The 142,990-nt window shown below is 49.7% G+C and overlaps 3 protein-coding genes across 3 annotated transcripts; all 3 read right to left on the bottom strand.

Annotated features, from left to right (window-relative positions):
- Positions 1-27,678: 27,678 nt before the first annotated feature.
- Positions 27,679-39,938, bottom strand: pold2 (polymerase (DNA directed), delta 2, regulatory subunit). Its single transcript, XM_085971058.1, has 10 exons — positions 39,402-39,938; positions 36,524-36,645; positions 36,010-36,133; positions 34,365-34,479; positions 33,653-33,851; positions 32,909-32,989; positions 32,059-32,216; positions 31,718-31,845; positions 31,302-31,403; positions 27,679-28,691 (listed from the first exon to the last, which is right to left on the bottom strand). Exons 1-10 carry the CDS (start codon positions 39,625-39,627, stop codon positions 28,534-28,536), a joined length of 1,413 nt encoding a protein of 470 aa, XP_085827184.1. The 5' UTR covers positions 39,628-39,938; the 3' UTR covers positions 27,679-28,533.
- Positions 39,939-42,476: 2,538 nt separating this feature from the next.
- Positions 42,477-76,327, bottom strand: myl7 (myosin, light chain 7, regulatory). The gene is made up of 7 exons (XM_085971059.1): positions 76,230-76,327; positions 72,045-72,152; positions 70,404-70,479; positions 69,567-69,671; positions 68,212-68,290; positions 45,704-45,752; positions 42,477-43,365 (listed from the first exon to the last, which is right to left on the bottom strand). The coding sequence occupies exons 1-7, from the start codon at positions 76,230-76,232 to the stop codon at positions 43,261-43,263; spliced, it is 525 nt and encodes a 174-aa protein (XP_085827185.1). The 5' UTR covers positions 76,233-76,327; the 3' UTR covers positions 42,477-43,260.
- A 14,204-nt stretch (positions 76,328-90,531) lies between these two features.
- On the bottom strand, positions 90,532-139,366 carry gck (glucokinase (hexokinase 4)). The gene is made up of 10 exons (XM_085971057.1): positions 138,723-139,366; positions 127,917-128,079; positions 124,185-124,339; positions 123,834-123,953; positions 122,077-122,172; positions 119,813-119,912; positions 106,731-106,914; positions 103,999-104,154; positions 96,032-96,265; positions 90,532-92,546 (listed from the first exon to the last, which is right to left on the bottom strand). Exons 1-10 carry the CDS (start codon positions 138,765-138,767, stop codon positions 92,384-92,386), a joined length of 1,416 nt encoding a protein of 471 aa, XP_085827183.1. The 5' UTR covers positions 138,768-139,366; the 3' UTR covers positions 90,532-92,383.
- Positions 139,367-142,990: the final 3,624 nt, after the last annotated feature.

The raw sequence follows: 142,990 nt of genomic DNA, 5'->3' as shown, positions 1-142,990 counted from the left end.
TGTGCGTTGGCGCATGTACCTCGTGATAGAGCATCTGGGGGCTCATTGAGTTTCCCGGGCCGGTTAAAGATATCGTAATTGTAGGTGGAGAGTTCAATTCTCCACCTCAAGATCTTGTTGCTCTTGATTTTGCCCCTCTGCTTATTATTGAACATAAAAGCAACTGAACGCTGGTCAGTGAGAAGGGTAAATCGTTTTCCGGCCAGGTAATGCCTCCAGTGTCGCACCGCTTCCACAATAGCCTGGGCCTCCTTTTCGACAGAGGAGTGTCGAATTTCGGGGCCCTGGAGGGTCCTTGAGAAAAAGGCCACGGGTCTCCCCGCCTGGTTAAGGGTTGCAGCTAGGGCGAAGTCGGATGCATCGCTCTCCACTTGGAAAGAGATGGACTCATCCACTGCGTGCATTGTGGCCTTCGCAATATCACTCTTGATAAGAGTGAAGGCTGCACACGCCTCTGATGTCAGGGGGAAGGAGGTGGACTTGATGAGGGGTCTGGCTTTGTCCGCATAGTTGGGCACCCACTGAGCATAGTAAGAGAAAAACCCCAGGCATCTCTTCAGTGCTTTTTGGCAGTGGGGGAGGGGGAGCTCCATAAGGGGGCGCATTCTGTCGGGGTCGGGGCCGATGACTCCGTTCTCCACTACGCAGCCGAGAATGGCAAGGCGCGTGGTGCGAAACATACATTTCTCCTTATTGTATGTTAGATTCAGCCGCTGGGCCGTACAGAGGAATTTCTCTAGATTAACGTCATGGTCCTGCTGGTCGTGGCCGCAGATGGTGACGTTATCCAGATAGGGAAAGGTGGCCTGCAGCGCGTTCTGGTCAACCATCCGGTCCATCTCCCTTTGGAAGACCGAAACCCCGTTGGTGACGCCGAAGGGAACCCTAAGTGGTAGAGGCGGCCGTTTGCCTCGAAGGCAGTATACTGGCGGTCCTCAGGGCGGATAGGGAGTTGGTGGTATGCTGACTTAAGGTCAATGGTGGAGAATACCCTGTATTGCGCAATCTGATTGACCATATCAGATATGCGGGGAAGGGGGTACGCGTCCAGTTGAGTGTACCGGTTTATGGTTTGGCTGTAGTCAATGACCAGGCGGTGTTTATTGCCGGTCTTAACGACTACAACCTGGGCTCGCCAGGGGCTGGTGCTCCCTTCGATAATGCCCTCCTTCAGGAGCCGCTCCACCTCAGAGCTAATAAAAGCTCTGTCCCCGGCGCTGTACCGCCTGCTCTTGGTAGCGATGGGTTTACAGTCGCGGGTGAGGTTAGCGAACAAGGGAGGGGGGGAGACTTTGAGTGTGGAAAGACTGCAAATGGTGCGCGGCGGGCGATTTAAAAGCTGCTGGTTGCAGACTGTGAGTGGGGGGAGGGGTCCACCGTATGCCAATGTGTCACTTTTAAGGTGGCACTGAAAATCCAACTCTAGCAGAACGGCAGCGCAAAGACGGGGCAGGATAAGAAGTTTAAAATTTTTATATTCTGTGCCCCTAACCGAAAGGGTCACCACACAGTAGCCGCCGACGTCCGTTGAATGGGACTTGGACGCCATAGAAATCCGATGGCGCGTTGGCAGGACCGTGAGGGAGTGGCTACGCACCGTGTCGGGGTGAATAAAACTCTCCGTGCTCCCGCTGTCAAACAGGCAAGTAGTGGCGCGGCCGTTTACCGTAATGTCCATCATGGACCTGGACAGATGATGAGGGAGAGCTTGATCCAGCGTAACGGAGGCCAGTGTATGGCTGAGTGAGCCGATGTGGTCGTCAGACGAGACGGTGGTCGAGTCCGGAGACAAAATGGCGGTTGAGTGCGGCGGACAAAATGGCGGCGGCCATGATTCCGGTCCCCACGCGGCCGGAGGTGCACAAAATGGCGGATAAGATGGCTGCCCCCATGGTTCACACGCGGCGCTGCTGGCGTTCGCGGGTTTCCCTCTGCAGACGTTGGCGAAATGGCCTTTCTTCCCACAGCCAGAGCAGGTAGCGGTCTTCGCCGGGCAGCGCGCTCTAGGGTGTTTTAACTGGCCACAGAAATAGCATTTTTGGGCCTGGTTACGGGACATCGCTGCAGTAGTTGGTACCGGGGGCGGCGGTCCCAGTTGATTTCGGGACATCGCTGCAGTAGTTGGTACCGGGGGCGGCGGTCCCGTGTCCCAAGGTCGCGATGACCATGGCGCGGCACCGTTACGTGAGTATGCTTCGAGGTTTCGGTGGGCCGCATCTAATGAGAGCGCGAGGGCTACGGCCGTCTTCAGGTCGAGCTCCCTGCTTTCGAGCAGTCTCTGCCGGGAGTAGTTGGACTGGAGGCCCTTAACGAAGGCATCACAGATAAGTCCCTCCGCGTGCGCCGCAGCCGATACCGCCTTACAGTCGCAGTCCCTGCAGAGTGTCTGTAACGCCCGTAAAAATGCCTCTACCGATTCCCCCGGTTGCTGCCTGCGGGATCCCAGGAGGTGTCTGGCGTAAATCGTATTCACTGGGCGCGTGTATTGCCCTTTTAGCAGGTCGAGAGCCGCCGTGTACGCAGTAGCGTCCCGGATGAGTGTATATACTTGAGGGCTCACCTGGGCGGTCAGAACTTTTAATTTGTTCTCCTCCGATATCACGGCGGAGGCTTCTAGGAAGGATTCAAAGCAGCTCAGCCAGTGTTCGAAATTGGTAGATGAACCCGCCGCTTGAGGGTCGAGGTCCAGGCATGCTGGTCTGAGGGCTCGCAGCAACGCCTGCTGTTGTTGCTGCTCAGGTGCCGACATTTTAACTTTAGTTAATAAAATTGATACGCTTATCAATTAATCCATAAAAAGCGATGAATTAGGATAGTAATGAAAAGGTTTTTATTAACTAAAGAACAGAGCATGCCTCTCGTGGACGACTGGTTCCAAGAAGGAAGTGGGTTGCCGAGCAGCCACCTTTATACCAGGTCATGTAGGCGCAGCCATGGGTGGAGCCAGCTGAGGCATGCATTGGTACACAGTGAGTAGCAAGAGGTAACAATGTGCAATAACGATAACAGTAGTGAACAACAATGAAAACGATAACAGTGGTTTACCACAGAGGGGTCCAGGTAGAAGGAGAATTCTGAAAACGGGAGAGAGTCAGTTGTACGGGGGGTCTCCTCTACACTGGGGAGACCAAATGCAGATTGGGCGACCGCTTTGCGGTACACCTCCATTCAGACCGTAAGGATGACCCCGAGTTTCCGGTCGCCTGTCACTTTAATTCTCCGCTCCACTCCCACTCTGACCTCACCGTCCTCGGCCTCTTGCACTGTTCCAATGAAGCTCAACGTAAGCTCGAAGAACAGCACCTCATCTTTCGATAAGGCACTTTACAGCCTTCTGGACTCAACATTGAGTTCAACAATTTCAGACCATAACCTCTGCCCCGATCATTTTTTTTCTCTCTCTCACATGGCAGCTGTTGATCATTCAGCCATTGCCATTTACACTTCATCTAGAGTCATCTTTTGTTTCTTTTCTTGTCCCATTACCATCTCCTTTTGCCTTGCACCATTATCCCTTTTCTCTTAATCTCTCCTGCCTTCCATCCTATCACAGACCTTCCCTTTTGTTCTTTCCTCCCCTACCCCCTCTCCCTGCCCCTACACTTGCTTAAAAACCTGTTACATCTCCAACTTTTCCAGTTCTGACGAAAGGTCATCGACCTGAAACGTTAACTCTGTTTCTCTCTCTACAGATGCGGCCTGACCTGCTGAGTATTTTCAGCATTTTCTGTTTTTATTTCAGATTTCCAGCATCTGCAGTATTTTGCTTTTGTATTACAGCTTAAACTGGCCCTTGGTGGCCAGTTCCTCAGACACATCCTGCTTCGGCTCTCTTCACTTTTATAGTCTTACTTGAGAGCTCAGCAAAACCTCACCTCTAGTTTGGACAGGTCAACAGGAAGCACTTGGGATTTAAGGATGTTTTCCTGATATAAATGCTATTGCTTTAATATGAATTGGGTGGGCACTAATAGGTTTTGGGGAACCAGATTCACTTGGTGTCCTATGTGACCTCTCCCCACCCCTCACACATACTGTGGAACTGTCAGAATAATGGGGTAACTTTGAGAAGAGAACGAAAGGGAGACAGATAAGAGTGGAAATGGAAGACTGAAATATTAGAGAACACAAGGAATAAAAGTACTGATTAGAAAAAACGAAATTCTCAGCTTAGTGGAATATTGCCATCAGTTTGTAAAGGTGAAATCTACGGTAGAATCATCGGGGGAGAAATTTGGTTGGTTAGCGCCTCCCATTAGTGCCTGGTGGGGGGGCGCTAATGAAGTAGTGCCGGGGCGAGGCGAATCCAGCGTCGCATGCCAAATCCAGTTGCCCCTTAGTGCCGTCGCTAAGAGTTAGCGCCTGGGGCTTTAGCGCCAGGCAGATCATGACGTCAGTGAGCATGCAACGCTCACTCAGCGCCCAATCTACCAAATTGATTATCACCTTGTCCCGACGACAGGAAGAGGAGGCGTGAAGCAGGCGGACGCCGGCTCCAGGGGCACTATTTAAAGGGATCAGTCGCAGCTGTCAGGTTAGTGCTGTTTCACTGCTTCCTTGTCAGTTTGCAATTGTGCAAGAGTTTAATTCAATCATTTAAAGGTTCTTTAGTATCAGGAGTGTTGTGGCTACTCAAAATTTGTTACATTTATTCTGACAAAAGTTCAAAGTGCTACACATCATTACATTAATGGGGACTGTACTGGCAGTCGATCTTGCCCTCCAGGATCTACTGCGGAGGGAGCGGAGGCAGCGAGAAAGATTGCAAGATGTGGCCAGAGGGAGGAGGACGGCCATCAGGTCTCTCAACAGGCCTTACCCTCTGAGGGTATTCCGAGACCTACCTCCAATTAAGCGAGGAGCAGTGTATTAGAAGGCTCCGCTTCAGCAGGAATATGGTCACAGGACTCTGCCACCTCCTGCAACCAGACCTCGAGCCTCAGATCAGGTCAACCATGGCTCTCTCAGTGGCAGTCAAGGTTACCGTCGCCCTCAATTTCTTCGCCAGCGGTTCCTTCCAGCCTGCAATAGGAGATATAGTGAACATCTCACATCGAACAGTTCGCCGTCCATCGCTGCATCTGGGAGGTCACAGAGGCTCTCTACAGTAGGAGAAGGGACTACATTTCCTTCCCCATCACCAGAGAGAAGCAGGACGAACGTGCATGTGGCTTTGCCAGGGTAGCGGGCTTCCCCATGGTACAGGGCCACCATTGACTGCACCCACATGGCTTTGCGGACACCGCATAACAATCCTGAGGTCTTCCGTAGCCACAAAGGCTACCACTCACTTAATGGGCAGTTGGTGTGCAACCACAGACAGCGAATCCTCAATGTCAATGCCCGCTATCCTGGCAGCAGCCATGATGCCTTATCCTGCGCCAGACCAGTGTGCCAGCTCTGTTCCAGCCACCACAACAAGCTCGCAGCTGGCTGGTCGGCGACAAGGGCTACCCGCTCTCCACCTGGCTCATGACTTCCCTCCGCAACCCTAACACTCCTGCTAGGCACTCATATAATGAGAGCCATGCTGCCACCAGGAACATCATCGAGCAGACCATCAGGTTGCTCAAGCAACGGTTCCGCTGCCTTGACTGCTCGGGAGGAGCCCTCCACTACTTGGCTGAGTGGGTGTCCCATTTCGTGGTGGTCTGCTGTATGCTCCACAACTTGGCCATCATGAGGGCCCAGCCCTTGCCACCAGGGATTGCGAGACCACCTCAGGAGGAGGAAGAGGAGGAGGAGGACGAGGAGGAAGAGGAAGAGGAGGAGGAGGAGGGGGAACAGGAGCGAGGGAGGAGGCCGTGACCGCCTCATCAGATTGCGGTTCCAATAAATTAAACCCCAGATCCCTGTTGCTCACCACATCCCCATCATTCCATCCCTGATGCAGGTCATATCACAGTGCAAAGCTGAAATGAAAGACACCACAAAATCATCCAAAGCCAATTAATAAATTTATCAAAATAATCAGTGAACACATATTTACAAACAACAATATTAGCTATTCACCCTTGTGCAATTCTTTAGTGCCCCTCGTTACAGTGCCTTTGCCTACTCTAGTGCTCCTATAAAGTGTTGGCCCAGTGGCTGCAGCACGGCGGGTGGAAGGCTGCTGAGTGTCCGCGGAAGACTTCAGATAGCCTGGCAGGATGCCCTCGACCAGCTCTGGGCTTGGAAGGCCCGGCTGTAGACTGCACCACTTCAGCATGCGCGGCAGCAGTCTGGGCTGGCTGGATGACAGGCAGCGACAAGGGCAATGTGGAGTTTTTAAAAATTCATTCATGGGATGTGGGCGTCGCTGGCAATGCCAGCATTTATTGCCCATCCCTAATTGCCCTCGAGAAGGTGTTGGTGAGCCCCCTTCTTGAACCGCTGCAGTCCATGTGGAGAAGGTACTCCCACAGTGCTGGTAGGGAGGGAGTTCCAGGATTTTGACCCAGCAACAGTGAAGGAATGGCGATATACTTCCAAGTCAGGATGGTGTGTAACTTGGAGGGGAACTTGCAGGTGATGGTGTTCCCATGCGCCTGCTGCTCTTGTATTCTAGGTGATAGAGGGCGCGGGTTTGGGAGGTGCTGCCAAAGAAGCCTTGGCGAGTTGCTGCAGTGTATCTTGTAGATGGTACACACTGCAGCCACGGAACGCCAGTGGTGGAGGGAGCAAATGTTTAGGGTGGTGGATGGGGTGCTAATCAAGCGGGCTGCTTTGTCTTGGATGGTGTTGAGCTTCTTGAGTGTTGTTGGGAGCTGCACTCATCCAGGCAAGTGGAGAGTATTCCATCACACTCCTTACTTGTGGTTGTAGATGCTTGAAAGGCTTTGGGGAGTCAGGAGGTGAGACACTCGCCACAGAATACCCAGCCTCTGACCTGCTCTTATTGCCACAGTATTTACGTGGCTGGTCCAGTTAAGTTTCTGGTCAATAGTGACCCCCAGGATGTTGATGGTGGGGGATTCAGCTATTGTAATGCCATTGAATGTCAAGGAGCAGTGGTTAGGCTCTCGCTTGTTGGAGATAGTCATTGCCTGGCACTTGTGTGGTGCGAATGTTACTTGCCACTTATCAGCCCAAGCCTGAATGTCGTCCAGTTCTTGCTGCATGCGGGCATATGCCAGTGGTGGGAGCAGGAATGCTGTCATCCTGAGAGATGACAGCAGCTTCCTGCTCCACTGACCCCATGGCACTCCCCCGGGGCAAACCGCTGGAGCACAGATTGCTAGCCTGCTGCGACACCGGGAAAGCCCCAGTGGACCACCGACCCAGCCACGATGGCAGCAGTCACAGCTCGTGTGGCATCAAGCTGAGACTGTATCAGAGCAGTCTGAGAATCAATGGCACCAAGCATAGACTGCATTACTGCACTAAGACTTGCGTGGCTTCCACCTGTACTGCAATGGAAGCTGCGACATGGGCCATCACACGCGACATAAGGTCCGGGTCGCCATAGTCTCTCGAAGTCCACCATCCCTTGCAGACTGCAAATGATGGGTTCCATGGTGTGCGCAGAGCTCTGTGCAATGTTGGACATGGACACCTCCACGCTCCTCATCATTGCCGTGATGCTCTCAGGCACCCTTGCCATTGCACCTATCATCTCCATGTACTGCCCATCACCCTTCTTCTAAAGGCCTCCCATCAAGGTCCTCATCTGAGTCCTGTGCAGCAGAACTCGTGCGTGAACTCGCCCTCCAGGCTGCTGACTCCCAAGCTACCCCTTTCCCCTGGCCTTGCTGCAGCCCGCTCGCCCCGGTGCATCACCGTGTGCAGATCCCGTTACTATGCCAGCCTCTAAAGAACGCATAGTGCCAGTGTCTGAGCTGGTGCCTGCGGGTGAGACATGCAGTGATGCGGTGTGTTCTTCGTCCTCCTCTTCTCCCACCTCGCTCTCTATGGTACCCTCAGGGACAGGCTGCTAAGCTTCTTGCTCATTATCTTAAAGCATAAAGGCATAAGAGACAGGTTAAGGTGAGGGGAGGGAGGGGGGAAGGAAGGGAGAAAGGCATGATTAGCTGGAAAGTGGGAAAGGCTTATGGGGTGAGGGGGAAGTGGGATGTGAGAAGTAGGGATGAACATATCGTTGTTGTCCCCAAGGGGGTCAACATCACCGGTGGCCACGGCGCCCACCACCTGGTGCCCAATGATTTACAGCACTCTTTCCTCCAGCACAGAAAGTGGTTGGGTGTCAGGTTGTCCCCTGCCTGTGCGCTCCTGCTCCCTCCTGTTGTGAGCCACCTTGGCCTGCAAGAGAGAGGAAAGTGTGTGAGTGAGTGTGGAGCAATGTGTTTGGGAGATGTGTCTGCCATAGTTGAACAGCTGCCATTGTGTGCAAGGTGTGAGATGTGGGTGTGAGTGTTAGTTGGTGGAGATTGTTGGTGGGCGAGTGCTAGGGGTGTGGTGCTTTGGGCAGTGTGTGCAGACTGAAGTTCAGATGGTGGTATGTAGCATTTGTTGAAGCATTGACCCACCCTGACCACCCGAGTGAGGTCGTTAAATTTCTTCCTGTACTGTGTGTGGGTCCTAGGGACCACAGTGCTGCCCAAGACCAGCTGGGCTACCTCTCTCCACATGGCGTGGAAGGCTTGCGGCGAGAGCCTCCTGCCACTTGCTGGATACAGCACCACCCTCCGTCTCTCCACAGCGAAAACCAACGTCTCCAATGCTTGGTCACAGAATCTGCGAGCTCTCTCCTTGGGCCGTTGATCTGCCATAATGACACCTCCTTCAGTGGTCCAGTTCTTTCTCCTTGGCCGTCTGCTGCTTGCCGAGACAGCTGCAGAACCAGCAATGCTGAGAATGACGTTCTGCAGCATGATTGATCCTCCCCTTTAAGAACTGGAAAGAGCCTGTGGCAATGATGACTAGCAATTAGATTGCACCTGAAATTGCTTAGCGCTTTGCGTCTAACGCCACTGAGCTAGGTCATCAGCGCTTGATTTAGCACTCCCATCCTTTCTTTGAGCGATGACACTGAATTTCACGTGCAGCAAGATTCATTAGCGCCTGGTGCTAAACCTCAAACTTTTCCGAAGTTAGCGCCCATTCCTTGACGATAATGAACTTCGCCCCCATTGAATCCAATAGCACAGAAGGAGGCTGCTTGGCTCATTGTGCCTGTGCCGGCTCCTTGAAAGAGCTATCCAATTAGTCCCACTCCCCGCTCTTTCTTCATATCCCTGCTAATTTTTCCTTTCCAAGTATACTTTTGTTCATTTGTGTCATGCTTTAAATGTACACGTTGGCAGCAAGTTAATCAATTTGTATAGAATTTTCCTGCAGTGACTACGAGTTCATCTCCTGTTAGCTTAATTTCACAACAGCACGGCAGCGAAATTCTATACAAACTATCTGCCCAAACTCTGAGCAGTACAGTGAACACCTGAATAACCAGTATGGTGGGTTGTCTAAACTCCAGCCCATGGGCCGAATGCAGCTTGATTCACGATTTCACCTGAGCCTCAGAGCTTTGCCTTTTATCCTGGGATGAGAGGGTTGTCCTATAAGGAGAGATTGAGCCTATACTCGCTGGAATTTATAAGAATGAGAGGTGATCTCATTGAAACATGTACGATTCTGAGGGAGATTGACACAGTAGATGCTGAGAGGTTGTTTCCCTGGCTGGAGAGTCTAAAACTAGAGGTCACAGTCTCAGAATAAGGGGTCGGCCATTTAAGACTGAGATGAGAAGGAATTTCTTCACTCAGAGGGTTGTGAATCTTTGGAATTCTCTACCCGAAAGGGCTGTGGATGCTGCGGCGTTCAGTATATTCAAGGCTGAGATAGATAGATTTTTAGACTCTAGGGAAATTAAGGGTTATGGGGATCGGGCGGGAAAGTAGAACGGAGGTCAAAGACCAGCCATGATCTTATTGAATGGTGGAGCAGGCTCGAGGGGCCGTATGGCCTACTCCTGTTACTAATTCTTATGTTCTTAAGTACTTTTAACGTGTCCCTTTCCTCTCTGAGGTAGCAGGTGAATGAAGTGAGGTGAGCGCGGCAATAGACAAGTGGTCACCTTTGGAAAAACCCAGATCCTTGGGTACGATTTTGGGAATTTTAAAGAACAGGCAGCGTTGCCGTCTTTTTTTAGCGGCTGTGCACAGGGCTCATGAGGAACTCCCTTCCAGCAATGCTGTCTTCCTGCTCTAGTCAGGTCCTGCCTCAGGAATCCACTTAACCTCAGGTCTTGATTGAAGCAAAAATGAAGGAGATATGAACGGCATGGTCCATGGATTCCAAAAAGTGGACGGATGAAGCATTTAATCACTATTCTGCCCAACCCAACACAGGAATAAACTATTCAACGCCTTGAGCCTGTTCTGACATTCAGTTAGATCATGGCAGACCTGTACCTCAACTCCATTTACCTACCTTTGATCCATATCCCTCGATAACCTTACCTAATAAAAATCTATCGATCTCAGTCTTAAATTTCAATTGACAAATATCCACTGTATTCTGGGGAAGGGAGTTTCAGATTTCTACTAGTCTTCGTGTGAAAAATGATTCCTGATTTCACTTCTAAATGGCCTAGCTTTGATTTTAAGATTATTGCCCTCTTGTTCTGAATTCCTCTTCCAGAGGAAAGTTTCTCTTTATTTACCCTACCAATCATTTTAAATACCTCAATTAGATCACCCCTTAACCCTCTAAATGCAAGGGAATACAAATCAAATTTATGCAACCTGTCCTCATAATTTAAGCATCAGGCCCAAAAGTGATTTAATTGGTCAGGCACGGCCCACTCACGAGCTGCGTCACAAGGATCTGGCTCACTGATCTGAACGATTGGACATCCTTGAAGTATCAGTTCATTTTTGTCGTAACGCAGATTATGGTACGGTGTTCAATGTGTAAATATTAAAAATAATTTAAAAGAAAAACACAAAGCTGGAAATCTGAAATAACAATAGAAAATGCTGGAAATACACCAGGGTGACGATTCATCCCCGTTTTCTGGAGACATTCCCCGGATTATGGACTGTGTCCCTGAGCAAACAATGTCCCCGGAAGAGTCCTGGTTATCGCAGGTGTGGCTGATGTTTCAACAGCCTTGGTCGTCACGTGCTAGTGGCGCCACTCACCATGTCGTCAAAGCGGGGTGACTGATGACAGAAGAAGGCAGAACTGACCAATCAAAGCAGGAGGAAATTGAGTTGCATCAACATCATAAATAAATTAGATGAATAAAGTGCAGCAGAGGCGGGACTATCCGGTGAAAGAATGGAGCAAAGACAGTGCGCCAAATTTAAGAAAGTAAGTTTATTTAACCAGTATCTTTTAATTGCTTTTAAGCACTCGCAAATGAGCAGAATCCCAGCGTCTTGCGCAAGTTTCCTTTGGTCTGTGAAAAGCCCTCGGGTGTAGTTGCAACCAGCAGGAGTTCGCCAAACGATGCCAGGAAGATAAGGTCTATTACTGCCTGGCTGTATATCCTGCTCCGGGTAGCCCGAGGTCTCTCGGCTTCAAGGTCTAAAGTAGCCTGGACTCGGCCGGCTTGTTACATCTCATTTCACATTTCGGTTTAGTTTTGTTCCCTCCCTGGATTTCTAACCACCTCACCCGGCGCCACAGGCTTCCATTGCCCGGCTATAAACCAGGCATGGAAGCGGCCTCTCACGCCAGGCGCGGCGGCCGCATCTCTCTTCCTTTCCCTCCCTGGGCTCACTATCATCACAATCCCCTAAATATCAGCTGATCCAGGTCTAGCGAGGTTTGGGCGGGGGATGAGGGGGGGTGGAGAGCGCGTTGCAATTAAAACAAATTTAAACACATTTTGCAACCTGGTAATCAAATTCTGGATTTAGGAACTTTTGCATAGATGAACTAATGCAACTTTTTACTTTGCAGCTTACAAGATTGTATCTGGTGTTAATTGGCCGTTGGTATGCTTGGACTAAGTAAAGGTACGGAGCTCAATGTTCTCTCTGTAGAATTACATAGAAGTTACAATGGAGAAGTTTTGCCCATCCAGTCTATGTTGGTGTTTATCCTTCACACAAGTAGTCCTAATCCCAGGCGCCCGTCCTGTTCCCATATTCCTTCATCCCTCATTCGGTCAACCTATTAAATGCTGACATGGTCTCTGCTTCACTCACCAACTCCACAGCCTCTAGACCCACTGTGTAAAAAAAGGTTTCTCCTGCACTTTGTCCTAAATCTTTTATATTTAATCTTATATCTATGTCCCCTCATTCTTGGCCCCCCTCAATCACCGGAAGCGGTTTGTTTCTATCAACTGTCCCATCCCTTCATAATTTTATCACGTCATCCCTTAATTTCCTCTTCTAACAAAATGGCTGCAATTTTACAAGTTTTGCTTCTATTTTGTATTTCTTCACATCAGGCAGCATACTAATAAATCTGCACTGTACCCTCTCTATTGCCCCAACATCCTTCCAATAGTACAGAGCCCAAACTGCACATAATACTCCACCAGTGGTCCTACTAAGGTTTTATATAGATTCACCATTCTGCTTTTATATTCTCTACCTCTTGTCATAAAACTCATTCACTTGAAGAGTTCCTTTTAACATATTGGCCCAGAAATTCAGGTCAGGGGCTTCCCGCGGGTGCAAGCCCCTGACCTACACTTACCTAGCGCGCCGGCAGTTGAGCTCTGGGCCTGCGTAGAATTCCTCTCCGGGGCCTGGCCCAGAGGCCGGCGCACTGTGCTTGCGTGTCCCAGGGGCGTAGTTAGTGCGATGCGTCCCCTGGGATCACGTGAGCCATGGGCAGCCAATCGGAGGAGGGAAAAGCCCATTCATAAGATTGACAGAAAGACCTGTCAAAACGTATGAATGCTGAGGGCCCAAAACAGTAGTTAACCTTCAAATAAATTTAAAAAAAACATCACACTTTTTAAATAAACTATAAATTAATTAAATAACTATTTTAAACAATAATTTAAATTTTTGAAAAAAATAATTTTATACAAAAACGGGGCTAAAAATAAACTTACCTTGCTTTAAAGTATTTAAAAATAACAAACCTGTGGAAAAAATGTTTTAATTTTAATTAATTGACCACTTACCTTTTAAAATGCAGTCCTTACGCCTGGTTTTTACATTTCTAAAATCTAAAGGCTTACCCTCACGGAAAAACCTGTAAAAAAAACATAAGTTCAAAGCGCACGCGCAGACTCCCGCGCGCACCCGTTCAACCTCTGAACCCCTTCGTTCAGAGGATCGGAAGTGCCGGTTTCCCGCGCATGCGTAGTGCATGCAAGGAACCGGCACTTCCATCGGGTCCACGCGTGAGTACCCCGTGCGTACTCACGCGTTGGGACCCGAATTTCTTTGGCACAAAGCCCTCTGCTCTTCCACATCACCCAGCCTTCCCCAATTCAAAGTATAATTATTACTTTTTTTAAAACAAAGATGTGCCACCTCAGTTACTGACAACTTTAGTTTGGTTTTAATCTCTTTATTTATCAATGGCATTCTGAAACTTGAAATCGTCTCACTTTTTAATGATATATATTTATTCTGCAACTTTGCAACCTGCTTTTTAAAAATATTCCATTGTTGATTTTCAAGCCTGTGTGCCAATTTCTTTTTCCACCTCAGCTCGCTCATTCATCATCTTTATAAAAACGGCTCTGTTCCAACCTGGTTCACTTGTTTTTCTATTAACTTTCTATTTTGACCTGAAGTCCCATTATATTATGGTCACTACTCCGGAGATGCTCGTATAGCTAATCAACATTGTTATTCATAACTAAATCTATCAATGCCCTTTCCCTTGTATACATACAAACATATTGCTCGAGGACAGAATCCTGCACACATTTTAGGAATTCCATTCCCTTTTGTCCCTCATTGTCCTAATCAATGAGTAATTAAAATTTCCTAGAACAATGATTACATAAGAACATAAGAAATAGGAGCAGGAGTAGGCCATACGGCCCCTCGGGCCTGCTCCGCCATTCAATAGGATCATGGCTGATCTGAATCTAGACTCACGTCCACTTCCCTGCCCTCTCCCCGTAACCCCTAATTCCCTTATCTGCTAGGAAACTGTCTATCTCCATTTTAAATTTATTTAATGTTGCAGCTTCCACAGCTCTCTGGGGTAGCAAATTCCATAGATTTACTACCCTCTGAGTGAAGAAGTTTCTCCTCATCTCAGTTTTGAAAGGGCAGCCCCTTATTCTAAGATTATGCCCCCTAGTTCTAATCTCACCCATCAGTGGAAACATCCTCACCGCATACACCCGATCAAGCCCCCTCACAATCTTATATGTTTCGATAAGATCGCCTCTCATTCTTCTGAACTCCAATGAGTAGAGTCCCAACCTACTCAACCTTTCCTCATACGTCAACCCCCTCATCTCTGGAATCAACCGAGTGAACCTTCTCTGAACCGCCTCGAGAGCAAGTATATCTTTTCTTAAATATGGAAACCAAAACTGCACGCAGTATTCCAGGTGTGGCCTCACCAATACCCTGTATAACTGCAGCAAGACTTCCCTGTTTTTATACTCCATCCCCCTTGCAATAAAAGCCAAGATTCCATTGGCCTTCCTGATCACCTGCTGCACCTGCATACTAACTTTTTGTGTTTCATGCACCAGGACCCCCAGATCCCTTTGTACTGTAGCACTTTGCAGTTTCTCTCCATTTAGATAATAACTTGCTCTTTGATTTTTTCTGCCAAAGTGCATAACCTCACACTTTCCAACATTATATTGCATCTGCCAAATCTCTGCCCACTCACTTAGCCTGTCTATGTCCTTTTGCAGGTTTTTTATGTCCTCCTCACTCACTGCTTTCCCTCCCATCTTTGTTAACCCTACTTATCTCCCTGATCTGTCTACAGATTTTCTCTTTTCCAAAATTAGGGGGTCTGCAGTACAACTATATTAATGTAACTCTCATTTTTATCTATATTTTGATCTATAATCATATTGACTCTGAACATCTTTTTGTGTACATCAGTCCTCTCTATGCATATATTCTCTCACCAATATTACTACTCCTCCTCCTTTCTTACTTTTCTGTCCCTCCTAAAAATATTATAACTCCGTATGTTTATTTTCTACCCCTGCCCGGTTTGCAGCGCATTTTCTGTTAGTACTATTAAATCTACGTCCTGCTGTGACATTATTGCTTCCAATTGTGGCTGCAGTGTGTACTATCCACTATTGCCATACTGTAAACATCTTTGCAGGCAGCACACGTCAACCCAAGCACCCCACCCGCCCGCCCCCTTCAACCACCGTCTGCCCCACCTGTGACAGAGACTGTAGGTCCCACATTGGACTCATCAGTCACCTGCGAACTCATTTTTAATGTGGAAGCAAGTCATCCTCGGTTCCGAGGGACTGCCTAAGAAGAGAAGACGACGACTGTAAACATCCCACCACATACCATTGCAACCTACGCAAGGGGGTGTTGATGTACAAATCGATTGAAGGATGGTACATTGAACGTAAACTACCGAGTGTTGATGTACGAGAAATGTAAACTTGTATGCGTAATAATCGGCTGAAGGATGGTGCACTCAACCGGAGACTACCAAATAAGGCCAGACCACTTCCAGTTTGATAAAAGAGAATAGTGTATAAAGAAAGAAGCTTTTTTGTTAAGAGGAAATTAAAAAAAGAGAAACTTTGAGTGCATGCCTACACTCAGAACTGCTGACAAAACTCCACTTGTAAACCATGTTATACTCTGAAGAAATTATATTCCGCTTTGAGATTATTTTTAGGTTAACCTGTAACGGCTTCTCTTCCTGGTCCCGCATCATTACTTCTGGTGTCCCCCAAGGATCTATCCTTGGCCCACTCCTATTTCTCATCTACATGTTGCCCCTTGGCAACATCATCCGAAACACAGCATCAGTTTCCACATGTACGCTGACGACACTCAGCTCTACCTCACTATCTCTTCTCTCGACCCCTCCACGGTCTCTAAATTGTCAGACTGCTTGTCTGACATACAGTTCTGGATGAGCAAGAATTTTCTCCAATTAAATATTGGGAAGACCGAAGCCATTGTTTTCGTTCCCCACCACAAACTCCGTTCCCTAGCCAGGAAGATCGAGAAGAGCGTTGTTGCGATGATACAGCCTTGCTTGACCACGGTATGTACGCGAATTGGGTCTGTGGTGGATCTGTTGATCAGGATCACGGCTTGCATGTCGTCGTGAAGCAGACGGGGGATGGTGACAAACTTTTGAGGGCAGCCGAAATTGAGGAGGACACTCCATAATCCCTCACGGTTGACAGTATCGAAGGCCTTTGTGAGGTCAAAGAAGGCCATGTACAGCGGTTGGTGCTGTTCCCTGCATTTCTCTTGTAGCTGACGCGCGGTGAAGATCATGTCCATTGTGCCCCTTAGTGGGCAGAATCCGCATGGCGACTCTGGGAGGAGCTCTTCAGCCACTGGGAGAAGGCGATTGAGGAGGATTCTTGCGATGACTTTCCCTGTGGCAGACAGCAGGGAGACTCCTCTGTACTTACCGCAATCGGACTCGTCACCTTTCTTGAAGATGGTCACGATTACGGCGTCTCTGAAATCCCCTGGCATGCTCTCCTCCTTCCAAATAAGAGAAATGAGTTCATGTGTTCGCGCCAATCGTGCTTCTCTGCCATGTTTTAGCACCTCGGCGGGCATTCCATCTGCTCCTGAGGCCTTGTTGTTCTTCAGTTGTCGGATGGTCTTTTCAACCTCATGCCGGGCTGGGGACGTGCTGAAGTAGTGGCGGGTAGCATGCTGCGGGATGGAGTTGAGGACACTCGCGTCGAAGACAGAGTCTCGGTTAAGGAGATCTTTGAAGTGCTCCTTCCAGCGGGCACTGACTGCCTCTCTGTCCTTAATGATTTCCTCGTCGTTCTTGGCCGACAGTGTGGTAGGACCTTGGGTGCTTGGGTCGTAGGTGGTCTTGACTGCGCTAAAGAATCCACGCTCCTCTCCAACTGTTGCTTGGCGTTTAATCTATATTCTGCCTGTACAGCACCCAATTTGTTTTTTAATCTCTCTACTTTCTGCTTACAGTTGTTTTAATTCAGCAAGGAACCACATTTGTATTGCTGAATGTAAATTTATGTGGGGCATTATTAAATTTAAGTTTCTTAATTTAAGTAGATATTTCCCCAAGGTGACAGGAGGAAATTATGAATTGACAAATTAACCCTTGGGCTCTTAAGCAGACCCACAATGGATTCTCCGTTTCTTTTTTCTTATAAACAAGGTTTCCCAGACTGTATAGAGGTTGATGGCATAGCAAGAGATCCAGCAGTTTTAAGAATTTAAAAATGTAACTGCAGACATCAGCAGCCATTAAATGTCACAGCATGGTGACAACTTGGACTTAAGATTTTGCCCTTCAAGGGCTCGGACTTAACCCAGTCAGGGTCATTTGTTAGCTTATGAGCCAGAGTGCTCAAGAAGGGGAGATATGTAATTGCAAGCACTTCTGTCTCTAATGTAAAACCACCATGCCTGGGCATCACTTGTTTCTGAAATTGGAATTGATAAAAGATAAATTGATCAAAATAAAATGGCTATGAGTTACTGTTTCAAGCACTCGAGGGGAAATCGAGCTGAAGTTTAAAGCGATAATCAAATTTTTATTAAAATAAACTTGTCCAGATTCATCACAAATGTCGCATAGAGGCTACGCACGATACCTCTCGTAAGGTCTTGATTCTGGTTAGCCTCATTGTTTGCCTATAATCTTTTTAATTGCCTCATCGTGTTCCTACATACTTTCTATATCTATTGTTTACTCCTGCTAACCTTGCTGTGGCTCCTATTTCTAGCCATCTGTCAGCCCTTGCTTTCTTTGCAATGTTAACTGATTCTCCTTATGTTCCCCTTCTTCCTCAGCTCTATGGTTCCTGTTTTCTATTCTTTACTAATTCTCCTACCATTTTGTCTATTAATTGTGAATAACTCCCATAACATAATCTAGTTGACAAATTCAAGCTCGTGTTTATCATAACCGGTACAATTTCAAAATGCACTTTACATTTCCTGATTCAATTACAGGAAACTTTGTGTTATCCGGAGGCTAAATGTCCGGCAAGCTCGAGCCACTGGCAAAAATCAGGAGCCGTTTTGTTAGGTTTTTTTTCTTCTCGTGGCTTTTTTTCAACAGTCAGGCTCTGCAAAGTCTCTCTGAAGCTGTTGCTAAGCGACAGTGTTTGTTGCCAGATACGGAGCTGAAAAGCTCCGTATGCTTCAACATTAACACTGGTTTCACAGAATCACAGAAACCCCCACAGTGCAGATAGAGGCCATTTCGGCCCATCGAGCCTGCACCGACACATATCCCACCCGATCCCGGTAACCCCTACACCAACACATATCCCACCCTATCCCCGTAACCCCACGTATTTAATCCCCCTAACACTAAGGGTCAATTTATCATAGCCAATCAACCTAACCCGCACATCTTTGGACTGTGGGAGGAAACCGGAGCACCCGGAGAAAACCCACGCAAACACGGGATGTGCAAACTCCACACAGTCACCCGAGGCCGGATTCGAACCCGGGTCCCTGGCGCTGTGAGGCAACAGTGCTAACCACTATGCCACCGTGCTGCCCGGCAGTTTTGAGGGAACGGCAACAGCTCGGTCCCATCGGTGCCGGATAGCACAAAGTTTCCTGTACTTCTAGTCCATTAACATTTGGGTTCTTGCTGTTGGATTAACAAGGTGGCCCATACTGATTCTGTGTGTTTCCGGCTGGGGGAAACCCAAATCGGTGATAAAACATTGGTGGCAGCAAACCATCATAAGGTGACCCACCTCCAAGTCTCACACTATATTTTATACACACCCCCCCTCTATCCCTTAGCTTGAAATCCATAATCTACAGAATGAGAACCTCACATATGGTAAAAAACTAAGAAATCATGAATGGTGTGGAGTTACACCCATGGGTTAGATTATTTCAGATGGGATTGCTGATGGATTAGGGATCCTGGCCATTGCATTTGTCATGTGAGGAAATCGATGAGCAACATAGAAAATATAAGGAAAGGTAAGGAGATAGCAAGGGCACTAAGAGGAAGCCAAGATTATTAAAGACAAAGAAGGATATAAAACACTTTGCTAGGGGGTAACCCATCAGAGGAAAAAAATTCACAAAGTAGGACATGTTGGCATATGGAACTCGGTTAATTCGGCTTCTGAAAGGTGTTCATGTTTGTTCATTCAATATAGAGCAAAAAAAAGGTTGTCATCATTGGAGCAAGAGAGACAGATTTCATTTAGCAACAGCCAGAGTTCAAGATAGAAGTAAGGTCTTGGGATGTTTATAGTATTGCCACACTGTAAACATCCCACCACATACCAATGCAACCTACACAAGAGGGTACAAATTGGTTGAAGGACTCCCGAAACTACCGAATATTAATGTACGAGAAATGTAAACTTCTATGCGCAATAATCGGCTGAAGGACGGTGCATTCAACCGGAGACTACCAAATAAGGGCAGGCCACTTCCAGTTTGATAAAAGAGAATAGTGTATAAAGAAATATGCTTTTTTTGTTAAGAGAGAAACCTTTGAGTGCATGCCTACACTCAGAACTGCTGACAAAACTCCGCTTGTAAACTGGGTTATACTCTGAAGAAATTATACTCCGCTTTTAGATTGTTTTTTATGTTAAAGTAGGAAAAGTAAAGTGATTAAAATGATAAGACTGAATTCTTTACTTCTCAACTGAACAGAAGACTGTTTATAAATAACAAATCCACGATCTTTACCACCTAGAAGGCCAACGGCAGCAGGTGCATGGAAACACCATTATCTCCATTCCCCTCAAAGTCACACACCATCCCGACTACATATAATCACCATTCCTTCATCGTCAAAATCATAAAGCTCCCTACCTCCCAGCACTGTGGGAGCACCTTCACCACACGAACTACAGTGGTCCAAGACCTACCACCACTTTCTCAAGGGCAACTAGAGATGGTCAAATGCCGGCTTTGTTACCGACCGCCATATGCTGAGAAGGAATTAAACAAAATTCCTGTCGTTTATTTCCCACGCTCCTGAGCATTGCAATATATGCACTCTTTTTTGTTTGTATTTTTCCTTGATTATTTTTTCTAAGCTAATACCTTATCTTTTTCATGCTTAGAACAAGTTGATCTGATTTTTCTCTACTCCCTTTTTTCTATCTTCATACTATCCTTGATAAATTCTTTATTTGTATATTGATTTAATCTATTTCTACCTCGCTACTTGCTTTGATTGCTTTTATCTTCCCTTCCTTCCTAGTTTAAATTACTCCACATCCCTATTTATCCGCGAGTTCATTCGCTCCTTTTCTATTCAGATGTAGCCCATCCTGTGCCAGTGCCCTGTAAAATGGAAACCCGCTTCTTGATCGCCCCTTTTCCCCAATCTCCCAAAGCCCCAGTCCCCATCTCCCGAACCCCCGTCCCATCTACCAAAATCCCCTCTCCGAGGCCACCCTCTCCCCCAGTCCCAATATCCTTAAGCCTCCACTCCCAGATATTGAGCTCACGTAATTTCATTTGGAGATACTTCCCACAGTTGTGTTTATCCCAAGTTAATATCTGCTACTTGAAACTCCCACATCACCGACTCTTCCTGTGCTGGCATTCTTGCTAAAGTTTATATTCATCTACTTAAGTTTCAATTAAACAAATCTGCCACTCCTTCTACCACTCTAGCCAAGTTCCCATTTTGGAAGTATTGTTTTCTCTCTGTTCCTACCTCGCTCCACGATTCACTCACCCAGTGTGTTTTCTGCAAACTGGTTTTCATTTGCTTGACAAGTTGTACCTGGCAGCATTTATACCTTGCCACGTTATTATAAAAATTCAATATTATGTAAATTCAATAGGTTCCAGCTCCAGTCAAATGGGATCATTAAAGATTTCAATAATCATCGGCCTGCTACAGCCTGTGAAGCGGATTTCTGTCAATTAAAACAGGAGTTTCTTTAACAGATTTAGAAACTATTGCCCCATTGAATATATCCCTTCACTGGCAGATCTGTAGGATATATACGATAGCAAAATACTGCAGATGTTGGAAATCCGAAATAACAACAGAAAATGCTGGAAAAACTCAGCAGGTCAGGCAACATCCGTGGAGAGAAATTTGAGTTGACGTTTCGGGTTTGACCCTTCTTCAAAACTGGAGAGAAAAGGAACTAGATCGAAGGCAGGGCTGCGATCGGACAAAAGAATAAAAGAACCAAAAGAAGTAAAAGAGATTAGAAGCTAGACGAGATGGTAATAGGCTGGGATTAGGTGTAAAGTGTACTGGCTGAACTTGTTCTCACATTGAACAACTTCTCCTTTAACTCCACTCATTTCCTCCAAATCAAAGGTGTTGCTATGGGTACCCGCATGGGTCCTAGCTATGCCTGCCTTTTCGTGGGCTATGTGGAACAATCTTTGTTCCAGTCCTACTCGGGTCCCCTCCCTCACCTCTTTTTCCGATACATTGATGACTGTATCGGTGCCGTTTCCTGCTCTCGCCCCGAACTTGACAATTTCATTCACTTTGCCTCCAATTTCCACCCTTCCCTCACCTTCACATGGTCCATCTCTGACTCTTCCCTTCCCTTCCTCGACTTCTCCGTCTCCATCTCTGGGGATAGGTTATCGACCAATATTTACTACAAGCCCACTGACTCCCACAGCTACCTGGACTACACTTCCTCCCACCCCGCTTCCTGTAAGGACTCTATTCCATTCTCCCAGTTTCTCCGCCTCCGCCGTATCTGCTCCGACGATGCCACCTTCCACACCAGTGCTTCAGACATGTCTTCCTTTTTCCGCAACCGAGGATTCCCCTCTACCGTGGTGGACACTGCCCTCGACCGTGTCAGTTCTATCTCCCGCACCTCTGCCCTCACCCCTGCCCCTCCCTCCCGGAACCACGATAGGGTTCCCCTTGTCCTCACCTTTCACCCCACCAGCCTCCACATTCAACGGATCATCCTCCGGCATTTCCGCTACCTCCAAAGTGATCCCACCACTAAACGTATCTTCCCCTCCCCTTTCAGCATTCCGCAGGGACCGCTCTCTCCGAGACACCCTAGTCCACTCCTCTATCACCCCAAACAGCCCTTCCCCTTCGCCTGGCACCTTCCCGTGCAAGCGGAGGAGGTGTAACACCTGCCCCTATACCTCCCCCCTCCCCACTGTCCAGGGCCCCAAACACCCCTTCCAGGTGAAACAGCGATTTACTTGTACTTCTCGCAATCTAGTATACTGTATTCGCTGCTCACGATGCGGTCTCCTCTACATTGGGGAGACCAAACGCAGATTGGGTGACCGCTTTGCGGAACACCTCCGTTCAGTCCGTAAGGGTGACCCCGAGCTTCCGGTCGCCTGTCATTTCAATTCACCGCTCCATTCCCACTCGGACCTCACCGTCCTTGGCCTCTTGTACTGTTCCACGGAAGCTCAACGTAAACTCGAGGAACAGCACCTCATCTTCCGATTAGGCACTCTGCAGCCTTCCGGTCTCAATATCGAGTTCAACAATTTCAGATCATAACCTCGGCCCCTATTTCATTTTTACTTATATTTTTCCACTCCTTTCCTCCCCCCCCCCCTTTCCTTTTGTTTCTCTCTCACGCCTGGCAGCTATCTTTTGCCCTGCCAGTACACTTTACACCTAATCCCAGCCTATTACCACCTCGTCTAGCTTCTAATCTCTTTTACTTCTTTTGGTTCTTTTATTCTTTTGTCCGATCGCAGCCCTGCCTTCGATCTAGTTCCTTTTCTCTCCAGTTTTGAAGAAGGGTCAAACCCGAAATGTCAACTCAAATTTCTCTCCACGGATGTTGCCTGACCTGTAGGATATATACTAGGGTTCACAAGCTACACGCAGGCTACCAGGTGAACAGTAGAATTATATATCTAACAAAGTTTTAGATTATCCTACCACTAGTTTTAGGATTATGAAGAAACATATGCATTACCAATACAAAGTACCATTCAGGATGTGTAAAGGTTGAAGAAAACTCCATTGTGACCATCTGTGGTTGAAAATACACATTTTAGTTCGAGTGTTAATGCATATTGCTTGGAATCTGTTCTGTCCAATTACGTACCAATTTCAGCTTTGCATTACTGGCAATAGACTTCCAATACTGGTTATTGAAAATCAGGTGTTTGGGGGAGTGTTTATTGATTTGATGCTCACAGTGAAGTGGAGCTCCACTCAGCTCAGCGATTAGCCTGGAAACTGGAAAGCCACGTTTGAAACGGGCTGGGTAAGAGAGGGGGTTGAACTTACTCTATTGTGGGATTTTTGGTAAAAAGCAGATTTGTGTATTTAAATTTGCAGCTATACTTGTTTTCTCGTGCAACTGTTATATCGTAGAAAACATTTATTTTGAATAGATTTGAAATGTAATATTCGAATGAGTTGGCAAGTGCTTTCCCTGTACAAGAGTTCCTTTATGCCTTAAAATATATCCACACAAGTCATTTTTACAGAATGATAGCAAATAATGAAGTACTATTTTTAATTAGTGTTTAATTTTGATGACTGCAGTAATATTTTCACACATCTCTAAATCAGAATGGTGTTCAAACAAGGGGCTGGATGGAGCAGTGAGTTAGGCACCATCTTTTCACTTCTCATCCAAAACTCTGCTGCCCGTATTCTAACTCGCACCCAATCCCATTCACCCCTGTGCTCGCTGACCTACATTGGCTCCCAATCCGGCAATGCCTCAATTTTAAAATTTGCACCCTTGTGTTCAAATCCATCCAAGGCTTCGCCCCTCCCTATCTGTGTAACCTCCTCCAGCCCTGCAACCCTCAGATCTCTGTGCTCCTCCAATTCTGGCCTCTTGCGCATCCCCAATTTAAATCACTCCATCACTGCCTTCTGCTGCCTAGGCCCTAAGCTATGGAATTCCCTCCCTAAGCCTCTCTCTCCTGCTTTAAGACACATAAATACCTTCCTCTTTGACGAAGCTTTTGGTCATCTGTCCTAGTATTAGCTAAAAAGTGTCAAATTGTGTTTGATAACGCTCCCGTGAAGCACTGTGGGACGTTTTACTACTGTATAAATGCAAGTTGTTGTTGTAGGCAAGGAGTCAACTCCATCCAAAACTAATGGCATTAAAAGTCTCATCTCTGGGTGGGCTGAAAGGGTTCCAAGAAAAAGTAGTTTGAGCAATCTCAGCCGAATTCTTGATAAATCCACACAAAATTCAGCATTAAGTAGATCGTACACGTCGGCCACAAGATGGTTCAAGTATTGGCAGATCTCCTGTGACATTGCTCAGGTAAGTCAGAGGATACACTAAAGTGTGACAGATAAGGTGCGACAAGGAGTGTTACAGAGTGCACTATTAACAAAACTTTTCAACTACGCAATAAAGAAACGGTGCAGTGATCAGTACATGGAGGCAGGATTACCCACATTCATACGATAGCAAAATACTGCGGATGCTGGCAATCCGAAATAACAGAAAACGCTGGAAAAACTCAGCAGGCCAGGCAACATCCGTGGAGAGAGAAATAGTCAACATTTCGGGTCGAAACCCTTCTACAGAACTGAGAGAAAAGGCAGGAAATGAAACAAAAGGCAGTTTGGGGGCTGGGAATGTAAGAAGAGACATTAAGAGATATTCAAGGTGAGACGAGCCTCCACATTCAACGGATCATCCTCCGCCATCTCCAACGTGATCCCACCACCAAACGCATCTTCCCCTCCCCTTTCAGCATTCCATAGGGACCGCTCCCTCAGGGACACCCTAGTCCACTCCTCTATCACCCCCAGCACCCCTTCCCCTGGCACCTTCCCGTGCAAGCACAGGATGCAACATATGCCCTTATACCTCCCCCCCTTCCCACTGTCCAGGGCCCCAAACACCCCTTCCAGGTGAAACAGCGATTTACTTGTACTTCTTGCAATCTAGTATACTGTATTCGCTGCTCACGATGTGGTCTCCTCTACACTGGGGAGACCAAACGCAGATTGGGTGACCGCTTTGCGGAACACCTCCGTTCAGTCCGTAAGGGGGACCCCGAGCTACCGGTCGCCTGTCATTTCAATTCACTTCACCGTTCCATTCCCATTCAGACCTCACTGTCCTCGGCCTCTTGTATTGTTCCACGGAAGCTCACCGTAAACTCAAGGAACAGCACCTCATCTTCCAATACGGCACTTTACAGCCTTCCGGACTCAATATAGAGTTCAACAACTTCAGATCATAACCTCAGCCCCTATTATATTTTTTATCCACACTTTTGGTTTGTGACTTTTCCTTTTTTTTCCTCCCACATGGCAGCCGTCTTTCACTCTGCCAGCACATTTCACACTTCATCTAGAACCAGTTTCTTTACCTGTTCTATTACTATCTCGTCTCACCTTGAATATCTCTTAATGTCTCTTCTTTCATCCCCTCCCCCAAACTGCCTTTTGTTTAATTTCCTGCCTTTTCTCTCCGTCCTGTAGAAGGGTTTCGACCCGAAACGTTGACTATTTCTCTCTTCACGGATGTTGCCTGGCCTGCTGAGTTTTTCCAGCGTTTTCTGTTATTACCCACATTCATGGTTGGGGAGGGCAGATGATGTACTTCTGGCCACAATCATCATCTTCTTAGGCAGCCCCTCGGAACTGAGGATGACTTGCTTCCACACTAAAAATGAGTTCTCAGGTGACTGATGAGGCCAATGCAGGACTTGCAGTCTCTGTCACAGGTGGGGCAGATGGTGGTTGAAGGGGCAGGCGGTGGTTGAAGGGGCAGGCGGGTGGGGTGCTCGGGTTGATGTTGGGGTTGTCCATGAGGGTCCTGACGTTCCAGGTCCCAAACTTCATTGTAAAGGGTGGAAGATGCTTGTGCATGAATTCTTTTGAGTCACAATATGACTTGGATATCCTACATATAGGTGCAAAAGAAGTGAGAGTCCCAGCAGAAGGGTCATTTCAAGTGTTATTAGGTATTCATTTAAATATCTCCAAAACAGTAGCCAACTCAGTAAGAGTATTGTGGGAGTACCTTCAGCACACGGACTGCAGCGGTTCAAGGCGGCAGCTCACCATCCCCTTCTCAAGGACAATTAGGGATGGGCAATAAAGCTGGCCTTGCCAGTGACACCCACATCCCATAAAAACGAATTTTAAAAAAGACTACAGAAGGTGCCAAGCTTACACAACATCAGTATAATCACCTACAACAGACAGCAACATGTAGTGCCACAGGCTTCATCAGCTGAAATAAGGGAAGGGGACTGTAGACAGAGGAGCTATTGCTGCTTCAACTCCAAGAACAGCAGAGGCAGCGTGGCAACAAATAACCAGGCCTGGGCCAAACAAAACAGAGCAAGGTTGAACACACCAACTCTACATGGGGGGACTGTGTGGTTCCAGAGATCATGTAATGGCTAATCAGGGATCCTCAATGAGGCACAATAACAAGGGAAGGACATGGGGAGGGCGGGGGTGGGGAAGGTCACACACTGGTACATTAGCTCACAGTAGTTTCTCAGTGAGGCAATTTGAGATAGGCAGTGGTCATACCAGTGGGGACAGCCAGTGGCAAAGTTCATACAACTTTCAAACAGCTACAGCTGACTGTAGAACGCAGCTAGTCCAAAGGGAAAAATTGGTTTGTCTGTTTTGAATCTAATTAAAAACAAGTTACATAGGTTGGAGGCAATTTGCAAGTCAGGCATGCAAATAGGATCACTTCAGGTGCACTGTTCCCAAGAAGCACTTGGTGACATCTTTCTGCTTAGATATCATTTCATTAATCGGTTCAGTTTGGCGATTCTTTTTTCACTATAAATGATCACTGTAATTGGATGGGAAAAAATCCAAGTAATTGCTAACCAGGTAATAGCTGTTAATCAATGAAAGAAGCAGTCATATATTGCCTTATATTTAACTTAAAAGGGGTGAGCAATTTAATTATCAGATGATCAATTTTAAGCTTTCCAGCAAGCAGAGATCGTGTTTTAGGTTTGTGCCCGGCCTGCAGGGAAGCTATGCCAGTTTGAAACTGCAGCTTGTTGCAAGTGTGCAGCTTTAAATTCTATGCAACGAGAGAAAGTGAGTAGTGTTGTTATTTTATCTATTGACCAGGATAATAAAGTGTATGATTCATTATCTTCTGCTGTAATCTATGCATTTGCTGCTTTTAGTTATAAAGTCTGATAGAGCCCAGCTTTTGAAAAGAGGAGAAACATGTGGCAGCACACAACACATTCCAGTAGCCACTGCACAGAGTGAAGGTCCCTGTTGCACTCCCCAAGTCATGCTAGAGGCTATCTGGTTACAGGAGAGATAAGTGATAAGGTCTGCTTGAACACAAAAAAAATCTAGTGTAAAAATCCAAATGTGTGACACCACACTAGCATTGTGATAGCAGCCACGCAAGAGACATGCAGACAGCTTACAAGCGCCCCACTGAAAATGTTTAGCCTGAAAATGTTTAGCCATTTGCTCAGCAATAACTTGAGGGGGTCCAGTCAAGTTCCAACAATATTTAGCTTAAAATCTAACTTAAACAGGAGTTCAAAACGTCAAAGGCTCCACCCTGAAGCCCTGTGGAATTAAAGTTCTCCTAAACTTTTAAATGGGTGGAGTCCATGATACAGTAGGCCGTGTGTGGTCATTGGAAGAGGCACTCTTGAATGGCAGAATGGCAAGTTCTAATTTATATGCTTTAATAATCACTGCCTCTCCAGAAAGAAGTTCGGCCCTATGGAAGCAAGTGCAGGTTTGGTTTTATTGTGCATCCAGTTATCCAAATAATTGATCCTCAAAATTTACCAGTACTTAAAAAAGGATTTTGTCAAATGCTTTAAATCATATACGTTCTTAAAAAAATCCAGACATGAGGTACGTAGTACACATCAAACAGACACTGCCTCCTAGTCTAGAACACCCTATACTGAAACGTAAACATTTTCAACAATTCCTCAGCAGTGTTCATCTTCAGACGGTGCTGGTGGAGGAAAGGGGTTGTGCTTCTAATTTCTCATCAAAACAGCGAAATATAAAAAGACACAGACACCCCAATGAGAAATGAAAACAAACCATCGACGAGTGCTGGCTGCTACTTCCAGGATTTCACATTCATCCACTAACTAGCTTAAAATGGCTCATGCATCACCATCCCTCAGGGATCAAGTCTGAGAATATCCGCATGTTGATGTTAACGAGACATGCTGTAAAGTCTCTTGCTGGCTATTAAAATCACACTGTTTGTACTTTGGAAAACATGCCAATGAGACGAGGCTAAGAGGCTGGGTTTATAGCTTCAGAGCTAAACCTAAAAACATCAGCATTTTGTGTAGTATTATTTCAGTCTAACCTCTGGAGGAAGAAACTCAAAAGAGGAAAATGAAGATGACACACCAGGTTTCTCCCAACATGTCACTGCCTCTTGAGCACTAACAGCAGCATTGGTGTAAAAGATGTGCAGCGCTCTACAGCTTGCTCACTCAAGTGCACCATGAGCATTTTGCATCTTGCTTGCTCCAACAGACACTGGGAGGCAACAGTCTCTGAGGGGGCAAGGTCAGGGGATACCACTTAAAATAAAAGCGTCTGTGTGTGCGCTCAGTGACTGACATCCATCTCAACATCGTCCTCCTCGGCACAGAAAGCAGAGAAGCTGATTGGTTGGCACTCAAGAGTCCGCAGGTTCACCAGGCAGGCCTTTTGTGTTGTAGAAAATTCTGGGACAGCAACCAACAGCAACCGTTGTCCATCTACACCTGAGAACAGAGAGTAGTTTCCTTAATTACTCCACAATTCTGACAAAAAAAAACATGCAAAAAAAAGGGCCAGCTGCTTCTGTTCTTTTTGTCATTTCTAAATTTATTTCATTCCCTCCCCCCTGCAGAAAAGAAATAAGGGATCAAACAAGACGCATAAAGATTGCACACCAGCCACTTATCCCTCTTTCACTGATCGAGAAAGAAACTCTCTCCCTGCAGAAGCTCAAGATGAATGGCAGAAAAGATGGAACTTCAAAGCAAGATTAAAACTGGTTACACTGTTGGTTTCCTCATCGAAGAACCACTGCAGGCTTCTGTAGATCAACCAATTTCACATTCTCCTGTAATCCTGAAACGGCTTTCTCAAATGGTGACCATTTTGTAGATGGATCCCTCCGTTGACTGGTCATCTGCTTTAAGAACTTCAGTAACTATAGCTGCAGAATAGTTATTTACACATACTGCACACCCGATATTCAAAAGAATCCATGACTGCACATGCACTAAGCAATCCAAAAATAGAATGGAAAAACCAAAACACTGCAGATACTGGAAATCTGAAAATAAAAACAGAAAAAAGGTGGAAAAACTCAGCAGCAGACAGCATCTGTGGAAAAGCAGAAGTTGATGTTTCAGGTCTTAGGCCATTCCTCAAAACTGGAAGATATTATCGATGAAGAGCAGTTAAAACTGCACAAAATAGGGGAAAGGGAAAAAATGCACAGAGGAAAAGAAAAAGAATGACCTGTGAAGTGCTTGGATGGAGAATGGGAGATGTTTAAATGGCAGAAGTGATATCAGCAGGAGACTAAAGGATGGATAATGAGAAATGAAAGGCATATACCAGAGAGAGTGTGCAAATAGTTAAAGGGGGACAGGAAGTATGAAATGCAGAGCAGGCTCCAATGGTCTGTGAGTCTGATGACAGAAAAAACCATGTCAACACCCAAAGTGCAGAACACTCCACCAGTAGGGTTCCAACAGGGGGGGGTCCCCATCCTAAATATCAACCCACTCTCTCCTTGCATACCCAGATATGCCAGCACATCCATCCCACAAATACAGTGTCCCTGTTCAAAGCTCCATGCTGAAAGCAAAGGGTGGGCAATAACATTCAAACCAATAAAACGATCAACGTCAATCTAAAAATACACTGCTTCTTTAAAAGTTTCATCATTTATTTCTTCATTACCTCACCATGCATCATTCTTTCCATATCCCTTAAATAATGTACTTTGCACAGCTACTAACTAAATATTATAGCAGAGCAACAGCACACCTGTTGCCAACAGGAAACTCTCTTTTAACCGGCACCTAAATATCCAGAAACCTCTCTTAACCGGCAAAATTCAGGAGTAGGTTCAGGTAAGTATTACTATATATTAGTGGCCGTGTAACCGGGGTTCCTGGATCTTTGGCCGTGTAACCGGGGTTCCTGGATCTGTGGCCATGTAACCGGGGTTCCTGGATCTGTGGCCGTGTAACCGGGGTTCCTGGATCTGTGGCCGTGTAACCGGGGTTCCTGGATCTGTGGCCGTGTAACCGGGGTTCCTGGATCTGTGGCCGTGTAACCGGGGTTCCTGGATCTGTGGCCGTGTAACCGGGGTTCCTGGATCTGTGGCCGTGCAACCGGGGTTCCTGGATCTGTGGCCGTGCAACCGGGACTCCTGGATCTGTGGCCGTGTAACCGGGACTCCTGCACAAGTGCCGTGTACAGGGCTCTCGTACCTTGGTAAGTATACCTCTCTGTAGTCCGGACTTTTTGATCAACCGGCACCACGCCGGTCCCGGATAATAGAGTTTCCTGTATTTCAAAATCTCAAAACTGCTCAATCTATCTCACTTCAGCATCTGAAACTGAGCTTACTCGACTCGGTGCTCCAGATTTACAAAGCAAAATTAATTTCGATAATCTGAATGTAACAGGAGGTCTCCATCTTGTGGTTAAGCTATTGCAGACTACCTGGATTTGTGTGTTTTGTACTGCCTGTTTGAGTCACTAAACCCAGAGTATATACATTCTACACTGGTGAAGTCACTGCAGGCTAGTTAGGTACTTATCCTCCAGCACCTGATTAATCAATTGTAAGCTAACACAAGGGTCCATTTTAGGATAGAGTTAATTACACGCATACTGTTCCTGATTTTAGAAGTATAGCAAATGCAAAAAGAAATGAATGCACTCAATTCTTGGCAGCCACCTCAATTTGCCTCGAAGGTAACCCAACTGGATATGCATTCACGCAATGGTTAGAATCATTACACAGGTTCTCTAGTGTATTTGAAAAATGTATAGTTAAAAATCATGACTAAGAATTATGACTATTGAATCAGAAACCACTGAGACTTCTCAGAGAAAAGATGGCACACGTTTGGCCTTGATGCCATGTCAGAAATTGATTTATTTTCCACCACCTAGGTGTCAAAATATTATGTCCCCAAAGAAAATTATTTGTATTTCATCTGTCCCTCCAACCCTACATGTAGATTTTCAACTGTAACATTCCTCCCTCCCTTCTGCCCACAAACAGAAATCATGCTTCTATAGCTTAACAGTAAGCGCCATTTCTTTAGCCATATGCCCCTCAATAAAACACTGACCCTCACCTTTGACGATTTTTGATTTGAATGATGGAGCATTGCCACAGAAGTAAACGTGCGGACACTCCTCGAAAATGAATGGGTCATTCATGTAGAATGGGTAACATCCTAGGAACATCAATGAATAGAAAGTAAGACATGTTTGTATCTGCAACACTGCGCCAACTCATCAGAACACTAAGTAGCAAAAACAACAACTACACGCCCTTAAGTCCTGGGAACGTGCAGATCAGAATGACATTAGGTCCTGGCAAAGGGTAGATTACATCTTATTTTCAACACTGCCTTTCCGTACAACATTGGAAGGTCTGGAGGAGGAATATTCTTTGCAGAATTTAAAGGGTTAGGGTGTAATACTTATACAGGGAGGCAGAATGAGAAGTATTAGACACTAGGTGATTTATTGCTCTGTAAATACTTACCAAGGGTGTCAGGTGCAGTGGGGCTCATGTGGCCAATCCCTAAAGTCCACTCTAGGATCTCCAGGTGATCCTCCATACTGCTATAACAGAAAATGTCGCTCACATTCTGTCCAGATGTTCCCAGGAACCTAAACACATGGACTCCGAATTTAGGCTTCACAGTGGGATTCATAACATACATCACCAGATCTAAATTTGTTTTTGTTTCTAGAATTGAGATTTTACTTCATATCCCAACATGAAGGAAATCCTTCATGTTTAAAACAGCCATGTTTGCCTGAACCCCGACAGCACTGAATCTCGCCCCTAATGTTACACACCCTCTCCCTCTTTACCCATACCTGACTCCATCAATGTCTGCTTGATAAGGGTTGGTGACTAGCTGCATCGTGGGATAGGTAATAGCCTGTGGAAACATACAATGGTGGAGCGGCTGCTGCGGCAAGGTGTAATTTGTCGGATCAAATTCTCCAGGCATGCAATCAACGGGGACCGAAGCCTGCAGTGAACAAAGGGGAAAAAAGTCGCATTTCTGCCTTTCAGTAATCGAGTTAACCTGCACACATCTGGCCACTTACTGGGGCAACATCAGTGATCTGCCAACCTCAACTGTGGTTCAGTTGGTAGCACCCTCGCCTCCGAGTCAGAAGGTTGTGGATTCCCACACAAGACTTCAGCACAAAAATCTAGGCCAACACTCCAGTACAGTACTGAGGGAGTGCTGCACTGTCGGAGGTGCTGTCTTTTGGATGAGACGTTAAACCGAAGTCCCATCTGCTCTCTCAGGCGGATGTAAAAGATCCCATGGCACAAATTTGAAGAGCAGTCAAGTTATCCCTGGTGTCCTGGGCCAATATTTATCCCTCAATCAACAACACTAAAACAGATTATCTGGTCATTATCACATTGCTGCTTGTAGGAGCTTGCGGTGTGCAAATTTGCTGCCGCTTTTCCTACATTACAACAGTGACTACACTTCACAAGTATTTCATTGGCTGAAAAACGCTTTGGGACATCCGGTGGTTGTGAAAGGCTCTATATAAATGCAAGTCTTTCTTTCAACATGTAGTTTAAACAAAGGACTGTAAGGTCCATTATTATTCCATCTCCCCCCCCCCCAAAAGAGATATTTCCTACACAAGTATTTACAACAGCAGCAGAAAACTATATTTAAAAAAATCAAATACGTACGCTCAGCTGCACCAGGATCTCGTCTAGCATTTTAATGGCTTCTACGCTGGCTGCCTGTGTCTTCTTTGTTAGATACTTTGCCTAAAACACAAACACTGTTACAAAGTCATAATGGCAGCATCTGGCAAACAAGAAAATGTAAAAAAGATGAAATCAGCTGTGAGGATTGGATCTGCCAGGCTCATGTCTTAATGATCCTCCCCACACAAAGGCAAGGCAATGACACCATTCCAATAATTGACCTCCAACACAAATATGGATGCTAACATTACAATCTGATAAAGAAATCAACACAGCCACAGAATTCCTCAGATGCTATCCAGCATAAAAACTATTGAGATCAATAATTTTATGAGTTACAGTATTTAAGAGACAAATTAAGCTTCCCCCCCCCCCCCAATACCTCTCAAAAGAGATATTTTGATGGTATAATGCTGTGTGGAAAACTCCAATGAAGTATTAATCCTTCAAATTGAGAAGTGCAAAGGGGAAAACAAATCAACAGTCCAAACTAAAACTCCATTACCTGGTATTTGAATCTGGGGAAACAAATGCAAAAAAAGAGACTAGTTTTGTGAATATTCATAAAGCTATGTGTAAAGTCTTCCTGCTTCTGACCATTTGTCTTATGAATTTTAAGGCCTGTGTCGTTGATTTTCAGGTTGAGAGATTTGCTTAATAATGCCTCGTGTTCATTCCCCACTGGGACTATGGAAAACTTTGGCTGAAACTCCAGCTGATTACCTTGATGAAAGAGTCTTTGTTCTGGGTATTCCGACTGAGAAGATTTCCTGCTAAAATCACACGGGAGATTTTTGCAGCACTGCTCTGCTCGCCCTCATCTCCCAATTGACCTGTCACCATGTCAACCAGAAGCTGCATGCCAAGAAGACTGTCTGCATTCTTTCCACCCAGGCCAAGACCCGAGGCTAATAAAACATACCTTCAAACAGCAAATAAGGCACAATTAATTTTCAGAACTAGTTGCTATTCTAATTACAGTTTAAGATTATGAAGTAAATTGAAAAAATTGATCAGACAATGTGTGAAGTGTTCAAATTGGGAGGCGAGGAGTAAAGGAGGAGAGTCAGGCAGAACCTTTTCACTCAAAAGTTGTGGGAAAAGTTACTCAAGGCCACTGAAGTGGACAGTATACAGGGCTCATGAGAAAAGTGGATGAAAAAAATGGGATTGAGGGATATGGTTAAAGAGTAGGTAGGTAAAGTTGATATAAAAAGTTAAAAGAGTGTTGAGCCTAATGATCTTTTCTACTTGTATGTAAAGTACGAAGAATTAACAGGTTTTGAATTTCTCATGCTGAATAAACAAAATTAGAGAAGAGACATTTAGTGGTACAGAATAACAATCAAATCAGATTGGCATCTGCTGCCAAACACCAGTAGAAATTGATAAATTAATTTCTCAAAAATCCATCATAAAAAAGTGTTTCCGTCACCTATCAGTATCGGGTCCTGCCATTTGCCGTTGTGGTGGGAGGTCAGCAATACAAAGACCTTCTACAAAGAATTTTCCATCACCCTGCTCGGCTCCAAATAATGCAATCACAGCTCCTGGTAAACAAGCCACATGGACAAGTTAGTGTCACAGAGCTTGTATCTGAATTTAACAGGTTATGTCAGATAAAAGGTGAATGCAGGCGCATCACATTAGAGATGCCACAGTATTATAGCAAACTGTAGCGATAGTCACAATCAGTCACAATCGTTAGCATAAACATTTCAAACAATGAAATAATCACAAATGAACCATTTGCATTAAAATGAACTGCTGAGTGACAGGATTAACATGGCATATGACACAGGACTTCATATTGATAAAGGTTGGGAGAGTGTTTAACAAAACTATTTTAATAAAGATAATCAAAAACCATCAGTACAAGCAGAACACCCACAGCACAATAAACATATCCATGCAGCAGATGCATATATCTGGTTACAGGAAACTTTCGTTTAACCGGAGGTTAAATGTCCGGAAAGCTCCATCTACCGGCAAAATTCAGGAGCCGTTTCCTGTAAGTTTTTTTTACTTCTCGTTGCTTTTTTTTTCCCCAGTCAGGCTCTGCAAGGTCTAGCTGAAGCTGTTGCTTAGCTACAGAGACGCTTTTAAGCTGCGGCCGACTGTTTTGAAGCTGTTGCTAAGCAACAGGGTTTGTTGATTCACACGGAGCTCAAAAGCTCCGTATGTTTTAACATTAGCACTGGTTTCTATGGCAGTTTTGATGGTACGGCAGCAGCTCGGTCCCGTCAGTGCCGGATACCAGAAAGTTTCCTGTATAAAGTTGTACCTACAATTTTTCCAAACAGCAACCTAAAGGAAAGAAAGATTCACACCATCTCCAACACTGACCCTTTTGCTCTTCCCAATTTAGACAATCGCCCGAGTGTTGAATAAACACAGGAAAAAATTCTGAACTTTTGGGATTTTTTTCTGAGACTCCACCCCCCCCCCACAGTAAACAAGCCAGAGACTCCCCCCCCCCCCCCCCCAAAGTAAACAAGCCAACTTCCAATGTTTTCCCCTCGTTCTCCCTGTTGTAGCTTCACAAGCCTCCTACTACCATCAGGGCAGGTGACCCCTCTCCAGATCTGCATCAATGTCGCTCTACCGTCAACTGCAAGGCAGCGACAAAAAAGGCCTGGTAATAATTGTGCAGTCAATCTTCCCAATGAAGAGGTGCATACTGGAGGCCTTGTATCTCATCAAGGGCAAATCAAAGCCGTGTCCCTCCACCCTCAGGCACCACACATTTAGGCTTTCGTACACTGGCCCATCTCATTGGTTATACACAACAGATGACATTCCACGGTCAGAGGTCTCTGGTAGTCTGAAACCCTATTAATGTACCTTCAGCAACAAAATATTTGTAAACATAAACCTGAGATTGTCATTTTGCAGCAACTGTATAAATATTAAACAAAAATTAAATCCAGAAATGACATGAACCAGAAACAAGAGATCCGGCCTAACCAGAACTCTAGATCCACATCACCATACTTTACCAGAACTTATCATGGCACCCCGAAAGGAGAAGCCTTTCTCTGAACAGATTCACATTGTTTCAATGCTGTTTCCAGCCATACCTGTAACAAATTTGTGAATATCAATCTCTCCCTCCAATTTGATTCGTTGTAACTCATCCTCTAGAATCAGCTCATCTAATTGGTCTGTGTACTTTGTACGTGCTGGCTGAGGCAACAGGTTGTGCTGAAAGAAATAGGTAGCATTTAGAATTTTTGGAGAAACGATGAATCCTCCTAATTCAGTGTCACTGAGCATTAACATGCCACGTTAAGTGCCAATGAGCAGGGACCAGGGGTTCAAGACATGCTCCAATCAGTTTCCAATTCAAAAGGAACATGAAGCAGTCTACGGCATTTCTTAAATAACAACAGAAAATGCTGGAAATACTCAGCAGGCCAGGCAGCATCCGTGGAGAGAGAAACAGAGTTAACGTTTCAGGTCTGGGACCCTCCTACGGCATTTCTTGATGGCCAACTAAAAAGGGGGTATTAGCAAAGGCCGGGGAGAAAATTAAAGGGAGTTCATCCTCGAGAAGCTTAATATAATCTCCGTATCCCAAAGTCAGCCTCCTACCTCCTCACTGATTTCCCGCAGGATGGACGGTTTCAACTCCATGTGTTTGAAGAGGGTCCCAATCACACAACATTTCTCCCCCACCTGCAGCTCACACAGCTTCTTCAGTGGCACATCTGCTCCTGTAAACCATAACACAGGACGTCAGTGCCGGGTAAGCACCAGCTCTGCTTTGCTCACATCCAAATTCAGATTGTACTACTTTAGGGTCTCACTTCATCACACTCTTCACAGGACCCCAAGATTTGAAATGTTTCCATCCATTTTAAAGGGACATTGGTATAGATCAAACTATCAGCAGCAGGCTCTCTCTACAGCTAACAAATGGTTTTAAAGAAAATTTATACACCAGGCCTGTCATCTTGGAACAGATCAAGCTTTAGGAGCTGTACCATCCAGCATGGTCCCTGCTGTTCCGGTTCAATTAGACTGGCAGAAAAATGATATAGAGGCAGACAACAGATTAATTTCACATTTAGCCTTGTACCTGAAGCATAATTAATCAGACTCCACACTTAAGTGTTTCCTGTGTAGTAATTCATTTTATTAAAGAATAAGATGTGCAGAAACTTAACACCCCACATATAAGATACTTCGGTTATTTTTAGTACAAAAAGAAAATACTGCAGATGCTGGAAATCTGAAATAAAAACAGAAAATGCTGGAGAAACTCAGCAGGTCAGGCAGCATCTGTGAAGAGAGAAACCGAGTTAACGTTTCAGGTCGATGACCTTTCGTCAGAACTGGAAAAAAGCAGGAACTGGAACAGATTTTTAAGCAAGTGCAGGGGCAGGGAAAGGGGGGAGGGGATGAAAGAACAAAAGGGAAGGTCTGTGATAGGATGGAAGGCGGAAGAGGTTAAGAGACATTAAGAGATATTCAAGGCAAAAGGAGATGATAATGGGGCAGGTTAAGAAACAGAGGATGGCTCGAGATGAAGTGTAAATTGCACTGGCAGAATGAAAGACAGCTGCCATGTGGGGGAGAAGAAAAAAGACACAGACAAAAAGTGTGGATAAAAAAAGATAGGGACCAAGGTTATGATCTGAAATTGTTGAACTCTATGTCGAGTCCGGAAGGCCGTAAAGTGCCAAATCGAAAGATGAGGTGCTGTTCCTCAAGCTTACGTTGAGCTTCCGTGGAACAATACAAGAGGCCAAGGACAGTGAGGTCCGAGTGGGAATGGAGCGGTGAATTAAAATGACAGGCGACCGGAAGCTTGGGGTCACCCTTACAGACTGAACGGAGGTGTTCCGCAAAGCGGTCACCCAATCTGCGTTTGGTCTCCCCAATGTAGAGGAGACCGCAACGTGAGCAGCCAATACTAAATTGCGAGAAGTACAAGTAAATTTACTGCAAACAATATTTCAGAAGGACTTCTTAATCTCGGTCTAGCAGAAGAAAAGTGCTAGTAAGCCAATAACTTAAGAAAAAGATAGAAATCTAATGATAGAGAGCCAGATAGAAATCTGTGACCTCACAGACCCCAAGGGTCTTCCAGGTGGAGCTGCTTTGAAAACCTATGATAATTTTAAGTTGCTAATCAAAAGCAGCAACAGATTCCACCTGTACCAGAGTTCTATACTGTGCTCTAAGGCAACAATGACAGCGATAGGCTCAAACAATGGCGATGTCTATAGACTGAATATTAGGCACTGCCCTGCCCGCAGCCCTCCTCCCCCACCGCCCCCATCACTGCCTGCACTCCCACTGCCCTGCCCGCACCCCCTCTCCGCCCCCACTGACCTGCCCTCCCCGACTGACCTGCCCGCACCCTCTCCGCCCCCACTGACCTGCCCGCACCCCCTCCCTGCCCCCTCTGACCTGCCCGCACCCCCTCCCCGCCCCCTCTGACCTGCCCGCACCCCCTCCCCGCCCCCACTGACCTGCCCGCACCCCCCCCGCCCCCACTGACATGCCCGCACCCCCCTGACCTGCCCGCACCCCCTCTCCGCCCCCACTGACCTGCCCGCACCCCCTCCCCGCCCCCACTGACCTGCCCGCACCCCCTCCCCGCCCCCACTGACCTGCCCGCACCCCCTCTCCGCCCCCGACCTGACCGCACCCCCTCTCCGTCCCCCGACCTGACCGCACCCCCTCTCCGCCCCCCGACCTGACCGCACTCCCTCTCCGCCCCCACCCCCGACCTGCCCGCACCCCCTCTCCGCCCCCACCCCCGACCTGCCCGCACCCCCTCTCCGCCCCCACCCCCTCTCCGCCCCCCGACCTGCCCGCACCCCCTCTCCGCCCCCACTGACCTGCCCGCACCCCCCTCCGCCCCCACTGACCTGCCTGCCCCCCGACCAGCCCGCACCCCCTCTCCGCCCCCCGACCTGCCCGCACCTCCTCTCCGCCCCCACTGCCCTGCCCGCACCTCCTCTCCGCCCCCACTGCCCTGCCCGCACCTCCTCTCCGCCCCCACTGCCCTGCCCGCACCTCCTCTCCGCCCCCACTGCCCTGCCCGCACCCCTCCGCCCCCACTGCCCTGCCCGCACCCCTCCGCCCCCACTGCCCTGCCCGCACCCCTCCGCCCCCACTGCCCTGCCCGCACCCCTCTGCCCTGCCCGCACCCCTCTGCCCCCACTGCCCTGCCCGCACCCCTCTGCCCCCACTGCCCTGCCCGCACCCCTCTGCCCCCACTGCCCTGCCAGCACCCCTCTGCCCCCACTGCCCTGCCCGCACCCCTCTGCCCTGCCCGCACCCCTCTGCCCTGCCCGCACCCACTCTCCACACCCCCAGCCCTGCCCGCAACACACCCTCCCCACCCACTGCCCTGCCTGTTCTCCATCCCCCCACCCCACTGCCCTGCCCGCACCCCACCACCCCCACCCACCCCAAACTGCTCACACCCGCTCTCCGGCCCGCCCCAGGCACTCACCCCATTTCTTCTTGGCCCTCTCCGTCAGGACGGGCCGCATCTGGACGAGTCGGATGGCGTAGATATGCGCGTATTGCCGGCTGAAGTTGCGCTCGCCCAGCGTGAAGCGGCCCGAGCAGTTGGTGTAGGAGGACGTGGGCACTCGGTCAAAGGTGGGGCCGCCCTGAGCCGGGAGCGGGGCCGAGAGCAGGGTCCGGTCTGTCCGGGCGGCCAGCTCGGAAAACATGGCGCCGCTCTGAGGGCGAAGAGACGGAGCGTCGAAGAAACGAGGCTGCGAACGGACGAAAATTTTACCTCAGAAATCTTGACCACTTGACTTCATTAGTGCATACGCACGCCGAGGCGGCGGCACAGCCCGGTTTTAAAAAGTTTTTTGTTTGTGGACAGACCCGGTAAAGCGATCGTGTGTTTGCCGCTTTCTCCGACGATTTCCAATCCAGCGGTCGCTCCGGGAGGCAGGCGCGCTCCGCCGGGAGATTCCCGCCAACGGGCGCGCGCACGTGATCAACCGCCGGCTCGCCCCTCGGGGGAGGGCACCAAAGCGCCGCCATTTTATTGCGGGGCACCAGAAACCAGAGATCCGCCATGTTGCTGAGGGGCAAATTTAGATTGAACGTCATGTTATGGGGAGAGAAGAGGAATTGTTGAGGGGAGAGGGCTGATCGGAGGACCTCCTCGTAGGTCTGCTCCTCTTTTGTTTAAACCAATAAAAATACATTAAACAAATACACCCAGTCCAATAAACCCCGAAACAAAACTTAACCGCTTAAATTAAAGTTTGGTTGTTTAAACCAACTACGCACTCCAGTCCCCGCGGCGCCCACCGGTCTCGAAAGAGCTCTCGTAGGTCTGCTCCTGGGCCTGGCCAAATTGGCCATTAATAGGTCCAGACAGCGGGTGGTCAAGGGGGTCGTTCGGCCCAATTGCCTGCCTTTCTTCAATTCAATTCAATTTTATTTGCCAAATGTAACTAGTACAATGGAATGCTTACTCCCCGTAGGGACACGTCAGCTATTCTTACAGCGCCGTGTTCAGAAAGTCAATTCTTTGGCATCCAGTGGCAGTGGGAGCACGATGTTCCTCAGCCGCTCCGTCCTCGTCACCGCGGCCTCCTCCTCACTGTTGCCGGCTCGGCTCCACGTGTGGTGGCCTGCTTCTCCCGCTCACCCTCTGGCCACCATTCCCGGCTCCCCTCCTCCCAGTCGGACTGCGAGTTATTGTGGCTGCTGCTGCTGCTCGATGCGCTGCGCTGCCTCCACCCGACTCGCCAAGCATATCCTCCGGTCGCCGCGGCCTCACCGTCGCCGGCTCCACGGTCCGACGCCTGCTTCCGGTCCGGCCTCTAGCCGCTATGCTCGGCTCCCCTCCTCCCAGTTGGAATGCCTTCCCGCTGAGGAGCTGCCGGCCGACGAGCTCTAGCGGGTCGACGTTGCTGCTGCTCGATGCACTGCGCTGCCTCCGCCCGACACCTCGCTCTGGTTGCGGGAGCGAGCGGCGAGAGCGGGCCGCCCGAAGCAGGGAGAGCGCGCTAGCACCGGACCGTCTCGGTCGCCATCTTGACCTCTTCCACGGCTATGTTCGCGCCGGGGTGGCACTGGAGATGGAGCACGCGGTGTCCATCGGCATGCTCGAGGCCTTACGAGACAGGTGGGCGCTGCGGGGACTGGAGTGCATCATCACCTGGCCAGGGTGATTTTAATTTCATTTGATAAGTTTTAAATATTAATCTAGGGTTTTTAAAGCTTTTTTACAGTCCACTTGTTCGATCGGGAGAGCGAAAGGCTCCGCTCGGCAATGCAGAGAGCCCTGCAGATGGAGAAGAATGTCAACCAGAGTCTGCCGGATCTGCATAAATCCTCTACTGGGAGCGCCGACCCTCCTGTGTGTGAATTCCTGGTGACCCGCTATCTGGATGAACAAGAGAAGACGACCAAGAAGCTTGTAGAGACTGGGATCCCTGCCTTGTAGGCATGAGGGCTTGTGACTTTGTACAAAGAGCTGAGACTTGAGCTCTGTAAATGTGATTTACTGTAAAATGTTCAAATTTTAAATTAATAAAAAGGGGGAAAGGGAAATTGTTCCGCCATTGTTTTGGACCACTCTCCACACATTAAGGGAGAAAATCCAATAAATGAACTGCGAATGCAGTCTGAATTACATTCTGCATTTTTAAGATACTTACAGTTATCGCCCCCCCCCCCTGCGCTCGCTGACCGACTTTGGCTCCCGGTCCGGCACCGCCTCGATTTTAAAATTCTCATCCTTGTTTTCAAATCCCTCCATGGACTCGCCCCTCCCTTATCGCCTCCAGCCCCACAACCCTCCAAGATCTTCTGCACTCCTCCGATTGTGGCCTCTTGCGCATCCCCGATTTTAATCGCTCCATTATTGGTGGCCATGTCTTCAGCTGCCGTGGCCCTAAGCTCTGGAATTCCCTCCCTAAATCTCTCTACCTCTCCTCCTTTAAGATGCTCCTTAAAACCTACCTCTTTGTCCAAGCTTTTGGTCACCTGTCCTAATAGCGCATGTGGCTCGGTGTCAAATTTTGTTTGATCACGCTCATGTGAAGCGCCTTGGGACGTTTTACTATGTTAAAGGCGCTATATAAATACAAGTTGTTGTTATCTCATTACTTTGTTTACTAATGTATTAAACTGAGTAACTGAAGAGTTTGTGACCAATCAAAAGCCCCTGAATCCCCAGTGAATCTGGCTATCCTTCACACCTTCCGTTCAGCACGAGGCTAAAGTTGCATCCTCGTGAAAGTTTCCTCAGGTTGGAAGATATGTAAAAACAACCTGTTTCTACTCATGTAGCGCTTAAAAATAACAAAGGGGAACAGGGCGAGCACATGGAATTAGGACTACTGCTCATGTGCAGGATAAAAACTAACACAGACTGATTGAGCAGAACGGCCTATTTCCGTGTTGTAATTCTATGTAACTCTACATAATAAAGATACCATTGAGCACAATGCTGGGCTTGGGGAGTACAGTGGGGAATTAGGTGTCCAAGACCGAACAAACAAAAGCATTTGCACACACGGAGACAATCACATTAACTGGATAGAAGATGTTGAGTTGAACTGATTTTATTGCTGAATCTCCCAGTGGAATTACAGTGACATCACACTTTTTAATAAATGAAAGCAGAGAAACAGCCTGAGGGACCTGAAACTGCAAAGTGTTTCCACTCCTCCCCCCGCCATCAGTAATTCAAAAAACTACCGAGTGTAAATTGTTACTGAAGCAAGATTGCCCGATCGCAACTAAATCATCAAAAGAAAAAGTAGGTCTGCTTGCCCAATGGTATAGAGTGTTTATTCAGTCAGCCGTTGAGTCACATGGAGCAGGAAGATCCCAGCTTCGATCAACAGCCTGTGCTGAGGAGCAGTAGGGGTGCAGGGTTAGGGAGGGGAAAATCATCCAGGTTCCTGCTCCTCATCACTATCCAGTGTCTCCCAATGAAGTGAGCATGTGTGTGTGTGGACAGGTTCACTCCTCAACCAATTAATATCCTGTCAGCACCTTGGCTGACTCAGGATTCATGGACACTTGGACAAATAACCAGCAAGAAACTGGCTCTATGAAGCTGTATTCCAGTGAGGTATCAGCGTCTTCAGGATAAGAGGGGGAGGGGACAAAATGGCAAGAGAAATATTGGCTAATGGCGGCTGTAGTCTAGTAAACAGAGCGGGCTTGGCAATCTGACACAAGTAGCTGTGCTTAGCTGGACATCTAAGGATAAGTTGTCCGTATTCAGAAGTCATGTTTTATTTTATGCTGAAATCATACAGTCATTATCTCTGACTTTTCACTGATAACAGCAGGTCCCCCACACAATGCAAACTGCTTTCAAACTACGACTCTTCCTTCTCATCTCCGTGTGTGATGATGTAACAGAGTGACTTATAATCAATGTTTCCTGCAACATCGATGGGAGTCACAGCAAGCATCTGCTGTATCTGTGGGGAGAATGGGACAGGAACAGAGACATTAATAGAGTGACGAGTATGGGACAGAGGGTCACTCTCACATGTCAATCTTTGGTGGTCAAAGGATTTGTTCAGTTTTCTAACAAGCCCTTTACTGCCATGACGATATAGAATGAATAAATCAGTGTCCCACCAAACCATTAAAGAGTCACAAATTTGTGCTTTCCAATCCCACTCCCCTTGTCTCTTTTCGTATCAATAACTTCACAATTCCCAACACTTCAGGGTCCCCAACATTGAAGGTTCAGACCCCACTAGTTAGAGAATAACCCATTGAAGGTTCAGTCCCCACTGGTTAGAGAACCACCCATTGAAAGGTCAATCCCCACAGGTTAGAGAACCACTCATTGAAAGGTCAATCCCCACTGGTTAGAGAACCACCCATTGAAAGGTCAATCCCCACTGGTTAGAGAGCCACTGATTGAAGGGTCAATCCCCACTGGTTAGAGAACCACCCATTGAAAGGTCAATCCCCACTGGTTATAGAACCACTGATTGAAGGGTCAATCCCCACTGGTTAGAGAACCACCCATTGAAAGGTCAATCCCCACTGGTTAGAAAACCACCCATTGAAAGGTCAATCCCCACTGGTTAGAAAACCACCCATTGAAAGGTCAATCCCCACTGGTTAGAGAACCACCCATTGAAAGGTCAATCCCCACTGGTTATAGAACCACTGATTGAAGGGTCAATCCCCACTGGTTAGAGAGCCACCCATTGAAAGGTCAATCCCCACTGGTTAGAGAGCCACCCATTGAAAGGTCAATCCCCACTGGTTAGAGAACCACCCATTGAAAGGTCAATCCCCACTGGTTAGAGAACCACCCATTGAAAGGTCAATCCCCACTGGTTATAGAACCACTGATTGAAGGGTCAATCCCCACTGGTTAGAGAACCACCCATTGAAAGGTCAATCCCCACTGGTTATAGAACCACTGATTAAAGGGTCAATCCCCACTGGTTAGAGAGCCACCCATTGAAAGGTCAATCCCCACTGGTTAGAGAGCCACCCATTGAAAGGTCAATCCCCACTGGTTATAGAACCACCCATTGATAGGTCAGTCCCCACTGGTTAGAGAACCACCCATTGATAGGTCAGTCCCCACTGGTTAGAGAACCACCCATTGATAGGTCAGTCCCCACTGGTTATAGAACCACTGGTTGAAGGTTCAGTCCCCAGTGGTTAGAGAACCACCCATTGAAGGGTCAATCCCCATTGGTTAGAGAGTCACCCAATGAAGGTTCAGTATCCCTGGGCAGAGCACCACCCAGTATTCCTGGACATAACTCCATTAGGTGAATGGTCAGTCACCACAGACAGAGCTCCACACAGTGAAGGGTCAGTTACCCAGGCGAAGAGTTTATAGAATGCCGTTCAGTGAAGTCAGTTACCCCAGGAGAAAGTTTCACACAGTAAAGGGTCAGTTACCCAGGCATAAGAGTTTATAGAACACCGTTCAGAGAAGTCAGTTACCCCAGGAGAGAGTTTCACTCAGTCATCTTGGATACAGCCACACTTGGTAAAAATTTGCATCACCCAGGATGTAGCCCCATCCTGTGAATAGTTAATATTCCCTGAAGGGTTGAGTTCTCACCCCAGATACAACTCCTATGGGTTCAGTCTGGTTCCACCCAAGTCCGACTGGCAAAGTTTGGTGAATGCCAGGCATCTCAAAACGTAAAGGGGGAAAAATTTGTTTGCTTTGTGCCTCCCGTTAGCGCCCTAAGAGGGCGCAAAGCAACTAGCACCCGGGCGCGGCGCCGCCAACGCCTCCCGCGAAATTCAGCGGGAGGTTAGCGGCAGCGGTAACCGTCGACTTACCGCCGGACGCCATGTCCGACGGGGTCAGGGGGGGCCTACCTGCGGCCGGGGTGGCACTAATTAAAGGCGAGGTGCCGGGCGGCCATTTTTGTTGCTGGCCGCCTGCCAGCACCTGCCTCCGTTGCCGTCCCTGGCCTGCTGAGCACCCACCCCCGCCACGGCGGAGTTCCGGCTGCACTCCATGAGCCCGGCTCTTTTGCTGGCACTCCCCGGGGGCCCAGCTGGGGAGGAAGGCCTGCAATACCGCAGCGCATTGCGTTGCGGCACATAGCGCCGCGATATTCTCTCGCAGCGCCCCAAGAGGGAGGCGGGGCGCTTCCAGTAGCACCCCGCTTCCCTCTTGGGGCGCTACCACTCAATTTCCTTCACGGGGGTGCTAATTTTTCCGGGGCGCTAAAAGTAGTGAAATTAGGGCACTACTCAATTTTTCGCCCAAACTGTTTTAGGTTTAAATGCATAATTTGTGATTTGAGTGTAAAACCTCACCTCATCTTCACTGAACTTATCAGCCTGCGACATCATCAGTCTCTTAAATCTATGAAAGCAATAAAAAAAGATACAAACTGTTAAGGTGTGGCTGTCCGGGATTTTAATACCTTTGCCAAACTGGGATCATTAATGGACTCAACCCGACGGTATGGACTTATCCTCGGTAAACCCATCATTAGAAATGGACTGAAATCAGCCTTACCCTTATACTCTCAAGTAAATAAAGAAAGAAAGAATTTGTATTGAAAGAGCACCTTTCATGTCCTCACTCAGATGTCCTAAATGAAGCAAGTTTCGTCAGTCACGGTCAGTCGCTGTTTGTGCACTGCAACGTCCCACAAACAGCAAAAGAGATAAATCACCAGATGATCTGTTTTCGGTGATGGTTGAGGGATAACTATTGGGGATCCGGTAGCATAGTGGCTATGTTACTGGACTAATAATCCAGAGGCCTGGACGAATGATCCAGAGACAGGCGTTCATAATCCCACCACAGCAGCTGGGAAATTTAAGTTCAGTTAATTAAATAAATCTGGAATAAGGAAAAAAGCTAGTATCAGTAATGGTGACCATGAAACTATCGGATTGTCGTAAAAACCCATCTGGTTCACTAATGTCCTTCAGGGAAGGAAATCTGCCGTTTGAGTACAGGAACAAGGATGTCTTGCTGCAGTTGTACAGGGCCTTGGTGAGACCACACCTTGAGTATTGTGTTCAGTTTTGGTCGCCTTATCTGAGGAAGGATGTTCTTGCCATGGAGGGAGTGCAGCGAAGATTCACCAGGCTGATACCTGGGATGGCAGGAATGACGTATGAGGAGAGTTTGGGTCGATTGGGCTTGTACTCGCTGGCGTTTAGAAGAATGAGAGGGGATCTCATCGAAACTTATAAAATTCTAACAGGACTAGACAGACTAGATGCTGGAAGGATGTTCCCGATGGTCGGGGAGTCCAGAACCAGGGTTCACAGTCTAAGGATAAGGGGTAAGCCATTTAGGACAGAGATGAGGAGGAATTTCTTCACCCGGAGAGTGGTGAACCTGTGGAATTCTCTGCCAAAAAAGGCAGTAGAGGCCAATTCATTAAATATATTCAAGAAGGAGTTGGATATATTTCTTAAGGCTAAAGGGATCAAGGGATATGGAGAGAAGGCAGGAACAGGGTACTGAATTTGGATGATCGACCATGATCTCATTGAATGGCGGAGCAGGCTCGAGGGGCCGAATGGCCTACTCCTGCTCCTATCTTCTATGTTTCTATGTTACCTGGTCTGGCCTATATGTCACTCCAGACCCATAGCAATGTGGTTGACTCTTAAGTGCCTTCTGAAATGGCGGCTCACCACCACCTTCTCAAGGGCAATTAGGGATGGGCAATAAATGCTGGCCTTGCCAGCGCCGCCCACATCCCGTGAATGAATTAAAAAAACTGGAAGAATTCCCCTGCTCATCTTCAAATTGTTCCGTGGGATCTTTTTCACCCGTCCATCTGAGATGACAGACGGCCCTCATTTTAACAACTTATCTAAAGGTCTATGGCCTTGATTTTAACTCCGCCTCCCCCCCAACCCCTTGCCGACAGGCAGGGTCAGGCGAGGGGTTAAAATCCTAAATCTGTAGATGCTGCCTCCAAGTCATTGTGTTGCTGATTGAAACCCCGGACGTGGCTCCCGTTAAAAGCAGGCGGGGCACTACTTAAGATTCAAAAGTCACGGCCCGATGACTTATCGCCGCCACAATGTAACTTTTACTTCAACACGGGGTGGGGTGGGGCGGGCGGTTCCACACTGTCTGCTGCCTCGCAGAGCAACGCGGCTGGAGAAACCAACCGGCCAGAAGTGGCCCAGGTAGGTTATAAAACTCTGCCTGTCTCTGAACTCCTTGTGGAACAGGAGGAGCAAGACTCTCCATCAAGGCCTCACATTTCCTTGAGGCCTCCCCAGCCTCGGGCTCCCGCTTTGGGTGCAGTACCTATCGCCATACCTGGAACATGGCCACGCGTCACATTGTTAGGTTTACAAGGAAAATTACATTGGCTCACTACTCAATACAGACACAGTGGCCGAGAAACTTACAGGCGTAAAACGGGCGCCTCAGTGTCCAATATGGCGGGTGGCACATTCCGCGCCGGAAGTGCGTGGCATGCCATATTGGTATAGGCGCCATGGGCTCGTACCTGAAACAGGCATAAGGCCCTTTGTATATGCAAATAGGGGGCCTAACGCCTGTTTCAGGTCCCCTTCCCCGAAACTGGGCTGCCCTGAACGCTGCTGGCGTCGAACCTGCTTTGACCAGGATAACCAAGTTCACATGCGGCCTATCCATCGGTCCTTAAAGACGCCCCATTGCCCAGTCCCCAGCCTCCCTCTCTCCCCGAGCCCCCATTCCCCAGTCTCACTCTCTCCCCGAGCCCCCATTCCCCAGTCTCCCTCTCCCCCCGAGCCCCCATTCCCCAGTCTCCCGAGCCCCCTTTCCCCAGCCTCCCTCTCCCCCTGAGCCCCCATTCCCCAGTCTCCCTCTCTCCCTGAGCCCCCATTCCCCAGCCTCCCTCTCTCCCCGAGCCCCCATTCCCCAGTCTCCCTCTTTCCCCAAGCTCCCATTCCCCAGTCTCCCCGAGCCCCCATTCCCCACTCTCCCTGAGCCCCCATTCCCCAGTCTCCCTCTCTCCCCGAGCCCCCATTCCCCAGTCTCCCTCTCTCCCCGAGCCCCCATTCCCCAGTCTCCCTCTCTCCCCGAGCCCCCATTCCCCAGTCTCCCTCTCACCCCGAGCCCCCAGTCTCTCTTCCCGAGCCCCCATTCCCCAGTCTCCCTCTCTCTCCCCCCCCAGTCTCCCTCTCTCTCCCCTGAGCCCCCATTCCACAGTCTCACTCTCTCCCCGAGCCCCCATTCCCCAGTCTCTCTCTCTCCCCCCCGAGCCCCCATTCCCCAGTCTCCCTCTCTCCCCGAGCTCCCGTTCCCCAGCCTCCCTCTCTCCCCGAGCCCCCATTTCCCAGTCACCCTCTCTCCCCGAGCCACCATTCCCCAGTCTCCCCGAGCCCCCATTCCCCAGTCTCCCTCTCAACCCGAGCCCCCATTCCCCAGTCTCCCTCTCTCCGAGCCCCCATTCCCCCTCTCCCCCCGAGCCCCCATTCCGCAGTCTCCCTCTCCCCCCGAGCCCCCATTCCCCAGTCTCCCTCTCCCCCCGAGCCCCCATTCCCCCTCTCTCCGAGCCCCCATTCCCCAGTCTCCCTCAGCCCCCATTCCCCAGCCTCCCTCTCTCCCCCCAAGCCCCCATTCCCCAGTCTCCCTCTCTCCCCAAGCCCCCATTCCCCAGTCTCCCTCTCTCCCCGAGCCCCCATTCCCCATCTCTCCCCGAGCCCCCATTCCCCAGTCTCCCTCTCTCCCTGAGCCCCCATTCCCCAGTCTCCCTCTCACCCCGAGCCCCCATTCCCCAGTCTCTCTCCCCGAGCCCCCATTCCCCAGTCTCCCTCTCACCCCGAGCCCCCATTCCCCAGTCTCCCTCTCACCCCGAGCCCCCATTCCACAGTCTCCCTCTCTCTCCCCAGAGCCCCCATTCCCCAGTCTCCCTCTCTCCCCGAGCCTCCATTCCCCAGTCTCTCTCTCTCTCCCCCGAGCCCCCATTCCCAGTCTCCCTCTCTCTCCCCCACCCCGAGCCCCCATTCCCCAGTCTCTCACCCGAGCCCCCATTCCCCAGTCTCCCTCTCACCCCGAGCCCCCATTCCCCAGTCTCCCTCTCACCCCGAGCCCCCATTCCCCAGTCTCCCTCTCACCCCGAGCCCCCATTCCCCCTCTCACCCCGAGCCCCCATTCCCCAGTCTCCCTCTCTCTCCCCAGAGCCCCCATTCCCCAGTCTCCCTCTCTCCCCCCGAGCCCCCAGTCTCCCCGAGCCCCCATTCCCCAATCTGCCTCTCCCCCGAGCCCCCATTCCCCAGTCTCCCCCTCAACCCGAGCCCCCATTCCCCAGTCTCCCTCTCTCCCCGAGCCCCCATTCCCCAGTCTCCCTCTCCCCCCCGAGCCCCCATTCCCCAGTCTCCCTCTCGCCCCCATTCCCCAGTCTCCCTCTCCCCCGAGCCCCCATTCCCCAGTCTCCCTCTCTCCCCGAGCCCCCATTCCCCAGTATCCCTCTCTCCCCGAGCCCCCATTTCCCAGTCTCCCTCTCTCCCCGAGCCCCCATTCCCCAGTCTCCCTCTCTCCCCGAGCCCCCATTCCCCAGTCTCCCTCTCTCCCCGAGCCCCCATTCCCCAGTCTCCCTCTCTCTCCCCCGAGCCCCCATTCCCACTCTCCCTCTCTCTCCCCCCCCCGAGCCCCCATTCCCCAGTCTCACTCTCTCCCCGAGCCCCCATTCCCCAGTCTCCCTCGCTCCCCGAGCCCCCATTCCCCAGTCTCCCTCGCTCCCCGAGCCCCCATTCCCCCTCGCTCCCCGAGCCCCCATTCCCCAGTCTCCCTCGCTCCCCGAGCCCCCATTCCCCAGTCTCCCTCGCTCCCCGAGCCCCCATTCCCCAGTCTCCCTCGCTCCCCATTCCCCCTCGCTCCCCGAGCCCCCATTCTCCCTCGCTCCCCGAGCTCCCATTCCCCAGTCTCCCTCGCTCCCCGAGCCCCCATTCCCCAGTCTCCCTCGCTCCCCGAGCCCCCATTCCCCAGTCTCCCTCGCTCCCCGAGCCCCCATTCCCCAGTCTCCCTCGCTCCCCGAGCCCCCATTCCCCAATCTCCCTCTCTCCCCCATTCCCCAGTCTCCCTCGCTCCCCGAGCCCCCATTCCCCAGTCTCCCTCGCTCCCCGAGCCCCCATTCCCCCTCTCTCCCCGAGCCCCCATTCTCCCTCTCTCCCCGAGCCCCCATTCCGCAGTCTCCCTCTCTCCCCGAGCCCCCATTCCGCAGTCTCCCTCTCTCCCCGAGCCCCCATTCCCCAGTCTCCCTCTCTCCCCCATTCCCCAGTCTCCCTCGCTCCCCGAGCCCCCATTCCCCAGTCTCCCTCATTCCCCCCTCGCTCCCCGAGCCCCCATTCCCCAGTCTCCCTCTCTCCCCGAGCCCCCATTCCCCAGTCTCCCTCGCTCCCCGAGCCCCCATTCCCCAGACTCCCTCGCTCCCCGAGCCCCCATTCCCCAGTCTCCCTCGCTCCCCGAGCCCCCATTCCCCAGTCTCCCTCGCTCCCCGAGCCCCCATTCCCCAGTCTCCCTCGCTCCCCGAGCCCCCATTCCCCAGTCTCCCTCGCTCCCCGAGCCCCCATTCCCCAGTCTCCCTCGCTCCCCGAGCCCCCATTCCCCAGTCTCCCTCGCTCCCCGAGCCCCCATTCCCCAGTCTCCCTCGCTCCCCGAGCCCCCATTCCCCAGTCTCCCTCGCTCCCCGAGCCCCCATTCCCCAGTCTCCCTCTCACCCCGAGCCCCCATTCCCCAGTCTCCCTCTCTCCCCGAGCCCCCATTCCCCAGTCTCCCTCTCCCCCCGAGCCCCCATTCCCCAGTCTCCCTCTCACCCCGAGCCCCCATTCCCCAGTCTCCCTCTCTCCCCCCCGAGCCCCCAGTCTCCCTCTCTCCCCCCCGAGCCCCCATTCCCCTCTCTCCCTCGCTCCCCGAGCCCCCATTCCCCAGTCTCCCCCGAGCCCCCATTCCCCAGTCTCCCTCTCCCCCCCCGAGCCCTCATTCCCCAGTCTCCCAAGTCCCCATTCCCCAGTCTCCCTCTCTCCCCGAGCCCCCATTCCCCAGTCTCCCTCTCTCCCCCCGAGCCCCCATTGCATGGTCTCCCTCTCTCCCTGAGCCCCCATTCCCCACTCTCCCCGAGCCCCATTCCCCCTCTCTCCCCTCTCCCCCATTCCCCAGTCTCCCTCTCCCCCCGAGCCCCCATTCCCCCTCTCTCCCCCCAAGCCCCCATTCCCCAGTCTCCCTCTCTCCCCCCGAGCCCCCAATCCCCAGTCTCCCTCTCTCTCCCCGAGCCCCCATTCCCCAGTCTCCCTCTCCCCCCGAGCCCCCATTCCCCAGTCTCCCTCTCTCCCCGAGCCCCCATTCCCCAGTCTCCCTCTCTCCCAAGCCCCCATTCCCCAGTCTCCCTCTCTCCCCGAGCCCCCATTCCCCACTCACCCTCTCTCCCCGAGCCCCCATTCCCCAGTCTCCCTCTCTCCCCCCGAGCCCCCACTGCCCAGTCTCCCTCTCTCCCCGAGCCCCCATTCCCCAGTCTCCCTCTCCCCCCGAGCCCCCATTCCCCCTCTCTCCCCCCAAGCCCCCATTCCCCAGTCTCCCTCTCTCCCCCCAAGCCCCCATTCCCCAGTCTCCCTCTCTCTCCCCGAGCCCCCATTCCCCAGTCTCCCTCTCTCCCCCCGAGCCCCCATTCCCCAGTCTCCCTCTCTCCCCGAGCCCCCATTCCCCAGTCTCCCTCTCTCCCTGAGCCCCCATTCCCCAGCCTCCCTCTCTCCCCGAGCCCCCATTCCCCAGTCTCCCTCTTTCCCCAAGCTCCCATTCCCCAGTCTCCCCGAGCCCGCATTCCCCACTCTCCCTGAGCCCCCATTCCCCAGTCTCCCTCTCTCCCCGAGCCCCCATTCCCCAGTCTCCCTCTCTCCCCGAGCCCCCATTCCCCAGTCTCCCTCTCTCCCCGAGCCCCCATTCCCCAGTCTCCCTCTCACCCCGAGCCCCCAGTCTCTCTCCCCGAGCCCCCATTCCCCAGTCTCCCTCTCTCTCCGCCCCCCAGTCTCCCTCTCTCTCCCCTGAGCCCCCATTCCACAGTCTCACTCTCTCCCCGAGCCCCCATTCCCCAGTCTCTCTCTTTCCCCCCCGAGCCCCCATTCCCCAGTCTCCCTCTCTCCCCGAGCTCCCGTTCCCCAGCCTCCCTCTCTCCCCGAGCCCCCATTTCCCAGTCACCCTCTCTCCCCGAGCCACCATTCCCCAGTCTCCCCGAGCCCCCATTCCCCAGTCTCCCTCTCAACCCGAGCCCCCATTCCCCAGTCTCCCTCTCTCCGAGCCCCCATTCCCCCTCTCCCCCCGAACCCCCATTCCGCAGTCTCCCTCTCCCCCCGAGCCCCCATTCCCCAGTCTCCCCCCGAGCCCCCATTCCCCCTCTCTCCGAGCCCCCATTCCCCAGTCTCCCTCAGCCCCCATTCCCCAGCCTCCCTCTCTCCCCCCAAGCCCCCAGTCTCCCTCTCTCCCCAAGCCCCCATTCCCCAGTCTCCCTCTCTCCCCGAGCCCCCATTCCCCATCTCTCCCCGAGCCCCCATTCCCCAGTCTCCCTCTCTCCCTGAGCCCCCATTCCCCAGTCTCCCTCTCACCCCGAGCCCCCATTCCCCAGTCTCTCTCCCCGAGCCCCCATTCCCCAGTCTCCCTCTCACCCCGAGCCCCCATTCCCCAGTCTCCCTCTCACCCCGAGCCCCCATTCCCCAGTCTCCCTCTCTCTCCCCAGAGCCCCCATTCCCCAGTCTCCCTCTCTCCCCGAGCCTCCATTCCCCAGTCTCTCTCTCTCTCCCCCGAGCCCCCATTCCCAGTCTCCCTCTCTCTCCCCCCCCCCGAGCCCCCATTCCCCAGTCTCTCACCCGAGCCCCCATTCCCCAGTCTCCCTCTCACCCCGAGCCCCCATTCCCCAGTCTCCCTCTCACCCCGAGCCCCCTTTCCCCAGTCTCCCTCTCACCCCGAGCCCCCATTCCCCCTCTCACCCCGAGCCCCCATTCCCCAGTCTCCCTCTCTCTCCCCAGAGCCCCCATTCCCCAGTCTCCCTCTCTCCCCCCGAGCCCCCAGTCTCCCCGAACCCCCATTCCCCAATCTGCCTCTCCCCCGAGCCCCCATTCCCCAGTCTCCCCCTCAACCCGAGCCCCCATTCCCCAGTCTCCCTCTCTCCCCGAGCCCCCATTCCCCAGTCTCCCTCTCCCCCCGAGCCCCCATTCCCCAGTCTCCCACTCGCCCCCATTCCCCAGTCTCCCTCTCCCCCGAGCCCCCATTCCCCAGTCTCCCTCTCTCCCCGAGCCCCCATTCCCCAGTCTCCCTCTCTCCCCGAGCCCCCATTTCCCAGTCTCCCTCTCTCCCCGAGCCCCCATTCCCCAGTCTCCCTCTCTCCCCGAGCCCCCATTCCCCAGTCTCCCTCTCTCCCCGAGCCCCCATTCCCCAGTCTCCCTCTCTCTCCCCAGAGCCCCCATTCCCCAGTCTCCCTCTCTCCCCGAGCCTCCATTCCCCAGTCTCTCTCTCTCTCCCCCGAGCCCCCATTCCCAGTCTCCCTCTCTCTCCCCCCCCCCCGAGCCCCCATTCCCCAGTCTCACTCTCTCCCCGAGCCCCCATTCCCCAGTCTCCCTCGCTCCCCGAGCCCCCATTCCCCCTCGCTCCCCGAACCCCCATTCCCCAGTCTCCCTCGCTCCCCGAGCCCCCATTCCCCAGTCTCCCTCGCTCCCCGAGCCCCCATTCCCCAGTCTCCCTCGCTCCCCGAGCCCCCATTCCCCAGTCTCCCTCGCTCCCCGAGCCCCCATTCTCCCTCGCTCCCCGAGCCCCCATTCCCCAGTCTCCCTCGCTCCCCGAGCCCCCATTCCCCAGTCTCCCTCGCTCCCCGAGCCCCCATTCCCCAGTCTCCCTCGCTCCCCGAGCCCCCATTCCCCAGTCTCCCTCGCTCCCCGAGCCCCCATTCCCCAGTCTCCCTCGCTCCCCGAGCCCCCATTCCCCAATCTCCCTCTCTCCCCCATTCCCCAGTCTCCCTCGCTCCCCGAGCCCCCATTCCCCAGTCTCCCTCGCTCCCCGAGCCCCCATTCCCCCTCTCTCCCCGAGCCCCCATTCTCCCTCTCTCCCCGAGCCCCCATTCCGCAGTCTCCCTCTCTCCCCGAGCCCCCATTCCGCAGTCTCCCTCTCTCCCCGAGCCCCCATTCCCCAGTCTCCCTCTCTCCCCCATTCCCCAGTCTCCCTCGCTCCCCGAGCCCCCATTCCCCAGTCTCCCTCATTCCCCCCTCGCTCCCCGAGCCCCCATTCCCCAGTCTCCCTCTCTCCCCGAGCCCCCATTCCCCAGTCTCCCTCGCTCCCCGAGCCCCCATTCCCCAGTCTCCCTCGCTCCCTGAGCCCCCATTCCCCAGTCTCCCTCGCTCCCCGAGCCCCCATTCCCCAGTCTCCCTCGCTCCCCGAGCCCCCATTCCCCAGTCTCCCTCGCTCCCCGAGCCCCCATTCCCCAGTCTCCCTCGCTCCCCGAGCCCCCATTCCCCAGTCTCCCTGAGCCCCCATTCCCCAGTCTCCCTCTCACCCCGAGCCCCCATTCCGCAGTCTCCCTCTCTCCCCGAGCCCCCATTCCCCAGTCTCCCTCTCCCCCCGAGCCCCCATTCCCCAGTCTCCCTCTCACCCCGAGCCCCCATTCCCCAGTCTCCCTCTCTCCCCCCCGAGCCCCCAGTCTCCCTCTCTCCCCCCCGAGCCCCCATTCCCCACACTCCCTCGCTCCCCGAGCCCCCATTCCCCAGTCTCCCTCTCTCCCCCCGAGCCCCCATTCCCCAGTCTCCCCCCGAGCCCCCATTCCCCAGTCTCCCTCTCTCCCAAGTCCCCATTCCCCAGTCTCCCTCTCTCCCCGAGCCCCCATTCCCCAGTCTCCCTCTCTCCCCCCGAGCCCCCATTGCATGGTCTCCCTCTCTCCCTGAGCCCCCATTCCCCACTCTCCCCGAGCCCCATTCCCCAGTCTCCCTCTCTCCCCGAGCCCCCATTCCCCAGTCTCCCTCTCTCCCCTCTCCCCCATTCCCCAGTCTCCCTCTCCCCCCGAGCCCCCATTCCCCCTCTCTCCCCCCAAGCCCCCATTCCCCAGTCTCCCTCTCTCCCCCCGAGCCCCCATTCCCCAGTCTCCCTCTCTCTCCCCGAGCCCCCATTCCCCAGTCTCCCTCTCTCCCCCCGAGCCCCCATTCCCCAGTCTCCCTCTCTCCCCCCGAGCCCCCATTCCCCAGTCTCCCTCTCTCCCAAGCCCCCATTCCCCAGTCTCCCTCTCTCCCCGAGCCCCCATTCCCCACTCACCCTCTCTCCCCGAGCCCCCATTCCCCAGTCTCCCTCTCTCCCCCCGAGCCCCCATTGCCCAGTCTCCCTCTCTCCCCGAGCCCCCATTCCCCAGTCTCCCTCTCCCCCCGAGCCCCCATTCCCTCTCTCTCCCCCCAAGCCCCCATTCCCCAGTCTCCCTCTCTCCCCCCGAGCCCCCATTCCCCAGTCTCCCTCTCTCCCCCATTCCCCAGTCTCCCTCGCTCCCCGAGCCCCCATTCCCCAGTCTCCCTCATTCCCCCCTCGCTCCCCGAGCCCCCATTCCCCAGTCTCCCTCTCTCCCCGAGCCCCCATTCCCCAGTCTCCCTCGCTCCCCGAGCCCCCATTCCCCAGTCTCCCTCGCTCCCCGAGCCCCCATTCCCCAGTCTCCCTCGCTCCCCGAGCCCCCATTCCCCAGTCTCCCTCGCTCCCCGAGCCCCCATTCCCCAGTCTCCCTCGCTCCCCGAGCCCCCATTCCCCAGTCTCCCTCGCTCCCCGAGCCCCCATTCCCCAGTCTCCCTCGCTCCCCGAGCCCCCATTCCCCAGTCTCCCTCGCTCCCCGAGCCCCCATTCCCCAGTCTCCCTCGCTCCCCGAGCCCCCATTCCCCAGTCTCCCTCGCTCCCCGAGCCCCCATTCCCCAGTCTCCCTCTCACCCCGAGCCCCCATTCCCCAGTCTCCCTCTCTCCCCGAGCCCCCATTCCCCAGTCTCCCTCTCCCCCCGAGCCCCCATTCCCCAGTCTCCCTCTCACCCCGAGCCCCCATTCCCCAGTCTCCCTCTCTCCCCCCCGAGCCCCCAGTCTCCCTCTCTCCCCCCCGAGCCCCCATTCCCCTCTCTCCCTCGCTCCCCGAGCCCCCATTCCCCAGTCTCCCCCCGAGCCCCCATTCCCCAGTCTCCCTCTCCCCCCCCGAGCCCCCATTCCCCAGTCTCCCAAGTCCCCATTCCCCAGTCTCCCTCTCTCCCCGAGCCCCCATTCCCCAGTCTCCCTCTCTCCCCCCGAGCCCCCATTGCATGGTCTCCCTCTCTCCCTGAGCCCCCATTCCCCACTCTCCCCGAGCCCCATTCCCCAGTCTCCCTCTCTCCCCGAGCCCCCATTCCCCAGTCTCCCTCTCTCCCCTCTCCCCCATTCCCCAGTCTCCCTCTCCCCCCGAGCCCCCATTCCCCCTCTCTCCCCCCAAGCCCCCATTCCCCAGTCTCCCTCTCTCCCCCCGAGCCCCCAATCCCCAGTCTCCCTCTCTCTCCCCGAGCCCCCATTCCCCAGTCTCCCTCTCTCCCCCCGAGCCCCCATTCCCCAGTCTCCCTCTCTCCCCCCGAGCCCCCATTCCCCAGTCTCCCTCTCTCCCAAGCCCCCATTCCCCAGTCTCCCTCTCTCCCCGAGCCCCCATTCCCCACTCACCCTCTCTCCCCGAGCCCCCATTCCGCAGTCTCCCTCTCTCCCCCCGAGCCCCCACTGCCCAGTCTCCCTCTCTCCCCGAGCCCCCATTCCCCAGTCTCCCTCTCCCCCCGAGCCCCCATTCCCCCTCTCTCCCCCCAAGCCCCCATTCCCCAGTCTCCCTCTCTCCCCCCGAGCCCCCATTCCCCAGTCTCCCTCTCTCTCCCCGAGCCCCCATTCCCCAGTCTCCCTCTCTCCCCCCGAGCCCCCATTCCCCAGTCTCCCTCTCTCCCCCTGAGCCCCCATTCCCCAGTCTCCCTCTCTCCGAGCCCCCATTCCCCAGCCTCCCTCTCTCCCCGAGCCCCCATTCCCCACTCTCCCTCTTTCCCCAAGCTCCCATTCCCCAGTCTCCCCGAGCCCCCATTCCCCACTCTCCCTGAGCCCCCATTCCCCAGTCTCCCTCTCTCCCCGAGCCCCCATTCCTCAGTCTCCCTCTCTCCCCGAGCCCCCATTCCCCAGTCTCCCTCTCTCCCCGAGCCCCCATTCCCCAGTCTCCCTCTCACCCCGAGCCCCCAGTCTCTCTCCCCGAGCCCCCATTCCCCAGTCTCCCTCTCTCTCCCCCCCCCAGTCTCCCTCTCTCTCCCCTGAGCCCCCATTCCACAGTCTCACTCTCTCCCCGAGCCCCCATTCCCCAGTCTCTCTCTTTCCCCCCCGAGCCCCCATTCCCCAGTCTCCCTCTCTCCCCGAGCTCCCGTTCCCCAGCCTCCCTCTCTCCCCGAGCCCCCGTTTCCCAGTCACCCTCTCTCCCCGAGCCACCATTCCCCAGTCTCCCCGAGCCCCCATTCCCCAGTCTCCCCGAGCCCCCATTCCCCAGTCTCCCTCTCAACCCGAGCCCCCATTCCCCAGTCTCCCTCTCTCCGAGCCCCCATTCCCCCCGAGCCCCCATTCCGCAGTCTCCCTCTCCCCCCGAGCCCCCATTCCCCAGTCTCCCTCTCCCCCCGAGCCCCCATTCCCCCTCTCTCCGAGCCCCCATTCCCCAGTCTCCCTCAGCCCCCATTCCCCAGCCTCCCTCTCTCCCCCCAAGCCCCCATTCCCCAGTCTCCCTCTCTCCCCAAGCCCCCATTCCCCAGTCTCCCTCTCTCCCCGAGCCCCCATTCCCCATCTCTCCCCGAGCCCCCATTCCCCAGTCTCCCTCTCTCCCTGAGCCCCCATTCCCCAGTCTCCCTCTCACCCCAAGCCCCCATTCCCCAGTCTCTCTCCCCGAGCCCCCATTCCCCAGTCTCCCTCGCTCCCCGAGCCCCCATTCCCCAGTCTCCCTCGCTCCCCGAGCCCCCATTCCCCAGTCTCCCTCGCTCCCCATTCCCCAGTCTCCCTCGCTCCCCGAGCCCCCATTCCCCAGTCTCCCTCGCTCCCCGAGCCCCCATTCCCCAGTCTCCCTCGCTCCCCGAGCCCCCATTCCCCAGTCTCCCTCGCTCCCCGAGCCCCCAGTCTTCCTCTCTCCCCGAGCCCCCATTCTGCCTCTCTCCCCGAGCCCCCATTCCCCAGTCTCCCTCTCTCCCCGAGCCCCCATTCCCCAGTCTCCCTCTCTCCCCGAGCCCCCATTCCCCAGTCTCCCTCTCACCCCGAGCCCCCATTCCCCAGTCTCCCTCTCTCCCCGAGCCCCCATTCCCCAGTCTCCCTCTCTCCCCCCGAGCCCCCAGTCTCCCTCACTCCCCCCCCAAGCCCCCAGTCTCCCTCGCTCCCCGAGCCCCCATTCCCCAGTCTCCCTCGCTCCCCGAGCCCCCATTCTCCCTCGCTCCCCGAGCTCCCATTCCCCAGTCTCCCTCGCTCCCCGAGCCCCCATTCCCCAGTCTCCCTCGCTCCCCGAGCCCCCATTCCCCAGTCTCCCTCGCTCCCCGAGCCCCCATTCCCCAGTCTCCCTCGCTCCCCGAGCCCCCATTCCCCAATCTCCCTCTCTCCCCCATTCCCCAGTCTCCCTCGCTCCCCGAGCCCCCATTCCCCAGTCTCCCTCGCTCCCCGAGCCCCCATTCCCCCTCTCTCCCCGAGCCCCCATTCTCCCTCTCTCCCCGAGCCCCCATTCCGCAGTCTCCCTCTCTCCCCGAGCCCCCATTCCGCAGTCTCCCTCTCTCCCCGAGCCCCCATTCCCCAGTTTCCCTCTCTCCCCCATTCCCCAGTCTCCCTCGCTCCCCGAGCCCCCATTCCCCAGTCTCCCTCATTCCCCCCTCGCTCCCCGAGCCCCCATTCCCCAGTCTCCCTCGCTCCCCGAGCCCCCATTCCCCAGTCTCCCTCGCTCCCCGAGCCCCCATTCCCCAGTCTCCCTCGCTCCCCGAGCCCCCATTCCCCAGTCTCCCTCGCTCCCCGAGCCCCCATTCCCCAGTCTCCCTCGCTCCCCGAGCCCCCATTCCCCAGTCTCCCTCGCTCCCCGAGCCCCCATTCCCCAGTCTCCCTCGCTCCCCGAGCCCCCATTCCCCAGTCTCCCTCGCTCCCCGAGCCCCCATTCCCCAGTCTCCCTCGCTCCCCGAGCCCCCATTCCCCAGTCTCCCTCTCACCCCGAGCCCCCATTCCGCAGTCTCCCTCTCTCCCCGAGCCCCCATTCCCCAGTCTCCCTCTCCCCCCGAGCCCCCATTCCCCAGTCTCCCTCTCACCCCGAGCCCCCATTCCCCAGTCTCCCTCTCTCCCCCCCGAGCCCCCAGTCTCCCTCTCTCCCCGCCGAGCCCCCATTCCCCACACTCCCTTGCTCCCCGAGCCCCCATTCCCCAGTCTCCCTCTCTCCCCCCGAGCCCCCATTCCCCAGTCTCCCTCTCTCCCCCCGAGCCCCCATTCCCCAGTCTCCCTCTCTCCCAAGTCCCCATTCCCCAGTCTCCCTCTCTCCCCGAGCCCCCATTCCCCAGTCTCCCTCTCTCCCCCCGAGCCCCCATTGCATGGTCTCCCTCTCTCCCTGAGCCCCCATTCCCCACTCTCCCCGAGCCCCATTCCCCAGTCTCCCTCTCTCCCCGAGCCCCCATTCCCCAGTCTCCCTCTCTCCCCTCTCCCCCATTCCCCAGTCTCCCTCTCCCCCATTCCCCCTCTCTCCCCCCAAGCCCCCATTCCCCAGTCTCCCTCTCTCCCCCCGAGCCCCCCATTCCCCAGTCTCCCTCTCTCTCCCCGAGCCCCCATTCCCCAGTCTCCCTCTCTCCCCCCGAGCCCCCATTCCCCAGTCTCCCTCTCTCTCCCCGAGCCCCCATTCCCCACTCACCCTCTCTCCCCGAGCCCCCATTCCCCAGTCTCCCTCTCTCCCCCCGAGCCCCCATTGCCCAGTCTCCCTCTCTCCCCGAGCCCCCATTCCCCAGTCTCCCTCTCCCCCCGAGCCCCCATTCCCCCTCTCTCCCCCCAAGCCCCCATTCCCCAGTCTCCCTCTCTCCCCCCGAGCCCCCATTCCCCAGTCTCCCTCTCTCTCCCCGAGCCCCCATTCCCCAGTCTCCCTCTCTCCCCCCGAGCCCCCATTCCCCAGTCTCCCTCTCTCCCCCCGAGCCCCCATTCCCCAGTCTCCCTCTCTCCCAAGCCCCCATTCCCCAGTCTCCCTCTCTCCCCGAGCCCCCATTCCCCACTCACCCTCTCTCCCCGAGTCCCCAGTCTCCCTCTCTCCCCCCGAGCCCCCATTGCCCAGTCTCCCTCTCTCCCCGAGCCCCCATTCCCCACTCTCCCTCTCTCCCCGAGCCCCATTCCCCAGTCTCCCTCTCTCCCCGAGCCCCCATTGCCCAGTCTCCCTCTCTCCCCGAGCCCCCATTCCCCACTCTCCCTCTCTCCCCGAGCCCCATTCCCCAGTCTCCCTCTCTCCCCGAGCCCCCATTCCGCAGTCTCCCTCTCTCCCCGAGCCCCCATTCCCCAGTCTCTCTCTCTCCCCCCCGAGCCCCCATTCCCCAGTCTCCCTCTCTCCCCGAGCCCCCATTCCCCAGTCTCCCCGAGCCCCCATTCCCCCTCTCCCCCCTTTCCCCCATTCCCCAGTCTCCCTCTCCCCCCGAGCCCCCATTCCCCAATCTCCCTCTCTCCCCAAGCCCCCATTCCCCAGTCTCCCTCAGCCCCAATTCCCCAGCCTCCCTCTCTCCCCGAGCCCCCATTCCCCCTCTCTCCCCAAGCCCCCATTCCCCAGTCTCCCTCTTTCCCCAAGCCCCCATTCCCCAGTCTCCCTCAGCCCCCATTCCCCAGCCTCCCTCGCTCCCCGAGCCCCCATTCCCCAGTCTCCCTCGCTCCCCGAGCCCCCATTCCCCAGTCTCCCTCGCTCCCCGAGCCCCCATTCCCCAGTCTCCCTCGCTCCCCCAGCCCCCATTCCCCAGTCTCCCTCGCTCCCCGAGCCCCCATTCCCCAGTCTCCCTCGCTCCCCGAGCCCCCATTCCCCAGTCTCCCTCGCTCCCCGAGCCCCCATTCCCCAGTCTCCCTCGCTCCCCATTCCCCAGTCTCCCTCGCTCCCCGAGCCCCCATTCCCCAGTCTCCCTCGCTCCCCGAGCCCCCATTCCCCAGTCTCCCTCGCTCCCCGAGCCCCCATTCCCCAGTCTCCCTCGCTCCCCGAGCCCCCAGTCTTCCTCTCTCCCCGAGCCCCCATTCTGCCTCTCTCCCCGAGCCCCCATTCCCCAGTCTCCCTCTCTCCCCGAGCCCCCATTCCCCAGTCTCCCTCTCACCCCGAGCCCCCATTCCCCAGTCTCCCTCTCTCCCCGAGCCCCCATTCCCCAGTCTCCCTCTCTCCCCCCGAGCCCCCAGTCTCCCTCACTCCCCCCCCCCGAGCCCCCAGTCTCCCTCGCTCCCCGAGCTCCCATTCCCCAGTCTCCCTCGCTCCCCGAGCCCCCATTCCCCAGTCTCCCTCTCTCCCCCCGAGCCCCCATTGCCCAGTCTCCCTCTCTCTCCCCGAGCCCCATTCCCGTCTCCCAGTCTCCCTCTCTCCCCCGAACCCCCATTCCCCTGACTCCCTCTCTCCCCGAGCCCCCATTCCCCAGTCTCCCTCTCTCCCCCCGAGCCCCCAGTCTCCCTCACTCCCCCCCCGAGCCCCCAGTCTTCCTCTCTCCCCGAGCCCCCATTCTGCCTCTCTCCCCGAGCCCCCATTCCCCAGTCTCCCTCTCACCCCGAGCCCCCATTCCCCAGTCTCCCTCTCTCCCCGAGCCCCCATTCCCCAGTCTCCCTCTCTCCCCCCGAGCCCCCAGTCTCCCTCACTCCCCCCCCGAGTCCCCAGTCTCCCTCGCTCCCCGAGCCCCCATTCCCCAGTCTCCCTCTCTCCCCCCGAGCCCCCATTGCATGGTCTCCCTCTCTCCCTGAGCCCCCATTCCCCACTCTCCCCGAGCCCCATTCCCCAGTCTCCCTCTCTCCCCGAGCCCCCATTCCCTAGTCTCCCTCTCTCCCCTCTCCCCCATTCCCCAGTCTCCCTCTCCCCCATTCCCCCTCTCTCCCCCCAAGCCCCCATTCCCCAGTCTCCCTCTCTCCCCCCGAGCCCCCCATTCCCCAGTCTCCCTCTCTCTCCCCGAGCCCCCATTCCCCAGTCTCCCTCTCTCCCCCCGAGCCCCCATTCCCCAGTCTCCCTCTCTCCCCCCGAGCCCCCATTCCCCAGTCTCCCTCTCTCCCAAGCCCCCATTCCCCAGTCTCCCTCTCTCCCCGAGCCCCCATTCCCCACTCACCCTCTCTCCCCGAGCCCCCATTCCCCAGTCTCCCTCTCTCCCCCCGAGCCCCCATTGCCCAGTCTCCCTCTCTCCCCGAGCCCCCATTCCCCAGTCTCCCTCTCCCCCCGAGCCCCCATTCCCCCTCTCTCCCCCCAAGCCCCCATTCCCCAGTCTCCCTCTCTCCCCCCGAGCCCCCATTCCCCAGTCTCCCTCTCTCTCCCCGAGCCCCCATTCCCCAGTCTCCCTCTCTCCCCCCGAGCCCCCATTCCCCAGTCTCCCTCTCTCCCCCCGAGCCCCCATTCCCCAGTCTCCCTCTCTCCCAAGCCCCCATTCCCCAGTCTCCCTCTCTCCCCGAGCCCCCATTCCCCACTCACCCTCTCTCCCCGAGTCCCCAGTCTCCCTCTCTCCCCCCGAGCCCCCATTGCCCAGTCTCCCTCTCTCCCCGAGCCCCCATTCCCCACTCTCCCTCTCTCCCCGAGCCCCATTCCCCAGTCTCCCTCTCTCCCCGAGCCCCCATTGCCCAGTCTCCCTCTCTCCCCGAGCCCCCATTCCCCACTCTCCCTCTCTCCCCGAGCCCCATTCCCCAGTCTCCCTCTCTCCCCGAGCCCCCATTCCGCAGTCTCCCTCTCTCCCCGAGCCCCCATTCCCCAGTCTCTCTCTCTCCCCCCCGAGCCCCCATTCCCCAGTCTCCCTCTCTCCCCGAGCCCCCATTCCCCAGTCTCCCCGAGCCCCCATTCCCCCTCTCCCCCCTTTCCCCCATTCCCCAGTCTCCCTCTCCCCCCGAGCCCCCATTCCCCAATCTCCCTCTCTCCCCAAGCCCCCATTCCCCAGTCTCCCTCAGCCCCAATTCCCCAGCCTCCCTCTCTCCCCGAGCCCCCATTCCCCCTCTCTCCCCAAGCCCCCATTCCCCAGTCTCCCTCTTTCCCCAAGCCCCCATTCCCCAGTCTCCCTCAGCCCCCATTCCCCAGCCTCCCTCGCTCCCCGAGCCCCCATTCCCCAGTCTCCCTCGCTCCCCGAGCCCCCATTCCCCAGTCTCCCTCGCTCCCCGAGCCCCCATTCCCCAGTCTCCCTCGCTCCCCGAGCCCCCATTCCCCAGTCTCCCTCGCTCCCCGAGCCCCCATTCCCCAGTCTCCCTCGCTCCCCGAGCCCCCATTCCCCAGTCTCCCTCGCTCCCCGAGCCCCCAGTCTTCCTCTCTCCCCGAGCCCCCATTCTGCCTCTCTCCCCGAGCCCCCATTCCCCAGTCTCCCTCGCTCCCCATTCCCCAGTCTCCCTCGCTCCCCGAGCCCCCATTCCCCAGTCTCCCTCGCTCCCCGAGCCCCCATTCCCCAGTCTCCCTCGCTCCCCGAGCCCCCAGTCTTCCTCTCTCCCCGAGCCCCCATTCTGCCTCTCTCCCCGAGCCCCCATTCCCCAGTCTCCCTCTCTCCCCGAGCCCCCATTCCCCAGTCTCCCTCTCACCCCGAGCCCCCATTCCCCAGTCTCCCTCTCTCCCCGAGCCCCCATTCCCCAGTCTCCCTCTCTCCCCCCGAGCCCCCAGTCTCCCTCACTCCCCCCCCGAGCCCCCAGTCTCCCTCGCTCCCCGAGCTCCCATTCCCCAGTCTCCCTCGCTCCCCGAGCCCCCATTCCCCAGTCTCCCTCTCTCCCCCCGAGCCCCCATTGCCCAGTCTCCCTCTCTCTCCCCGAGCCCCATTCCCGTCTCCCAGTCTCCCTCTCTCCCCCGAACCCCCATTCCCCTGACTCCCTCTCTCCCCGAGCCCCCATTCCCCAGTCTCCCTCTCTCCCCCCGAGCCCCCAGTCTCCCTCACTCCCCCCCCGAGCCCCCAGTCTTCCTCTCTCCCCGAGCCCCCATTCTGCCTCTCTCCCCGAGCCCCCATTCCCCAGTCTCCCTCTCACCCCGAGCCCCCATTCCCCAGTCTCCCTCTCTCCCCGAGCCCCCATTCCCCAGTCTCCCTCTCTCCCCCCGAGCCCCCAGTCTCCCTCACTCCCCCCCCGAGCCCCCAGTCTCCCTCGCTCCCCGAGCTCCCATTCCCCAGTCTCCCTCGCTCCCCGAGCCCCCATTCCCCAGTCTCCCTCTCTCCCCCCGAGCCCCCATTCCCCAGTCTCCCTCTCTCCCCGAGCCCCCATTCCCCAGTCTCCCTCTCTCCCCCCGAGCCCCCAGTCTCCCTCACTCCCCCCCCGAGCCCCCAGTCTCCCTCGCTCCCCGAGCTCCCATTCCCCAGTCTCCCTCGCTCCCCGAGCCCCCATTCCCCAGTCTCCCTCTCTCCCCCCGAGCCCCCATTGCCCAGTCTCCCTCTCTCTCCCCGAGCCCCATTCCCGTCTCCCAGTCTCCCTCTCTCCCCCGAACCCCCATTCCCCTGACTCCCTCTCTCCCCGAGCCCCCATTCCCCAGTCTCCCTCTCTCCCCCCGAGCCCCCAGTCTCCCTCACTCCCCCCCCGAGCCCCCAGTCTCCCTCGCTCCCCGAGCCCCCATTCCCCAGTCTCCCTCGCTCCCCGAGCCCCCATTCCCCAGTCTCCCTCTCTCCCCCCGAGCCCCCATTGCCCAGTCTCCCTCTCTCTCCCCGAGCCCCATTCCCGTCTCCCAGTCTCCCTCTCTCCCCCGAACCCCCATTCCCCTGACTCCCTCTCTCCCCGAGCCCCCATTCCCCAGTCTCCCAGTCTCCCTCTCTCCCCCGAACCCCCATTCCCCTGACTCCCTCTCTCCCCGAGCCCCCATTCCCCAGTCTCCCTCTCTCCCCCCGAGCCCCCAGTCTCCCTCACTCCCCCCCCGAGCCCCCAGTCTCCCTCGCTCCCCGAGCCCCCATTCCCCAGTCTCCCTCGCTCCCCGAGCCCCCATTCCCCAGTCTCCCTCTCTCCCCCCGAGCCCCCATTGCCCAGTCTCCCTCTCTCTCCCCGAGCCCCATTCCCGTCTCCCAGTCTCCCTCTCTCCCCCGAACCCCCATTCCCCTGACTCCCTCTCTCCCCGAGCCCCCATTCCCCAGTCTCCCTCGCTCCCCGAGCCCCCATTCCCCCTCTCTCCCCGAGCCCCCATTCTCCCTCTCTCCCCGAGCCCCCATTCCCCAGTCTCCCTCTCTCCCCAAGCCCCCATTCCCCAGTCTCCCTCTCACCCCGAGCCCCCATTCCCCAGTCTCCCTTTCACCCCGAGCCCCCATTCCCCAGTCTCCCTCTCTCCCCCCGAGCCCCCAGTCTCCCTCCCGAGCCCCCATTCCCCAGTCTCCCTCACTCCCCGAGCCCCCATTCCCCAGTCTCCCTCTCTCCCCCCGAGCCCCCATTCCCCAGTCTCCCTCTCTCCCCCCGAGCCCCCATTCCCCAGTCTCCCTCTCTCCCAAGCCCCCATTCCCCAGTCTCCCTCTCTCCCCGAGCCCCCGTTCCCCAGTCTCCCTCTCTCCCCCCGAGCCCCCATTGCCCAGTCTCCCTCTCTCCCCGAGCCCCCATTCCCCACTCTCCCTGTCTCCCCGAGCCCCCATTCCCCAGTCTCCCTCTCTCCCCGAGCCCCCATTCCCCAGTCTCCCTCTCCCCCCGAGCCCCCATTCCCCCTCTCTCCCCCCAAGCCCCCATTCCCCCTCTCTCCCCCCAAGCCCCCATTCCCCAGTCTCCCTCTCTCCCCCCGAGCCCCCATTCCCCAGTCTCCCTCTCTCCCCCCGAGCCCCCATTCCCCAGTCTCCCTCTCCCCCCGAGCCCCCATTGCCCAGTCTCCCTCTCTCCCCGAGCCCCCATTCCCCACTCTCCCTCTCTCCCCGAGCCCCATTCCCCAGTCTCCCTCGCTCCCCGAGCCCCCATTCCCCCTCTCTCCCCGAGCCCCCATTCCCCAGTCTCCCTCTCTCCCCCGAGCCCCCATTCCCCAGTCTCCCTCTCTCCCCCGAGCCCCCATTCCCCAGTCTCCCTCTCTCCCCCCGAGCCCCCATTCCCCACTCTCCCTCTCTCCCCCCGAGCCCCCATTCCCCACTCTCCCTCTCCCCGAGCCCCATTCCCCAGTCTCCCTCTCTCCCCGAGCCCCCATTCCCCAGTCCCCTCTCCCCCCGAACCCCCATTGCCCAGTCTCCCTCTCTCCCCGAGCCCCATTCCCGTCTACCTCTCTCCCCGAGCCCCCCATTCCCCAGTCTCCCTCTCTCCCCCCGAACCCCCATTCCCCTGACTCCCTCTCTCCCCGAGCCTCATTCCCCATCTCCATCTCTTCCCCCGATTTTAGAGCTCCCCTTACCGACTGGCTGCGGCTCTCACGGGTGCCGGCACAGAGCAGCATCCCGTGACGAGCTCCACGGAAAAGGCTGGAAAATTATCCCGTTTAAAAGTAATGCGCTTTAACCTTGTTCTGACTCCAACGCCAGGCTAAGTTAGTCATTACTTAGCGTACCTCACAATTGACCATCCATCGACCCTATTTAAATCCTTACAGGTGTGCGAAAACATTAAAAACTAAGACAACTCAGAACATAACCTGCAGAAAATAAGCCACTGCTGTGATTGGTTTAAGGACACATCATCAGGGTAAAGTGGAGTTGAGGTCGAAGATCAGCCATGATCTTATTGAATGGCGGAGCGGGCTCGACTCCTGCTCCTAATTCTTATGTTCTGATATCAGTATCCTGTGTGAAGAAGCTCCGATGCTCAACGCACTCATTTGAAGCTTCAGATTTCACAGGAAGGAGCTTTCACCTGAAACACTAAAGCTGGTATCGACCCACTATCCAGATAACCGGAATCGTGGGACGCATGCAGCATAAAGACCCAACACCATCATCACTGACCCAACAGCAGATTTCCCTGGCTTCGACCTCCCTCGAGGACAGTGGAGACTCTCAACTCAATCCGCACAGGGGGTGTGGACGCTGCGGCCACCTGCTCCACAATTGGAAGATGAGGGGACGACCCGAAGTGCAACTGTGGCCACGAGTCCCAGACCACGGAACACATCACATCAACCTGCCCACTGAGATCTGTGGCAGGAGGCACCTCATTTCTCCGCTCGGCATCTCTCAGGAGGCCATCGAATGGAGAGCCAAACTAGACCTCATAGCTTTCCCGTCATACACAACAACAACTAAAGCCACATACTCATGCGATAGCAAAATACTGCAGATGCTGGAAATCCGAAATAACAACAGAAAATGCTGGAAAAACTCAGCAGGCCAGGCAACATCCGTGGAGAGAAAATAGAGTCAACGTTTCGGGTGAAAACCCTTTGTCAAGACTAAAGATGCACAAGAAATGAAATAGATTAAAAGGCTGGGCTGGGAGAGAACAAAGGAGAAGTGAAGAGACATTAAGAGGTATTCAAAACGAGACGAGATGGTGATAGGACTAGTGGAGACAAAAGACGGCTCAGATTAGGTGTGAAATGTTCTGACAGAATGGGAGACCGCTGACATGTGGGAGAGAGAGGAAAAAAAAGGAAAGGGGGGGGGGGAAGGCCAAAACAAAGGTGTGGATAAAAAATATAAGTAAAAATGTAATAGGGGCCAGGTTATGATCTGAAATTGTTGAACTCGATATTGAGTCCGGAAGGCTGTAAAGTGCCTAATCGGATATCATGCGATGCTTTTGGGTGGCTTTGATCTCAGCTCACGGTTTCGATGGCTTTGCTACTCACTCGTCCTTGTTGACATTCCCTGTTGCTTTAGGATCGAACAGTTTGAAGGCGCTCAGAATGGTTTCTTCCGGGTCAGTGCCTGTAGAGATAAAATAAGCAGCAAACTGATTGCTCTGGCTAGCAACAGCACTTGGGTTAGATCACAATATCGCACAGCGACTGCAGCCAAGTGAAAAAGAAAGACTTGCATTTACATACTTCAGGATGTTCCAAAGCACTTTGCAGCAAATGAAGTCGTTTTGAAGTGTAGTCATTGTTAAAATGTAGGAAATGTGGCAGCCAATTGCGCACAGCAAGCTCCCACAAACAGCAATGTGATAATGACCAGATTTTAGTGATGCTGGTTGAGGGACAAATATTGGTTACGGCACAGGTGAGTACTCCCCTGCCCTTCTTTGAAATAGTGCCGTGGGATCTTTTACGTCCACCTGAGAGGGCGGACGGGGCCTCGGTTTAACGTCTCACCCGAAAGAAGGCACCTCCGACGGTGCGGCACTCCCTCAGCGCTGCACTGGGAGTGTCAGCCTAGATTTTGTGCTCAAGTCTCGGGAGCGGGACTTGAACCTACAACCTTCTAACTCAGAGGCGAGAGTGCCGCCCACTGTGGGCCTGGCACATGAGCAGATACAAAAACAAGCAGTAAGAGATCCTTCCAGTATTATAACAGGAAGATAGTCCTTGCTGCAGTTGTACAGGGCCCTGGTGAGACCACACCTTGAGTATTGTGTGCCGTTTTGGTCGCCTTATCTGAGGAAAGATGTTCTTGCCATGGAGGGAGTGCAGCGAAGATTCACCAGGCTGATACCTGGGATGATAGGAATGATGTATGAGGAGAGATTGGGTCGATTGGGCTTATACTCGCTGGAGTTTAGAAGAATGAGAGAGGATCTCATTGAAACTTATAAAATTCTAAAAGGACTAGACAGACTAGATGCAGGAAGGATGTTCCCGATGGTCGGGGAGTCCAGAAGCAGGGGTCACAGTCTAAGGATAAGGGGTAAGCCACTCAGGACAGAGATGAGGAGGAATTTCTTTACCCAGAGAGTGTTGAACCTGTGGAATTCTCTACCACAGAAGGCAGTTGAGGCCAATTCATTAAATATATTCAAGAAGGAGTTGGATATATTTCTTAAGGCTAAAGGGATCAAGGGATATGGGGAGAAAGCAGGGACAGGGTACTGAGTTTGGATGATCAGCCATGACCTCATTGAATGGCAGAGCAGGCTTGAGGGGCCGAATGGCCTACTCCTGCTCCTATCTTCTATGTTTCTATGTCCTAAGAATTGAGATCCATTAAGGATGTAAATAGGGTCGGTGGATGGTCAGTTGCTGTAAGATTGCTGCTTTGTCCTTACCGTTCAGTTTTTCTCCAAAGAGACTGAGGAACACTGTGAAGTTCATAGGACCCTTTCCCTCTTTCAACATCCCCTCCAATTCTTCATCATTCGTATTCAACTTACCTACAAAGACATTCATACAGATTAATATTCATATAATCGGCACATTTCTATATACATTTTAAATGGCTGTGTGTTCTCCTCTCGCAATCGGATTGGTCTATGGGGACCAGAAAACTGTTAGCGTCAGTCACACATGGGCCAATTCCAGCATTCCTGCTCCAAAGCCGGCTTTTCCATTCCAAACGTTGAACCCCAGACACGCCCAATCTCAGTAAATAAAAGAAAAGAAAAAAAGACTTGCATTTATATAGCACCTTTCACGACCACCGGACGTCCCACAGCACTTTACAGCCAATGAAGTACTTTTGAAGTGTAGTCGAAATGTAGGAAATGCGGCAGCGAATTTGCGCACAGCAAGCTCCCACAAACAGCAATGTGATAATGACCAGATCATCTGTTTTAGTGATGTTGATTGAGGGATAAATATTGGCCAGGACACTGGGGAGAACTCCCCTGCTCTTCTTCAAAATAGTGGCCGTGAGATCTTTTATGTCCACCTGAGAGATCAGACGGGGCCTGGGTTTAAAGTCTGATCTGAAAGACGGCACCTCCGACAGTGCAGCACTCCACTGGAGTGTCAGCCTAGATTTTTGTGCTCCACGTCTCTGGGGTGGAACTATGAACCAACAACCTTCTGACTCAGAGGCGAGGGTGCTGCCCACTGAGCCACAGCAATGCTTTGATACTGAACCTACTGGTTACTAACAAGAACTGACAGACCCGTTCACTTACCTAGCTGCATAAAGGTCTCCTTCAGGTCCTGCTTACTAATGATCCCATCACGGTTCTGATCAATGCAGCCAAAGGCCTGTGAATCCATGACAAAGGTTTAATCAGTAGCTGTATTAGCATCGCCTGTGAAGATTGGTGTTCCTCACCATTCATGGGATTAACTTCTCAATACAGTCTCTACTCACGCATGTGCCCCCAAAACTAATCCTACTGCAAATGCAGTCACCTTAATCCTTACCCTGCTGAATAAACAGGAATTCCAAACTCTTCCACTGTGAATAATCTTTATCCTTTTGACTTCTGGCTTCACCTTTGCTGCGCTCACTATAGGAAACCGTGGCCCCGATTTTAACTCCAGGCCAGTTTTCGGCCGGTGGGTTTCAGGCCTCCCAGGCTGGGGAAAAGGCCTAAAAACTCACCGGCCGTTTTTGGTCGTGAAGTCGACCAGCAGCATGTGAATGAGGTCCGGCCGTTCCGTTAAATTCGGCCAATCTTGTCTGCTGCCACTCCCGGAGTCGGAGGGAGGGGGGGCCTCATTTGCATGCTGGTCGGCAACTTCCCAACGAAAACGGCCGGGACGTCAGCGAGAAGCAGCTGCCCGTCTGTTAGCATCATGCTGGCTGGAGGTCACCACCAGGGGACCACAGGGAAACGGTCCTCGGCACTAAGGTAAGTGGATAGACGGCGGTTGTGAAACCAAATGGGACTACGTTTTTTTCACTCAGCGGGTTTGCTGCTGGGCGGGACTTCTGACTGGCCACGGCGCATTTTTTTTTTACTGTCTCTTGTTTCACATTTACTGTTTGTTTATTTTATTTTTAATTAATTTAAAATTTGAACATTTTACAGTAAATGACATTTACGGAGCTCAAGACTCAGCTCTTTGTACAAAGTCACAAGCCCTCATGCCTACAAGGCAGGGGTGCCACGGCGCGTTTGCAACCTCCGTCAACGGCAGAGTAAAAATGGCGGCTGCTGATTTTCCAGCGGCAATGGAGCAGTAGGTCGATTTTCCTGCTTTTAAACTGCTCGCCCGCCACATTTCCGCCGAGCCGGGTTGGGTTGAAATCGGGTTCTTTTCTGTTAGAGCTAAAGCACATGTTTCCCGTGTGTTCAAAGGTAACACTATACCTGTAGTGTGTTAGCGTTAATGGATATTGGTGTATTTTTGCCTACGCTCCCAAAATTCCTTTTTTAGGACTGACGGGGGTAATTTTGACTTTAGACGAGAGTGCAAAACGTACGATATCGGCTTGAACACCCGTTAAAACACCTCTCCCAATTGATTTCTATGAAAACAAAAATTGACAAGAGGTTTAACGGGTGGCCGAACCAATATTGTGCGTTTTATACTGCCGCCTAAAGTCAAAATTACCCACAACCAGTGTAACACATGTTAATGCACATACCTGCCGTTAACGTTGACTCTATTTTCTCTCCACGGATGTTGCCTGGCCTGCTGAGTTTTTCCAGCATTTTCTGTTGTTAATGTTTTTTGGTTTGGTTAAGGAAAATTAGAGGTAAACATGCAGATTGGCATCAGAGTATCAAGGAAGGAGCAAGAAACAAAGCAGAAAGGAAGAGGGAAATTGGGTATGGAAGACTGGAAATCCTGTCTCACCGGTATGTTAGACTCCTCACCTCCTTAAACTCCTGAATTTGGGACTGTTCAAACATGGAGAAGACATTGGACGAGCTTCGTTGGTTGTGTTTGGCTGAAGCTTTCCCTCTTGCTGCTTTCCTGCTTGCCTACCAACAAAAAGAGACAATGCAATGGGACAGGAGCCACTGCACCATAAAGCATCAAACCACAACTCCATGTACACCTGTGTATCCCAGCAGTCACTTTGTCAGGTAAAAATGGTACAAATCATTGGCAAGCTCATTGGTTTACTGGAAGAAAAACCAGAATATATTTTTTTTTTAAAACGAATGACTGACTGGCAAGAGATTAAGATCAGTTCCATCTTGTGTTTCTGCTGCTGTTTCAGATTTAAAGCAAACTTGGAACAAGAAAATGCCATTCGGTACATCCAGCCCCCTCCTTCCTCAGGCATGTACAATCCTCTGGATCACATAGAAACATAGAAGATAGTAGCAGGAGTAGGCCATTCGGCCCCTCGAGCCTGTTCCGCCATTCAATGCGATCATGGCTGATCATCCAAATTCAGTACCCTGTCCCTGCTTTTTCCCCATATCCCTTAATCCCTTTAGCCTTAGGAAATATATCTAACTCCTTCTTGAATATATTTAATGAATTGCCCTCTACTGCCTTGTGTGGTAGAGAATTCCACAGGTTCACCACTCTCTGGGTGAAGAAATTCCTCCTCATCTCAGCCCTAAATGGCTTACCCCTTATCCTTAGACTGTGACCCCTGGTTCTGGACTCCTCCGCCATCGGAAACATCATCACAGACTCTTCCCCACCCATTAAATCCCCGGAGAGAAAGCTCTGCATGGATACTGTTATCAAGTAAAAGTGCAGAATATCCAGCCCTCCACTTTTCCACTATATAACCTTGCACTCACTAGGTGGGAGGGGCGAGGAGTGAGCAAGTGCTGCTGGGTGCTTGATTACTGCAGGGAGTTGGAGTGAGTTGTTAAAAAGTTTTGGTGGTGTTTTTTTTTTCTTCAGATTTTAGGGCCTTTTTGGTCCTTAAACAGCAGCCAGATGGCTGCTGAGGAGCCCGGAGTGCCGGGCCCCTCGGAGGACAATGTTCCCAGGATAAATTTAATCAGGGGAGAAAATGTTGGGGGAAGGGAGGGAAAAAAGGCCCAAAGATTTGGGCTGGGACCCCAGGAGGTTTGGAAAAGAAAACACGGTGGTGGTTCAGTGGGAGGATAAGGAGATACGAGCTTGGGATATTATCCAGGCGGTACATGAGGACTGCGACGAGGGAAGCTGCTTTGCCTGCCGACCAAAGCCTAATGTTTGGTTCGAGGTGACGGTCAGTGGCCAAGAGGAGGTGGAAAGATGTTTACTGAGTTTGAAGGTTGGAGATAAGTTCTTGGAGGTATCTCTGCTATATTCTGAAGAGGTGGTGGTCTCATTCTTAAACCTGCCGGTTTATATTGAGGACGATGTGCTAATAAAAAATTTGGAGTTGTGGGACATTAAAATTTGCTCAGCAATAAAGAGGAGATACTATCCAGGAATGTGGGTAGCAGATGGAACCTGTTCTGTAAAGGTGCAGTTCCCAGAGGGAGTGAAATCATTGCCATATAGCATGAAGTTCGAGACAATGGAAGGAGTGCAGTACTTCCGGATACTGCATGATAACCAGAAATAAGGTTTGTTATTATTGTCTTGGACATGACCATCTTGTAAGAAGCTGTCCAGACTTGTACTGTTATAACTGCGGCGAGTCTGGACACATCGCTCGGAGCTGTGGGGTGTGTCACAAAGTTCCCACCCGCTGTGCGTGTGCGGCAGAAGGAAGCCCCTTGAGTGACGAGATGGGAGAAAGAGCTGTGAGTGGAGTGGCTGGAGGAGCGGAGCAGGCGGAGGATACAGCTGGTGAATGGGAGGAGAAAAGAGCGCAGAAAGAGGCAGAAAATTGTGGAGCAGAGAACAGGATGGAGATGGTGGAGAAGGACAAAGACAACAGCAGGAGAGTTATCCCCGGTGACCTGGCCAATATTTATCCCTCAATCAACATCACTAAAACAGATTATCTGGTCATTATCACATTGCTGTTCGTGGGAGCTTGCTGTGCGCAAATTGGCTGCCGCGTTTCCCACATTACAAAAGTGACTATACTTCAAAAAGTACTTCATTGGCTGTGAATCGCTTTGGGACGTCCGGTGGTCGTGAAAGGTGCTATATAAATGTATCTTTTTTTTCCAAGCGAAAAGGGACCCAGCCTGTTCATCCTTTCCCTGATAGGTATACCCTCGCATTTCTGGTATCATCCTTGTAAATATTCTTATGATTCACTTATGATTGGCATCAGCAGACCTGCATGTTTGCATTACTACCGTAGAACTCATTGCCAATATCTATAACTCACTGACAGTCTTCGTTATCCTGCATACAACTCTGTGCCAGCTCACTCTTAGCCGGTCTGTAAATCGCGGCTGTCTGTATTACATAAGATAACAAACAAGCTTAGCAGCATTAGGAACAGATGATGTTCTTAAAATGTGACATCATCCAAAGCCCTGCACCAAATTGCTGTTTGATATTCGCTCCCCGGGGCATCTCATTTCTTTGTATAATAATTTATCTCCAACGGAGTTTCTTATGAACGACTTTCTGTCTGCCTCAGACACGTTCTAGTCTTCTGGGTGGAAAAATACTGTTAACATTGTGTGGCAGGAAATTCTCAACAGCTATGAGTAAGAACATATACTGTATTCCAATATTTTAAAACTGCCAAACAAATAATCCCACAGCTCTGTTCTTAAAAATCTGTTCTTAAAAGATTGAAATACATATTTTATATGGTTAAAAATAAGATATTGCAATCTGCTGTAGAAATACAAATGATCCAACTCTCAAGGCGATCAAAGTATTAACAACAACTTGTACTTATATAGCGCCTTTAACGTAGTAAAATGCTTCACGGGAGCATTATCAAACAAAACTTGACACGGAGCCACATTAGGAGATATTAGGACCGGTGATGAGGTAGGTTTTAAGGAGCATCTTAAAGGAGGGGAGAGAGGTAGCGAGGCGGAGAGGTTTAGGAAGGGAATTCCAGAGCTTAGGGCTACGGCAGCTGAAGGCACGGTCGCCAATGGTGGAGCGATTAAAATCGGGTAAGTGCAAGAGGCCAGAACTGGAGGAGCGCAGAGATCTGAGGGTTGTAGGGCTGGAGGAGGTTACAGAGATAGGATGCGGCGAGGCCATGGGGGGATTTAAATAACTAAGCCTCAAAGCAATTAAATAAAAGAGGGCGTTTAAAAAATATAGATTGTGTCAAATAAAATGAAAGCTTTCCTGTGTGCTGAGGAAGCCTGTCACAAACAGGACTCAGGAATGGCCGCCCACCTTCTGGCAGACTTGGGAAGACAGGTAAGCACATAATTAACACATTGTTAGCAATGATCAATGGAAACACAGTTCTGTCCTTCCCATGGACAAATGAGCTCACTACAAAAGCATGCTCACAATAAATATTTTTAATAAAATAAGAGATCCAGTCCATTAAATTTACAGGGAATTTACTGTAAAGTATTTATCAATAGATTTGTAACAATGACTTCAAAATTTCTAATCCTTTAGTGTGAACATTGTTGTACATTAACAATAGAGCAGGTACTGGCAGCCAATCCTGTGGCAGAAAAAAAAAAGCCAAATTAAATCATGTACAAAATGAAAAGTTAATGTCTATTATTTAAAAAGCAATGGAGTAATTCAACTCCGTTATCTTACTGTTCCAATAATCTGTTTAAACTGCTCTTGCAATTTGTGACATCACCCAAACGGATAAATGCTGCCTTACAACCATTCCCACATACGTAACGTCATCTAAATAAGGTGGCAAGTAATCCAGTATTTCACTGTAAAAATATGAGCAATTTTAGAACTCCTCAACAGTGCTAAATTTTGAGTAGAGCTTACTCAGCCTTTAACCTATTTGCTTCGATGAAGATCAAGTTGAGTTTATCAAAGAAAAAGGGTGAGAGTTGCAGATTTGTGGAAAAATCTCTGATACAAAAAGTGATGGAAATAAATAAATAAATTATCAAGGAAAATACGCCGGGTATTAAGTGATCTCTTGCAAAGGTTTTAACCTTGCTTGATCTTGACAATTTGCACTAAACTAAGAAAACCATGGACTAATACAGGTATAGAGCACAACCAAATACTTTACCACTTACCATTTTGTATAGCTGGTGTTGAATGCAAATGCCAAGGTTGGCCAGGTTCTCCCCGGACTATATAGTCCTCTTTATCTCCTTTGTTCCTAAAAACGGACACACACTGAGAGGCAGACCTTACATGGAAATATGCAATCCAGTGTCTGTCACAGGACTGTGATAAAACAGATTCCTTTTTTACAGTCCAGATAGTGTAAAGAGGGATGAACATTCCAGAGTAACATTAACCCTTTAAGCCAACATTAGTCATTTGGTGCACTATTCACATGGAGGACCCATTCAATTGGAGCCCCATTTACATAGAACATAAGAACTAGGAGCAGGAGTAGGCCAATCGGCCCCTCGAGCCTGCTCCGCCATTCGATAAGATCATGGCTGATCTGATCCTAACCGCCAATCTACTATCACAGAACCATCTCCTGAATCTAACAGAATTAGACACACGAATTAGGAGCAGGATCAGGCTACACGGCCCCTGGGCCCGCTCCGCTACCCACAGGGCCATGACCGATCCGAACCTAGACTCCTGTCCAAATTCCTGCCCGCTCCCCGTAACCCTTGATTCCCTTTACTTCTAGGAAACTGTCTATTTCTGTTTTAAATTTATGTAATGATGTAGCTTCTACAGCTTTTTGGGGCAGCATATTCCATGGACCTACCACCCTCTGAGTGAAGTAGTTCCTCCTCATCTCAGTTTTGAAAGAGCAGCCCCTTATTCGAAGACTATGGCCCCTAGTTCTAGTTTCACCCATCATCGGGAACATCCTCCCCGCATCCACCCGATCCAACCCCTTCACAATCTTATATGTTTCAATAAGATCGCCTCTCATTCTTCTGAACTCCAATGAGTAGAGTCCCAATCTACTCAACCTCGCCTCATACGTCCATCCCCTCATCCCCGGGATTAACCGAGTGAACTTTCTTTGTACTGACTCGAGCGCAAGTATGTCTTTTCTTAAGTATGGACACCAAAACTGTATGCAGTATTCCAGGTGCGGTCTCACCAATACCTTGTACAACTGAAGCAATACCTCCCTATTTTTATATTCTATCCCCCTAGCAATGAAAGCCAACATTCCATTGGCCTTCTTAATCACTTGCTGCACCTGCATACTAACCTTTTGAGTTTCGTGCACCAGGACCCCCAGATCCCTTTGTACTTCAGTACTTTCCAGTTTCTTGCCATTAAGATAATAACTTGCTCTACGATTTTTCCTGCCAAAGTGCATAACCTCACACTTTCCAGTATTGTATTCCATCTGCCAAATCTCTGCCCACTTACTTAGCCTGTCTATGTCCCCTTGCAGGTTTTTTATGTCCTCCTCACTCACTACTTTCCCCCCCCCCCCCCCCCATCTTAGTATCATCTGCAAACTTTAATATGTTACACTCGGTCCCCTCCTCCAAATCGTTAATATAGATTGTAAAGAGTTGGGGACCCAGCACTGACCCCTGCGGAACACCACTAGTTACTGATTGCCAGTCTGAGAATGAACCATTTATCCCAACTCTCTGCCTTCTGTTAGATAGCCAATCCTCTATCCATGCCAGAATATTACCCCCAATCCTGTGATTTTTTTATCTTAAGCAATAATCTTTTGTGTGGCACCTTGTCAAATGCCTTTTGGAAGTCTAAATACACTACGTCCACTGGTTCCCCTTTATCCCCCCTATATGTTACTTCCTCAAAGAACTCCAGCAAATTTGTCAAACATGACTTCCCCTTCATAAAACCATGCTGACTTTGTCCTATTAAATTATGATTATCCAAATGCCCTGTTACTGTCTCCTTAATAATGGACTCCAAAATTTTACCTACCACAGATGTTAGGCTAACTGGTCTATAGTTTCCAGCCTTCTGTCGACTGCCCTTTTTAAATAAGGGTGTTACATTTGCAGTTTTCCAGTCTGCCGGGACCTTTGTCGAATCCAGGGAGTTTTGGAAAATTATTACCAATGCATCCACAATCCCTACCATCACTTCCCTCAAGACCCTAGGATGTAAGCCATCCGGTCCAGGTGATTTATCCGCCTTGAGTCCCATTATTTTACCGAGTACCACTTCCTTAGTGATTTTGATCGTGTTTAGCTCCTCCTCTCTTTTCCCCCCCCCCCCCCCTGTTTGTCCAGTGTTGGGATATTCTTAGTGTCCTCTACTGTAAAGACTGATACAAAATATTCATTCAGTGTTTTTTGCCATCTCCATATTTCCCACCATTAATTTCCCGGTCTCATCCTCTAAGGGACCAACATTTACTTTAGCCACCCTTTTTCTTTTTATGTAACTATAAAAACTCTTACTATCTGTTTTTATATTTTTTGCTAATTTACTTTCATAATCTATCTTCCCTTTCTTAATTAATCTTTTTGTTATTTTTTGCTGTCTTTTAAAGTCTTCCCAATCCTCTATCCTCCCACTAGATTTGGCTACCTTATATGCCCTTGTTTTTAGTCGAATACTATCCTTAATTTCTTTACTTAGCCACGGATGGCTGTCTTTTACACCCTTTTCTTCTCAGTGGAATATATATTTTTTGGAAGTTGTAAAATAACTCCTTAAATGTACACCACTGATCAGGTATCATCTTACCCTTTAATCTATTTTCCCAATCCATTCTACTCAATTCCGCTCTCATACCTTCATAGTCTCCTTTATTCAAGCTTAGCACGCTTGTTTGAGATCCAACCTTCTCACCCTCTAATTGAATATGGAATTCAACCATGTTATGGTCACTCATTCCAAGGGGATCCTTTACTAGGACATTTTTAATTAATCCTGTCTCGTTACACAGGACCAGATCTAAGGTTGCTTGCCCCCTGGTCGGTTCAGTTACATACTGCTCAAGAAACCCATCCCTAATACACTCAATGAACTCATCCTCAAGGCAGCCCTGCCCAATTTGATTTGTCCAATTAATATGATAGTTAAAATCCCCCATAATTATAGATGTTCCCTTATTACAAGCCTCAACTATTTCCTGATTGATACTCCGTCCAACAGAGTTGCAACTGTTCGGAGGCCTATAGACTACGCCCACTAGTGTTTTTTTCCCCTTATTATTCCTTATCTCCACCCAAACTGTTTCATTATCCTGATCTTTTGACCCAATATCATTTCTCTGTATTACAGTGATTCCTTCCTTTATTAACATAGCCACCCCACCTCCCCTTCCTTCCTGCCTGTCCTTCCTGATCGTTAAATAACCTGGTATGTTTAATTCCCAGGCATTGTCACCCTGCAGCCATGTTTCTGTAATGGCCACAAGATCATACCCATATGTAGTTATTTGTGCCATGAACTCGTCTATTTTGTTACGAATGCTACGTGCATTCAGATAAAGAACTTTCAAATATGTTTTGTGATACTTAGTTCCTGCTTTTGCCCTTTTTAGTACTTTACCTTTTACTCCATACCTTCTGCCCCTTCCTGACACGCTCTGGTTTTTAATTTCCCCACTGCTACCTAAGTCTATGACCTTCTCTGTTGTCATTTTTATTATTTGCTCTCTAGGAACCTCCCCCCCCACTAGTTAGTTTAAAGCCCTCTCTACAGCCCTAGTTATATGATCCGCCAGGACTCTAGCCCCAGCACTGGCCAAGTGAAGCCCGTCCCAACGGAACAGCTCCCTCCTGCCCCAGTACTGGTGGCAGTGTCCCAGGAAGCAAAACCCATTTCTCCCACACCAGTCTTTGAGCCACGCATTTAACTCTCTAATTTTATTTGTCCTAGCCAAATTTGCTCGTGGCTCAGGTAATAATCCAGAGATTATTACCCTTGAGGGTCTGTCTTTTAATTTGACCCCTAGCTGCTCATACTCCTTTAACAGAACCGGCTTCCTAGTCCTATCTACGTCATTTGTACCAACATGGACCACGACAACTGGATCCACCCACTCCCACTGCAAGTTTCTTTCCAGCCCAGAGGAGATGTCCTTAACCCTGGCACCGGGTAGGCAACACAGCCTACGGGACTCTCGCTCTCGGCTGCAGAGAACTCTATCTATCCCCCTAATAATACTATCCCCTACCACTACAACATTTCTATTTACTCCCCCCTCTTGAATGGCCCCCTGTTCCACGGTGCTGTGGCCAGGTTGCTCATCCTCCCTGCAGTCCCTGCTCCTGTCCCCACAGGGAGTAAGAACCTCGAACCTGTTGGACAAGAGCAAGGGCTGCGGCTCCTCCAACACTACCTCCTGGATCCCCGTACCTGCCTCACTCGTAGTCACACCGTGCTGTCCCTGACCATGGGCTACATCTGAATTAATTAACTTCATAGGTGTGACCATCTCCTGAAACACAGAGTCCAGGAACTTCTCCCCCTCCCTGATGTGTCGCAGTGTCTGAAGCTCAGACTCCAGCTCATCAACACGGAGCTGGAGTTTCTGTAGCAGCAGACACTTGTCACAGACGTAATCACTGTGAGCCTCAATGGGGTTCACCAGCTCCCACATCTCACAACAGTAACACATCACCTGCTCCATTCTATGTAATTAATTACATTTTTTATTGTTAGTTATGGACGCCCGATTTATAGATGCTAGTATCCCCTTTAATTTATTGGATTTAAATTAAATCAATCCCTCTAATTACACCAGTTAAATGGTTCACCAACAGTCACTCTGCACCAGGAAGGCATTATTAACTGCAACCCACAGAGTTAAAGTTTGAAAAGAGCACCTAACACCCCACTTACCCTAACTCTCACACTTACCCAAACTCACAGCACTCTCTGCTGACCTCGCACTCAGTGCTTGCTCACACTCGCAATGGCCTTTGTATACTGTTTGTTTGTTTACAGCCAAATGAGTCACCCCTGCTGATTGGTTAGAAAACTGGTTTTCACTGCCTGCTGTGCCAATTTACTCCTACTGCAGTGTAACCTTGTTTTACTCTTCTTAAACCAACAGAATCCCAAATACTTAACCTTTCCCCTTTACTTAAACTGCTTAAGTAATCTTATCAAGAATGATTTAAAGAGAAATAACAATTAAAGAACTCTCACACTTACCCAAACTCACAGCACTCTCTGCTGACCTGACAGGAACCATTTAGTTGGTATCCTAGTGTCAAACCAGTTCTGTGTCATTGGTGTCAATTCGAGCTGCCTTCAAGATCTTTCCTGTGCTACAGGACACAGTGCTGAATGTATCATAGCACAACGTGGACAACTAGCTTCAATCCTCCTCCCTCCTTGACCCAGTTGCTTCTGAGTCAGAAGGTGTGTGGGTTCAAGCTCTGCTTCAGGCCTTAAGGACATCATTTAGGCTGAAGGAATGCAGCATTGTTGGAAGAGTCGCCTTTCGGATGAGATGTTAAACTGAAGTCCTGCCTGTCTGTTCAGGTGAACATTAAAGATCCCATGACACCAATTCGCAAGTCTGTATATTTCCCCCACATAAATTTGTTATTTTAAAATTTACTCTGAACAGTCAAATTATCAAGAGAGAATTGTAATAAAGCTCGGTATTTAAATAATGTTTATTATAAAAAGTATCTTTATTTCTCTGCTATATTTTCAAATGTCTTTTGTGCAGTACTCCTGGTTAAAGGGACACTGTGTCTCAATATGGTGCTGACTTCTTGCTGCAGCGACTGATTTCATAGCTAGGATTCCAGCCCATATTCAAGCGGGCACAAGTTCAAAGCTGTGAAGGGCAAGGTTAGGACAAGCATCTGGAAGGAATTCTTTATACAGTGGGCCATCGACAGCTGAAACGAGTAATCGTGAAGAACAGTTGCGATCAGGGCACGACTTATTAAGAACGGGCTCGATGCTGTAACGGAAGAGGATAGCGTTGATCTTCTAAAACACTGCTCCTGTGTCGAGAGCACAGTTTGGGAATTGGTGGACAACAAAAGACCAAGGTCCATCTAGTTTGCCTCCGATCATCCTGGTAGTCGCACGATACAACGATAATGGAGTTGTTGACTAATCACAGCAATCAATCTCGATCAATGAGTTTACAACAGACCCGGACGTAAGGCGAGGAAAACCCCCAACACTGTTTCCTGCTTTATCATAGATTTGCTGCTGATAGTGTAAGAAATAATAAACAGTAACTTTCTCTTTTAATACTAGTGGCTTGCCGGTAACCACCTTCGGTGTCAGCTGTGGCTCAGTGGGTAGCACCTTCGCCTCTGAGGCAGAAGGTTGTGGGTTCGAGTCCCACTCCAGGGACTTGAGCATATAAAGCTAGGCTGACAATCCCAGTGCAGTGCTGAGGGAGTGCTGCACTGTCGGAGGTGCTGTCTTTCGGATGAGACATTAAACCGAGGCCCCGTCTGCTCTCAGGCGGATGTAAAAGATCCCATGGCACTATTTCAAAGAAGAGTAGGGGAGCTATCCCCGGTGTCCTGGGCCAATATTTATCCCTTAATCAACATCACAAAAACAGATTATCTGGTCATTATCACATTACTGGTTGTGGGAGCTTGCTGTGTGCAAATTGGCTGCCGTATTTCCCACATTACAACAGTGACTACAATTCAAAAGTACTTCATTGGCTGTAAAGTGCTTTGAGACGTCCGGTGGTTGTGAAAGGTGCTGTATAAATGCAAGTCTTTTCTGTGTTCAACCAGACCAGGGATTCTGCTCTGCTGGGGGTTGCTCCATTATTCAGGTAATGCAGGACGCAAAGACAAAGCAGATTAACCATAAAATACAAAATACCACCACAGAAAGAAATTAAATCAGACACAAAACACTTTATTTAAGTGTGTATTTGTTTTTTTCATTTGCCACAAAGTAACATTTATTTTTCTTACTTTACTCACCATCTATCTACAGTTGATACATACTGTACTCCTAGACATCAATCATAGGATATCCAAAGACTTTCATAAATTGCACAATATTTACACTATTTGGCTGCCATCTTGGAGTGACGGAAGTGTTACAGTACTTACAAAATACAGCAACAACAACCTGCATTTATATAGCACTTTCAACATAGTAAAACGTCCCAAGGTGCTTCACAGGAGCATTATAAAACAAAATTTGACACCGAGCCACATAAGGAGATATTGGGGCAGATGACCCTTGGTCAAAGGGGTAGGTTTTAAGGAGCATCTTAAAGGAGGAAAGAGAGGTAGGGAGGGAATTCCAGAGCTTAGAGCCCTGGCAGCTGAAGGCACGGCCGCCAATGGTGGAGCAATTAAAACTGGAGACGCTCAAGAGGCCAGATTTGGAGGAGCGCAGAGATCTCGGAGGGGGTTGTAGGACTGGTGGCGATTACAGAGATAGGGAGGGGCAAGACCATGGAGGGATTTGAAAATGAGGATGAGTTTTAAAAAATTGAGTCATTGCTTAACCGGGAGCCAGTGTAGTTCAGCGAGCACAGGGGTGATGGGTGAACGGGACTTGGTGCGAGTTGGGACACGGGGGCAACCGAGTTTTGGATGAGCTCAAGTTTACGGAGGGTGGAACGTGGGAGACCAGCCAGGAGTGCGTTGGAATAGTCAAGTCTAGAGGTAACAAAGGCATGGATGAGGGTTTCAGCAGCGGATGAGCTGAGGCAGGGGCGGAATCGGTCAGAAGCTCATTTAAGCATCCAGTATGACACCAAGGTTGCGAACAGTCTGGTTCAGCCTCAGACAGTTGCCCGGGTGAGGGATGGAGTTAGTGGCTAGGGAACGGAGTTTGTGGCAGGGACTAAAAACAATGGCTTTGGTCTTCCCAATATTTAGTTGGAGGAAATTTCTGCTCATCCAGTACTGGATGCCAGACAAGCAGTGCAACAGTTGTGATATTGGAGGGGCCGAGAGAGGTGGTGGGGAGTTAAAGCTGCTCTCAAGGAAGGAATGTTCTTGATATACCTATCAATTCGTCCAATGAAAAGCGACGAGTTAGGAAAGTAACTATAGGTTTTTATTGACTAAATAACAGAGCCCACCCTCATGGGTGATCGGATCCAACAAGGAGGAATACCAGCCAGTCGACTACCTTTATACCTGGGCAGGTAGGTGGAGCCATGGGCGGAGTCAGTGGTGGTCAGCCCAGGTATAACAGCGTGACAAGAGGCGACCTCGTATAGTGATACAACAGTGGTAACAATATAACAGTGATAACTATAGTGTAACGATAGTGAACGATAAAAGTGGTTTACCACATTCACCCCTTCTTTAGATTTGAGTCCGGCGGGGTGAAGTGTACTACCAGTTCTGGTATGTCAGTCTGTCCGGAGGCCTCGTAAGCCTCTCCGATCGTCGCAGCGGCGGTGTTGCATTATCCGGTGTTAATGCTGGTGTCTGCGTGGTCGGCGAAGGCTCGTGGGGTTCCGGCGAAGGCTCGTGGGGTTCCGGCATGCCGTCTACCTGGGCTGGGATTGGGGGGGTGGTGGGGGGGGGGGGGGTAAAGGCGGTGCCTCCGGAGTGCCCGAGGGTGCGAGGTCTCGTAAGGAGACAGTATCCTCCCGCCTGTCTGGGTAGGCCACGTAGGCGTACTGGGGGTTGGTGTGCAGGAGGTTCACCCTCTCTACCAGGGGGTCCGTTTTATGGGCCCTCACGTGCTTTCGCAGCAAGACGGGCCCCGGAGAGGTCAGCCAGGTTGGTAGAGTGGTTCCCGTAGTCGACTTCCTGGGGGAAAACAAACATTCGTTCATGGGGGGTGGCGTTAATGGCAGTGCAAAGTAGTGACCGGGTGGAATGCCGCGCTGTCGGGAGGACTTCCTGCCAGCGGGAGGTTGGGAGGCCCTTAGACTTTAGGGCTAAGAGGACGGCCTTCCATACCGTCGCGTTCTCTCTTTCCACCTGGCCGTTCCCTCGGGGGTTGTAGCTGGTGGTCCTGCTTGCAGCAATACCTCTCGCTAGCAGGAACTGATGGAGTTCCTCGCTCATGAAGGAGGAGCCCCGGTCACTATGTATATAGTTTGGGAACCCAAACAAGGCGAAGAGGTCGTTCAGGCATTTGATGACCGTGGTACTGGTCATGTCTGGGCAGGGGAAGGCAAAGGGGAAACGGGTGTACTCATCAACGATGTTGAGGAAGTACACATTACGGTCAGAGGACGGGAGGGGCCCCTTAAAGTCGATGCTCAGGCGCTCGAAGGGGCGGGTGGCCTTGATCAGGCTTGCTCTGTCCGGCCTAAAGAAGTGCGGTTTGCACTCGGCACAGGTCTGGCAGTTCCTGGTCATGGTCCTGACCTCCTCGATGGAGTATGGCAGGTTGCGGGCCTTAATGAAGTGGTAAAGTCTGGTGACCCCGGGGTGGCAGAGGTCGTTGTGGAGGGTCTGAAGTCTATCACTTTGCGCGCTGGCGCATGTAATTCGTGACAGAGCATCAGGGGGATCGTTCAGCTTACCTGGCCGGTACAAGATATCATAATCATAGGTGAATAGTTCGATTCTCCACCTCAATATCTTGTCATTCTTGCTTTTGCCCCTCAGCTTGTTATTAAACATAAAAGCGACCGAACGCTGGTCGGTGAGGAGGGTAAATCGTTTGCCTGCCAGGTAATGCCTCCAGCGTCGTACCGCCTCCACAATCGCTTGGGCCTCCTTCTCGACCGACGAGTGTCGGATCTCAGGGCCCTGTAGGGTCCTTGAGAAGAAGGCCACTGGTCTCCCCTCCTGGTTAAGGGTAGCGGCTAGGGCGAAGTCGGATGCATCGCTCTCCACTTGGAAGGGGATGGACTCGTCCACTGCGTGCATTGTGGCCTTGGCGATGTCTCCCTTAATGAGGGAGAAGGCTGCGCACGCTTCCTCCGTAAGGGGGAAGGATGTGGACTTCATGAGGGGTCTGGCTTTGTCTGCATAATTGGGCACCCATTGGGCATAGTAGGCGAAGAGCCCCAGGGTTCTCTTCAGAGCCTTTGGACAGTGGGGGAGGGGTAGCTCCATGAGGGGACGCATTCTTTCGGGGTCGGGGCCGATGACTCCGTTCTCTACTACACAGCCGAGGATGGCAAGGCGCGAGGTGTTAAACACACATTTCTCCTTATTGTAGGTGAGGTTCAGCCGTTGGGCCGTACGGAGGAATCTCTCCAGATTAACGTCATGGTCCTGCCGGTCGCGGCCGCAGATGGTGACGTTATCTAGGTAGGGGAACGTGGCATGCAGCCCGTTCTGGTCAACCATCCGGTCCATCTCCCTTTGGAAGACCGAAACCCCGTTGGTGACGCCGAAGGGAACCCTAAGGAAGTGGTAGAGGCGGCCGTTCGCCTCGAAGGCTGCATACTGGCGGTCCTCAGGGCGGATAGGGAGTTGGTGGTAGGCCGACTTAAGGTCGATGGTCGAGAATACTCGGTATTGTGCAATCTGATTGACCATGTCAGATATGCGGGGAAGGGGGTATGCGTCCAGCTGGGTGTACCTGTTTATGGTCTGGCTGTAGTCGATGACCAGGCGATTTTTATCGCCGGTCTTAACGACCTCGACCTGGGCACGCCAGGGGCTGCTGCTCCCCTCGATAATGCCCTCTTTCAGGAGGCGCCGCACCTCATAGCTAATGAAGGCTCTGTCCCCGGCGCTGTACCGCCTGCTCTTGGTAGCGACGGGTTTGCAGTCGGGGGTTAGGTTAGCGAACAGGGAAGGTGGCGGGACCTTGAGGGTGGATAGGCTGCAGGTGTTACGCGGTGGGCGGTTTAACATCCGCTGGTTGTCGACTGTGAGTGGGGGGAGGGGTCCACCGTATGCTAGGGTGACACTTTGGAGGTGGGATTGGAAGTCCAGCCCTAGTAGGACGGCAGCGCAGAGCTGGGGGAGGACGAGGAGTTTAAAGTTTTTATACTCCGTACCCTTAACCGACAGGGTCACAGCACAGTAGCCGCTGATGTCCGTGGCGTGGGACCTCGATGCCATCGAGATTCGGTTGCGCGTTGGCAGGACAGGGAGGGAGTAGTGGCTCACCGTGTCTGGGTGGATGAAGCTCTCCGTGCTTCCGCTGTCGAACAGGCAGGTCGTGGCGTGGCCATTTACTTTGATGTCCATCATCGACTTGGACAGGTGATGCGGGCGGGCTTGATCCAGAGTGACGGAGGCTAGTGTGTAGTTGAGCGAGTCGTTGTCGTCTGCAGGTGAGGCGGTCGTCGGGTCCGGAGGCACGGTGGCAGTCGAGCGTGGTGGGTAAAATGGCGTCTCCCACGAGGTTGGACAAAATGGCTGCCCCCATAACTCACATGAGGCACTATTGGTGTCGGTTGCCTTGATCAAAGATGGCCGCCCCCATGACTCACGTGTGGGGATGCTGGCCTCTGTTGCCTTGAAGGAAGATGGCCGCCCCCACAGTTCGCATGAGGCACTGCTGGCCTCTGAAGATCCACTCCTGCAGGCCTTAGCAAAATGGCCTTTCTTCCTGCAGGTTGAGCAGGTGGAGTTCCTAGCTGGGCAGCGCGGCCTCGGGTGTTTCTCCTGGCCGCAGGAAAAGCAGCCGCGGGGGTCCGATGTCGGAGCCGGTACCGGGGGTGGCGGTCCCGATCGGGTCCGGGACGCCGACGCTGAGGTAGGTCCCGGGGGCGGCGCGGTGAAGGGTATTGTGGTAGGGGTCGGGCCTGAGTCCCAGGGTCGCGAACAGTACCTGGAAAACGCCTCCTGGTCCCGATGGGCCACCTCCAGGGAGAGAGCGAGGGCTGCAGCTTTGTCCAGGTCGAGGTCCCTTGCTTCCAGTAATCGCTGCCGTGAGTAGTCGGACCGTAGGCCTTTCACGAAGGCATCGCGGACGTTGTCTTCCGTATTTTCTGCCGCCGTTACTGCTTTAAAGTTACAGTCTCTGCCGAGTGCTTGTAGCACCCGTAAAAATTCCTCCACCGGCTCCCCTGGCAGTTGCGGGCGGGACCTTAGGAGGTGCCTGGTATACATGGGGTTTACCGGGGTTTGGTACTGTCTTTTCAGCCGGTTGATGGCGTCCTCGTATGTTTTAAGGTCCCGGATGAGCGCGAATACTTTAGGGCTCAGTTGGGCGTTCAGGACTCTTAGCTTGGATCTCTGAGGCACGCTGGACTCTTCCAGGTAGGCTTCAAAGCAGCCCAGCCAGTGATCAAAGTCGAGGGCTGAGTTCGCTGCCCGTGGATTTAGATCCAGGTACGGTGGTCTGAGGGCTCGCAGCCAAGCCGGCTGCTGTGACTGTTGTGGCTCGGCGTCTGAAGGCTGCTGTGGCTGTTGTGGCTGGGCGTCTGGCTGGTCAAACATCTTAAAATTTAGTCAATAAAATTGATATACCTATCAATTCGTCCAATGAAAAGCGACGAGTTAGGAAAGTAACTATAGGTTTTTATTGACTAAATAACAGAGCCCACCCTCATGGGTGATCGGATCCAACAAGGAGGAATACCAGCCAGTCGACTACCTTTATACCTGGGCAGGTAGGTGGAGCCATGGGCGGAGTCAGTGGTGGTCAGCCCAGGTATAACAGCGTGACAAGAGGCGACCTCGTATAGTGATACAACAGTGGTAACAATATAACAGTGATAACTATAGTGTAACGATAGTGAACGATAAAAGTGGTTTACCACAGTTCTCACTTTCACTCTTCTGAGATTTATTATTACAAATGGTTTGTGTAAAGAAGGATTAGAATGAAGAGCTCAGCTGAACTTTGGTCACGACATCATACACTAGTGAGGCGATTATGTTTTTGTAGCACAGGTGGCATCATTGCATCCAACTTCAGACAAACTCAATTATCAAATTCTATCAAAACCTCTAGAACCTGTACACAAATTTCAAGTAAAATAATTTAATACAAAATGCTGTTTTCCTGCATTATTTTACTCAAAGCACTGAGTTTTTGCTCCACAGATCAACTTCCTTTTTAGAACAAATGAATTGCCTACTCATGGCAGCTTCAGTCTATGGACCCAGTGGGATGATAAACTCTGCGGAAAAGTTCATTATAGTGGCTGCAAATTTAGATTTGTCCTCGAGAGAAACTATCTTTAATAGATAGCTTTATCAGGAGCTGGAGCTGTTCCCTTTGCTGAGGGCATCACTGCCATCAGTGCAAGTATGATTGCAGCTTTCTACTCTCAACACTACTTCAAACAGTTTATCTGGCTTTGGTGCAGCCAAGGGACTTTTGTAAAGAGCAGGGGAGTGGGATTAATAGGAGAGCTGGCACAGGCACGATGAGCTGAATAGCCTCATTCTGTGCTGTATTATTCTACGATTCTATGAAGGCATTCAGGAAAAAAAATTAGGCTTCAGGGAAAAGAAGTTAATTCCAATTGTTCACCCACCAACAGAATTCTTTGTCATATTTCTTCACAAAACATGCTTTTTTTTATTGAAACTATGTAGAGTTTGTTTTATATATTATTCAGAGATTCACAAGGACGAGGTAATTAATAATCTGCCATTTCACTTGAAAATTCATACTTTAATACATGAATTCCATTCACAAGGGTCCTCAATTTAAATAAAGGAAACTATGATGGTCTGAGGAGCGAGTTGGGTAGGATTGATTGGGGAATGGCACTCAAAGGGTTGACGGTGGATAGGCAATGGCAAACATTCAAAGACCGAATGGATGAACTACAGAATTTGTTCATCCCAGTTTGGCATAAAAATAAAACAAAAAAGGTGACCCAACCGTGGCTAACAAGGGAAATTAGGGATAGCATAAGGTCCAAGGAGAGGGCATATAAATTGGCCAGAAAAAGCAATAACCCTGAGGATTGGGAGCAGTTTAGGATTCAACAAAGGAGGACAAAGGGATTCATTAAGAAAGGGAAAATAGAATATGAGAGTAAGCTTGCAGAGAACATAAAAACTGACTGTAAAAGCTTTTATAGATATGTGAAGAGAAAAAGATTGGTGAAGTCAAGCGTAGGTCCCTTGCAGTCAGAATCGGGGGAATTTATAATGGGGAACAAAGAAATGGCAGACCAACTAAATACATATTTTGGTTCTGTCTTCACAAAGGAGGACACAAATAACCTCCCAGAGATGCCGGGGAACATAGGGTCTGATGAAAGGGTGGAACTGAAAGAAATCAGTATTTGTAGGGAAATGGTGTTAGGAAAATTGATGGGACTGAAGGCCGATAAATCCCCAGGGCCTGATAATCTACATCCCAGGGTACTTAAGGAAGTGGCCCTAGAAATAGTAGATGCATTGCTGGTCATCTTCCAGAACTCGATAGACTCTGGAACGGTACCCATGGATTGGCGGGTAGCTAATGTTACCCCACTATTCAAAAAAGGTGGTAGAGAAAAGGCGGGGAATTATAGACCGGTAAGCTTGACATCGGTAGTGGGGAAGATGCTAGAGTCCATTATAAAAGATGTAATAGCAGAGCACTTGGAAAGCAGTGACTGGATCGAACAAAGTCAACATGGATTTACAAAAGGTAAATCATGCTTGACTAATCTACTGGAATTTTTTGAGGATGTAACTGGTAAAATAGATAAGGGAGAACCAGTGGATGTGGTGTATTTGGACTTTCAGAAGGCTTTCGATAAGGTCCCGCATAAGAGATTAGCGTGCAAAATTAAGGCACATGGGATTGGGGGCAAGGTATTGACTTGGATAGAGAACTGGTTGGCGGACAGAAAGCAAAGAGTTGGAATAAACGGGTCATTTTCCGAGTGGCAGGCAGTGACTAGTGGGGTACCGCAAGGATCGGTCCTAAGACCCCAGCTGTTCACAATATATATTAATGATCTGGACGAGGGAATTGGATGTAATATCTCCAAATTTGCAGACGACACAAAGCTGGGGGGGAGGATATGCTGTGAGGAGGATGTCGTGAAACTCCAGCACGATTTGGACAGGTTGGGTGATTGGGCAGAAACATGGCAAATGCACTATAATGTGGATAAATGTGAGGTTATCCACTTTGGTGGCAAAAACAGGAAGGCAGATTATTATTTGAATGGTAATAGATTGGGCGAAGGGGAAGTGCAAAGAGACCTGGGTATTCTTGTACACCAGTCGCTGAAGGTAAGCATGCAGGTGCAGCAGGCAGTTAAGAAGGCAAATGGTATGTTGGCCTTCGTAGCAAGAGGGTTCGAGTACAGGAACAAGGATGTCTTGCTACAGTTGTACAGGGCCTTGGTGAGACCACATCTTGAGTATTGTGTGCGGTTTTGGTCGCCTTACCTGAGGAAGGACGTTCTTGCCATGGAAGGAGTGCAGCGAAGATTCACCAGGCTGATACCTGGGATGGCAGGAATGACGTATGAGGAGAGATTGTGTCGATTGGGCTTATACTCACTGGAGTTTAGAAGATTGAGAGGGGATCTCATCGAAACCTATAAAATTCTGTCAGGCCTGGACAGACTAGATGCAGGAAGGATGTTTCTGATGGCCGGGGAGTCCAGAACCAGGGGTCATAGTCTAAGGATAAGGGGTAAGCTATTTAGGACTGAAATGAGGAGGAATTTCTTCACCCAGAGAGTGGTGAACCTGTGGAATTCTCTGCCACAGAGGGCGGTGGAGGCCAGTTCATTAAATATATTCAAGAAAGAGTTGGATATATTTCTTAAGGCTAAAGGGATCAAGGGATATGGAGAGAAGGCAGGGACCGGATACTGAATTTGGATGATCAGCCATGATCTCATTGAATGGCAGAGCAGGCTCGAAGGGCCGAATGGCCTACTCCTGCTCTTATCTTCTATGTTTCTATGTATCTATATTATGCCGTTTCTTACACTGTAATCTCCATACACTGATGTCATGCCATGAAGATCTGAGACCGCAGCAGGTAGACACAACTTCCGCAAGTCACAAAGGAAACGAGGAACGACAGGAAGGTCAGAGGGAGTTAAAGGGACTGACCTGTGACCTGGGTTCAATTAACATGTATGAGTCGCTCAAACTTCACCTCGGGCACTAATGTAACAGGCGCTGCTCCAGTTTTGGGAAAATACAATTCAGAACACAAGTGATTTTCAACACAAATGCAGTCCTTCTTCATGCCACACCTGGTGGGGGTGACAGGTATTGTCCACAACACCAACCCTTGCCTCCAGAAGCTGGCAGGGCAGCTATGAAAGCAGAGGGGGTGAGTAACCTGTCGAAAGATTGTTTCAAAACAAGGGTTTGAATTTTCCAACCTGCAGCTTGGAGCCAGTCTTTCACTGTACATTAAGTGCCGTGCTTTAATCATAAGTGGATCGATTGAAGTGTTTTCACCGGTAATCCATAAGGAATTCACTATCTTCAGCCCATCACAAAATACTGCAGAAATGGCCGAGCGGATTCTGCAGTTTAGTCGCTTAATTTGAGCTCAGTAACTGGTTTACAAGGGTACCGGCCATCTTGCGCGCCACTCCGGAGATTAACGCTGCGCCTCGACCGCTGCCTTCGTTGGACTGAATGAAACTGATGTCACAGTGAGGGGCAAGTTCTCTCACCATCGTGTGAAACCTCTGTTTGAAGCTACGGAATAAAAGTGAGATAAGAACATGTGGTTAACACTGCAGGAGAAAGGAAACCCTCTGCATGAAACTGCAAGCTTGACTCTTGCTGGGGATGTGCTGGCTCACACACACACACAACTACTTTTTAATTCAACCAATATCTGGATCGGAATCGAGTCCGGACAGAGAGGATGAAGCTCGACTCTCTGAGGAGGACTGGACGCTGCATGGCGTTGTAGCCACTACCCTTTCAACTCTTGACTGTGAGTTCAAATCCAGCCCAGACAGAGAGGAAGAAAATCTCTTTCTGATGGGAAACTGGATGCTTTAGTAAGTTGGACACTTGTCTTTTCGTCTATGGGACCTGGGATCGCAATAAGATTGACCCAGTCCAGTCCTCTTTTTTGAACTTATCAAAAATACCTTACAGCTCAGCACCTGCTCAATCCCTCCAGTTCCCTCTGACTCGGGTGCCCCACTGCAGGCGTGGTTAGCTCTGCCCACCCGACTATGCTGCAAAACCGTACAATCCCAATACAGCGTCATTCATGGCTAAGAAAGGCGTGTGTTCGCAGTGAAAGTCAAATTCAGGAACGCACGTTTGTGTACTCATGCCGATGAGCTCCACTCTGTGATCCTGGGTTCTGGCACGGTGAATGGCAGGAACCTAGGAACAAAGAGTGGAGATCAGCAGCATAAGAGCACAAACCCCGCGTTCTTTAATAAATATATTCTTTTTAATTAAGGCGAAGGTCATCTGAAAATACAACGGGATAGATGGTGACTTTGTGCGGTAGCGTAAAACGGGTGGTAGCAAGCGGGCAGCCTGTTCTACATCTCGCCTGATTTGTATTTCCTTTGACTTCAGAGCTGCAAAACGGGCTGCTGATTTGCTATCACCCGTTTATATTATTTTTCTAGCTACATAAGGATTGGGGTGGGGAGTGGCTGTTCCATTTACCCAGGATACATCTGTTAGCCACAGATACTGAAGGTAACTCACATTGTGGGGTTGGAACTAAGGCAGGGTCTCCTTCACCTAGCATGCTGCTACAATGCTTATTTACACGTCAGCCAAACTTGAAATTAAATTCTGTTGTGAACACCGCAATGTAAGAATGATCGATAGGGTTTTACATTGCTTTTGTTTTTAATAGAGACAAAACTCTAATACGGAAAGGATTTGTGTAAATCATGCTCTGGAAAAAGCCAGTCTTTTCCTTGTCATGTTCTCAAAAGCCCTTCTCAATACAGCTGATGATAAAAGCTTTTGAAATATAGGGGTAAAAATTGGGTGGCGCCTATCTTGGGGTGCTAACGTCGCCGGGGCGCTAACTTTAGCGCTCTGAAAAAGTTAGCACCCCTCCACCGTAAATTCAGTAGTAGCGCCCCAAGCAGGAGGTGGGCACTACTGGTTGGGGCGCTACTACTGAGTTTCACGGCGCTATGTGCAGCAGCGCCGCATCAGTGCCGGCCTCCTCCACTGATTAAAGGAGAGGGGCCTCACGCTACACGCACTGGGGCCCTGCTGGACCACCGGGGAGCGGGGTGCTGTGAAAACAGCCTGGCACTCAGTAGGGATGGGTCAGGGGGCGCAAGGGAAGTTTGCAACCGGGGCGCAAGAGGGGCACTGTGCACGGCGATGATGTCATCGCCGGCGGCATGGGGCGCTATTGGCTGCCGCTAACCTCCCATTGAATTTCGCGGGAGGCGTCAGCAGTGCCGCGCCCGGGGGCGCCAATGAGAGGCGCAAACCAACCTAATTTTTCCCTCAGACTTTTGTCACAGCAGGGGGTGCCATGAGTGCAGAGATCAGAAGATTGTTTACAACAGGGCCATCTTCTGTGGTAGAGAATTCCACAGGTTCACCACCCTCTGGGTGAAGAAATTCCTCCTCATCTCTGTCCTAAATGGCTTACCCCTTATCCTTAGACTGTGACCCCTGGTTCTGGACTCCCCGACCATCGGGAATATCCTCCCTGCATCTAGTCTGTCCAGTCCTGTCAGAATTTTATAAGTTTCAATGAGATCCCCTCTCATTCTTCTAAACTCCAGCGAGTACAAGCCCAATCGACCCAATCTCTCCTCATACGTCATTCCTGCCATCCCAGGTATCAGCCTGGTGAATCTTCGCTGAACTCCTTCCATGGCAAGAACATCCTTCCTCAGATAAGGCGACCAAAACTGCACACAATACTCAAGATGTGGTCTCACCAAGGCCCTGTACAACTGCAGCAAGACACCCTTGTTCCTGTACTCAAACCCTCTCGCTACGAAGGCCAACATGCCATTTGCCGCCTTAACCACCTGCTGCACCTGCATGCTTACCTTCAGCGACTGGTGCACAAGGACACCCAGGTCTCGTTGCAGTTTCCCTTCTCCCAATCTATTGCCATTCAGATAATAATCTGCCTTCCTGTTTTTGCCACCAAAGTGGATAACTTCGCATTTATCCACGTTATATTGCATCTGCCATGCTTTTGCCCAATCACCCAACCTGTCCAAATCATCCTGGAGTTTCTCGGCATCCTCCTCACCGCACACACGCCCATCCAGCTTTGTGTCGTCTGCAAATTTGGAGATATTACATCTAGTTCCCTTGTCTAGATCATTAATATATATTGTGAATAGCTGGGGTCCAAGGACCGATCCCTGCGGTACCCCACTAGTCACTGCCTGCCACTCGGAAAAAGACCCGTTTGTTCCAACTCTTTGCTTTCTGTCTGCCAACCAGTTCTCTAGCCAAGTCAATACCTTGCCCCCAATCCCATGTGCCTTAACTTTACACGCTAATCTCTTATGCGGGACCTTATCGAAGGCCTTCTGAAAGTCCACATCCACTGGTTCTCCCTTATCTATTTTACCAGTTACATCCTCAAGGGGAGATTTGATAGAGGTGTTTAAAACCATGAAGGGTTTAGATAGAGTTAATAAAGAGAAACTGTTTCCAATGGCTGAAGCGTCGATAACCAGAGGGCTCAGATTTAAGGGGATTGGCAAAAGAACCAGCTGCAACACGAGGGAAAAGTTATTTACGCAACGAGTGGTGAGGATTTGGAATGCGCTGCCTGATAGGGTGGTGGATACAGATTCACTAGCCTTCAAAAGGGAATTCGATAAATACTTGAAGGAGAAAAAAATTGCAGGGATGTGGGGAGAGTGGGAGGAACTGGATTGCTTGTCGAAAGAGCCGGCGCAGACTCGATGGGGCCGAATGTTCTCCTTCTGTGCTGTATGATTCTATGATTTTATATCTTTCTAACTGTGGCAGTGTGAAGAACAGTTTTAACATGTGACTGACTATAGATTCTATCTTGGAAAACCATTACTTTGTGACAATTGTAGGCCACACTGTTGGAAGGCCTGGACTTACATCCCTGCTTCCCCCATGCCCGACGTGGAAATGCACAACGCTGGACGTGCTCCCAGCACAGTTAGCCCACCTTGATGAGCACAGAACTCACAACAACACCAAGATCACTGTTTTCTCAAATGCACACTTACCGAGGATGTAACTTGTAAACCGAGCCGTCAATCCCGACCGTGATCCTCATCGCTTCTTTGCACTTGTTCTTCCACATCCGATTTATAACACCCGCCAATCCAGCAGCACATAGGTGTGCCGACCGTATCGACACGCTCTCACATGCCAAATGGACAATCTCACAGTCTGCTTTAGATGGCAGCACACCGAGCGTCGTCAGAACATTATAGATCTGCTTCTGGTCCCCTGTATCACTTGAAGGAAATAAGAAAGATATGACAATAGGAAACTGTCTCAAACTGCTTGGTAGTAATTGGCACTAGAAGATGGAGCTCAGAGGAAAGAATGCCAGACTGACTCCACAGAAAGTGGCCCGGAAAACCAACAGATTCCTGCCGTAACTTTGGCCGGGACTCAGGTACCCAAACCTGCGACCTCTTCCACCTAGAAGGACAAGGGCAGCAGGCGCATGTAAACACCACCACCTCCAAGTCACACACCATCCTGACTTGGAAGTATATCGGCCGTTCCTTTACCGTCGCTGGGTCAAAATCTGGAACTCTCTCCCCAACAGCACTGAGGGAGCACCTTCACCACACAGACTGCAGCGGTTCAAGAAGGCAGCTCACCACCACCTTCTCGAGGGCAATTAGGGATGGGCAATAAATGCTGGCCTTGCCGGCAATGCCCACATCCCATAAACGAATTTTAAAAAAAGGTACGCCAGATCCCGGCCTTATGCCTAGGTTTTCAGGATGCCCTTGTGGTGCGGGACCTCCACTTGCCCCTTACAAGGCCATCGACACTGGATGTTCATTAACATAGAATCATAGAATTTTATAGTACAGTGGGAGGCCATTTAGCCCATCGCACCCAAAGAGTTATCCACTAGCTCCCATTCCCAGTACCCGTTTCAATTTTTCTTTTTCGAATACTTATCCACTTCCCTTTTAAAGGCTATTATGGTTTCTGCTTCCATCAGTTTCTGGTTGGACATTCCATATCCTTATAACATCCTGCATAACAGTATTTCTTCTGACGTCTCTCTTTTGACGATAGTCTTTAAATTTATGCCCTCCAGTTACTAAGCCACTGACCAATGGAAATTGTGCTTCCATACAAATTGCGTACAAGACAACACAATGCAATTTCTTACCAATATAGATAAAAAACCTTAGTTCTTAGTTTCTGTGCTGTTCCATTATACTCTGGGTCTTGCATTGAGGTACACATTCAAGCAAAAAATATGTTTTATAATGTAAATAACTTAATAAAAGGTTCGAGGGAGGTAGAACAAAAATGGTTAGTGGCATCCTAAGCAAGTTTCATAAAATCCATAATCAGTCCGTAAGGATGACCCCGAGCTTCCGGTCGCCTGTCATTTCATTTCACCGCCCCATTCCCACTCAGACCTCACCGTCCGCGGCCTCTTGCATTGTTCCACGGAAGCTCAGCGTAAACTCGAGGAACAGCACCTCATCTTCCGATTAGGCACTTTACAGCCTTCCGGACTCAATATCGAGTTCAACAATTTCAGATCATAACCTCGGCCCCTATTATTTTTATATATTTATCCACACTTTTGGTTTGTGCCTTTTCCTTGTTTTACTCTCTCTCCCACATGGCAGCTGTCTCTCACTCTGCCAGCGCATTTCACACTTCATCTTCTTTACCTGTCCTATTACCATCTTGTCTCACCTTGAATATCTCTTAATGTCTCTTCTTTCATCCTCTCCCCCATTTCCCAGCCCCCAACCTGCTTTTTAATCTGTTTCATAGAAACATAGAAGATAGGAGTAGGCCATTCGGCCCCTCGAGCCTGCTCCGTCATTCAATGAGATCATGGCTGATCATCCAAACTCAGTACCCTGTCCCTGCCTTCTCCCCATATCCCTTGATTCCTTTAGCCTTAAGTAAATGCGCCAGGGCTTGTCCAGGATTTGAACCCGGGGCCTCTCGCATTTTAAGCCACGAAATTCCCTAAGCAAGAATCATACTCCTAGACCAACGAGCCGCCAAATTTTCATTTCCTGCCTTTTTTTCTCAGTTCTGAAGAAGGGTTTCGACCTGAAACGTTGACTCTCTTTCTCTCTCCACGGATGTTGCCTGGCCTGCTGAGTTTTTCCAGCGTCTTCTGTTGTTATTTCATAAAATGGCAGCAGGTAAATTATATCTGTGAGGCCCTGTATCTTTCAGTATTAATGTGTGCAATATTTTTGCCCCATCACGTGAGATATAGTGCTTCAGTAAATTTCAACCGTTGTCATGTTTGAGCTGCAGCAGGACCTTGGTAAACATCAGAAACCTCACTTCAGGTCCTGGACTATGTTGTGTATGTAATATGTGTGCTACTTTGAACCTATGGACAGGACTGCACTACTTGTTGGGCGTAGTGATACGCAGTACCACTCCTGGCCATAGGGGTATAAATAGTACTGTGGGTACTGATCCCCCTCAGTTCCCGCCTGTGGGCATGAAGTAAAGACCTATGTATAGTCCCTACCTCCAACCAGTAAAGACCTGTTTGAGTTATACGTTTAAGTCTTTGTGTTAATTGTTCAATACAATACACATACTTAACACTGGCGACGAGTCGGTTCGAACCCTGCGGCAGTTATTCCACAGCGGCTTCGTCCAAAGACAGGACGTTGAAGAGAGGTTCCAATCCTCAACACCCCACTGAAAACTGAAGGGCAGCAGAAATCCTGACAGCTTCCAGCGACTGGAAGCGACAGGCATTAGGACCCTGAAGCCTCCATAACCTCGTGGGTAAGCCAGAGCCCGGGAGGGCGCGAGCGGGTAAGCCAGAGCCCGGGAGGGAGCGAGCAAGAGCCGCCGAGCGGGTGAGCCAGAGGCCGGGAGCCGCTTCAAGCGGGAGGCGCTTAGCGGGCCAGCGATCGCACCGGTGATAAGGGCTGAGAACCGTTTCGGGCGGGCGGCGCACCAGCGATCGCACAGGAGATAAGAGCCGCAGTCGGGCTGAAAGTCAGCGACGAGAAGCGCGGGAAAACCGCCATTGAAGTGGGCGGGGAGAGCGAGAAGCGCGGGAAAGCCGCCATTTTTCACGGGAAAACCACTGGGGAAGAAGGCAGAAGCGGGAAAACCGCCATTTTGTGGGCGGAGGACGACGGCAAGAGCGGGAAGCCGCCATCTTGGATAACAGTAAAAAAAAAAAAATCTGAAATTGCAAATCTGATAAAGTACTACAATGCCTAAACACGGGAATATTAGCAACTTTGATAGTGACATCGAAGATTGGGCCATATATGTTGAACGAGTTAAAAATTATTGTAAGGCCAATAAAATTCGTGAGGCTGATAAAGCACTAACATTATTAAATTTAATGGGTGCGAAGACATACGGGCAATTGAAACACCTGTTATCACCAGATGAACCGGCGGATAAGACGTTCGATGAGATTGTTACTGTCCTGAAAGATCATCTAAACCCCATGCCGCTGATGCTAGCGGAACGATTTAAATTTTACGACAGAAAGCAGCTACAGCATGAAAGCAATGCTGATTATTTGCTGGAATTGCGTAAATTAGCGAAATATTGCCAGTTTGGAACGGGACTGACAGAGGCACTTCGAGACAAATTTGTGTGTGGTTTATTTAAACAGGATACACAAAAGCGACTGCTCGAGGAGAATGAGCTGACGCTTGAGAAGGCGGTCACTATGGCAGCAGCACACGAAGCCGCAGCGAGAGGCACGGCAGTAATGCAGCTACGGTCACCGGAGCTCAGTGCACACAAATTGGGTGTGAGTTCTGGCAAATGTTATCGTTGTGGAAAGACAACGCATGAGCAGAACCAGTGTTGGTTTAAAAACCAAGAATGTAGAACTTGTGGTAGGCTTGGACATATAGCTAGAGTATGCAGGTCAGGGAAGAAGACCAGCAACAAGAAGTCACCGCAAGGAAAATACGCAAAGGTACACAAGGTGACCGAACAGGAGTCCGATTCAGACGCTAGCAGTAATGAACTGGCTAGCTTAAGCTGTAATGAACTGGCTAGCTTAAGAGTACTCAACGCTGGTAAGGGTGCAGACCTCCAGACAATTTGGGTCACTCTTCAGATAGAAGGAGTCCAAGTAAAACTGGAATTGGACACTGGATCGGCATTGACGGTCATAAATAAGAAAGATTACGGAAAGTTATTCCAACATATTCCCCTACAGGATACGGGGATTATATTGAAAACATACACGGGGCAAAGAGTGTACCCCATCGGGAAAATAGAGGTTGCAGTGGTCCACAAGGGCGAAGACAGTCAAATAATGGACTTATATGTGATATCTGAAGGAGGTCCTCCACTACTAGGACGGGAGTGGATTAGGAAAATGAATATGGACTGGCATTTCCTACAAACAATAACGAGTGAGAACTCGGTGAAGATAGTCGGCCCAGACTCTGGAACGGATGATGGTAAGCCCAACTCAGGTGCAAAAGACAAAGTTTCAGCACAGAATTCCACTGAGCAACAACAACATAGTTTAACTGTGGATTCTGAGTCTGGCAAGTCTACTGATGTGCCCATTTCTGAGGAACACCGGGCTCGAACTCAACTCCATTTCAAACTACAACAGCAATTAGAACAAATGCTTCGCCGTTTTGAGCAAGAGTTGAATGCAACGAAAGAGTTCTTTGATATAGAGTTGGAGAATCTGGAAAGACAACAGAAGCAGCTGATGGAGAAAATGGAGCAGGAGCACACAAAACGTCTGATGTCAGAGGAGTTAACGGTCAGCCAACTCCTGCATATGCTGAAGGACAGGACTCTGAAATGGGAAAAACTTGAACATGAACTTCAATATTCAAACGAAAGGGGTTCGGAGCTCTCAAAGGTTATTGGAAGAGCTGAGGTGGCAACACAGACTGAGATGACTGCAACAGAGCAGCCCTTGGATGCCAAAAGTACGCTGACTCACGTCAATGTAGAACAACAGACCGCTGAAACAGCTGCTCCGGTAGAGGGATTGCATAGTCCGATCAATCAATCTCCAAAGGAAGTTGAAGTATTAAAATCACAAATGAGGTCACTAGTAAACGACTTGCTGAAAGCCCAGAAAAAGCTGGATGCAGAGGTACACATGAAGAAGTCTCTTCAGGAAAGATGTCTGGATTTGGAACAAGAGCTGGCTAACGTCCAGCTGGGTATGGAGGAAATAGACGACCCTCTCACTGGTCTAGCTCAGGACGACACCGAATATTACGATGTCCTGTCCTGCCCAGCTTGTAACTTCGACTCCCAAAGTGCAGAAATCATGGAGGAGCACCAAAAGTCTACGGAACATCGGGAGAAGCTGGCTCTACGACGGAAACAGGAGGAAGAGAAGGAGGAACTGCGCATGCAGCTGGCAGCTGTGGCAGCTGACAATGGAGCCCAGAGAGTCTCCAAGAAGCAGAAAAGTAAAAGTAAAAACAGAAGATGACCCATCTGAACCATTATCACCTCTACCAGATCACACACGTGGTCCCTCCGAACGGAGCCAATTCAGTTCGGAAGTTCAAACTGTTAAATCCATGGAAGGACTATTGAATGAGTCACTCCAGCAACGTGAACCGACTACACCACAGAGATTGAATCTGTGAACTGTTTTCCGCAGAGACTGAATCTGTGATCTGTTTTGACATGAAGTTATCTATGTATCTATGTTATTCTGTTATGTAAACCTGAAGTTATATATGTATATATGTTATTACGTTATGTTAAATGGGGAGATGACTGTAAAGCTAGGAAGGGAGGAATGTTGTGTATGTAATATGTGTGCTACTTTGAACCTATGGACAGGACTGCACTACTTGTTGGGCGTAGTGATACGCAGTACCACTCCTGGCCATAGGGGTATAAATAGTACTGTGGGTACTGATCCCCCTCAGTTCCCGCCTGTGGGCATGAAGTAAAGACCTACGTGCAGTCCCTACCTCCAACCAGTAAAGACCTGTTTGAGTTATACGTTTAAGTCTTTGTGTTAATTGTTCAATACAATACACATACTTAACAGACTACCCACGAGAAATGCACTGGGAGGCATACCAGTAATTTAAACGTACGGATCCAGGGCTTTGAGTAATAGATCCTGGTTGGATTGTGACTTACTGTGCTGTTGGCACAAAGGGTTTTAAAGTGTTAGAAAATGGTAGACACCAAAGCATTGGTTAAATTGGTCCCTTTAATTCACCAGTGTGTTAAAGCCATATGCAGCACAACACCAAGACAACTAACACTAGCCTCTACTGTGGAAAGTATAGCTTTCTGCTTAGCGGTAATTGAATGGAAGAATTGCCATGACACTGAATGTAAGGAAATGTAAAAGAAAAACTTCAAAAGGCTGGAAAGCTGAAACGGAAAAGGCTGTAAATACGCAGCATCTGAAAAGGGAAAAGACAGGTTAATATTTGAGTATAAGCCTTCATCTGTTCTGAGAAATGCTAATCCATCTATGTTCCTTACAGATGGTGATAGATCTGCTGTGCATTTCCAGAATTTTCAGTTTTTGATACTGAAAATAAGGCTCATCAACTCTTACAAGCTGCAGAATAGAACAGCTAAAAGTAGTACACATCTCCGTATAATGGAAGAGGGGTGGACAGACTTTATTGTAGCAGAACAGTCCAAAATACATAGACATAAAAAGGAGCACTGGAAATACACAGGGGTGGTAAATATCTGAAAGAGAAAGGCAGGCTCGATGCTGACAAACCAGCTGTGCATTTCCAGTGTCTTCTGTTTTTTTAAACTGGAATGTACTCTGGACACACGAGGAAACATAGAAACATAGAAGATAGGAGTAGGCCATTCGGCCCCTCGAGCCTGCTCTGCCATTCAATGCGATCATGGCTGATCATCCAAATTCAGTACCCTGTCCCTGCTTTCTCCCCATACCCCTTGATCCCTTTAGCCTTGAGAAATATATCCAACTCCTTCTTGAATATATTTAATGAATTGGCCTCTACTGCCTTCTGTGGTAGAGAAGTCCACAGGTTCACCACTCTCTGGGTGAAGAAATTCCTCCTCATTTCTGTCCTAAATGGCCTACCCCTTATCCTTAGACTGTGACCCCTGGTTCTGGACTCCCTGACCATCGGGAACATTCTTCCTGTATCTAGTCTGTCCAGTCCTGTCAGAATTTTATAAGTTTCAATGAGATCCTCTCTCATTCTTCTAAACTCCAGCGAGTACAAGCCCAATCGACCCAATCTCTCCTCATACGTCATTCCTGCCATCCCAGGTATCAGCCTGGTGAATCTTCGCTGAACTCCTTCCATGGCAAGAACATCCTTCCTCAGATAAGGCGACCAAAACTGCACACAATACTCAAGATGTGGTCTCACCAAGGCCCTGTACAACTGCAGCAAGACATCCTTGTTCCTGTACTCAAACCCTCTCGCTACAAAAGCCAACATACCATTTGCCTTCTTAACCGCCTGCTGCACCTGCATGCTTACCTTCAGCGACTGGTGCACAAGGACACCCAGGTCTCGTTGCACTTTCCCTTCTCCCAATCTATTGCCATTCAGATAATAATCTGCCCTCCTGTTTTTGCTACCAAAGTGGATAACCTCACATTTATCCACATTATATTGCATCTGCCATGCTTCTGCCCAATCACCCAACCTGTCCAAATCATCCTGGAGTTTCTCAGCATCCTCCTCACAGCACACACGCCCACCCAGCTTTGTGTCATCTGCATATTTGGAGATATTACATCTAGTTCCCTTGTCTAGATCATTAATATATATTGTGAATAACTGGGGTCCAAGGACCGATCCCTGCGGTACCCCACTAGTCACTCTCCTGCCACTCGGAAAAAGAGCCATTTATTCCAACTCTTTGCTTTCTGTCTGCCAACCAGTTCTCTATCCAAGTCAGTACCTTGCCCCCAATCCCATGTGCCTTAACTTTACACGCTAATCTCTTATGCGGAGAGTGGAAACTCATGACTCTCCAATCTTGATTGCAAACAGCGAAGCCCCTTCTGTACCTTTCTATTTGTGAGAGGAATCTTGTTTCAAAGCTGCCTTGTGTTTTCAGCAGCTGGGATGCCTCGCCATTGAAGAGCAGGTTTTGATTTACCAGTTTCAGCAGCACAAGTCGCGTTAGCTCGCCCATGTACTTTCCACTAATAATCTTCTCGTATCTAATTAAGAAAGAGGACGTGTGTTTAATCAAATGCAGTAAATTCCATGTCCATCCCAAGCTCCAATAGTATCTTAAGGGGTTTAGTTTAGATAAGCTTCAATAATAGCCCAAAATTGAGGTACCTTAATATTCATCCAGTCTCTTACATTTCATGTTAAAATGTCCATTTTGTTGTTCCGCTCTCCCAAGGCTGCACTTCCAAAGTGCCATTTTCTGATGATTCTATTGTTCTACTCAGGCTGAGGCACTTTAACGCAATATCTCCTTGTCAAGCTAACCCCATCTCACCCGCCATTGCTTCACCTGCTGCTTCCAGCAAAGATCACTGATTATTCCCCTCCCTAACCCAGTGGAGCACCCTAGCCGAGAGGCTTTAGCTATTAGCAGAGACTAGAGAAACTGGGCCTCTTTTCAGACGAGCAAAGGAGATTAAAAGATCAAAATTATAAGGGGATTTGAGAAGGTAAATAGGGGAAAAACGATTTCTACTGACCGGTGAGTCAGCAACTAGAGAGCATAAATTTACGATCATCGCCAAATAAATAAAGGTTGAGAATTTTTTTTTTTTTTATTTATTTATTTTTATTTTTTATTTTTTTTAAGGACACGACTATGTTAGGACATGGACTGCCCGACCAGAAACAGTGGTGGAAGCAAAATCCAGAATAGCTTTTGAAAGGGAAGTAAATAAATATTTGAAAGATTTAAAAAAATATGGGGAATCTTCAGCAGGGGCGCGATGAGCTGAATGGCCTCCTTCTGTGCTGTAAAATTCTATGAACTGCTTCCCCAGCCGAGATCGGCTGACTCAACAGACCAGGGCATTAAATCAATCTGGGATCCTCCCATCTACAAAACTCAGTCCACACCTGGCTGCATTCTACTCATCTGGGAGCCCTGATTTCAGGGTTATGCCATTTAACTGAAGGCAGACATCCTGCTGCACCGAGAAGCAAAGTGCTAGAAACACTTCAGACCTGACCTTTCTGAGCTTCATTGCATTAATTAACGGGTTTAGTAATGCTTTGCATCAGCACCTTTACCTGCTGCATCCATCCTGCTGGACAAGGTAAAATGCGGCAATTAGACTTTGGCCAACGTTAAACTGCTGAGGCTGCGCCTAGGTTCTCCCAGCTTCTGGGAATTCAAAGCTGTGTCTAGAAGCCGCTGAAGTGCCTCAAACAGCCAATGAACTTTGACTCCATAACTGCAGCAACACTGATCAAAACTGTAAACAGTTTAATTCAGACTCTTCATCCCGGGCGACAGAAACAGCCATTAGCTGAGTGGGTAATAACAGTTGCTATAGGCCAGTTTGGACTGATGGGTCCTAGCTGCGTAATGGCACATCATTACACTCATACAGTGAAGATTTATTGTTGAATTATGGCGCAGTGCCCACTTCAAACACCAGAAAAACAACCTGAAGCAGTAATGCAGTGAATGAGGGTGGCTGTTGTTTTTGGAAGCAACTGCTTAATGTTGTAAATGTTCGGGGAGCTCTGCTAAAACTGCATTCAATACATTACAATCAAGGGTGACCGCAGGGCTGCATCTGAAACTGTCAACTTAAAATGCCGAAACAGTAAAGTAGGAACAAGGCAAACAGAAGGTTAAATCTGTTGCAATTTTACTGGCAATGTTGCGGGAACATCATCACTTCCAGGTTCCCTTCCACGTCACACACCATCCTGACTTACATAGGGCCTTGGTGAGACCACACCTGGAGTACTGTGTAGTTTTGGTCTCCTTGCCTAAAGGAAGGATATACTTGCCATAGAGGGAGTGCAACGAAGGTTCACGAGATTGATTCCTGGGATGGTGGTGTCGTATGAGAAGAGAGTGAGTAAACTAGGCCTGTATTTTCTTGAATTCAGAAGAATGAGAGGGGATCTCATTGAAGCATACAAAATTATTAGAGGGCTTGATAGGATGGATGCTGGGAGAATGTTTCCCTTGGCTGGGGAGTCTAGAACCAGGGGTCACAGCCTCAGGATAAAAGGTAGGCCATTCAGGACTGAGATGAGAAGAAATTTCTTCACACAGAAGGTGGTGAATCTTTGGAATTCTCTACCTCAGAGGGCTGTGGAGGCTCAGTCATTGGGTATATTCAAAACAGATGTTGATAGATTTCTGACTAGTAAGGGCATCAAGGGATATGGCGATAGGGCCGGTGAATGGAGTTGAGGCAGAAGATCAGCCATGATCTCATTGAATGGCGGAGCAGGCTCGAAGGGCCGAATGGCCGACTCCTGCTCCTATTTCTTATGTTCTTATGACTTGGACATATATTGCTGCTGCTTCATCGTGGCTGGATCAAAATCCTGGAATTGCTTACCTAATGCCAGTGTGTGAGCACCATCACCACAAGCACTGCAGCGGTTCAAAGGGAAGAATCGGCACCACCTTCTCAGGGATGGGCAATGAATGTGGCCGCTCAAAAGGGAAAGGTCATGCATTTTAGTCCCAGCACTGCCTGTCATTCACATTTCCTAATATGAAGCTCTTTTGGTAATAACTTGTGATTCTTAATAGCAGGAATGTTAACTATAGATATAGTGCAGTTTTACTTACAGCTGAGACCCCGGATTGATAGACATCTCATCAACAACGTAATCGTATTCTAGACGGAACTCCTCCAGCTCACCCGTGTCTCCGAACCCCCCCCATTCAGTGTTCACACACATTCTTCCTTCTTCTCCTTCCACCAACTCCACATTTTTCATTTCCTCCATATAACAAGCATTACAGCCAGTGCCTGGAAGCATAAACACATACACATTAAAAGAGAGTGATCCTGCACTGTTGTGAAATCCATTTCAGTGTTAAACGCTGTTTGAGGATATTTTCTTGAGAAGATATCATAATGTTTAGATTAGCTATGGAAAAGGACAGGGAGCTAGAGTAAAAATGTTTAACTGGGGGAAGGCCAATTTCAGTGGGATGAGAATGGATCTGGCCCGGGTAAACTGGAATCAAAGATTGGCAGGCAAAACTGTAATGGAACAATGGGCTGCCTTTAAAGAGGAAATAGTTCAGGTACTGTTCAGGTACATTCCCACTAGGGGGAAAGGCAGGGCAACTAAAGTCAGGGCTTCCTGGATGACAAAAGAAATAGAGAATATGATAAAAAGAGTGCGTATGACTGATGTCAGGTTGCAAATACATCTGAGAATCAGGCTGTATACAGAAAGGCCAGAGGAGAAGTGAAAAAGAAAATAAGAGGGGCAAAGAGAGGGTATGAGAATAGAATGGTAGCCAACATAAAAGGTAATCCAAAAGTCTTCTATAGGCATATAAATAGTAAAAGGGTAGTAAGGAGGGGTGGGGCCGATTAGGGACCAAAAAGGAGACCTATGCATGGAGGCAGAGGCCTAGAAATTCGGTGGGGTTAGCGCCCAATTAGAGGCGTTAGAGGGTCTTGCGCCGGAATTATAGCTGGTAACGAAATTGCGTTGGGCCCTACCATCGGCGTTAGCCGGTAGCGCTGCGCCGGCACCGATGACGTCATCGGTGTGCGCAGCGTCCCGGTTGCCGTGGTAACCCGGCCCCAAGCCCAAATTCAGTTGCGGCCGCCTCGCCCGTGGCAGCCGCAACCAACGACTGTTGAAAGGGATTTTACACACCTTTGCGCCAGCGCATAAAGGTGGAGCGGCGGCCGGCCGCTTTCCCGGCGGCCGCCTGCCCGCACCTCCCTCCCCGGACTCCTCCACCACCCCCCTGCGGCACTGATGTGTGTGGCCCGCGAGCCCGGCTCTTCCCCGAGGTGCCGGGCTCATTTGTCGGGCGAATCGACCGGCCAGCGGTCGGCTGCAGGCAGCTCCTCCTTAACAGAAGGAGGAGGCCTGCAGTACCCCAGCCTGCCGCACCGCCTCGGGTGCCGCAGCGGGGGATTAGCGCCTGAAAACTGCACTGAACGCCCATAGTGAGGCGCAAAAACCCTCCATTAGCGCCCGGGGCAACCGAATTTTCGTCGGGCGCAGCGGCATTAACGCCGGCGCAAAATTTCGGGCGCTAAAGCCCTGGCGGACCCACAACCGAATTTCTAGGCCAGAGGGTATGGCTGAGGTACTAAACAAGTACTTTGCATCTGTCTTCACCAAGGAAGAGGATGCTGCCATAGACATAGTAAAGGAGGAGGTAGTGGGGATACTTGATAGGATAAAAATTGATAAAAAGGAAGTATTAGAAAGACTGGCTGTACTTAAAGTAGATAAATCACCAGGAGTGGATGGGATGCATCCTAGGATGTTGAGGGAGGGAATCGCGAAGGTATTGGCCATAATATTCCAATCCTCCTTAGATACGGGGGTGGTGCCAGTGGACTGGGGAATTGCAAATGTTACACCCTTGTTCAAAAAAGTGTGTAAAGATAAACCCAGCAACTACAGGCCAGTCAGTTTGACCTCGGTAGAGGGGAAGCTTTTAGAAACAGTAATCAGGGACAAAATTAACAGTCACTTGGACAAGTGTGGATTAATTAAGGAAAGCCAGTACTGATTTGTTAAAGGCAACTAACTTGATTTGAGTTCTTTGATGAGGTAACAGAGAGGGTTGATGAGGGTAATGCAGTTGACGTAGTGTACATGGATTTCCAAAAGGTGTTCGACAAAGTGCCACATAATAGGCTTGCCAGCAAAGTTGAAGCCTATGGAATAAAAGGGACAGTGGCAGCATAGATACGGAATTGGCTAAGTGATAGGAAACAGAGAGTAGTGAACGGTTGTTTTTCGGACTGGAGGAAGGTGTTCCCCAGGGGTCGGTTTTAGGACCACTGCTTTTCTTGATATATATTAATGACTTGGACATGGTTGTACAGGGCAGAATTTCAAAATTTGCAGATGACACAAAACTTGGAAGTGTAGTGAACAGTGAGGAGGAGAGTGATAGACTTCAGGAACACAGACAGGCTGGTGAAATGGGCGGACATGTGGCAGATGAAATTTAATGCAGAAAAGTGTGAAGTGATACATTTTGGTAGAAAGAATGAGGAGAGGACACATAAACTAAATGGTACAATCCTGAAGGGGGTGCATGAACAGAGAGACCTGGGGGTATTTGTGCACAAATCGTTGAAGGTGGCAGGGCAGGTTGAGAAAGCAGTTAAAAAGGCTTACGGGATTCTGGGCTTCATAAATAAAGGCACAGAGTACAAAAATGTGGAAATTATGATGAACCTGTATAAAACACTGGTTCAGCCCCAACTGGAGTACTGTGTCCAATTCTGGGCACCACACTTTAGGAAGGATGTGAGGGCCTTAGAGAGGGTGCAGAAAAGATTTATGAGACTGGAGAAGCTGGGGTTGTTCTCCTTAGAGCAGAGAAGATTGAGAGGAGATTTGATAGAAGTGTTCAAAATCATGAGTGGTCTGGACAGAGTAGATAGAGGGAAACTGTTCCCATTGGCAGAAGGGTCGAAAACCAGAGGGGACAGATTTAAGGTGATTGACAAAAGAACCAAAGGCGACATAAGACAAAACTTTTTTTACGCGGCGAGTGGTTAAGATCTGGAATGCACTGCCTGAAAGGGTGGTGGAGGCGGACTCAATCACAGCTTTCAAAAGGGAGTTGGATAAGTATCTGAAGGAAAGAAATTTGCAGGGCTACGGGGAACGGGCAGGAGAGTGGGACTAGCTGAAGTGCTCTTGCAGAGAGCCGGCACGGGCTGCCATTCTATGGTGATAGTCCAAGCCAGCTTCGGACCAAATCTTCTTGTGTAGTCCAGCCTCCCTGTCTGTTATTCTACCTGTGGTTTAGTGATGATTGCCCATTATTCTGCCGGTAGCTCAGTTCTGCCCTGTCTTGCTCTTTCTAGTCTCCAATTGAAGCTATGTTGCTGGGTTTGTAAACATTGGTGAATGTAATTATATCGTCAGAGCACAGTGAGTACACCATGCATCCCTATTCACAGCCCTGAATGAAATGTAAAGACATTCATTGAAATTAGTAATCTATTTCTTCCTTGGAGTTTTCTTGTTTCTCCGCATTCTGTTGCAGCTCCCACAATTAGTGTTGTTTGCAGTCATCAGACTACAACAAGGTTTAGGTTTGCATATCACAATTGAGTATTCCCCCACTGCTTTGATTAGTACAATGACATTTTTAACATTTACCTGACAGAGTCTGGGGTTGGCACCTCACTCAAAGGATGGCACCTGGTCATAGGGGTAAAAATTGGGTAGAGTGCCCTTTGGGCGCTAACGAAGGTAGCGCCCCGAAAAAGTTAATACCCCCACGGATGATTTTCCCAGGTAGCGCCCCGAGAGGGAGAAGGGGCGCTACTGGAAGCGCCCTGCGTCACTCTTGGGGGCGCTGCGAGCCAACATCGCGGCCCTATGTGCCGCAGCGCCACGTCGCACCGCGGTACTGACTTCCTCCCCTTATTAGGGCGCTAACAGGAGGCGCAAATCAACCAAATTTAGCCCCCATAGAGTCATAACGGCACAGAAGGAGGCCATTCGGCCCATCGAGTCCGTGCCGGCTCTCTGAAGAGCAATCCAGTCAGTCCCATTCCCCCGCTCTATCCCCGTAGCCCTGCAAGTTTATTTCCCTCGTGCCTATCCAGGCTCCCCTTGAAAACATTGAGGCCTAGAAATTCAGAATAACCACGTTTGGGGCGCTACAGCATGGCGTTCGCTAACTTTTGCACCCGGCGCAACTTAGCGCCACCTTCGCCGATATTCAGTTGCATCGCCCCAAGAGGTTGCTGCTGCGCTAAAGCAGGCGATGCACGACTATCATTAGGCGCTAAGCTGGCGATCCGGGGCGCAAACACCGAAGGCGGGCGCAGCGCAGGTGCGGCGAGTTGCTCATTGAGGGCAGACAGTCAGGCGCCGGTCAGCACTTAAAGGGGGAGGGTGGAATTGTTTGGCTGCCACGCCCTGCACACTGCAGCCCTAAGGCAAGGCCTGAACACTGCTTCTGTAACTGCTCCACGCCCAGGAGAATGGAGAAGGCCAGGGAGAGAGCGCAGCGCTTCGGCGAGGGTGACCTGAGGCTGCTGGTTGGCGCAGTGGACCGCAGGCGCCATATCCTCTTCCCTGAGGGTGGCAGGAGGCCGCTGCCCGCCGAATATCGGCAAGCATGGAGGGAGGTGGCAAACAGGGTCACGTCCAACAGCGTGGTTGGCAGGACACCAACCCAATGCAGGAAAAAATTCAACGACCTCACTCGGGTTGTCAGGGTGAGTACCTTTTCCAGTATCCTCCTCATCCCTGCATGTGCACCTCACTTTATGGCCAAAGGGGCCTGAAAGCCCTAATGGCCAGCCCTCATCCAGCAGCTATGGGACTGTCATGAAAAGCACTTGCACATTCAGGACTTTAGACACTGTCAGGGCTATTCGACCATGGGAGGCAGTGCGGGCAAGATCAGGGCTCGACACTGTCAGGGCTATTCGACCATGGGAGGCGGTGCAGGCGAGATCAGGGCTTGGCACAGTACTTAGAGGCCGTCCTTTCTCTTGCAGGGCAAGCTGGCGCATAACAGAAGACAGCAGCGACAGACCGGGGGAGACCGTCCTGACCTGAAACAGCTGAGCGACCTCAAGCAGCGAGTGTAGCGGATCATGGCAGGCCGGCTGAGTGGCCCCGTCGCCACTGGAGATGCTGACCCTGTTCTGGGCACCAATGGTAAGGTCATCACCTTTTTGACCTCTCTCTTTCCACTTGCGCCTCACACCAGCATCCTTTGCCACTATCGAACCAATGCAGTGCACAGCAGCACTCATGCCTTCCTCGCTGCCGCCCTGTCCTCACTCTAAAGCAACTCTTGTGCCTCCCTGCTTTCAGATGGTGACTCGCCAGGTGAGGAGGCGGCCCCTCAAGCTGGCACTGTGTCCGAGTCAGACATAGAGGAGGAGGAAGAGGAAGCCGGCCCATCAGGGACACCCTCAGCCGAGGCAGCCCATGGCCATGATGGTGACACGTCTTCCCTGGAGGGGAGCAGGGGGGAAGGGTCGGAGGAGAGTGAAGTTCCGGGGACCAGCGGGCTGCAGCAATGCGGGAGGGGTGGGGAAGCTCGGCGGCCTTCTCCCCGGAGGGTGAGTGCGTCCTCCAGTCCTGCTACGGTGAACGCAGAGGAGGTGCGGCTCCTAGCGGAAATGGGCGCCCAGGCTGAGCGCAGGCACACTGAGCTCATGGCTGCAGTGGCAAGGATGCCTGACTCCATAGAGTCACTGGCAAGGAGTGTGCAGGAATTCGGGGCAGCACAGGCCAGGAGTCTGCAATAATTCAGTGCAGCACAGGCTAGGAGTCAGCAGGACTTCGCTACATCACAGGCGGCTTCTAGCCAAGTGCTCAGTCGTGCCATGCATTCACTGGCTGGTGTCATGCAGACACAGACCAGGGCCACACGGGCACTAACTGCTGCCACCCTCGCTGGATCGGCCAGGCATCGCCGGGGCACTCGCCGCGCCGTAGCAGCCCAGCAGTCTGTGCTTCAGATTGCTGCGCATGCTGTAGTGCTGGCCCGTGTGAGTGCCAATGTATCAGCCGACCAGGGAGTGCCTGTGATCTGTCAGGTTGGCAGCATTCCTGCAGCCAACACTGTCACTCCTCCAGTGCAGCTGCCACCAGCCGTTGGACAGACTGATGCCGCCCAAGCAGAGTTGGAGCAGTCAGCAGCCGGCCCCTCCAGGCCCAGAGCTGGTCCAGGCCAACCCCCAAGGGCATCTGCCGTCTCACCATCTGACCCTCAGCAGCCTTCCCCCAGCCTTGCTGCAGCCACTGGGGTCCCATTGAGGAGGAGCTGCAGGGTGGGTAGGGGCCAGTCACAGAAGCGAGACGGATCACCCTCGCAGGGGAAAAAGTAGGTGTGGCCAAATGTTTTGTTTTATATATAAAGGCCGAGACTGCTGTATTTGTTTCAGATATAAAGGCCGAGACTGGTATATTTTTCTTTTATACAGGAAACTTTGTGTTATCCGGAGGCTAAATGTCCGGCAAGCTCGAGCCACCGGCAAAAATTCAGGAGCCGTTTTGTTAGGTTTTTTTTCTTCTCGTAGGTTTTTTTTCAACAGCCAGGCTCTGCAAAGTCTCTCTGAAGCTATTGCTAAGCGACAGAGACGCTTCCAAGGTACGGCTGACTGTTTAGAAGCTGTTGCTAAGCAACAGTGTTTGTTGCCAGATACGGAGCTGAAAAGCTCTGTATGCTTCAACATTAACGCTGGTGTGTCCGGCAGTTTTGAGGGAATGGCAACAGCTCGGTCCCGTCGGTGCCGGATAGCACAAAGTTTCCTGTATTTAAAGGCCGAGACTGGTGTATTTGTGTTTTTGGGGGGGGGGGGGTGGGCGTTAGAAACATAGAAGATAGGAGCAGGAGTAGGCCATTCGGCCCTTCGAGCCTGCTCCGCCATTCAACGAGATCATGGCTGATCATCCAAACCCTAGCACCCGGTCTCTACACTGACAGCCATCCCACCCAAGCCCTATCCCCGTAACCCCACGTATTTAATCCCCCCTAACACTAAGGGCCAGTTTTTATCATGGCCAATCAACCTAACCCGCACATCTTTGGACTGTGGGAGGAAACCGGAGCACCCGGAGAAAGCCCACGCAAACATGGGGAGAATGTGCAAACTCCACATAGACAGTCATCCGAGGCCGGATTTGAACCCGGGTCCCTGGCGCTGCGAGGCAACAGTGCTAACCACTATGCCACCGTTCTCCATTAGATTGTCATGTGGGAAGGGCACAGAGGTATCACAGTAAAAAAAAATCTTAAATCGCACTGTCCATGTTTTCTTTTGGAAGTCCTGGTTGCCCTGCTCGGCTGAGGGCTTGTGGAGCGGCTACATTCATCTTCTGCCATTGGCACAAGCCATTCCCTGAGAGGGGGCCTAGAACCGAGTTGCAATAAGCCGCCGACAGGCGGCCCTTGCACTTTCTGCCTCCCTCCCGTGCTGATCCTCCTCCGCCTCCTCCTCCTCTGGTGGTCCTCCAATGTCTGCTGGCAGTGGCCGAGTCCTGCGGATAGCCAGGTTGTGCAGCATGCAGCACACGACAACGAAATGGGAGACTCGCTCAGGCGAGTACTGTAGGGCTCCCCCGGAATGATCCAGACAGCGGAACCATTGCTTCAGCACGCCGATTGTTTGCTCAATGATGTTCCTGGTTGCTTGATGGCTGTCATTGTATCGCTCTTCAGCAGGGGTGCTGGGCGCACGGAGCGGGGTCATCAGCCAGGTGCACAAAGGCTAGCCTTTGTCCCCGAGAAGCCATCCTCGTGGGTGAGGCTGGGCCTCGAACATGTCTGCCACAGAAGTCTGGCGCAGGATGAAGGCATCGTGGCTGCTGCCTGGAAAGTGGGCATTGACAGCTAGGATGAGCTGCCTGTGGTCACACACCAACTGCACGTTGAGCGAATGGTAGCCCTTCCGGTTGCGGTAATCCTCAGCATTCTCTAGAGGTGCCCGCAAAGCCACATGCATGCAGTCAATGGCGCCCTGCACCATGGGGAAGCCCGCTAATACTGCAAAGCCCATTGCACGCTCTTGCTGTTTGTCCACGGTCATGGGGAAGGAGATGAACTGACGTCTCCTTCTGAAAAGGGCATTGGTCACCTGGCGGATGCAGCAATGTACCGCGAACTGGGAGATGTTGGAAATGTCCCCAGTAGCGGATTGGAAGGAGCCGGTGGCATAGAAGTTGAGAGTCACCTTCACTGCCACCGACAGAGACGTCCTGCTCCTCAGCTGTGGCTGCAGATCTCCGCGAAGCAGGTGGCAGATCTCAGTGACCACCGCCCTTCTGAATCGCAGCCTCCGAACACACTGCTCCTTAGATATGTTCAGATATGAGAACTGCTGGCGGTATATCCTGGGTAAGGCCTCCTTTGCCAACGCCTGTTGGCCCTTCTCCGTCTGGCCATGACTGGCACTCTCTCACTGTGTCTCTGAGCCCTTTGAATGCAATGGAGAAGCCCAACGTTTCCACCCTTTGCAGCCCCCATTATATGTTTCCAATCAATGCTATGACACTGAAGTTAAAGACAAGTGCAAAGCTCTGGCCTGAAGCCACAAGTACCTGTGCGAGTGTTGAGCCAAACCAGAAAGCTCTCTACCTTTGTCTCTCTCCAAATATCCATCTCTCACAAAGAAGGAGTGGAGCAAAATGGCTGCCATTTATACTGCAGGAGGAGTCCCCTTTAATTAGCGCCCCCCGCGCCCCGCAGCGACTGGGAACCGTTCCTCTACCAGTCGTGGGGGGTGCCAGGCGCACAATAGGCCGGCGCCACTGAATTTCCGGTTCGGGGCGCACAAAGGGCATTGCACCATGAAATGACGTCAGGATCTGCGCGCGCAGCTGAGCGCGCGCAAAGGTTTTGCACCGCCGCTAAATCTTAACTGAATTTCGCGAGAGGCGCAGATCGCACCGAGCCCGGGCGCTAGCCGCTTAGCGCCCCACTTCTCCTAAGGCGCTAGCGGCTGGCGCAAACAACTGAATTTCTAGGCCTGAGTGTCTCCGCTTCCACCACTTCCGTTGGCAGCGAGTTCCAGTGTAAGAATTCGCAATAATTTACAGTTCTGAAGATTCATATTTTTTGATTAAAGTATCCCTGGACAATGTGCTTTTTAAATTTCCAAAGATAAAATGGCTGTCACACCACATGGCCGAATGACAAAAGAGGTTTGGAATGCAGCTTTCTGTGTCTGGAAGTAAGGTTCAATGAAGACAAAGGACAATGCTTTGTTTACAAAGCAACTGAATGCTATTAGCATTTGTTTAGATACACCTGAAACTGCAGAAGAGACGTTTGCACCTTGAATGGGAAGCGTTAACTTTAAATGGGTTTCCAATCACCCAGTACTGGACTATAGAGCAGATGTATCTCCCTTTTGTTTCAGCAAAGGGAGCTCTGAAAATCACATTAACTCAATCTAACCACTTTGAGTTAGCCTATCACAGCTTTGGGGTTAATTTTGCACACAGCCCTTGCAAGGCAGGATGTGAGGGGCTCACCAGGTATAAAAAAAGGGCTGAGCAGCCAGCTCGCGCTCTCGACTCTTGGCTCTTGACTTCCTGGGACGATAGGTGAGCTCTCTCTCTGCTGGACCATGTGAGCAGAGATTTTCTGACTCTCAACAAGGCAACCTAGCAGGAGTTAAGGGGGGGGGATGGTGATTTAAGGGAATTGCTAAGATTGTTTAAATACATTGTAGCTGTTGTATCCCTCGTTTTTGCCATGTGTACCCCCTTGATATATAGTTTTACAATTTTACTGTGTTCGTGTGGGATAGTTTGATATTGTGATTGTAGTTTCTTTTAGTTAATAAAGCTTGATTTTTTTCTCTCATCCAAACCACGTGTTCCGTTTTAATATCATTAATTATAAGTTCCTCCACTCAGAACTAAAGGAGGGGTAGCGATTCGAAACCGCTGTTTGTAAATTGGTTTAGAGTGCAGCAGCAAAAAGACTGCTGGCCAGGTAGATTACCTTAAACCAGTTTAAAAGAAGCCCCCGTAATCCTTACACCAGGTCATCACCACTCGCTGCGTAAAAAGGTTTTCCCTCACATCCCCCCTGTATCTCTTGCCCAAAAACTTAGATCTGTGTCCCCTAGTCCTTGTACCATCAACTAGTGGGAACAGCCTTTCCCCGTCTAGCCTATCCAAACCTGTCATAATCTTGTACACCTCTATCAAATCACCCCTCAACCTCCTTTGCTCTAATGAAAACAAATCCAGCTTCTCCAACCTGTCCTTGTAGCTAAGATCCCTCATCCCCGGAACCATTCTGGTAAATCTCCTCTGCACCCTCTCAAGGGCCTTCACATCCTTCCAAAAGTGTGGTGACCAGAACTGGACACAGTACTCCAGTTGTGGCCTAACCAGCGCTTTATAAAGGTTCAGCATAACTTCTCTACTTTTGTACTCAATACCTCTATTAATGAAGCCCAAGATCCTATAAGCTTTGTTAATCACTCTCTCTCAATATGTCCTGCCACCTTCAGGGACCTATGCACATTAACTCCCAGGTCCCTCTGTCCCTGCACACTCTTTAAAACGGTGCCATTAAGTGTATATTGCCTCTCCCTGTTCCTTCTGCCAAAATGCATCACCTCACACTTCTCTGTATTAAATTCCATCTGCCACTTGTCTGCCCATTCTGCTAGCCTTTCTATGTCCTATTGAGGTCGATTGGTATCATCATCACTGTTTGACACACCCTCAAGTTTGGTGTCATCGACAAATTTAGAAATTCTACTCTGTATTCCAATATCCAGGTCATTTATATATATCAAAAAAAGCAGTGGCCCCAGCACTGACCCTTGGGGAACGCCGCTGTCTACCACCCTCCAGTCTGAAAAACAGCCATTTACCACAACTCGCTGTTATCCTTATCCCACCTATTCCATGAGCCTCAATTTTGTTAACCAGCCTTCTTTGTGGTACTTTGTCAAACACCTTCCAAAAATCCATGTAGACAAGATCCATTGCATTCCCTTCATCAATCCTCCCTGTAACTTCATTAAAAAATTCAATTAGATTAGTCAAACACGATCTGCCTTTTACAAATCCGTGTTGGCGCTCCTTAATTAGTTTAAACCTCTCCAAGTGCCTGTTAATTTTTTCCTTGATTATTGTTTCTAAAACTTTACCCGCCACTGATGTTAAACTGAACGGCCTGTAGTTAGTAGGATTGTCCTTGCACCCTTTCTTGAACAATGGTGTCACATTTGCCACTCTCCAATCCTCAGGCACCTCCCCCACATCTAGGGAAGATTGGAAAATTATGGCAAGCCCTTCCGCTATCTCCTCCCCCAATTCCCTTAGCAACCTGGGATGCAAGCCATCTGGACCAGGCGACTTGTCCACTCTAAGCATACCCAGCCCTTCTAGTACATCCTGTCTATCAATTTTCAGCCCTTCCATTGCTTCTACCTTTTCCACTTCTACCGATATTTTGTCAGAATCCACCTCCTTAGTAAACACCGATACAAAGTACTCAGTGAGTAATAGAAACATAGAAGATAGGAGCAGGAGTAGGCATTTGGCCCCTCGAGCCTGCTCCGCCATTCAATGCGATCATGGCTGATCATCCAAATTCAGTACCCGGTCCCTGCTTTCTCCCCATACCCTTTGATCCCTTTAGCCTTAAGAAATATATCCAACTCCTTGGCCTCTACTGCCTTCTGTGGTAGAGAATTCCACAGGTTCACCACTCTCTGGGTGAAGAAATTCCTCCTCATTTCTGTCCTAAATGGCTTACCCCTTATCCTTAGACTGTGACCCCCGGTTCTGGACTCCCCGACCATCGGGAACATCCTTCCTGCATCTAGTCTGTCCAGTCCTGTCAGAATTTTATAAGTTTCAATGAGATCCCCTCTCATTCTTCTAAACTCTAGCGAGTATAAGCCCAATCGACCCAATCTCTCCTCATACGTCATTCCTGCCATCCCAGGTATCAGCCTGGTGAATCTTCGCTGAACTCCTTCCATGGCAAGAACATCCTTCCTCAGATAAGGCGATCAAAACTGCACACAATACTCAAGATGTGGTCTCACCAAGGCCCTGTACAACTGCAGCAAGACATCCTTGTTCCTGTACTCAAACCCTCTCGCTACGAAGGCCAACATACCATTTGCCTTCTTAACCGCCTGCTGCACCTGCATGCTTACCTTCAGCGACTGGTGCACAAGGACACCCAGGTCTCGTTGCACTTCCCCTTCTCCCAATCTATTGCCATTCAGATAATAATCTGCCTTCCTGTTTTTGCCACCAAAGTGGATAACCTCACATTTATCCACGTTATATTGCATCTGCCATGCTTCTGCCCAATCACCCAACCTGTCCAAATCATCCTGGAATTTCTCGGCATCCTCCTCACCGCACACACGCCCATCCAGCTTTGTGTCGTCTGCAAATTTGGAGATATTACATCTAGTTCCCTTGTCTAGATCATTAATATATATTGTGAATAGCTGGGGTCCAAGGACCGATCCCTGCGGTACCCCACTAGTCACTGCCTGCCAGTCGGAAAAAGACCCGTTTATTCCAACTCTTTGCTTTCTGTCTGCCAACCAGTTCTCTATCCAAGTCAATACCTTGCCCTCAATCCCATGTGCCTTAACTTTACACGCTAATCTCTTATGCGGGACCTTATTGAAAGCCTTCTGAAAGTCCAAATACACCACATCCACTGGTTCTCCCTTATCTATTTTACCAGTTACATCCTCAAAAAATTCCAGTAGATTAGTCCAGCACGATTTACCTTTTGTAAATCCATGTTGACTTTGTCCGATCCTGTTACTGTTTTGCAAGTGCTCTGCTATTACATCTTTTATAATGGACTCTAGCATTTTCCCCACTACCGATGTCAGGCTTATCGGTCTGTAATTCCCCGTTTTCTCTCTACCACCTTTTTTGAATAGTGGGGTAACATTAGCTACCCTCCAATCCATGGGTACTGTTCCAGATTCCATCGAATGTTGGAAGATGATCAGCAATGCATCTACTATTTCTAGGGCCACTTCCTTGCCTTGCCCTGTGCCGCTATGCTGTTTTTGGAAGCTTGCTCTTGGCTGCTGCACCTCCTACATTACAACAGTGAATACACTTCAAAAAGTACTTCATTGGCTGTAAAGCACTTTGGGACATCCAGTGGTCGTGAAAGGCGCCATATAAATGCAAGTCTTTCTTTCTTCCTTTTCTTACCTACTATCATTCCGACCTCACAGCTGTGGTCTTCGTAATAACAGGAGATCATTGTTGCAACAGTGTCATTCACCATGGCGACCACATCCATTTCAAAATCCTACAACAGTAGAGAAGCATTTAGAAAATACACTTTATGCGCCCCTTCTTACTTTAGTTAAATGTGAGAGATAGAATACGCCCATTATAAAGCTCACAACACTCAGCTACCCCACTATGCTCACTCCATCAGTTCAATTATCCTTTGACTGCTGGGTTTCCTTTTTATAAAATTTGCTTTTAGGATTTGGGCAACACTGGCAAGGCCACATTTATTGCCCATCCCTACTTGCCCTGAGAAGTTGGGAGTGGGCCGCCTTCTTGAACTGCTACGTTCCTGTGGTGATGGTGTTCCCATAATGGTGTTGGGTGAGGAATTCCAGGATACTGACCCAGTGATGAAGGAATGGCAATAGATGTCCAAAACAGGAGGGTGCGTGACTTGGAGGGGAACTTGGAAGTGATGGTGTTCCCATGACATCGTTGCTATTTTCTTTACAACTGTATGTTTTATTTATTTTATAGTCTACAGAGGAGAGACCTCATTTGTGGGGAAAAAGGCAATACCTAAGTACTGCCCAGGGATATCTATTTTTATGGGGTCGGGGGGTGATTTGGGCCAATTAGTTTCCCAGAGGAAAGTCATTATATACTTTGTTATTCACTCATGGGATGTGGGCAAGGCCAGCATTTATTGCCCATCCCTAATTGCCCTTCAGAAGGTGGTGGTGAGCCGCCTTATGCAACTGAGTGGCGAGCTAGGCCATTTCAGAGGGCAGTTAGGAGTCAACATTGCTGTGGGTCTGGAGTCACAAAAAGGCCAGACCAGGTAAAGACAGCAGATTTCTCTCCCTAAAAGGACATTAGTGAACCAGATGGGTTTTTACGACAGAGTTAATTCTGGGTTAGTAGATACATTTGAAAGGGAACTCGATCAATACCTGTTAAGAAAGTCGACTGACGGCTAATGACATATTAATCGGTCTTTGATCCACGTAGATGTTAAAGAGTATAGAAAACATGGGGGGAAAGGAGGTGGCATTCATGATTGAAGTAGTTACATATGGATTGTGGAGGAAGCCTGCTCTCTTTTCATTCAATGTTTAATGTTGCTCTGTTGCTTCACCATGCCATCCAGTGAGAAAGGACCTTCATCACCAGATTACAGTTCAGGACCTAGAGTTCTAGCGTACTACACAAGCCAGTTCCCATCAGAGAGAGGAAACATTACATTTCCTGATCTTGCCTGGATTTTAACCCAAAGGTGAAATGTTAGTACTATAACTTACAGTATCAGCAATCACCTTTGGTTTCACTGGATGTCTGATAATAAAACCCAGTTACTGATCAACATTTCTAACTAACCCTATTCTTAAGCTTGTCTTGGTGCCACGATAAGCTGAACATTATCTACTGTTGGAAGACAGACCTATCAACAGTGAATCAATGCTACAACACTAATTTCTGACTTTGAGATGCGAGTCCAGAGGAAACAGGATCACAAGATTCATGTCCCAGTACTAATAGTGCTGGTTTGTAGACAGAAGTGCTGGTGTTTTTTGATAGCATTAAGAACAAGAAATATTGCATATTTGTCGTAAGAAATCTCAATTAATTATAAATTACATCGCACCACCACACCTATGCTGCGAATATGCAGTCTCCAGAAAATACAACCACTACATCAGCAAAGACATGCCAATTCAAGCCGACTTGAACAACCTACCACCAACCCATCTCAAATCTAGAAGGCCATTTTGGACAGTCGCCGAAACCCTTCAGCGATCTTCCCTCAGCCTTGATGACCGATGGCGAAATGCTTGGAAGAACTGCGACATACGGAATGGATTGCTTATAGAGGATCCCACAGTCCAACCTGAAGGATCAAACCTTCCTCGCAAACAGTGGGCAACCATCAACTGCCTCAGAACTGGTCATGGTAGATGCTGCCACCTTCTCCATAGATGGAAGATTAAAGCATCCCCATCATGCGACTGTGGAGTTCCTAATCAGACCCTGGAGCACATCAGTGAGCACTGCCCTCAGAGGAAATTTGCAGGCAGTCTACAAGATATCCACGCTGTTACACCGGAAGCTTTGGCCTGGATATCCAACTTAGATATTGAGATTTGATTCGCTTTGCTGCTACCATACGAAAGGAGAAGAAGATTATAAATGCTGAATGACAGCCTCCTCTAATGAGATGTTCTGAATTCTAGACTCACCCCTCTCCTTTTAATGGCATCACGAAGCAGCCCTACCACATTGTTCCCCTCCACTCCAGATGCTTTAAAACCTTTGGTCCAGTTCAGAAGGATCCCCTGTGGAGAAAGTTCAGAGTGGTCAGAGACAAGGTATTGGCCCGGATTTTGCGGTCAGTGGCAAAGTGATGGCGCTCGTCACTGCCTCGAAGAAAGCTGCCCACAAACTTTTAGCGGTCTCTGTGGTGTGGATTTCACCTTTCCCAATGTTAATTTCATTCTGGCACTATCTATAGGGGATCTCTGGCATCCAGCAATAGTAATGTCATCAACCACATTGAAAAATTCTCACAGACAGCAAACCAGGAAGTAAAAAGCAGGTTCTATCATTCACTTGTTATAATTTTACAGAAAGCGAAATAAAGATTGGGACATGCATATGGGATTAAGGTAGAAGATGAAATATCATAAGCAAACTTATAAAAAATAAAATAAAAAATAATTTTTATTCTTTAAAAAATCCATGGAATTTTTATCATGGAATGGAGAAATTTGACATACCACAAATATAAAATTAATTTTTCAGGGCCAGAAAGGTTGTTCAGCAGTAATCATGACTTAGTACGCTGTTAAAAACTCAGTTCCACCTCATTCAACAAGGCTTAACTTTTTCAAGGGTTTTTACAGCATGAATACAGTGTAAAAAGTAGAAGTTCTCATCAAGTCAGTGATTTCTAATTGATTACCATCTGCGAGGACTGCAACAGCGCACCCGGTGGAGGAGCAGGGTATCACTGACAGAAACTTCAAGATTTCCGCGTTTAACTGCGCATGTGCAGACTCCAGAAGTTGCTGTCAATTTTACAGAGTAATGGCGGCGAATACTGACAGTTTCACCATCATTACAACTGCAAAGTCCAGGCCTAAATTCTGCAGCAAGGAATCTGTGAAAGGAAATCTGTTTGGTCGGATTTAAACAGCCTGTTCATGTGAGAGTGCGGAAATAGTGCCAACTAGTGGTGAACCAATACTACATTAATGCTATGGACTGGTAACTGAATTGTGGCAGTAATAGCTCCAAGCACCTTCCCAGCCAACAGAGATTTACATCCCCTCTGTCTAGGATGCATTTGAAGGCAGGTCCCGGAGGTGAAATTACAACTTTAGGAATACCAGAGTATTTGGGAATAAAGTAGGGCACTATTGGTTATTGGGATACTTGTGTTATTGTTATGTGTGCTACAGTTTAACATGTGGTACTGTGCCACTGTTACTGATGGCTCCGTTGCAGCTGCGGCATCCTCACCTCTCGGAGTCAGAAGGTTGTTGGGTTCCAGTCCCAACTCCAGAGACTTGAGCACAAAAATCTAGGCTGACACGCCAGTGTAGTACTGAGGAAGTGCTGCACTGTCGGAGGTGCCGTCTTTCGGATGAGACGTTAAACTGAGGCCCCGTCTGCCCACTCAGGTGGACGTAAAAGATCCTATGGCACCATTTTGAACGAAAGCAGGGGAGTTATCCCCGGTGTCCTGACCAATATTTATCCCTCAATTCAACATCACATAACGCAGATTATCTGGTCATTATCACACTGCTGTTTGCGGGAGCTTGCTGTGCACAAATTGGCTGCCGCGTTTCCTACATTACAACAGTGGCTACACTTAAAAAAAAAAAAAAAGTGCTTCATTGGCTGTAAAGCGCTTTGGGATGTTCGGTGGTCGTGAAAGGCGCTATATAAGTGCAAGTCTTTTCATTTTTATGATCTGAGTGAGCTCTCTTACCTTGTCAATGTCCTCATGACGGACAGGGAACGAGAATGTGAATCCCAGTGGTAGCTTCTTGTCCTTCATGCTGTGTTGATCCAGGAAGTTGGAGATACACTGAGCAATGTAATCAAAGAGCTAGTAAAACGGAAGCAAGCAATGTTAGAAAGAGTCACTATAACCATAGATAACATGATTGAGAGAATATAAGCAATTCATCTTAAGACAGTACATTTCAGAAAAAGTAGTTTCTGATATTGCTATGGAAAGCACAGGAAATAAAAACAGTCGCACTGCCAGGTCACTTTATTTAAATCTTGTCTTAATTTTAATCAAACTGCAACATTGGGTAAGTTTGCAAACTCTTACTATTTCTGCTGTGCCAGTCATGACATCGTCTGGCATGGAGTACATCTGGTTACTGGTTGAAATTTTCCAACCCCACTTCGCATCTTCACCTACTTTCACCAGCATCACACGGAAATTTGTACCTCCCAGGTCTAGCGCCAGGAAATCCCCCACCTCTGAGTGTAGGAGACAAGGAAATAATGACTCCCAATACAAATACATGGACACACACATTGAAATAAAGGTCGGTTTGTAAAGAAACACCAAACTGGCTCAGAGAAAGCAGCATACTTTTCAGAGTTCTGCTTTGTGCGATTTCCGAGGAGAAAGAGTAATAGTTAAAGGGAAAGCTGAAACGCTTCTAAGAACTAACAGGGATCATCTTGTAACAGCGCTGAACAAAGAAATCACGTGTGTGCTCTCGATGTAAAAAGGTGCATTGATGAACTAATGTGCTGGAAGGGCTCATTGTCAGCAACCCCTCACAAACAGTTTAGATTTAACTACTTTACAGAGGGTGGTGAATAGGTGGAACAGACTGCCAAGGAAGGCAATAAAAGGTGTCAGCCTTGGCTCACTGGTAGCACCCTCGCCTTTGTCAGAAAGTCGTGGGTTCAAGTCCCACATCAGAGACTTGAGCAAAAAAATCTAGGCTGACATTCCAGTGCAGTACTGAGGGAGTGCTGCACTGTCAGAGGTGCCATCTTTTGGATGAGACGTCTGCCCTCTCAGGTGGACGTAAAAGATCCTATGGCACTATTTCGAAGAAGAGTAGGGGAGTTACCCGGTGTTACCCGAATGGAACAGTCCTACTGTACACCCGGGTCAAAGCAGCTGAATGTAACTGTCCTACTGTACGCCCGGGTCAAAGCAGCCGAATGGAACTGTCCTACTGTACACCCGGGTCAAAGCAGCCGAATGGAACTGTCCTACTGTACACCCGGGTCAAAGCAGCCGAATGGAACTGTTCTACTGTATGCACCTCATCTTCCGATTAGGCACGTTGCAGCCTTCCGGACTCAATATTGAGTTCAACAATTTCAGATCATAACCTCGGCCCCTATTACATTTTTTTTCCACCCCTTTGTTTTGGGTCGTCCCTTTCCCCCCCCCCCTTTCCTTTTTTTCCTCTCTCCCACATGGCAGCTCTGCCTCATCCTGCCCGTACACTTCACACCTAATCTGAGCTGTCTTTTGTCTCCACTGTCCTATTACCATCTTGTCTGGTTTTGAATACCTCTTAATGTCTCTACTTCTTTTGTTCTATCGCAGCCCTGCCTTCGATCTATTTCATTTCCTTTCCAGTTTTGAAAAAGGGTTTCAACCCGAAATGTCGACTCTAATTTCTCTCCACGGATGTTGCCTGGCCTGCTGAGTTTTTCCAGCATTTTCTGTTGTTATTTCCAACAATTACCTGTTTGACTGGTTTCGGAAACAACTGCAAAAAGGAACTGCCTTCAGCACCAGAGACTGACAATGGCACAACATCCGTCACCGAGACTTCACACAGGAGCAACAACACAGTGATATTTCTGTGGTGCAAGTTACATCGGCAGGTTGCATATTTCACAAACAAAACGAAGTTTCGCTAAGATTTCTACAAAAAAAAATGCCTATTTAACTAACAATCAATAGCCGTCACAAATAAAAATACTGAATTTCAACTCCAATTCAAATTTCAGGTGTCAGGCTTGGCTCAGTGGCTGAAGTCCCACTCCAGAAACTTTGTTCTTCTTGTATAATCAAGGCTGACACACCTATGCAGTGCTAAGGGAGTGCTACACTGTTAGAGGTGCCGTCTTTCAGATGAGACATTAAACCTCTCAGGTGGACGTAAAAGATCCCATAGCGCTATTTGAAGAGCAGGGGTGTTCTCCCCTTTGTCCTGGCCAATATTTATCCCTCAATCAACATCACAAAAACAGATCATTTGGCCATTTAAAATACTGCTGTTTGTGGGACCTAGCTGTGTGCAAATTGGCTTATGCGTTTCCCTACATTTACAACCGTGACTATGCTACAAAAAGTCCTTCATTCAAAAAAGACAATTTCTGCTGTGCCAGTCATAACATCGACTGGGATGGAGTTCATCTGGTTACTTCGGCCTCCCATTTTCCACCCTCTGTAAACTGAAGCTCATCCAAAACTCTACTGCCGTATCCTAACTCACACAGAGTCCCGTTCACCTATCACCCCGTGTTCATTGACTTACATTGGCTGCCGGTTAAGCAATGCCTCGATTTTAGTATTAGCATCCTCGTTTTCAGGCTTTGCCCCTCCCTATCTCTGTAACTTCCTCCAGCCATACAACCCGCTGAGATCTCTGCGCTCCTCCAATTCTGACCTCTTGCGCATTCCCGATTTTAAGCATTGCACCATTGGCGGCCGTGCCTTCAGCTGCCGTGGCCCGAAGCTCTGGAATTCCCTCCCTAAACCGCTTTGCCTTTCTAGCTCTCTTTTCTCCTTTAAGATGTTCCTTAAAACCTACCTCTTTGACCAAGTTTTTGGTTATCTGCCCTGCCTGTCCTTATGTGGCTTGGTGTCAAACTTTATTTGATAACGCTCCTGTGAAGCGCCTTGGGATGTTAAAGGCGCTATATAAATGCAAGTGGTTGTCATTGTTCATTGGCTGTGAAGCGCTTTGGGACATCCGGAGGGCGTGAAAGGTGCTATATAAATGCAAGCTCTCTTTTTGATTTCTTGAATGCATATAATGTCAGCAAATTCAAGAAAGCACTGGGCATATATTTGGCAGAGAAGGGGATTAGGAGTATGAGAAAGTATTATATATGCAATATTTCAAACTTTGGTAGTTGGATCAGAATGCTGTCTTCCAGTCCTGCACATTCCTCTAATCTCATGGGGCCGTTGAATTGTCAAATTATTGGGCAGTTGTCACATATCGGCTAAAATGGTGAATTCTGGTGAGACAGGGTTTGATTGTTCTAATGCAGGAGTCAGAATCAGATTCAAGTTGTTTATGGGAGACTTTATTCTGCATTTAAGAACATAAGAATTAGGAGCAGGAGTCGGCCATATGGCCCCTCGAGCCTGCTCCACCATTTAATAAGATCATGGCTGATCTTCTACCTCATCTCCACTTTCCCACCCGGTCCTCACATCCCTTGATTCCCCTAGAGTCTAAAAATCTATTGATCTCAGCCTTGAATATACTCAATGACTGAGCATCCACAGCACTCTGGGGTAGAGAATTCCAAAGATTCACAACCCCCTCGAGTGAAGAAATTCCTCCTCATCTCAGTTTTAAATGGCTGACCCCTTATCCGCAAACTATGCCCCCTGTTATAAATCTCATCATTATAAAGAAACTACTCATGAAATAACACTGGACGGCCAGCTGGTGGCGCCATCCAAGGAGTATAAATACTCGGGCATGGGCCCAGTTTGCCCAGGGACATTTTGTAAGACAGGAACTAGTGAAGTACAACTAGACCTCCATGTTCTGAAACAAGTTGATTAAAGCCTTGCTTTATGCGCAAACCAAGTGCGTAGTGAGTTTTATTACGTCACCCCCTAGTTCTAGACTCTCCAGCCAGGGGAAATAACCTCTCAGCGTCTACCCTGTCAATCCCCCTCAGAATCTTACATGTTTCAATGCAATCACCTCTCATTCTTCTAAACTCTAGGCCCAATCTACTCAATTTACTGGGTAATGTGTCTTCTTATAATAATCCTCCCATTAATTATTAGAATGTGCTGAGACAATATTATTCAGCAGATTAGTTTTTCTACCTGAGCCATCTGGTGTTGAACGTACGTAAGTGGGCAACATCTTGACACTGGCTGTTTTGTGGGTTTCCAGTCGCAGGCCCTTCTCCATCTCCTGCTGTATTCTCCGCATCACTTCCAGCAGCTCCTCTTTCTGGAGGTGAAATTCCGACAAAATCTGCTGTACCTATTAGAGAGCAAAGGAGCGCACAACATATGGAGGGGCAGTAAAGCAAATATATAGATATATGAAACCGCATGTGCTTCATATGTAACTTGGTAAACAGGTACTGGATATAGAACCATAGAGGTTTACAGCCAGATGGCCTATTGTGTCTGTGCTGGCTCTTTGCAAGTGCAATCCAAAACTAATCTCACTGTCCTGTTCTTTCCCCATAGCTCCATATATTTCTCTGTTTCAAATGTTTATCTACCCTTCCCTTAAAAGATGCAGTGATCCCTGCCTCAAATACTTGCCATGGTAAAGCATTGCATGCTTATATACAGATAGATGCTGGCTTACTAGTTAATTGTTAGGTAAGGTATGTAATAGATAGGTGCTGAATATGGTATGTGCCACATATGTGCAGGATATATGTACTAGATACACGCTGGGCATTGCATGTACTGGATATGGTATGTGCTAGATATGAACAAGATATGTCTGATATGATATGTGCTATGTATATCCTGGATATAATATGTAGTAGAAATATGCCAGGAATCGTAGATGCTAGATGTGCGCGAGTTGTGTTGTCTAGTAGACAGTGTTTGGATTCTGTGCTGAGATGGAGTTCTAAGGCAGGCCAGACAGACCATAATTACTTTTTTTCTAAGGCCATTAGTCCTAATCCAGTACAAAGTACTCAGCACCTACTAAGACTGAATTTAAAATGAATATAATGCATACGGACAGTAACATTTCAAATCAAAATCAAATTGGAAATCATAATTGATTATCACTTAGCAAACTGTTATCTCTGTCCCCTATGACAGTCTAGAACTTCCTTCTTACATACACGCAAGCCTCATCACTGCACGGGTATTGCAGAAGCAGGCAGGAGTGTCAGTCCTCATGACACAGACATACGATGGCAATGCTTGATCACATGGCACCATGTTAACCTCGGTATAAACCTCTGCTCTATTACAAGAGAACATAGTAATCTTATTAAACTGGTCGCCTTGTTAGAGAGCAAAACAATATGTTACAAAGAAATCAGTGGCTAAAGTCCGTTTATTGTGGTGTTGCACAGCACATTACTCTAACTCTTGAGGAAAACCTGTCACAGAGTGGTACAGCACGGTTACATATTTAGAGCACATGTGGTGCCCCAGAGTGATGGGATGTGGATTCAATGGCCCAGTCTGCTGAGTTCTGATCTCCCCTCTCCTGGTACAGGGAGGACATGTGCCTCCTCACAGGAGGGAAGATAACTGGATGGGAGATCTCCACTGGCTACTCGAATGCATCGATGTGAGGCCAAGATTAACCTCTGCACAGGAGAATACATATGTTATAAATCTCATCATCAAGAAACTACTTATGAAATAACGCTGGACGGCCAGCTGGTGGCGCCGTCCAAGGAGTATAAATACTCGGGCGTGGGCCCAGCTTGCCAGGGACATTTTGTAAGACAAGGAGCGAGTGAAATACAACTAGACCTCCATGTTCTGAAACAAGTTGATTAAAGCCTTGCTTTATGTTCAAACCAAGTGCGTAGTGAGTTTTATTACGTCAACATACACTATTCAATGAGTGTCATTTGGTGGCCTGGGATTAATAGCTGCTACATGGTACCAACCTGGCACTGTTATCAGCACAGGTTGGCACGGTGAGATGGGCAATGATGTTTCCATTACTCTTCAATCAGCAGGCAACTTTCATTCATCATCACTGAAAATGACTTCAAATTTTAAAGTAATTGGTAGAAGGATTAGAGGGGATTTGAGGAGAACGTTTTCACCCAGGAGGGTGGTGGGGGGTCTGAAAGGGTGGTCGAGGCAGAAACCCTTATCGCATTTAAAAAGTACTTGGATATGCACTTGAAGTGCAGTAACCTACAGGGCTACGGACCAAGAGCTGGAAAGTGGGTTTAGGCAGGATAGCTCTTTCAGCAGGCACAGACACGATGGGCTGAAGGGCCTCCTCCTGTGCTGTAAATTTCTATGATTAACAACCTCTTTTGTTACACCCTTCTATTATACCACTGTCCCATCACCTTATCCATTTAGAACACAATTTGATGAGCTTCCTATCTCGGACTCCCTCGCAAAAAACACAGAACTGAACTCTTCAGAATGAACGGCCGTGGATCAGCCATTGTTAATTAATAACAGAGTCAAACCATTTCTGGAAGTCTGCTGCTCTAGTTCCTTTCATGGAACTATATTTACACATGGTTGCGCTGTGATGGGATATAGTTAATCTGCGACAGCAAATCAAAGGGTACATGCTTGCAGCGCTACCAGTTTTTCAGAATTTCAGTACAGCATAGGTGATTATTGAAAGCCTCCTGCTGATTAATGGTACAGTACTAGATAATAGCAATGAATTGAATCCAGCACCACAGTCTTCCCTTAAGTCCATATACAGGAAACTCGATTTACCGGCACCTAAATAACCAGAAATCGCTGTTAACCAGCAAAATTCAGGAGTAGGTTCAGGTAAGTTTTACTTCATATTAGTGGCCGTTCCTGGATCTGTGGCCGTGTAACCGGGGTGCCTGCACCTGTTGCTGTGTAACAGGGACGCTTGGTCTGTGGCCGGGGTTCCTGCACCTGTTGCCATGCAACAGGGACGCCTGGATCTGTGGCTGTGTACGGGGCTCTCGTACCTTTTACTATACCTCTCTGTAATCCGGACTTTTTGATAAACCGGCACCACGCCGGTCCCGTCGGTGCCGGATAAAAAAGAGTTTCCTGTAATTAGCTTGATGTTTTAGGGATGGATTGCCTGTGAAAAACAGCAGTACCACATTACTGAACCAGTACAGTAGATACTGATACCATATTAACTGGACCACCATAGTGAGATATCAGTAGCTGATTACTTTCCCGGCAATACAGCAAGATATCATTACTAGCTTAACACATCAACAGCAAATTATTGTATCAGTGTTATGGTTTGAGACTTCTCGCAACACTTTTGCCTTCTATTCATAGTAAAAAGGGCGGGCTCTACATGAAGGAAAGATCTTGCATTTTATATGGTGCCTTTCATGTTATGTGACATCAGGGATGACGATGTAGATGTTATCTATATTTGGCCCCTGTGGATGGGTGAGGACGTGGCCCAATACTACATGAAACTACTTGGGCTGCAAGACTCCGTCAAATCAGGGGATTCCCGAGCGGGCAGTGGACATGAAAGATCGTCTCAAAATCATGACCCCCCCCACCCCCGCCGAGGCAGCAAGCCATTTTCCTGTAAGTTTCTCCAGTAACTTCATAAAGCTCTATGAGTGGGGGGAAAAGATTAGAATAGAAATCAAGGTTGATGGGGATAGTGCGGGAAAGTGGAGATAAGGTAGAAGATCAGCCATGATCTTATTGAATGGCGGAGCGGGCTCGAGGGGCCGAATGGCCTACTCCTACTTCTTATGTTCTTATGATCTCAGGATGTCCCAATATGCTTCACAGCCAATTAAATACTTTTGAATTGTAGATACTATTGTAACATAGACAATGTATATATACAGATTAAGTCTCCTGTGAATTAAAATCTGCTGTACTCGGGATCTTCTTCTTCTGCTTAGGCAGTCCCTCGGAACCGAGGATGACTTGCTTCCACATTAAAAATGAGTTCTCAGGTGACTGATGAGTCCAATGCGGGACCTACAGTCTCTGTCACAGGTGGGGCAGACGGTGGTTGAAGGGGTGGGTGGGTGGGGTGCTTGGGTTGACGTGTGCTCCTTGCGCTGCCTGCGCTTGGCTTCCGCTTGCTCCCGGCGAAGAGACTCGAGGTGTTCGGCACCTTCCCGGATGCTTCGCCTCCACTTTGTGCGGTCTTGGGCCAGGGATTCCCAGGTGTCGGTGGGGATGTTGCACTTTTTCAAGGAGGCTTTGAGGGTGTCCTTGAAGCGTTTCCTCTGCCCACCTGGGGCTCTCTTGCTGTGTCAGAGCTCCGAGTAGAGCGCTTGTTTTGGGAGTCTTGTATCGGGCATGCGGACGATGTGACCCGTCCATCGGAGCTGATCGAGTGTGGTCAAAGCTTCGATGCTGGGGATGTTGGCCTGAGCGAGAACACTGACGTTGGTGCGCCCAGCCTGCCAATAGATTTGCAGGATCTTGCGGAGGCAGCGTTGGTGGTACCTCTCCAGTGCTTTGAGGTACCTACTGTACATGGTCCATGTCTCTGAGGCGTACAGCAGGGCGGGTATCACTGCTGCTCTGTAGACCATGAGCTTGGTGCCGGGTTTGAGGTCCTGGTCTTCAAACACTCTCTTCCTCAGGCGACCGAAAGTTGCACTGGAGGCGGTGTTGGACTTCGTCATCGACGTCTGCCCCTGTTGATAGTAGGTTCCCGAGGTATGGAAAGTGGTCCACGTTGTCCAAGGCCTTGTCGTGGATTTTGATAATCGGGGGCCAGTACTGTGTGGCGGGGGCAGGTTGGTAGAGGACCTTTGTAACATAGACAATGTGTATATATACAAACTAAGTCTCATATGAATTAAAACCTGCTGTACTCGGGATAGCATGCTAGGGGTTAACAATTCCCCTTTTATTTTGATATCGGCCACCAGAGATCATAGGGGTTGCATACCGCATTATTATGTCTTCGCTAAAAGGATACTATCTATGGATTCCTCCTCGCATATTGTAGGATATCTTGTATAATATTGAATCTATTACATTTGATAGCTGTATTAGATTCAATACTGCACCAATATTGGTACAGTATTTCAAATTTGATATCTTACATTGTAGTTCAAACCTGTGGGATATTTAATGTGTATACTGTTTTAATGCTGCCTTATAAAATCTGCAATGCTGTAGCTTGTGTGTTACAATATGTAATATCAGTATGGGGTTGGCATGCCCTCACCACACTCCCCTTAGTCATGTACAATTGATCATGGTATAGTTTTGTAATTGCAGTTTCACCGGACAGTACACAATTCAACTACTATACCGAGGTATGGTGTGTGTACTGGGTCAACTGCCTTTGTCACCCCCCAGCACTAGGAATCCAACCACCCGAAGAGCGGCTGCTCAGATGAGACCCACCATGAATCCAATGAATGGTGCCAAGGATTGCACACAACCCAGTCAAATGGGATTTGAGAATGACGATCAGTGTAGATGCTCCGATTTTGAAGCATTATGTGTGGGAATGTTAGCAACTACCTTTTTTTTTTATTCGTTCGTTCTTGGGATGTGGGCGTCACTGGAAAGGCCAGGATTTATTACCCATCCCTAACTGCCCTTGAGAAGGTGGTGCTGAGCCGCCTCCTTGAACCGCTGCAGTCCGTGTGGTGAAGGTACTCCCACAGTGCTGTTAGGGAGGGAGTTCCAGGATTTTGACCCAGCGACGATGAAGGAACGGCGATCTATTTCCAAGTCAGGATGGTGTGTGACTCGGAGGGGAACTTGGAGGTGGTGGTGTTCCCATTGCGCCTGCTGCCCTTGTTCTTCTAGGCGGTAGAGGTCGCGGGTTTGAGAGATGCTGCCGAAGAAGCCTTGGCGAGTTGCTGCAGTGCATCTTGTAGATGGTACACACTGCAGCCATGGTGCCCTGGTGTTGGAGGGAGTGAATGTTTAAGGTGGTGGATGGGGTGCTAATCAAGCGGGCTGCTTTGTCCTAGAGTGACAAAGACCTTGCAACCATCAGTATAGTCAGACCTACATGGCTAAACAAAGTTGGTAAGACACTAAGATGTTGATGATCAACATGGTGAGATATTAGAGAGGAAACAAACAGGACAATAATTGTAGATGTTTTGAACATGGAAACATGGAGGCTTTTTAAAAAAAATACTGGGTGAGAGAAACTCAAAGATTGTTCTGTAGATCATTAGCCTGTAGAGCATTTACACTAAAGTCACATTTGCTGGGAAGTTATTAAGTGCAATTAGCAATGTGGCCAAGGTTACCTCGCCTCTCTCAGGTTAATATGTTACAGAGGAGAGAGTAGCAATTCATTAAAAGAAACTCCCACGAGTTTATTGTGAGATAATATCAGGGAGCTTAAGTCGCTATTCATTAACTTTGGAACGTCACAGCAATCAGATTGTTTGCTGCACCAATATCAAATGACATTTTTACCAAAATGAAAATAATTACCACAACCAAGGGAACAGTATTCCTGCAACGTCTTTGCTAAACCTGACCTTTCATTCAGTGTCCATTGACCTACTTTGCCTTTCCTAAGTAGACTTAAATTAAATTGGATATTTAAGCTTGGAAACATCTAGGATGTTACTAGTGTACTGTATTTGATTAATTAGAGCACTCTGGATTTACAGTGTACCACAAGAAGTTACCAGTGTATAGAGCACTATGGCAGCATACGGTTGGATTGACTTCAACTGTGTAAATAGCTGTGTGAGGTCAGAATGTGTGTGTTAGTAGCTATGAGAACTGTGAGTGTCTGTGTGCTGATGCGAAGTATGAAGATGAAGAATTTTTGTTTCAGTGATCGCTTAAGGCTGGAATGTCTATGTGCATCCTATGTTTTGGCAGTGTGGGGATAGTTTAATGACAGAAGGAAGCATTATGGTTTGACCACACTTGAAGTACTGTGTACAATTCTGGTTGCCATATTATAGAAAGGATATAGAGACACTGGAGAGAGTACAAAAAAGATTTACAAGGATGGTACCAGAAATGCGAGGTTATACCTATCAGGAAAGGATGAACAGGCTCTTCAAAAGAGAAGGCTGAGGGGTGACCTAATAGAGGTCTTTAAAATTATTTAAGGTTTTGATAGAGTAGAAACAGGGAGTGTTTCCACTTGTGGGGAAGAGCAAAACTAGAGGCCATCAATATAGGATTGTCACCAAGAAATCAAATAGGGAATTCAGAAGAAACTTCTTTTACTCAGAGAGTGGTGAGAATGTGGAACTCGCTACCACAGGGAGTGGTTGAGGCGAATAGTATAGATGCATTTAAGGGGAGGCTAGACAAGCACATTAGGGAGAAGGGAATAGAGGGTTACGCTGATAGAGTTAGATAAGGAAGGATGGGAGGAGGCGTGAGTGGAGCATAAATGCCGACATGGACTGGTTGGGACGAATGGCCTGTTTCTGTGCTTCAAGTGTTTATCTATTTCTCTCTTTAATGTTGTTACTGACTCAGCTGCAATAACCTCTTGTGGTGCTGCATTCCATAGTCTAAAAATCCTTTGTATAAAAAATGCCTTCAAATTTCCCCCTTTATAATTTTAGTTACCGACAGACTTGTCTATTCCAATGCTCTCCTGGCCTCCCATCTTACAACCTCCATAAATTTAAGCTCATCCAAAACACTGCAGCCTGTATTTGAACTCGCACCATATGCCATTCACCCATCACCCCTGTGCTTGATTGGCTCTCAGTCCGGCAACGCTTCAATTATAAAATTCTCACCGTTGTGTTCAAATCCCTTCGTGGCCTCATCAAGGATCTATACTTGGCCACCTCCTATTTCTCATCCATATGCTGTCCCTTGGCGACATCATCCATCAGTTACCACATGTATGCTGACAACATAGAAACATAGAAGATAGGAGCAGTAGGCCATTCGGCCCCTCGAGCCCGCTCCGCCATTCAATGAGATCATGGCTGATCATCCAAATTCAGTACCCTGTCCCTGCCTTCTCCCCACATCCCTTTAGCCTTGAGAAATATATCTAACTCCTTCTTGAATATATTTAATGAATTGGCCTCAACTGCCTTCGTGGTAGAGAATTCCACAGGTTCACCACTCTCTGGGTGAAGAAATTCCTCCTCATCTCTGTCCTAAATGGCTTACCCCTTATCTTTAGACTGTGACCCCTGGTTCTGGACTCCCCCGCCATCGGGAACATCCTGCATCTAGTCTGTCTAGTCCTGTTAGAATTTTATAAGTTTCAATGAGATCCCCTCTCATTCTTCTAAACTCCAGCGAGTATAAGCCCAATCGACCCAATCTCCTCATACGACATTCCTGCCATCCCAGGTATCAGTCTGGTGAATCTTCGCTGCACTCCCTCCATGGCAAGAACATCCTTCCTCAGATAAGGCGACCAAAACTGCACACAATACTCAAGGTGTGATCTCACCAAGGCCCTGTACAACTGCAGCAAGACATCCTTATTCCTGTACTCTAATCCTCTCGCTATGAAGGCCAACATACCATTTGCCTTCTTAACCGCCCGCTGCACCTTCAGCGACTGGTGCACAAGGACACCCAGGTCTCGTTGCACTTCCCCTTCTCCCAATCTATTGCCGTTCAGATAATAATCTGCCTTCCTGTTTTTGCCACCAAAGTGGATAACTTCGCATTTATCCACATTATACTGCATCTGCCATACATCTGCCCAATCACCCAACCTGTCCAAATCATACTGGAGTTTTTCGGCATCCTCCTCACAGCACACTCGCCCACCCAGCTTTGTGTCGTCTGCAAACTTGGAGATATTACATCTAGTTCCCATGTCTAGATGCAACACCCAGCTCTACCTCACCACCACTTCTCTCGACCCCTCCACTGCCTCTAAATTGTCAGGCTGCTCCAGTGTTGGATGAGCAGAAATTTCCTCCAACTAAATATTGGGAAGACTGTAGCCACTTTCTTCGGGTCCCACCACAAACTCTGTTCCCTAGCCACCGACTCCATCCCTCTCCCTAGCATCTGTCTGAGGCTGAACCAGACTGTTCACAACCTTGGTGTCGTATTTGACCACATAATGAGCTTCTGACCACCAATGCTCTCACGCAGTTGGCTCACCTTAAAGGGGCCGCGCACCCAAAAAAGAAATTATAGGGAACATTGTCGACCACATATCCACGCCATCACTATGACCACCTATTTCCACCTCTGGAACATCGCCCGACTCTGCCTCTGCTCATCTGCTGCTGAAACCCTCATTCATGCCTTTGTTACCTCTAGACTTGACTATTCCAACACACTCCTGGCTGGTCTCCCATGTTCTACCCTGCATAATCTTGTGGTCATCTAAAACTCTGCTGCCCCTGTCCTAATTTGCACCGAGTCCCGTTTGCCCATCACCCCTGTGCTCGCTGACCTACATTGGCTCCCGCTTCAATTTTAAAATTCTCATCCTTGTTTCCAAATCCCTCCATGGCCTCGCCCCTCCCTATCTCTGTAATCTCCTCCAGTCTCACAACCCACAGACATCTGCACTCCTCCAATTCTGACCTCTGAAACATCCCTGATTTTAATCTCTCCACCATTGGTGGCCGTGCCTTCAGCTGTCTAGGCCCTAAGCTCTGGAATTCCCTCCCTAAACCCCTCTACCTCCTTTACGACACTCCTTAAAACCTGCATCTTTCATCTGTCCTAATGTCTCCTTCTTTGACTTGGGTGTCAATTTCTATCTGACGTTTTTCTACGTTAAAGGCACTATATAGCTACAAGCTGTTGTTGTACAGATTCATCATCACCTTCCTACATTTATATTCAATTCAGAATCCCTTTTGCCCTTCATATGCTTTTTTCTATATCCAATCCTGCTTTTAAAGATCAATTAACCTGCATCCCTTGATCTTTCTGTTCTGCCACTCTATTGAGGTTACCATTTCTATTATCTGTTCCCAAACTATACAACTTCAGGTTTATCTTCATTGAACTGCATTTAGTTACAATAGATAGATTTAAAAAAATCTTTCTGACCTCTAATTTAAGACCAACTAGCCTCTAACGAGGTGGGCACAGAAATTGCACAATTATTATACCTTAAAAAGAGACATCAAATTGCTCACTGCTACACACTAGCAGTATAGTAATACATCTTGCATTACATGTAATGCTCCTACCCTTATAAAACACAATAGAATGAAAAACAGGTAGGTTCTATGAAATGTGATCGATCCACTCCACCAGATTACCGGCCAGGCAGTGAAGACAACAAAAAAATTGCCCTCATATGGTGATCTACCCCGAGCAGCGCTACGGGAGACCCACTAGTTATTCTAAAAGACGCCACTTCTAAACTTGAATGTGTTTGTGACAAACTGGTCAAAGACACAATTAACTGATTGTAAGTCATCTGGAATCCAAGGCACAATAACTTGCATTTAAACAACGCCTTTAACATGGGACAACATCCCACGGCGCTTCAGAGGTGAGGAAAATCTGATGTACCGTTTCCTGCACACCGATTTACTTACAATGGTGATCTTTATATACCTTATATATAGCAATACAAACAGCCACCGGAATAAGTTTAAGAGATCCATTATTCTAGACTTCATTAAAATTTAACTTTCTGCAAGTTTAATAGGTTTAAGAGATCCATTATTCCAGTTTACATTGCAATTTAACTTTCTGAAAGTGGAATCAATTTAACTTTCTGAAAGTGGAATCAATTTAAGAGCTCCATTATTCCAGTTTACGTTGCAATTTAACTTTCTGAAAGTGGAATCAATTTAAGAGATCCATTATTCCAGTCTTCATTACAATTCAACTTTCTGGAAAAATAAAACAAATACTTCCAAAAAACATTGCAAGTCCTCATCGCATGACAAACAAACAAACAGCCAGCGTCTCATTTCCACCTCAGATACTTCAGACATCAGTCAATAGCAACCAGTCTGGAAATATCTCTGCAAAAGGGGATTAGCTCGATTTGGAAAATATTTTTCTGATATTGTATTAAAAAACTAAAAAAAAACTAACGTGTTTTACCTTCTGCATCCTACCGTGGTCTATTCTGGCTCTGTTGCTCGGCATCAAAGCAATGTTTGGTGGTGGGGGATGTCTCAGCTTTGAAGATGTGTCTCAGCCTCTCCCCCACTCCCCCTCCTCTCTCTCAATGCAGTCGGTGTGGCTCCCTCTGGTGATTTCTATCTTTCTCCCTGAGATTGTTCCATGTGTCTCGGATTTATTTATTCCTTCCCCCACTGTCTCTGTCTCTGTCTTTTAAGGGCTGAAATGGCGTCTTGTCCTTCCTTCATGTCAGAAGCGGTATGTTCCCCGGGCCATCGCACTGACTGACTTGCCCGCCCTCTCTCTCTCCCTCGGTGCTGGCTTTCTTCCCTCTCCGCCCGTTTGCCGAGGCTGCCGCTGTTTAAAAGTCTCTTCCGCCGCCCGTCACCATGGAAACGAGGCCTGCTCCCAGGAACCGGCGCCAAGAACCACTGGCAGCCTCCTGTGGCCAACCCACCCCTTGAAAGATGGGGTCAGCCTCCAACAGCTTCCAGTAACCAAGGAGAAACCGAGCCGGCTTCCAGCATCCACATACAGTACCAAATGTGGCTTCAAGTCCCACTCCAGAGACTTGAGCACAAAAAAAATTGGCTCTGACACTCCTAGGGCAGCGCTGAGGGAGTGCTGCGCTGTTGGAGGTGCCGTCTTTCGGATGAGATGTAAAAGATCCCGCAGCACTATTTCAAAGAAGAGCAGGGAAGTTATTGCCACTGTCCAGGCCAATATTTATCCCTCGATCAACATCACTAAAAACAGATTATCATGTTGCTGTTTGTGGGAGCTTGCGCAAATTGGCTGCCATGTTTCCTACATTACAACAGTGACTACACTTCAAAAGTACTTCATTGGCTTTTAGGTAGCAACCTAGAAGCAATGCTGCAAGCCTCCAGTAACCATACACACTGCTCTTCTACTACGTCTTCAGTGACCAGAGAGATATTGCCAGCCTGCAATAAATAAGGGAGCCCATTGGCATTTACAGAATTGAGATGTTGGTCCCTTCAGCAACCCTGGTTTTAAAAAAAAATGGACAAATAACCAACCACACTGCCAAAAGGCGCTAAGTGGTAGCAAGGGCTGCAGTGGTATCCCAGCTACCAGTTGCAATTCAGGTGAACAGCAGCAGGAGATATATAAAGGGACTATGTCCCAGCACTAGTCAGTACCTTCAGAAGAGGGAAAAAAATGGAAAAATGGCTTGTGACACAAAGGAGGGACATATTGTGTCAGCCTTGGCTCAGTTGGTAGCACTCTCGCCTCAGCGTCGGAAGGTTGTCGGTTCAAGACCCACTTCAGAGACTTAAGCACAAACATTTAGGCTGACATTCCAGTGCAGTACCATCTTTGGTATGAGATGTTAAACCGAGGCCCCGGCTGCTCTCTCAGGTGGACCTAAAAGATCCCATGGCACTATTTCGAAGAAGAGCAGGGGAATACTCCCCAGTGTCCTGACCAATATTTATTCTTCAATCAACATTACTAAAACAGATTATCTGGTCATTATCACATTGCTGTTTTTGTGGGAGCTTGCTGTGCGCAAGCACTTCATTGGCTGTAAAGCACTTTGGGACGTCCCGAAGTCGTGAAAGGTGCCATATAAATGAAAGTCTTTCTTTTTCTTTATAGTAAGTAGGTGGATAATCAAAAAAGAATGGGCTTGTTGGATCCAATAACCACATCTTCAAATTATGTTCTATTTTTACTAAAAGCCGTTTATGTTTTATAGAATGATCTATATAAATAGAACAAAGTCCTGAACTGGCTTAGTCATTAGTTTTAGAATATACTGCAGTTGATGAGTTGGAGCCCAGTCATTTCTTTTATCTGGTCAGCCTTCCCACAGTCAGTCAGTTGCTGTTATTATCCCACCACTGACTCGAAGGAAGAAGAAGCCATTTCAGCCTCCACAAGAGAGAGGGGTGGGAGGTCGTCGATTACGGGAGAGGGATAAATAAATCCAAGACACAAAGAAAAATCTCAGGGAGATAAAAAAATCACCAGAGGGAGTCACCCCAACAGTAGTGATAGGGGGCGACTAGTGAGGAGAGGGGCTGAGTGACATCTTAAGTCAAACTTTGCCTTGATGCCGAGCAACAGAGCCAGGATAAACCACGGTAGGATGCAGAAGGTAAAACCGTTGTTTTTTTTAAAAATCAGGACAAAAAAAATTATTCCTTTGGGCCAATTGTAGACCCCAATCTCACTCCCTCCATCTCCTCTCACTGCAGAGATAAGCTAATTTAGACGTCAATTTTAAACATGAGAGCTGCCTCATTCTTGGATTCTAGAGCTGTCCAACACTTTCAGACCAGTCTGAAATTGTGCAGTAACTTTCCTGTATCTACATTAGCAAAATGCTGCAGACAACGGTGCTAAAAACTAAGTAAGATCCTTACCCTCCTAAGGATGTTATGTAAAACCTCCAAGATAACTGGTCACAGAATGATGTTTTTAGACATAAATCCTATAGTTTAAAAACTGAACCTAGCATACTAGGCATGGCTTTCAATATTGGGAGTATACAAAAAATTAATCCAAGTTAGAAAAACTGTTGCTAAAATATTTTGCTGCATTTGCCAGCTCACTGTTCTGTAACTGTTCCTTAGTTAGTTTGAAAACAAAACCATGCTACTCTCAAACTACTTTTGGTGCTTTCAGAGTATACTAAAATCCAAGGAGGGTTTCAGTGTACAATCCAGATTAAAACAAGCTTTTGATATTATATAATCATTTAACATCATACTGTTCATCCTCCTCAAGCACTTTTCACCTACGTCTCTGTATTACTTCAATTCCAAATGGTTATTATACATGAGCCAGAAGCCTCATTGTAGTTAACCAGGCATTAGTAATGCCTCACATTTATACAAAAATGCATTTTTGCACCCAAAGGATGCTTCAGACACTAATGTGTTGGATCAGAATAATTTTATTAATTCATCAGTAAAAGACTGAATTTTCTTACTTTCAACAAGTTGATCCTTGCATTTAGTGGCCTTAATTAATTGTTTGGTTATACCCTGATGCAGTCACAGTGGAGCATCATGTTTCAGAAGAGTTGGTCTTGATGCACTTGACTGGAACCAATTAATTCTAAGATGCTGAAAGGGTCAAGTACATGAATTTTATCAAAAGTCTGTAGTTAGAATCCTAGCAAGAGTTTATGGCTTAATTCTTCCCATTGACAGGGTAGATGATGGGAGGATGTTTCCCTTGGCTGGGGCATCTAGAACTAGGGGTCACAGTCTCAGAACAAGGGGTTGGCCATTTAGGACTGAGATGAGGAGAAATTTCTCCACTCAAAGGGTTGTGAATCTTTGAAATTCTCTATCCCAGAGAGCTGTGGAGGCTCAGTCGTTGAGTACATTTAAGACAGAGATCGATACTAAGGGCATCAAGGGATATGGGAATAGTGCGGAAACGTAGAGTTGATAGATGATCAGCCATGATCTTATTGAATGGTGGAGCAGGCTCAAAGGGCCTGCTCCTATTTGTTATGTTCAAATGTATCACTTTTTCATGATTTGTTCAAAGTTTTAATCATTTTCATGTGATCTTTCCTCTAAACTACAGGTGCTACTCAGTTCTGTGGATGTCATCATCATCAGCATCCATTTTCCTGCAGAATTAGAATATTCTCATATTAGCACAATGTACACAAGGGTGATTATGCTGGCTGTCAGTTCTCGGTTTCATGAGTTAGACTGCTGTGTGACGGTTTTCCTATAAAGTACTAACACTATTGGGTTTCATGCAGTAGAGAAAGGTTCCCTCAGTATTTAAGCATTCCAGTAACTACATTACCAACATTTTCCCTGCATTAAAGCAACAGGCACATATACAGTTTTACTATATCCAATTTACTTCGGCAGGAAAAACTTTAACCATGGACCGAACCTGTCATTTTGTCTGGCTAGATTGGCTACAAAGCCAATTGATCACAAGAGTCACTGCTGCTGGTTCTCTCATGATGTTCCAGTCTTGGCTGCTTCTACTTTGTTTCCGTTTCTGCTATTGGGTCACGGTTGAGTCAAAAAATTGGTCTACTGTGCAATGATAAAACAAGAGATAAATCTTAAATAACAACAGAAAATGCTGGAAAAACTCAGCAGGTCAGGCAACATCCGTGGAGAGAAATTTGAGTTGACGTTTCGGGTCGAAACCCTTTTTCAAAACTGGAAAGAAAAGAAAATAGATCGAAGGCAGGGCTGCGATCGAACAAAAGAAGTAAAAGAGACAATAAAAGG

Source organism: Somniosus microcephalus, chromosome 30, assembly GCF_052327205.1.
Source record: "Somniosus microcephalus isolate GS21.2 chromosome 30, FLI_Smic_1.0, whole genome shotgun sequence".
Taxonomy (NCBI): Eukaryota; Metazoa; Chordata; class Chondrichthyes; order Squaliformes; family Somniosidae; genus Somniosus; species Somniosus microcephalus.
Note: the sequence above shows the minus strand (reverse complement) of the source record. Positions and strands in the feature narration are given on the sequence as shown.

What these genes read in the sequence shown, in the direction of transcription:
- pold2 (XM_085971058.1), bottom strand. Translation starts at nt 39,627, where the DNA reads ATGTTTTCCGAGCTGGCCGCCCGGACAGACCGGACCCTGCTCTCGGCC. An exon ending in GCAGACATTGATGGAGTCAG is followed by an intron (nt 31,846 to 32,058) that starts GTATGGGTAAAG and finishes CCATGTGTTTAG; the next exon opens with GTTCCTGGGAACATCTGGAC. An exon ending in CACTGCACCTGACACCCTTG is followed by an intron (nt 31,404 to 31,717) that starts GTAAGTATTTAC and finishes TGATGTTCCTAG; the next exon opens with GATGTTACCCATTCTACATG.
- gck (XM_085971057.1), bottom strand. Translation starts at nt 138,767, where the DNA reads ATGCCGAGCAACAGAGCCAGAATAGACCACGGTAGGATGCAGAAG. An exon ending in TTCCTCTCACAAATAGAAAG is followed by an intron (nt 96,266 to 103,998) that starts GTACAGAAGGGG and finishes ATTTCCTTCAAG; the next exon opens with TGATACAGGGGACCAGAAGC. An exon ending in GTTTACAAGTTACATCCTCG is followed by an intron (nt 92,547 to 96,031) that starts GTAAGTGTGCAT and finishes TTTATTCCGTAG; the next exon opens with CTTCAAACAGAGGTTTCACA.
- myl7 (XM_085971059.1), bottom strand. An exon ending in AAATTCAGGAGTTTAAGGAG is followed by an intron (nt 70,480 to 72,044) that starts GTGAGGAGTCTA and finishes ATGGATTCACAG; the next exon opens with GCCTTTGGCTGCATTGATCA. An exon ending in GGAGACCTTTATGCAGCTAG is followed by an intron (nt 69,672 to 70,403) that starts GTAAGTGAACGG and finishes ATGTCTTTGTAG; the next exon opens with GTAAGTTGAATACGAATGAT.